The sequence below is a fragment of the Euprymna scolopes genome, chromosome 46 (genome assembly GCF_053919585.1).
Source record: "Euprymna scolopes isolate OS-2025 chromosome 46, ASM5391958v1, whole genome shotgun sequence".
Classification (NCBI taxonomy): Eukaryota; Metazoa; Mollusca; class Cephalopoda; order Sepiida; family Sepiolidae; genus Euprymna; species Euprymna scolopes.
In genome coordinates this window covers 139,183,439-139,327,617 of record NC_136527.1, presented here as the reverse complement: position 1 = coordinate 139,327,617, position 144,179 = coordinate 139,183,439, and positions in this window count along the sequence as shown.

The following is a 144,179-nucleotide window of genomic DNA, read 5'->3' as shown; positions in this document are numbered from 1 at the left end:
TCACCACTCATCAAGGCTGGGAGGCCACTTGAGGATAAGGGATAAGAGTGAACAGTGGTCAAGGCGAACATGTATAAATGTTTACGCTTTGTTTTAAAGTAAAAATTAAGAAATTAATTTTAAAAATATACTTTTCGGTAGCTTCACAGATTGTTGACCTAAATTTTCCGAATCAGAACGAGGCTCGTCTGCTGGACCTATTTCCTTAAGTTGCACTCTTAAGGAAAATTAGATCATATGGAATCACTGGAAGAATTCATAATGTAATTAAATCCTTCTTAAGTAAGAGAAAAATCCAAGTTGTCCTCGACGGTCATACATCTAAACAATATGACATAAATGCGAGAGTACCTCAGGGGTCTATCCTTGGACCTCTATTATTCCTGATATTCATAAATTACCTCCCTGATAAAATTGTTTCGGAGATGGGTATATTTGCCGATGACACCACTCTCTATAACAGATATGAGGGGAAAACAAATGAACACATATCCAAGGAAATGGCAGAAACACTAGAGGATGACCTCCAATCTGTAGTGGAATGGGGACAAAAATGGATGGTCACATTCAATGCTGCTAAGACTAAACTTGTTTCCTTCAATAGCTACAAGAAACCTTCTCTACCACCAATAGCAATGGCCAAGAACACATTGCCTGAAAGTACTTCTTTTAAACTCCTCAGCCTAACGTTTACAGGGAATATGAACTGGAATAGATACAGTGAGAGCATTGCCAAAGCTGCTGCTAGAAAGGTATGCTCCCTCTACCATGCTAGAAAACTACTTACGCCTGACAGTATCCTATACCTCTATAAGGCCACCATTCGCCCATGTATGGAGTACTGTTGTCACATCTGGGCTGGTGCATCTGCTGCTTGTCTCTCGCTCCTGGACAGGGTTCAAAAGAGAGTCGCCAACCTGATAGGTCCGGAACTGTCATCTAGGCTTCAGCCTCTGTCCCATCGACGAGATGTTGCATCCCTCTACTTGTTCTGCAAATACTTTAATGGTGAATGCTCTGACGAACTGCAAACACTTGTACCTCCCCGACGTAACTATTCAAATTCCTCCAAAAGTCAATTCAATCGTCGAAATTAATGCTTATAATTATTCTCAACAGAACTCGTTCAGTTTAATAAGCGAAATCCCTCCAGACTGAGGTAACAAAAACAATTTTTTTTCAAAATTAATTCAACTCTCAAAAATTTATATCTCCAATTATTCTCGTTTGAATACATAAAAACACAACTCTGAACAGTTTAATTCTCACAACAGCGCTACATAAAAACACAGCCGATATCCAGCTAAAATGTTTCGTCAAAGTTCACGAACTGCTTAAAATTCTTGGGGTTTTTTCCAACTAAATTCAATCATCGGAATTCTTCCTTCACAATCTAAAATTGTAATGCCACTACAGTCATAGATCATGATCATCACAGCCAACCCGCTCTCAACAGAACTCAACGAATAGTCACTTTAAAATAAGTGAACAAAACTCTATACCATCATACTAAGCTATTCTCGAGGTAGGGCACTCATTTTTCCTTCCACACATCCCATTTCCGATTTCTCGTTCCCCAGGAGGCAGACATTCTCCCACAGTTCTCATTTAATCTTGACCGCATGTCACTCAAGGTCATTCAAACCTTTTGTTGTTGACCCCTGGTGACATAGCCAGAATCAAGAGAGGGGCTGCTAAGGCCTTCTCTCCTTCATCATAAAAAGTAAATTACACGCTGACCTCTGCCACCATCACCACCGTTCCAGATATGACCCCTGCTTGTTGTTATAATGCCTGCATCCATGCGATCCTCTTTTATACTAGGATCGCAATTAAGAATTCCTTCTTATGTCTTAACCAGACATTCTCGCAAGGATTTATTTATCTCATCCTTATTCTGGATTAGCTGAATATTAAAAATCGCGGATCGGTAAATGCTGAAGCTCCGAATAGGATGTATGGGATGTTCAACTTCATTGAATGACATTATGCCCCAAGTAACAAGTATCTACAATGAATGGAAGTATGGCTTTCACCTTTTCCAAGATCTTGACATTTTACCTTGATATTCCCCTAATTAAATAACTTCCAGTAAGACAATGACCGATATTGTAACCGAGTTTGGTAAGAATTGATCAGGAAATGTGAACGCGAGGTTGCACAATCAAATAGACACGTAAACTCGACCGACAGTAATTGCAATAAAGAAAAATTATAAACACCAGGTAAAAACAATAAAAACTTTTTCCACTTTCTCTCTTTTTTTTTCTTTCAAACCTTTAATTCAATAAAGAAAAAATATAAGCTTCATTTAAGCGTCAATTGGATTACAATCAATTGTTTTAGTATTAAAAAACAACAATAAAACTTTCTTTTCCTTCTCTCTCAAGCGTTTTAATTCAACAACGAAAAAAAAAATATATATATATATATAACCCAATCTCCGCAGGAAAATGTCCACGCCACAGTGATTGGTCCGTTTTTAAAACAACCTTCGCTTGTACCTGCAACAATCCTCCTTCCTTTCATTAGCTCACTGATATCACTACTATTATGTCTTTCTCGTCGCTTTGCAGCGCGCACTTGTTGAATCTGTCTCTTTCTTTCTCTCTCTACGTTTTCGTTCTTTTTTTTTTTCAAAATGTTCAATCGTTTTTTTTCTTTTTCAACCGGGCGTTTCCTCTGTTTAAAGTTTGTTTTTTTTTTTAAATAAATGTCCTTTTAACGCCTGCGAACTATTTTTCTGGCGTTGTTTATAATATTATTCAGTTTCTTCCCTTTTATTTTCCCCGTCTGTTTGTCTCTTTCTTAGTATGTCTTTTCTCCTGCCACCGATAACGTAAGATTATAATGCAATCCCAACTCCGTATTTTTCTTTTCTTCTGTGGTAACAAAAAAATAGAAATATTAAGTCTCACTCTTCTTTCGGGTCGATATCACCAACTGTAAGATTGTAATGTAATCCCAGCACTTTTTTCTCTCCGTGGTCCCAAGGTCATCCTGGTCACAGCACCAAACTGTAAGCCCTCCTTGTGGAGAAGGTGATTAGGACCCCTTTTTATCTGGAATTCTTGGCTTGTGTCGTCTAGTTTTCTCTGAGGTTGTTACATGAAATCTGCTATGCTGAAAGCGAATATCGAAGCAGCAGGTAGGAAGAAAAACAAACAATTGCTGAAGCTGAATTTAATGTACAATTGTTTTTACAAATCTCATTCAGTTCTTAGTAAGCACTTTCAGAATTTCCAATCTCTATCTCTTCACAGACAGCGACAGACGGTTGGATGAGGAAGGTGGAGGGATCACGTCTCTATGCGGTCTGTTCTTCTCGAATCAACAAGCAATCTCTCCCATCTCATCTTAGCACGACAGTCATACATATAGTAAGGTATGTGAATGGGGTGGAAATTCTCCCAGCCAATAAGATTTCGCCACGAAATCAAAAGCTTTAGGTTTGGCATAGGTCCAATTCCCATACCTGAAATTTGAATTCTGATTCTCCTGAATGCCAAGGCCAGATTTCAGTTCTGACATCTGACCTGGGGTTCACAAAGGCCAGACAATGTTATACGTGAAATTTTCTGTCATCAACTTAACTGCAAAACATATTTCTCCGGTTTCAAACAATATCTATTTTGACATGAAATAAAATATATATATATTTATCTTCTCTATCTTAAATCCTTGGATTATCTGGCATCACCCAGGAATGATAAGCTATCTCAGCATATTTCTAAAGATCCTCAATGGGGGATTACATCACATTATCCCCATTTCAGAGCAGAGTTTTTTTTTACTCGTCTATTGCAGTATCCACCATCTTTTCTCTATTCTGAAGACGGCAATCTCTCAACGCTGTCAGCCTGACAGAACTTTGTTGCAGATCCAGCCCCTTTTCTTGAAGATACTTCTGGGCATCATTGATTTCTGGGAGAGTAGTTTTCCAAAAGCTCAGAAATAACAGAAACGGAAACGACAATACCGAGTTGAGAATTAAAGATGCATCTGATCTTGTGGTTGCACTTTCTCCCTCTGTAACAGGATCCCAAGCAGCGCCAGGTATCCTGTTCAGCTAGATGAAGATGGGAGAGGATGAAGTATGGTTAAGGCGAGGGCATGCTGACACTTGGTCAAGGAAAAACAGATGTTTATGAGATTTCAGTCCACCAGAGAAGAAATAGTATCCTTTTCAATCAAAAAAATATATAAAATCTGATAATAGGATTCGTGGAACAAGAGATTGTTTTTCTAGTTGGGTTTGGTAAAAATGAATTTTAAATAACTAATTGAGTGAGACAGGTACAATGACTTGGGTTCAAAAGGTCTGCTTTGGTGTCTGGGAGGTGTTGTTATTTGGGTCCACCTGTTGTATTTAATTATCAGACCACCAAGCCAGTGATAAGTTAGTTGGACAGATGAATAAATAAATTGAACCTAGGGAGAGATATGGTCAATGGTCATGAAAGAGGAAGAAGAGGGTCACAAGAAAATAGAAAATGAAAAGAATAAAATAAGGGGATAGAGAAAGGAGTTCACGAGAGAAGAAAAATAATAAGATAATGGGATAGAGAAAAAAAGAGGTTTAGAGAAAAAGAAAAATAATCTTCAATATGACAGAGGGGAGAAGAGGCCAGTTTTATAAAAACGATTTTTAGAGTTAGAGTCTTTTTACTGGCTGGCATCGAGGCGTCCACATCGCTCTCACCCCGCCTGGTGGTGGGGGGTGACACCCTCACAAGAGCTAAGTTGAAAGGCTCTTGTTCTTATCTGGGAAATTAATTAGAGGAACTTAAGTCATACAACCTGCATCATGAAGCTCGGATCAAAGAACTCGACTTTAAACAAGTGTAGAACGATTTATGAATAATTATTTTGTTGATTTTTACGAAAATGAACCAGAGTTTTTCTTTCTTTCTCGATTGTCAACCTGAATGGAGATGCGGTTTATTTCAGGTATGCCCTGACGCCAGATGATGAAAGAGATAGACTGGATCCAGCACGAAGCCAGAGTGACGGCCAAAATCGACAATGTGGCCACACGGACTTAGGGACATGCACATTTCGAGTGCCCTGAACAACAGAAAGATATTTTCCAGTGACCAGTGGGAGTCTGGTCACCCTTTAGGGGTCCACCACCAGACAATTAAGAATGGCTAGCAGTAAGAATCATAGCAAGTGGTGTGACTGTATTGCAAAATTAATTATGTCCAGAAGCTGCTAAAAAGGGGACAATGCAAACTTCAGCAACAACGTTGGGTTGTATCTATGGTCCTGCGAGCTGGGAGTGATGAACACGGCCAGAAGTACATCACAAGTATGCTCCCGTGAACCAGGAAAGTGACGGATGCGGCCCGGCCCTCGGACAAGAGAGGGCGTTTTTTTCTGTTCCAGTGCAATGATGATAATTTTTTTACCACATTTACCGCATCTGCACGACTACTCCATCGCCTGATTCATTAGGGGTGCTACATATACCCAGCAGAATCACCGGTATCGCTTTCATCCATGATTCTTTTCGAGCCATTATTACCACTTTAAGAGTACGGTGTGCTCTTTCAATCATCCCGTTACTTTGAGGCAGAAATTGGGTGATTACCATGTAATTTTATTTTGGTAAAATTCTTAAATTATTTGAATGTTTATTATAATTTCTAATTAGTGACTTGTTATCATCAAAATCCGCCCCAAAGAGTGTCCTTTCTTTTATTAGGTATCAGAATAGGTATTCCTATCTATATTAGCACTTATCAAGGCCAATAGGCAACTCGAGGATGAGAGTTCAAACGCGCACAGTAGTCAAATTTGGGAAAGAGGATGGAACAACTTTCTCTTCTGCCTCTCTCTCACCCTCTTTATCTTCTCTCTCTCTCTCACCCTGTTTCTCTTCTCTCTATATTAGCACTTATCAAGTCCATTGAAAACAAATCGTTTGTCAAAGAAATATAATGAAAATTCTCAGAGTGAAAAAAAAAATGGGATTTTTACAAATCTGGTTTCCAAGTAATAGGAAACATATACAGCTTCATTTTAAAGACAAAATGTAAACTGTACTAATGGTAATGAGAATGTTGAAGGAAATTGGCAAAAAATTGTTAGTCAAATGTTGATCAAATATTATAAGTTTGTGTGATATGCATGAAACGTGTAGAATATGATCTGCTCTCATGCTGAAAGCAAGTAGAGAAACATTGTGAAAAAATGATGTAAAGCTAAGCTAAGCAAACGACCAGTGAATGGAAATGTTTATTATAATGTATCAAGATTAACATATCATGAAAAAGCAAATGATGATGTTGTCCAAAATTGGCTAATTCCTGGAACAATTCACTCTCGAACTGACTACCTCTGTCAGTTACAACATGCAGTGGGACTCCAAATCGAGATATCCATGCATTGATAAACACTTCTGCTACCGACTGTGCAGTTATCTCAGTCATAGGATGTACTTCAATCCAACGAGTTGCACGATCGATGCAAGTAAGCAAATATTTGTAAGGGCTCAGGTAAGAGTCGGACTCATTGCGCGTTAAGGGCAGGGGTCCAACGATATTGATATGTACCGTCTGGAAACGTGCAGATGGTAACTCGAATTCTTGGACTGCAGACTTTATATGTCTGTGAATTTTTGATTGCTGACACACTAAACATTCTGCACAGAATTGTTTAATTATTTTATCTTAACTAGGCCAAATGTATCTGTCCCCTTTTCATGTAAGTATAAAAATAGAGAGATTACTTAAAATGAAAATAAAACGAGAGAAAGCAGAAATCGAACCTTGGATATAAGTTTTAAAGAACAATAGGTTTAAATGGAATGTCCAGTAAATTGTTAATTCTGATGAAATAAATAATAAATAAACTATTCAATTGTTAGGAAGAATATGAGTTAAATAAATTAGATATGTAGGTTGAATTCCTTTGTAAAAACATCAAAGAAAAAATAGGTTATTGGGAAATCATAATATCGAAAACGTGCAAAGTCGCGCATGTTGAAACACGTGAATTTTGCTCACGTGGCCGGACATGCATGGGTTTATCAATATAGGAAGTGAGAGTTAGTTAGTAAGTTGGAGAGTTAGCGGAGAAACTCAGAGAGGGTCTGGGAATTCGAACGTCTAGGAAGCGAGACGGTCACTTTGAAACTAAAATGTGAAGCTTTGAATTCTTGATGAGAAAACCACAGCCGGTCGTGAAGAAATAAAGCCATCATGTGTTTTGATAAAGCTCGTCTTTGTGTTTGTGATTCTTGCAAAAAGGTAAAGTGAATTGTTATTATATGTCTGTTATAAAATGTCGTGACATACACATCTCATATCCACAATGTGAATCTACATCTCATATCTACACTAAGACTGTCTGAACACTATCTCCTCACTCTAAGAGCTTCACATAGCAACACATCTATTGACCTAAGAATGAACATATTTTTAATATATATGCCACGAACACGGAACGAACAATCTCTCTCACAACATCCCTCTCTAGAACTCTCTCAACAGCATTACTTGTAATAAGACTCTCTCTCAACGACTCTTCTAAGACTGCGCGTGTAATAAGACACTTTCTAAGCATCACTTATAATAAGACTCTCTCAATGAAACCCAAAATATAACACCAGTTTTATAGATGCTCCCGTACGAGGATGCGCCAAGCTATGTAAACTGTTGAAAATAGCTTGATGAAGCTCTTTTGGGATAAACAGTCTGGGGTACTTAGTTGAAGTGTCGCATATGACTGAGCCGACTTCACTTGACACACAGTATTCTTTCAAATTAGTGTATGACTTTATTTCGTCATCACCTTTTTGTGCCTGGGTTATTTCAGCCAAGTCACATGCATTTATCTGCACAGCTAATGCAGGCCGAGACATACAGTCTGCAACTATATTCTCAGCTCCTTTAATGTACTCCACGTTGGCAATATATTTGGCAAGCAATGATAAGTGTCGCTGTTGTCTGACTATAAAAGGCTCCGTATAATGGCTTATGATTAACGAATAATGTCACGTGACGACCTTCTATGAGGTGGGGCAAATGTATCACTGAAAAATAAGCTGTCAAACGTGGAATACTTGGCTTCAGTTTGAGAAAATTTCTTGGAAAAGAAACCTATAGGTACTGGTTTCTTATCTATCAACTGGTGTAATGCAGCACCAGTGGGACTCCAAATCGAGATATCCATGCGTTGATAAACGCTTCTGCTACCAACTGTGCAGTTATCTCAGTCATAGGCTGTACTTCAATCCAACGAGTTGCACGATCGATGCAAGTAAGCAAATATTTATAAGGGCTCAGGTAAGTAGAAGAGTGGGGAGAAAGAGAGAAATAAGGGAAGCATACCGTAGCAGCATCATAGTAGTAGTTCACTACAAATGCACGTCTGATAACATCAGAGGTCGAGCAAAAGATAGATAGAAAGAGAGAGAGACAGAAAGAGGGAGGGAGAACAGAAGCTGAAAGAAGGATGCGTAACAGGAAGTAGAGATGGTTAGGGTTAGGGTTAGGGTTTCATTATATTATTAAGGAAGAGAGGAAAGATAAAGTCGATATGCCTTGTTAGGGATGAACGCGATTTAAAAGTATTACAAATACTTTTTATCTCTTAATAATATAATGAAACTTATATTTGTTTTAACACATTCATAAGAAACAATGAGTTTCATTATATTATTAAGGAGGAGAGGAAAGATAAAGTCGATATGCCTTGTTAGGGATGAACGCGATTTAAAAGTATTACAAATATTTTTATCTCTTAATAATATAATGAAACTTATATTTGTTTAAACACATTCTCATGAATGAGTTTCATTATATTATTACGGAAGAGAGGTGTTGTGGACCAGGATATAATAATATACCCTAACTCGCCACAAGAAAATAATGAAACGAATGGAATTGAAGGTAACAAAGACTCAATTGATGGATAAGATAAACATGTCGTTTATTTACTGTTGAAAGAATAAATGTTTTAGATATAACCCGTGTCCATGTACGCGCGGGTGTAACCATCGTTTGTTGAGAGAATGGTGTTGTAGAAAGAAAAGGAAATGTGTGTTCATCTCACTATCGCTTGTTCGCGCGTGGAAAGAGAAGTGAGTGATGTAGTGGAAATGAGAATGATAGTCCAGCGTGTAGACAAAGAAGAGGATATGAGAGTTGACGTCAGTTAGCAGTCAGCTACGCGAAAGGTGTTCTCAGGGACCAGTAGTAGATAGAGAGAGAAAGAGTGAGAATGTGTACGTACGGTCTGTTAGCTTTTTGTCCAACATAGTAGTAAATGGTGTGAGGCACGCGGTCGGTCCGTAGACCAACCAGCTCGAAAGCTGGGCCGAAAAAGGGAGAAGCCGGTTATTGCTCTTTGTTTTATACTCATTTTCGGAGTGTCTTTTGCGCATGTGTGGTTTTCCTTTGAAAGGAAGTGATGCCGTCCTTGTGTGCGTATGTGTGCGCGTGTGTGAGTACACGTTAGCGTGTGTGTATATACACGTGAATGTGAGTGTATGTACGCGAACGTTAATATATGTACGTGTGTGGACGTGCGCACGTATGTTTGTGTGCACGTATGTATATGACAAGTAATATAACTTGAAATGTGAACGCATGTTTTTGTGTGAGACTAGAAAAAGGTTCGTGCAGAGGAAAGAAAAGAAAGTCGATATCGTCAGTGAATACATTAAAACTAATACTCGCTGGCAAAGTTAAAGGATTGAACGTGAGTAAAATGCATTACAATAGTGTTAAATAGCTTTTATTTTTGTTATGGTTTTCTTTTTTTTGCCCAGACAACGCCGGATATCCTAGGTAGTCTTCAGTTCGAATCCTGTCAGTTCAACTCGTCATCTCCAGGACTTGTACAGAACATCGGAAACTGTTCTGAAACTAAACATGGCTTCCAACTCAAGATCTGATAGCATCAGAGATTCGAGTAAAAGAAAGAGAGAGAGAAAGAGAGAGGAAGAGAAACAGAGAGAGAAAGAGAGAGAAAGAGAGAGAGAAATGCCATTGATGAATGTTGTGTGTGTGTGTGTGTGTATGTGTGTGCGTGTATGTGTGTGCGTGTGTGCGCGCAACATATGCCTTGCTAAGGGTAAACGTGAGTAAAAAAGTAATATAGTTTTTATCCCTTAATAATATAATGAAACTTATATTTGTTTGAAAATATTCACGAGCAACAACGAGTTTCATTATATTATTAAGGAGAAGAGAAAAGATAAGAAAATCGATATCACCAATGAATACATAAAAACTAGTACTTGTTTCTTTAATACCTTTTATTTTCGTTATATGTGTTTTCCCCAGACAATACCAGTGCGCGAGCCCTTTCTAGTCTCACACAAAAACACACATTCACACTTCAAGCTATATTACTTGTCATATACATACGTGCACACAAACATACACGCCCACGTCCACACACGTACATATATTCACGTTCGCGTAAATACACTCACATTCACGTGTATATACACGCATGCTAATGTACACACATGTACTCACACACGCACACGTACGCACACAAGGACAACGTCACTTCCTTTCAAATGAAATCCACACATGCGCAAAAGACCAGCAGAAACACCTATAAAACAAAGAGACAAGCTGTTTCTAACCCTTTTATACCCAGCTTTCAAGCTAGTCGGTCTATGGACCGACCGCGTACCTCATGTCATTTGCTACTATGTGGGGCAAAAAGCTAACAGACCGTACGTACACATTCACACTCTTTCTCTCTCTATTTACTATTTGTCCCTGAGAACACCACCGCATAGCTGACTTCTAACATGGTGCGCATTTTAACTGATGTTCCCCCCCCCCAGACAACGCCGGATATCCTAGCTAGTCCACCATGAATGTTAAGTAGAATACGTTAACATCTGATTGATTATAATTAAATCAATATTACATTAAAATTAATTATTTACGTTCTGCTACCAAGCAATCAGAAAGCAGAGTTGCTCCATAACCGTTTTTAGCAGTCTTGCACATGTTTTTTTTTCGTGTCAACATGGGAAGAATCTTTTGCTCTCTGGCCACAAAATTATAAAGTCTGGAACCTGTACAGAACAGCTGTCTACCGAGAACTCGTCATCCCCAGGACTTGTACAGAACAACTAACCATCGGAAACTGTTCTGAAACTCAATATCTGATAACATCAGAGAGTAAAAGACGGAGAGAGAGAAATGGGGAGAGAGAAAGAGAGAGAGAGAAATATAGAGAGAAAGAGAGAAAGAAAGAGAGAGAGAAAGAGAAGAAGAGATAAAGAGAGAAAGAGAGAAAGAGAGAGAGAGAAAGAGAGAGAGAAAGAGATAGAGAAAAAGAGATAAAGAGAAAGAGAAAGAGAGAAAGAGAAAGAGAGAGAGAAAGAGAAAGAAAGAAAGAAAGAGAGAGAGACAAACAGAAGTGGAAAGAAGAATGCAAAACAAGAAATAGAAATGCAACCCCTCAGACAAATCGAAATCTAAGACCAGAGTAAATAACTCTTGTGCCATTGATGAATGTTGTGTGTGTGTGCGTAAAAAAGTAATATAGTTTTTATCCCTTAATAATATAATGAAACTTATATTTGTTTGAAAATATTCCCGAGCAACAATGAGTTTCATTATATTACTAAGGAGGAGAGAAAAGATAAGAAAATCGATATCACCAATGAATACATAAAAACTAATACTTGTTTATTTAATATATTTTCTTTTCGTTATATGTGTTTTCCCCAGACAACGCCGGATATCCTAGCAAGTTAACCATGAATGTTAATACGAATACGTTAACATCTGAGTGATTATAATTAAATCAATATTTAATTCAAGTTATAATAATTCAAGATGTAATCATTCACATAAGATCGTGATATTGATTGAAAAATTGTTTCAATTAATCATTTTAACAAAAGACAATTAATTACCAATCAACAACAGCTGGCCGTGGTGAAGGTCATTTAAAAATGCAATAGCGACCATCGCGTTCCCCAGTTCGAATCCTGTCGGTTCCACCCCATTATATTTATGAATATTTTTATTACGTATCTACCGTCGAGGGCAAAGTAAGATATTTTCTAAAGTGTGGAATAATTTTTTTTAAGTGTGAAATCAATTTTTTAGTGTATTCAATCAATATATTAATGTGTTCAATCAATTTTTTAATGCGTGGAACAAAAAGTTACGGCCTTAACAAGAAAATGAAAGGTTTTACCCCGGGTGAGAACATTGTCCCACTATGAGACAAAGTAGGACTTTAACCATTTCTAAGTGAGAACAAAATTATTGTTGTTCTGTATTTGTGATGTTATATGACTTTCATGTTTGTCAGTTTGTAATAAAATGTTTATTTATTTATTTATTTATTTATCAATGATTCAACCATGAAACCCCGAACGCTTACAACAATAGCTTCAAAATTATGCAGGCGATCTTACCTGAATATTACTGAATTATTAAACAAAACAAATCGTGTTAGCAGATGAAAAATTGTCGTTGTCTTGTTTAAATCAGAACGGAAACTTACCTCCCTTTTTAACTCTCCTGTGATCGTTTTCATCAAATTCTGTTTTGTATTTTCTTTAATAAATAATTTTCTACCAAATCGATTTTCGTAATTTTTGGATATAATCATCTTAAAAATACGAGGAATACGTAGATACCATTGTTTTCATGTGAGATTCAGTTTCATGATTTCTGAAATTTCGTCCCGATAGTGTAGAAGCGCCTAAATTGTCGTTAAAAAGGATTAAAAAGGAGAACAAAATTGAGATAAGCAAGTGAAGCATAACATTCCGTGGGTGCTATGTTCCCGGAGGACGCAGAGGTATTTCGGCCTTAACAAGAAATGTAAGGTTTTACCCCGGGTGAGAACATTGTCCCACTATGAGACAAAGTAGGACTTTAACCACTTCTAAGTGAGAACCAAAATATTGTTGTTCGGTATTTGTGATGTTACGTGACTTTCATGTTTGTCAATTTGTAATAAAATGTGTGTTTATTTATTTATGTACTTGTGAACTATCTGCGTTTGTTAAGTATTTATGTTTGTAAGCAGTTTTAGTTTCAGTGATTCAACCATGAAACCCCGAACGCTTACAACAATAGAGGGAAAGAGAGTTTATGTGTCCATAGGTAGTTGATTTATAAATGAAATTGCGACCATTGCGTTCCCCAGTTCGAATCCTGTCGGTTCCACACCATTATTTTCTTTTATTATCGAGGAAATAAGATAAAAGTTCAATGTGTGGAATCAATTTTTTTAATTAACTTTTTAATGTGTTAAACCAAAGTTAGACACAAGGTCAATATTTTAAAGCACAGAATAAATCAAACAAATGCCAACATCAGAATAAAACAAGTTAAAATTAAAATCATATTGATTCTTTAAAAAAAAAAAACTAGAGTTACCTCCCTTCTCATCCTCTTTCCTTTTCCTTACAATTTAAATAAGGCCCTGTCTCATTGGCCAAAGGTGCCGCTCATTGACCAATCACGGCAACCTATTTATTAAGCGGGACAAAAGATTCTCTTCAAACGCCCTCTTTCGTACGAATATCAGTGGAGAAAAGACATATTATTCCATTTCTCTACTTCTTAACTTGAAAGGAGCCGTCACTCAAGACGTTAAAAGAACTTTTGGACTTCTTAAAAGCCGCAAATACAATTGTCTTGTGAAGGTTTATCTAATCTTTGCTTTAGAAATTGATACTTTTTTTTTTCAAGATTAACTTTATGAATAAAGTATTTCTAACGTAAAGATTTGTAGCTCTAGATCAGTTGTAAGGAAGTCTTTTACTTATGCTGTAGATGATTAAGAACATATCCACAGTGCTGAGCCGCTGTGGGACAGAGAGATGGATTGTTTCTCGCAATCCTGGCTGTAGCCAAAATGGTGATATGGACGTCGAAACTGTAACAGAAATGTGTAAGGAAAAATTCAAGATGGCGCCCGACTCTCTCTTTAACACGGTAAGTTCAGGAAAAGATGTTATAAATGTTGCAGCAATTCAATAATCTTTTTACACCGGTTCTGCACGGATTCCAACAACGGTAAAATATCCTCACACGGCACAAGAAGCAACAGCCACACGATTCCCCAGCCAACTCAATCGTCACTCTCGCACGTCTTTCCCCTCACCCGCTTTTATCGTCGTTCTAGGCCGGCTAAATTTGCATATTCCGAGAATTCGTGTGACTTTGCGAGACATCATACTTTACAAAAGACGGCGGCCGCCATCTTGGTCTTTCTTTTCTATTTTTGGTCGGTAACGCTGAGCTGGTCTCGAGGTAAGTCTTTTTCCCCTCATCCATCTCTCCCACGTACCCATGCAAACACGCGGGCGCTTATCTCCTGGATGCACGTTACAGAAACTACATGAGAAATGTGGGGTGGAATCTTTTCCCTTTCTTAAGCACCAGCTGAAGGTAAAGATCAGATGCGATAGGAAAAGATTACATCCCATAACCTGTGACCAAAGATGTATTAAAATAGTGAGTTTGTGCATACATAGAGGTGTCAAGTTGGAGTTCATGTTCCTCATCTAAGAATGGTGCGGTTCCAGATCCTGCTGGACTCTGGACCCCTAAAAGTGCCTAGATTAAGTTCTTAGCTAGCTGAGTGACTGTCCCCCTGATAGGAAACCTCCAAGATGCACACACCCCTTCTTTTCCGTCCCCAGCCACTCCAATATTGTGTTAAATAGACTTTTTATTGTTCTCCGACTTGTGTTTCTTTTTCGTGTGAGTCCAAAGTGTCAGGTTGAAACACAACAATTCATATAAAAATATGTTTTTTTTTTGTATCAATGCAAGTCTGTGCTACAAAAAAAATACTTTTTAACTTTCGTTTCTGCTCCCGGAAGTGAGTAACGTTCTTTCTTTTTCCTTCGTTAATTCATCTGCAGTGTTGTAAAGTCTCATCCTTGCATAGTTTTCAGTAAAAGAAACTTCTTATATATATATATATATATATATATATATATTAATTTTATTTATACAAACATTAATATATAAAAATATATAAATAAAATTAATATACCTGCTCTGTTCACTCATTGAGCACTATTTTGGTAGACACATGTTGTTTCATTGGATGTACTTCTAGGAAACTAAACTCTACTGGCTATATATATATATATATATATATATATATATATATCGAAAATAACAAGAAAAAGCTAAGAAAAACTTAACCACATTAGCAGTATTTAAAGAAAAATAAAATTGAATGAAAATTAAAATGTTCCATAGTAGATAGAGCGAAAAAATATTAACCAAGCAAATCAAAAAGATGCAACCTTTTCATACTAGAAGCATACCATATACTAATATCATTTAATTATTAAACAGACGACAAGATGTAATTCACGGATATCTGCACAGAAATCGATACTTAATTTCATGCATTACACAAGACTAAAAACAACCTTGACTAGAGAAACTAAACAAGAATGGGACGATCAAGCCTTTATGTGCTTTAGACTTAACATGCAACATAGGATTAGCTACTTTTATTTTCTCTACCGCTCTCCCTCGACCCAGCACTACACCCTAATAAACAAAGTCTCTTACAGCATACATGCAGCACTTTCCCTCGACACTAGTGCACAAGTGCATGTATTTGGTGACTTCAATGTCCACCACAGCAACTGGCTTGGATTCTCTACTTACACAAACGCAGCTGGTACCACAACATATAACTTCTCTATATCTCATTCCCTATCACAGATAGTTACTTTTCCAACCCGTTTTCCAGACCAGCAAGTACAACACACATCACTTCTAGATCTGTTTCTGACCACAGTTCCCGATGATTGTGTAACGAATACCCACAGCCCACTTGGGAACGCCGATCATGCAGTGGTAATGGTTGAAATCGCCCTAAACTCTAGAGCCAAAACTGAAGATGCACTGCTCAAAACAATGAGATATTATAAAACGACTCATCAGGGACGCCCCATGGAGAAATATCTTTTCACTTCCTGCTGAACATTGCACAAATGAAACCATTGAATGGTTCAAAACGGCAATTGAAGCACATGTTCCTACGTGAAAATTTTATAGTAAGCCCCACTCTTCCCAATGGTTTACTTCTACTTATGCAGCTGTCATAGCGCAAAGGCAGCATGCATACCACAGATTTACACGACATAAGTCCAGTTCAAACAGGCAGAAGTATATAGAAGCCAGAAGTAACCGTAAGAAAGAAATAAAGACAGCTAAGAGAGAATTTACTGAAACCACCAAAAAATAAAAACGCATCGAAGCACAAAAATTAGGAACCTGCGACTATGACCTTCACCTTCACCGAGGTGAACGATTTATATGACCTTCACCGAGGTGCGCAACTTGACACACAAAAATAAACCGCCTCTTAATCACCTGCTAACGCATGCGTCACTGTAACGTCCAATGACAACAACAACAACAACAACCTTCTCACTCGACCTGCCTTTATACCACTATCTCAATCCCTTCTCTTGCGCATGCGCCTGTAGATTCCTGACAACCTCGAGACTTCCGCTTATAAAAACCCAAGTTTTGTTGTCGCGCATGCCTATACAAGGCACAAACACGAGGGCGTTTGTTGTGTTGGTAAGTACTACACTCCCCCCTGATCTGATGATCACATAGAGTGCACTCCGAGGGTGGCCTCTTGGTTCGTTGGCTTCTGCGAAGGGTGGTATTTACACTCTCGGATTCAGGTTCTGGTTCTGATTCTGGTTCTGTGTGAGGTTCTGGTTCTGGTTCTGATCCTGCCTGATCAGACGAACTAAAACTACCACTCTCTTGCTCGGTGACCTCACTCATCAGCAGCTCATCATCTGATGATTCGTCGCTCTCTGTAGTTGTGGGATGTACTTCACTAGCCGGGCGAAGATCGCGCACATGGCGTGGGGTTCCATCAACAAGGACCGACTGCTGGCTGACCACTCCAGATATTCGTCCTCGCTTGAACTTGGTGGTGCACCGGTTTCCAGGGGGTCTAACCCAAACTGGATCCCCTACCTTGTATTTGTTATGACTCTCCTCGTCGATTGGTTGGACAGTGTCAATGCCCTTTATCCTAACACAATATTTGTGTATGGCATTGGCCGGTGCTGTTGTTAGTGTCTTCCCATCCTTTGGTGTGACGTTATACCAATACGTGGCCTCCGTAATGGTGCATTGTTTTCTGGCAGCAATTCTCTTGATGCTGCGATGGCTCCTCTCAGCAATGCCATTCCCTGATGGCACATGGGCACATCGCAGTCGTAGTCAGACACCCCACTCATTCAACAACTGCCAAACTTGGTGGCTACAAAAAGCAGCATCGTTGTCCGTCAATATCTCTTCCGGCGCACCTCGCTTAGAAAAGATAGATGACAGTTGGCGGACTACATTCGCTGAGTCCTGCCTGGTCATTTGCCGCCACACCACAAAACGAGTGGGTCCACAGTCGATAAGGGTTAGAAAGAGCTTACCACTGTAATGGGTAATATCCATCGCTAATCGTTGCCACACATGCTCAACTTCCAATCGCCCCTTCTGCCATTGCTCAGGTGCAGGATTGATAGACTGGCATGCCTCACAGTGCTTGATGATCTGCCTGACATCCGCCCTTGTCACTGCCGGGTCCACACGCCTCACAAAATACAAAGTTCTTTTGATACCTGGATGTCCACTCTGCACATGAATTCTTTGTATTTGGTATGAGCTAATTGTGCCAACTGCGCAAGATCGAGCAGTGAACTCCACGCCTGTCTTCACAGCTTCATACCATTTGTGAGGCACACGGGTTAGTTGGTCTGCACGATTACAGTGTGATGCCACGAGCGTTACACTCACCGACAGGTCATATTCTGATACCAGACTCTTCAGGGTGTTTAGCCTCCACTGGATTAACATCTCACTGGCTGCCTTAGTACGGACTCTTGTTCATCCCGAGAGAGTGTCGGACACCCAGTGGTAGACGCAGAGAGAATCCGTGTACAAGTGTAACTTCTTCGACTGCCATTGCAGTGCCAGATTTAAACCCTTCACAACAGCATCCAGTTCCGCCAGGTTGATGTGTTGAGCATCATTCACGGGTCGCAGCCAGCATGCGTCTTCAATTACATTTCCACGTTGCTCCAATAACACTCCCAATGCCAAAGAACTAGCGTCAACCCACACATTCACAGTGTCCCCATCGACACACCATTCTCGATGGGCAGGATCCTCCTTGTTAACTCTCTCTAGGGTTTCTGTCGTCATCAGAGTTAGAAGAGCATCATCAGATACATCATCCCAACTTGTAGTTACTAAACTTGCCCTGCGTTTGATGATGCCCACAGCTGCTCGGAGCCAGCCACACGCTGGTAAGTGACCAATAAATTTCCCACACAAGGAAAAAATAGTCCGCCACGTAATAAAATCAGGGACGGTTGGAATCTCACTGCCACGTCTCCATCGTAAGGTACCGTCTTCCCCGCAAACGTCCAATCCTAATACCCGTGCAGACGTTCGGGATCCTTGCACTCCAACCCGAATTGAGCTAACTTTTCTCTGACGTGCGACGCAGATTGTATGTCTTCATTGACATACACATCATCAATATAGGCCGATGTTGCGTCCTCAGTAGTCTTTTCCTGGGACAACACTGCATTTACGATGGTCTTCATGATTTGCGGTGCCACATTCAGCCCAAAGCCAAGCCGAGTAAGGCAGTATCTCTGACCCCGGAACCACACTGTCTGGAACGGCCACAATGTCTCATCCACTCGCACCTGCAAATAAGCAAGTCTACTATAGACACATTGGAGCCCTTCTGGCGCCATTCTCTCAGCTTGCTGGCGCACACGTCAGCATCGGCAGTGTACGTCTCAATGTATCTACTGAGTTCACGATAGTCCAGCACCGGACGAACTTTTGATTTGTTATGCTGGACTACAGCCATTAAGGGAATCAGACCCTTGGGTGGTCCCAGCTTGTAGGGGTAGGGGATCAGCCATCCATCCTGGATCCATGCCTCAAGTTCCTTCTCGTAATCATTACAGGCCTCGTCGAGTATTGAGTACTCTGCAATGCTATTCTTGAGTTCGGTTGGCACCCTTCCTTCTGTCCACTTCCACGATGCAGTCCATGCTTTTTGGTGAGGCTCGTAGTTCACCTTAAAATCAGGCCGATCAATGTGAACTGCAGCACACACTAGGGTTTCCAAAAATCGCACAGTCCCATCTCTTCCGATAACCACTCCCCCCAGTGCCTTAATAGCATCATATCCCAATAGTACATCGAATCCCAGCAAATCCCCTCGCATCACCAGCACATGAATGTTTGCGGCCACACCAGAGTCTGTGTGGACTTTGACAGTTCCGGCTCCACAGCAAGCTTGCGTATTGCCACCTATTGTGGTTACTTTGATGTTCTGCTTTGTCCAGTTTCGACACAACTTGGCACTCATGATGGTGTGTGAGCACCCGGAGTCGAGAAGAGCTGAACAAAGCACTTGGTCCACATACACATTTATTGTCGGTTGCGCCTCAATTAAATCTTGTCCGGGGAACAGGGCGGCGCTGACGTCCTGCCCCCTGATGCATTTCCCGCACAATTTTGGGATAAATGTCCATAGCTACCACATTGGAAACAGCGCAGGCGCCCCCGCCCCTTGTTAGTACAATTTCTTGCGATATGGCCTCGCTGGCTACAGCAGAAACATCTCCCATTGGTCGTGGGTCTCAAACTGGGACTCTTTTCAGCATTAGTCTTGGCTGCCTGCGCCATCATTACAACCAGTTCCCTCAGGTCCTCCTCATCTCTGATAATGGCTCGAGCACGTTCCAACAAATGTTACATGGGCGTTACAGATACGCTGGTGGAAGCCCTCAACAGTTGCTTAACATGGGTGGGAAGGCCGCCCACAAACACATACGCCAGTGTTTGCTCTGACACTCCATTGCCAAATAGAACTGCAAGTTTCTTCAGCTCCGCGAAAAAGACGTCCACGGTTTCTCCTGGCATGAGCTTCCTAGTGGTAAATGTTTTGTAGGCCGTACAGGGATCCATGGCAAATGCCTTGTATAAAGCATTTTTTATACAGGTAATATCAGCCTTCTCCACAGCAGTCAGTTGCTGATATACACTTAGGGCGCCTCCAGCCAATCTTAGGGGAATCACGGTATGCACCCCCTTTACTTCACAGAGGTTGCAGGTCAGCTCAACCCTTTCGACCCAGTCGACAACAGAAGTGGATCCGTCGATTTCGGGTATCAGTTTTAAATCAAACTTTGCCCCAGCCATAGTTGTCCAGGAAAAGAGACAAAATGAAATAGCCGAAATAGCTTATGACCTTCACCTTCACCATGGTGAACGATTTATATGACCTTCACCGAGGTGCGCGACTTGACACACAAAAATAAACCGCCTCTTAATCACCTGCTAACACACACGTCACTGTAACGTCCAATGACAACAACAACAACAACCTTCTCACTCGACCTGCCTTTATACCACTATCTCAATCCCTTTCTTTTGCGCATGCGCCTGTAGATTCCTGACAACCTCGAGACTTCCGCTTATAAAAACCCAAGTTTTGTTGTCGCGCATGCCTATACAAGGCACAAACACGAGGCCGTTTGTTGTGTTGGTAAGTACTACAGCGACTTCTGGAAAATCTACCACAGTAAATAATGGGCAATCAACAATTCCCCACTATCCAACAATCATGAGGTTGTTTGCTCTGCAACTGAGAAAGCCAACATGCTTGCCAGGCAGTTTGCCTCCAACTCCATGCTGGATCCTGCTAACCACCCCCTCCCTGACTTTCCTTTGCGGATAGATGCCACACTAGACGATTTGAAAATCACCCCTTCTCAGGTGCATGCTATCATAAGAAATCTTGACATTGCAAAAGAATGTGGACCCGATCTGATCCAGGTTGTGCTATTAAAAAAGTGCTCCACCGAAGTAGCTCCAGTTCTTTCCAAACTTTACAACAAATACTTTAATGAATCTTGCTTTCCTGCCTGCTGTAAAACTGCTTCTGTAGTACCAGTTTTCAATTCTGGCGAAATAACGAACCCAGTAAATTATCGCATCATAAGCCTGTTCCCACTTTTCAGCAAAATATTTGAGACCATAATTAACCAAGCCCTAGTCCATCACCTTACAGTTGCTAAACTTCTGACTGACCAACAATATGGATTTAGGCAAACCTGTTCCACAGCAGATATCCTAATTGTAATCTCAGAACCTATATACCATTCACTCGATAAAGCAGGGGAGGGCAGAGGGGTAACTCTAGATATATGGAAGGTTTTTGACAGGGTATGGCATGAAGGTCTTCAAAAATATCAGATCATACGGTATCACTGGAAGAATACTTAACATAATTAAATCCTTCTTAGATAAGAGAAAAATTCAGGTTGTCCTCGATGGTCGTACATCTAAACAATATGATAAAATGCGGGATTGCCCCAGGGGTCTATCCTTAGACCTTCATTATTCCCGATATTCATAAATGACCTCCCTGATAAAATTGTCTGTGAGATGGGTGTATATGCTGACGACACCACGCTCTATAACAGACACGACAGGAAAATAAATGAACACATATCTAAAGAAATGGCAAAAACACTAGAGGATGACCTCCGATTTGTAGTGGAATAGGGACAAAAATGGATGGTCATATTCAATGCTGCCAAGACTAAATTTGTTTCCTTCAATAATTACAAGAAACCTTCTCTACCGCCAAAGACTCTTTATCTGAAAGCACATCTTTTAAACTCCTCAGCCTAATATTCACAGGAAACATTGAGAGTATCGCCAGGACCGCTGCGAAAAAGGTAGGTTCTCTCTACCATGCTAGAAAGGTACTAACGCCCGAAAGTATCCAACACCTCTATAAGAAGAAAGAAAAAAGAAAAAAGGAAAAAGGAAAAGGAAAAGAAAAAAAGCGGAAATTTAGAGCAAGTAACATGGAAACAATGCAAAACATCGATCAATCAGGTGTGTTTGGAAAGAAAAAAGAAAAAGAAAAGGAAAAAAGAGTATAATATAAAAAGAGTATATATAAAAAGAGTATAATTAAAAAGAGTATATATAAAAAGAGTATATATAAAAAGAGTATATATAAAAAGAGTATAATTAAAAAGAGTATATATAAAAAGAGTATATATAAAAAGAGTATAATATAAAAAGTGTATATATAAAAAGAGTATATATAAAAAGAGTATATATAAAAAGAGTATATATAAAAAGAGTATATATAAAAAGAGTATATATAAAAAGAGTATAATATAAAAAGAGTATGATATAAAAAGAGTATGATATAAAAAGAGTATAATATAAAAAGAGTATAATATAAAAAGAGTATGATATAAAAAGAGTATGATATAAAAAGAGTATATATAAAAAGAGTATATATAAAAAGAGTATATATAAAAAGAGTATATATAAAAAGAGTATATATAAAAAGAGTATATATAAAAAGAGTATAATATAAAAAGAGTATATATAAAAAGAGTATATATAAAAAGAGTATATATAAAAAGAGTATATATAAAAAGAGTATATATAAAAAGAGTATATATAAAAAGAGTATATATAAAAAGAGTATATATAAAAAGAGTATAATATAAAAAGAGTATAATATAAAAAGAGTATATATAAAAAGAGTATGATATAAAAAGAGTATGATATAAAAAGAGTATGATATAAAAAGAGTATAATATAAAAAGAGTATAATATAAAAAGAGTATGATATAAAAAGAGTATGATATAAAAAGAGTATGATATAAAAAGAGTATGATATAAAAAGAGTATAATATAAAAAGAGTATATATAAAAAGAGTATAATATAAAAAGAGTATATATAAAAAGAGTATATATAAAAAGAGTATATATAAAAAGAGTATATATAAAAAGAGTATAATATAAAAAGAGTATAATATAAAAAGAGTATAATATAAAAAGAGTATATATAAAAAGAGTATATATAAAAAGAGTATAACTAAAAAAGAGTATAACTAAAAAAGAGTATAACTAAAAAAGAGTATATATAAAAAGAGTATAATATAAAAAGAGTAAAATATAAAAAGAGTATATATAAAAAGAGTATATATAAAAAGAATATAATATAAAAAGAGTATAATATAAAAAGAGTATATATAAAAAGAGTATAATATAAAAAGAGTATAATATAAAAAGAGTATATATAAAAAGATTATAATATAAAAAGTGTATATATAAAAAGAGTACAATATAAAAAGAGTATAATATAAAAAGAGTATATATAAAAAGATTATAATATAAAAAGAGTATAATATAAAAAGAGTATATATAAAAAGAGTATAATATAAAAAGAGTATATATAAAAAGATTATAATATAAAAAGAGTATAATATAAAAAGAGTATATATAAAAAGATTATAATATAAAAAGTGTATATATAAAAAGAGTATATATAAAAAGAGTACAATATAAAAAGAGTACAATATAAAAAGAGTATAATATAAAAAGAGTATATATAAAAAGAGTATAATATAAAAAGAGTATAATATAAAAAGAGTATATATAAAAAGATTATAATATAAAAAGTGTATATATAAAAAGAGTACAATATAAAAAGAGTATAATATAAAAAGAGTATATATAAAAAGATTATAATATAAAAAGAGTATAATATAAAAAGAGTATATATAAAAAGAGTATAATATAAAAAGAGTATAATATAAAAAGAGTATATATAAAAAGAGTATAATATAAAAAGAGTATATTATAAGAGTATAATATAAAAAGAGTATATATAAAAAGAGTATATATAAAAAGAGTATAATATAAGAGTATAATATAAAAAGAGTATAATATAAAAAGAGTATAATATAAAAAGAGTATAATATAAAAAGATTATAATATAAAAAGAGTATAATATAAAAAGAGTATATATAAAAAGAGTATATATAAAAATAGTATATATAAAAAGAGTATATATAAAAAGAGTATATATAAAAAGAGTATAATATAAAAAGAGTATAATATAAAAAGAGTATAATTTAAAAAGAGTATAATTTAAAAAGAGTATATATAAAAAGAGTATATATAAAAAGAGTATATATAAAAAGAGTATATATAAAAAGAGTATAATATAAAAAGAGTATAATTAAAAAGATCTTTTCCTTTATTTTTAAATATCGATACTCTTACATAATTTGACTAAGAATCATACGAATTTCCGTCAAGCATAGATCGGGCAAGACCGGCAATCATCGGTTTAAGTGGAGCATTCTAACACACACTTTAAAAACAAACAAACAGGAAACAAATACAAATTTAAATAATCAAAAATAACAAAAACCTACCTTGAAAATATTTTTATTTATTTTATTTTATATATTTTGTTTTGTTTTGTTTTTTTGCAAAATATTAATCAACAAAAAGTTTTTTTTCCTTCAAGAAAAGATGAAAGTTTTACTTTTTTTATCGTAAATTCTTAGGTGTAAGTACAAGTTTTTTTTTTGTTTTTTTTTCAAGACTTTCTGTTTAGTCAAGTTTTTTTTTTTGGGGGGGGGCACAGAATTTACATATATTTTTTTTTAAAGAAAATACATAAAAATATGTTTACGAAAAGCGTAAATTCTTAGATGAAAGTACAGGAAAAAATTTAGTTTTTTTTCTTTTTAAGAAAACTTAATATTTTTATTTTATTTATTTTTTATGGCTGTTCATTGCCGGCGGAAGAACTTTCTTGAGATGAGGATATTTCCTTAGGAATCTTTTACTTCAGTCGGCTGTTGAACAGCCATCGACGGCAAAGAGGGAGGAGATAGGGTAAAGGAAACGTGTAAGTGTGCTCCGATATAATATCGCATTCCCTTAGCATATTTTTAAGGATAGCCATTTCGGACGCCCATAAATAAATGATTTTTAATATTGTTAGAATCTCACTTGGTGGAGAGGGTATCACATACTTCTTTTGGGGGGGGGTTACATTTACATGTTTTTATCTTTTCATTTAATTTTCTTTTGTGTGTGGGGAGTAGGGGTATCGGCGTTATCCACCATGAAAATGATTAATATCCTTAGTATAATAGGTGTGTTCAAAATGGAACTTTATACTGATCTGGGCAGTTGGAAAATAGTAAAGTGTGAAAAAAAAAGTGCCACCTGGCAGGTGTCCGTTTTTGACGAGTTAATGACGTGAACTTTGAGTGCGGGACAGTGTTTTATTTACCGCGAGTCTGTTGGCTTCTTTTTTTATATGAAAAGTTTAATGCACATTCGACGATCATAAGCAATAGCTTTTTTTAAGAAAACTTAATATTTTTATTTTATTTATTTATTTTTTATGGCTGTTCATTGCCGGCATAAGAACCTTCTTGAGATGAGGATATTTCCTTAGGAATCTTTTACTTTGGTCGGCTGTTGAACATATACTGATCCGGGCAACGCCGCATACCCATGATAGTAAATTAATAAACCTAACATCTTAGTCAATGTCTCCATGGTGCATCCGGAAGTCATGAACGTCAGAATTAATCGTATTCAATCGAAAAGAAAGCAATGACGTGCTAAAATAGATCCGGGCAGTTGGAAAATAGTAAAGTGTGAAAAAAAAAGTGCCACCTGGCAGGTGTCCGTTTTTGACGAGTTAATGACGTGCGGGACAGTGTTTTATTTACCGCGAGTCTGTTGGCTTTTTTTTTTATATGAAAAGTTTAATGCACATTCGACGATCATAAGCAATAGCTTTTTTTAAGAAAACTTAATATTTTTATTTTATTTATTTATTTTTTATGGCTGTTCATTGCCGGCATAAGAACCTTCTTAAGATGAGGATATTTCCTTAGGAATCTTTTACTTTGGTCGGCTGTTGAACAGCCATCGACGGCAAAGAGGGAGGAGATAGGGTAAAGGAAATGTGTAAGTGTGCTCCGATATAATACCGCATTCCTTTACATATTTTTAAGGGTAGACATTTCGGACGCCCATAAATAAAGGATTTTTATTATTGATAGAATCTCATTTGGTGAAGAGGGTATCACGTACTTCGTTTGGGGGGCGATTACATTTACATGTTTTTATCTGTTCTTTTATTTTTTAAATTGTTGTGTGTTGGGGGGCACTGACGTTATTCACCATGAAAATGATTAATATCCTTAGTATAATAGGTGTGTTCAAAATGGAACTTTTGACTGATCCGGGCAACGCCGCATGCCCATGATAGTAAATTAATAAACCTAACATCTTAGTCAATGTCTCCATGGTGCATCCGGAAGTCATGAACGTCAGAATTAATCGTATTCAATCGAAAAGAAAGCAATGTCGTGCTAAAATTGCGACGCAAAAAATAACGGCCGAGTTTAGGATGAAAGAATTAATGTTTTGAGCCAATTTTGCGATATTTGTCGTCCGAACGTTTGAGGCTTGAAACAATACCAGTTTGATCAAGTTCTGTCGCCCCTGTCAAAAGTTTTTGCAAGACATACAAACAAACACACATTTTGCCCTTATATATATACTAGCGGGGTATACCCAGCATTGCCCGGGTGTTTGTAGGTGTGTGTTTTGGGTAAATGAAAAGAAAACGCAGCCTTCACGCACAGTTAGAAAATAGTAAAGTGTGAAAAAAAAAAAAAAAAAAAAAAGTGCGACCTGGCAGGTGCCCGTTTTTGACGAGTTAATGACGTGAACATTGAGTGCGGGAGAGTGTTTTATTTACCGCGAGTCTGTTGGATTCTTTTTTTATATGAAAAAGCTTAATGCACATGCAGCGACCATAAGCAATAGCTATTCAGCAGTTTTTAGCGAGGTCAATAACCCGGTTTGTTTGTTTTTACCTAACTTTGGAGAAAACCAGCTCCCTGTTTATTAGGGGGAGTGTCTCATCTCGAAATGAAAGCAACCGTCTGATATGACGAAGCTGACATTGACTAAACGTTACATAGCTTTCTAGAGACCACTGGCTGTGGGCCAGTATTTCGAATCGAGTTTTGCTTTTTTTATACCTAAAAAAAATGAAAGCAACACGTGCTCATCCGAAAATGTTGAATATTTAATGTTTCAAAGTCGGGCAAATTAAATAGAGAGGCGACCCCCCCCTCGTTAAGTCGTAGATATTATCATTTAGACATGATATAAAAAGTTTTACAAATGAGTGACAGCCTCGAGAAAGCCTTTTGAAGACATGCACAAAAAGCGACCATACATATGTACACACATTTTTGCTTTTATATATATATATAGATAGACTAGCGTGTGTGCCCTGCGTTACCCAGGTGTTTGTGAGTGGGTTTGTAGGTAGGTAGGCTCGAACCCAAAGCCTTGAGGTGAAAATGGAAACGGAAGCGTGAAAAGAACGGTACAGGAACTGTAAAGCATTTTAATTAAAAAGCTAAGTGACATGTGCGTAAATTTATTGAGGTCAAACATCAAGTCATAGCGGAACGAAATTAATGAAATTCTGCGTTTCCCTCCAAGATGTTGGGGAAAACCAGCTCTCCATATAGAGAGGAGTGTCCAAATGAATAGCTACAGGTTTAATTTCGCTTTTATACTTAAAAGCCAAACAAACATGCGTAGACCAAGAGACATCACAAAAATAGCGTGTGAAAGTCGCTCAAATAAAAAGATACATGTGTCGTCCTTTTGTAAATCGTGCATATTATAATCTAGGGAGCATATAAAAAGTTCCAAGAAAAAGTGATTCCCCCCCCCCAACGACTTTGGTGGACATATACAAAAAATGCACACACACACTAACACACATTTTGCCTTTTATATATATAAAAAGGGTACCTGGTGTGGCCCGGGTGTTTGGGGGGGGTGTAGAATAAATAGAGTAAAGAATAAACGAACGTAAAACTTCTTTAAAAAAAAAAAAAAATCGGAAAAACACGAAACCAAAATAGAAACAAAAAAAAACAGCGAAAAGCAAAAATAAAAAAAAATGTTTCAATATTAAAAGTTTAGAAATCGAAAAAAAAAAAATCATCTTATACCTCAGATCGAACCTGCAACCTTAAGATAACGACGCTATTTTATTTTTCTTTCATCATTGTGCTATGAATGCGTGGGCGAATGTAGGTCGGTTTTTATAATATTTAAACGAATTACAAAGGACGTCTTTTGCGCATGTTGACGCATGCGTAGAAGCTATCTTGTCATGAAGGAACGATCTTTTGCTACCCCTCCCTGTAAAAAAGAGAGCCGTTGAGGGTGAAGGAATGAATGTTTTTAGCCAAATTTGCCGTTGAAGGTTCGAGCTTCAAAATGATACCTATCTGATGAAAATCGGTGGTCTGTGTGGAAAGTTTTTGTGAGACACACATAAACATTTTGCCTTTTCTATATATATACTAGTGGAGGGTACCCGGCATTGCCCGGGTGTTTAGAGGTGTTTGTGCTTGGATGAATAAGCGAAGTAATAACCCTGTTTAAATATAAAAAATTATAAAAATGTGTCGGGAGGGGCGGAGGGAGGGTAAACAAATTTTTGGTAGGTAGGAAGGATCGAACCCGAAGCCTTGAAGTTGGAAAATAAAGTGTAAAAAAAAAAAAACATGACACGTTAACCACTAGGCCAACAAGAAAGAGTAACTGAAACACGTTTGAATTTATTTAAGCAGAAACAGAATTGACAGGTGCCCGCACTTAATGACTTAATGAGGTCAAATATTAGCGGAGTTAAACATTCACTGCGGGGCACTTTTTTTGGGGGGGGGGTTGTTTACCCAACTTTGGCTGGTTTTGTTTTTCCAAGATGTTGGGGGAAAACCAGCTCCCCAAAAAACGAATAATAGCAATTGTCTGATATAAGGAGAAACTCCGCATTGATCAAAACTGATTGCTTTCTATGCCATTAAATTAGTTTCGCTTTTATACGAAAAAGCCGAATCAACACACAGTGGTCAAAAAAAAAAAAATCTTGAAAATAAAAGTAAAAGTCGGGCAAATTAAAAATAGATGTAGCTCCTGTTCGTAACTCATAGATATAGACAGTATGTAAAAAGTTTTAAGGAGTGACCCGACCAAGCACGCCCTCCCAAAAAAGCTTTGCCAGACATACACAAAAAATGCACACACACACACTAACACACATTTTGCAATTTATATATATACTAGCGGGATACCCGGCATTGCCCGGGTGTTTGTAGGTGTGTGTGGTGTTCTATAAAAAAAGAACCCGGGGGGAGGAGGGGTTGGATCGAACCCGAAGTTCTGAGGCAAAGTTTGAAAATAAAATCAGCCAGCCAGAATGAGTTAGTGAAAGCTGTTTGAATTTATTCAAGTAAGAACCAAATTGACAGGTGCGCACCCAGAAGCGTTACGACGACGACGTCAATGACCAGGTTTGTTTGTTATAAGCGAAGTAAAAAAAGAAAACAACGTTAAAACTTAAGCGGGAAAAAAAACACAAAAAAACTAACGTAAGGCCAGCGAACGATGAAAACAGAAAAACGAACATGTGAAAAATGGCTTAAATAAGCCTGTTTCGATATTAAAATTTAAAAAATCGGTGGGTACCCGGGTGTTTTGGGGTGTGTGGTTGCGGGTGGATAAGCAAAGTAAAAAAAAAAAACAGAAAAACGAACGTTATGTGAAAATGGCTTAAATAACACTGGTTTAATATTTAAATTTAAAAAATTGAAAAAAAAAAGACATCTCACACCACGATTCGAACCAAAAACCTTTAGATAATGGACCAACGTGCTAATCAACTGACGTACATGAAATTTGTACAGTTTTCAACTATTTAAAGTAAATCAAGTCATGACGTCATCTGGCACATGCGTAGAACCGCTCGTCGTCACGAGAAGACCTTTTTGTTGACTCCCCCGTTGAAAATGGTCAATTTCGGGGTGAAAAAATGAACGTTTTCGGCCAATTTTTTTATATTTTTCGAGCAAAGTATGGGTCTTCGATATGATACCGAGTTTGTGAATTTTCATTGTCTTTCAAAAGTTTTTAGCAGACACATAAACATACACACATACATACATTTTCGCTTTTATATATATAGATAGAGATTATATTGGACGCAAAAGTGATTGTAAAACTAGAATTCCTTTAAAATGTGGACGGACAGACTTTAGAATATATTTTAATGTATGCAGAGTCCATATTTATACCCGATGGAATGGCGCAGTCATTAAACATGCTTAAATATATTTTTGGGCCCCTTACAAACTATTTTAACCAGCTAAAGATCGATGTAAAAATTGTACATAAACAGTCCAATCATTTGAGTCCCCTAACGCCGCTCTGTGACTTTTAGTTTTGGAAGAGACAGAGTTTAAAAATATATATTATTTTTTACAAAGGAGTCACCACTTATCAAGGCCTGGTAGTGCAAATTTGGAAAATTGGATTACTTAGAGAGATGGTACTTGAAGACAATCAAATTGTAGTCAGTTGGAAGAGAGGAGAAAAGGGTATCCCCCACTAAGCCACAAAGTTTATTTTGAACTCTGTCAAGGAAGGATAAGCTGCTTTTAGCAGCTCCTGCCCAGATGTGGCAACAGTACTTCATCATTGAGCATACCCAACTTTTATACAGGTAGAGAATTGCATCAGGAGTGATGGCAGGTGCCCATCTGTACTCCAATCTCTGGTCCCCCCTCGCCAATCTTTCACGAAAAACACCCGTCTAGCTGAATCCACTGTCAAAAATTTCCCCCACTCTATATCTGTGCCTAAATCAAAACGCGGATTCCATGAACAAAGCTTCTTTCTTAGAACTGCACGCCTGTGGAACTCTGTTCCGTCTGCCTGCTTCCCACCGGACTACAACTTGGATATGTTCAAGTCCAACGTTAACAAATTCTTAATGAACAGCCCCCTTAAGTAAACACTTCATCAAATCTCCACACGAACGTAATGTACTTGCAATAACCCTTATCCCTGAGTGGCTTCCAGGCCTTGATAAGTGGTGATCACTGTGTAAAAAAAAAAAAATCTACTGGAGCAATAGAAGGATTCTACCATTCTTCCAGTGACCTTGGCAACGGATTTGATGAACATGTTCCATTTAACATCAGGATTAAATGTCAATCTCAAGAGCTTGTCAAAACATGCAGCCTCTCTAAGACGAAAGCCATCCATTTTAATTGATGCCAGATGAGGATCAGAGGGTTGATGATGTAAAGATACGAACTTGGTTTTAGACACATTAAAAGTAACCAGCCACCTCTTTCCCCATTGTACCATGTGCTCAAGATCAGAGGAGACTTTTAGTTTTGGAAGAGACAGAGTTTAAAAATACATTTTTTTTTTACTAAGAAATCACCATGTATCAAATTCGGGAGGCCACTCGAGGACAGACTGACAGACATAGTGCCTTTTATATCTTAGATTTAGGCTGCAAATGTTTTTTTTTGTTTTATTTTACTTCAGTTCTCAGAAATCAAGGAGGGCCCCCCCCTACTTGTGGTTAACGCTTGAACTTTATACGAGATATGTAGATATTTGAATGTTCCATTAAACTTCTTTATCTCTCAAACACTTCCCGAGACTCTGAAATTTCCTTCCAGGTTCCTCTTTCCCCAACTGTACTGACATGCAGAAGTTCAAGTGTAACGTGAGCAGACATTTTGCTGCTCAATTCCCTACATAGTATCCCTGACACTTATGTCTGTGATAGTAGCCCCTCCACATCAAAGTGGCACTCTGCCTTGTTTGGAGTGAAAATGTAATATATGTAATAATATATAAATATATATAATTTAATAATTATGTATATCTATATATCTATATATAAAGCTGAATGTATGTGTATGTGTCTGTGTGTGGTCATGAATAGGCTCCTATATGGTTGACTATTTTAAAAAACTGATTATATATAATGATAGATGTATCTAGACACAGAAATGGGTATGTTTGATCTGGCGGAACGGTGGTTCATTCAAATTGTGGGGTTTGCGTTCGCACCGGATCCACAAAGTATGGAAATAAATTGAAAAATTAAAAAAAAAACGTTTAAAAGTGTTTTAATATAGATGTACATAAGAATACTTTGATAAGTATGTTTTAACTTAAATAGGGATGGTATAATAAAATTGTGGGGTCTGCGTTTGCGCCTGGCCTCCATGGAATGGAAATAGGCACAAACTTTAATAAAGACTTTTCATATCTATCTGTGTAAGTATACTTTGATAATTATGTTTCAGTTTGAAGAAATATGGTATAATAAAATTATGGGGTGTTCGTTCGCGCCTGACCTCCATAGAATGGAAATATGTCACAAAGTTTAACAAGGTTTTTAATATAGATCCACAGAATATTGTGATAAGTGTTTTAGTGTGAACAGGTATGGTATAATAAATTATGGGGTTTATCTATTTTATTTTTCTTTCATCATATTTTACTTTGGTTTTGATACCCCCAAATTCAAAGCTATCTCTTTACAACGTTTCCTTTTCATAACCTACCATACTTTCATGAATCAGAGTCCATTTTCTGTAGGCTGTTTTTGAACCCAGTCAACAACGGGTACTTTTGCTAGTATATATTATTTAGATTTAAGATGAGTTTTCAAATGCCTCCTTAAATTCGATAAATCTGTGAATGCTGAATCCACTTGCCTTCGTAGGGAAGGAAATAACTTTATAATACTATAAAACGGAACACACATTCTTCAAACCAATACAAGAAAACACACACACACACTCACCCTACCTTATGCACCCAGTCGATCAAGTACCAACGTGCCCTCACCTCCACTCAAGTAAGAGTAAAAAAGGAAAACAATGAGAAAAACAAAGAAAGATAAGTAGAAATGTAAGGAGAGAGAGAGAGACAAAAAACAGCAGTGACCGCAGTCCATCCCCACCGAACCAGTAATAAAATTTGAACATAAGATGAAATGGAAATTCAACAAATAATTATCACGGTGAAAGTTATTGAGTGGATTTCTATCAGCATTTTGTTTATTTTGAGTTTTGAGCTATTACCGATACTCAGAATATTGTGCATTATCGGTTTAACTTAACTCTGGACTACTTGTTTTTAGAACTGAACAAAAACTTTAAAATACGTTAAAACACAAAAAAAAACCTATCCAGATATTTTTCCAGCAGTCCATATAGAGTTCAAAATAGACTTCGTAGCCTCGTAGGAGATTCCTTTTCTCTTCCCTGTAACCTCTATCTCACAGAAGAGATGTTGCGAGTTTGTCTCTGATGTATCGTTATTTTCATGGAAAGTGTTCGACTGAGCTTCAATCTATGGTCCCCCCTCGCCAAACTTTCACAAGACACACTCGTCTAGCTGTAAACACTATCAATAATTCCCCCCACTCTTTATCTGTGCCTAAACCAGATCATTTTCTCATTTCTATGTTGTGAAAAGCGTTTTCAATTTTCGTTCAGTAAAACAAAAGTTATGATGAATTTACTGGTGTTAAAAATCGTAAAAAAAAACTTAAAGGAGATAATAATTAAGAATTTACTTATTTTGATGGATAATTTACACCTGTGATAATACATGGACATTATCTAACTCCGCTGATGTAATATAATTTTAATTTTACTAATATTAACTTAATTTCATCAAGTAGTTTTCGTTTTACAGCGAAAAAAACAATTTGTTATGATATTGAGCAAAAGATTCGATTTTTAGGAAAAAAAGCTAGTATTAAAGATGGGGAGGGAGTGTTGGCATATTATATGGAGTTATCTCCCCATGTCGTTTCTAAAATTCAAACAAATCCAAGATGTCTGCCTTCAACACACTCTCATAAGAACGTGTTTTTCCACTGTAAAAAAAAAAAACTACTCAATCAAATTAAGTGAAATTTTTTTTCGGAGACCTTCATATCAAAACGGATACGTGCAATATAACTTTTTTCGATATTTTCATTTTTTTAATGTCTTGATTAAACTGTACAAGTACCCTAAGTACAACTGGTATAATGTTTATTTCTTTCAGAGACCATGTTCTGGGGCTAAAATTTCAACTCTATATGAGATATATAGATATTAAAATGTTTTATTAAAGTTCTTTATCTCTCAAACACATGTTTTGATAAGCTTCTGGGCTTGATCTTTACTCCTGATCTTAAATGGAACACGTACATCAAATCTGTTGCCAAGGCCGCTGGAAAAATGGTCGGATCCTTCTATCGATCCAGTAGATTTCTCACTGCTGATGCAATTCTCTATCTATATAAGAGCCAGGTACATCAAAGGATGGAATACTGTTGCCATATCTGGGCAGGAGCTGCTAGAAAGGACTTGTCCTGCCTTGATAGAGTTCAAAATAGACTTTGTAGCCTCGTAGGAGATGTCCTTTTCTCTACCCTGCAACCTCTATCTCACAGAAGAGATGTTGCGAGTTTGTCTCTGCTTTATCGTTATTTTTTTGGAAAGTGTTTGAATGAGCTTCAATCTATGGTCCCCCCTCGCCAAACTTTCACAAGACACACTCGTCTAGCTGTAAACACTATCAATAATTCCCCCCACTCGTTATCTGTGCCTTAACCTAAACGTAAATTCCATGAACAAAGCTTCTTTCTAAGAACTGCATACCTTTGGAATTGTCTTCCGTTTTCCTGCTTTCCAGCTGACTACAATATGGTTGTCTTCAAGTAAACAAGTTCTTGATGAGCCGTTCCACTTAACAAATTTACTGAATTTCCATTATTAACGATTACTATATTGTCCAATTGACTACTGTGCACTTTTCAACCCTTATCCTCGAGTGGCCTCTAGGCCTTGATAAGTGGTAATGGCTATGTAACAAAATATATATATATATATATATATATAACAAATTTACTGAATTTCCATTACTAACGATTACTATATTGTCCAATTGACTACTGTACACTCTTAACCCTTATCCTTGAGTGGCCTCTGGCCTTGATAAATGGTTATGCCTATGTAACAAAAAACAAAAAAAACACTGAGTTAGTAAAGAAATTGAGAACATAATTAAGTTTGATGAATACAGACGATTTTATAATACATTTTTGGTTGCTCAAGGTTAACTAATTTGCCTATTGCTTTTGAAAAGGACATCTTATTAATTAACTATTTTAATTAGAAATAGACTCGCTTAGACTTATTAGTATTGTGACCTGCACTCACCATACAAAGGCTGGCGATAAATAACTTATGAGTATTTTGATCTTTACCATCCAGACACTGGCTGGCGATTACTAAATTATTAGTTTTATCATCTGTACCCACCAGACACTCGCTGGCGATAAATAACTTAGGAGTATTGTGATCTGTAACCACCATAAACTGGCTGGAAATTAGTAACTTTGTATTGTAATCTTCGCTGGCGATCAATTATTTGTAAGTAATGTGATCTGTATTCACCAGACACTGGCTGGCAATATGCCATTTTCATAACGGAATTCAGTATAATAACGGTTGGTGCGATTTGGAATATTTCAATTTTTATTTATTTCCCCCACTCTCTATCTGTGCCCCAGTCTAAATGCAGATTCCATGTACTTCCTAATTAAGGCTTTCTTATTAGCATGTGTTCAGAAATCCATTCCATCAAAGCTCAGTATCGCTCAACACTGAGTTAGTAAAGAAATTAACATAATCTTCCTGTCCCCAATTAACCATTTTTAGTATATCTTTTGTAGTATATCTTTCTATTTTGGTCTCTTTGTCTTACTGGATTCCAGGACTAGAATTTATCTAGTCTGGTGGAGTATCAAGCTTCCTTTTATTATTTGAAGTAACATCACTTGGAGAAGGTGCACCATTCCTCATAAAGGCCAATATAAGTTAGCCATCGAGAGATCTTATTTGGGCAGCAAATACTATGTGATTTTGAATATTTGGTCAGGGTTTTTTCTATGGAAAAAGTATCCTCATGCCAGGTTGTTCTGACAAACCCCTGTACAGAGAGACCTTAGACACTCGAGGATATTGTCTAGTAGACATTCAAGTGCTCCCCCTACGATGCTTCATGTGTTTGCATGTGTGATTTTAAATGTGCGTATTGAGCAAAATTTGTTGCACAAACATTACATGAATATGGTTTCTCGCCAGTGTGTACACGTATATGTTTCGTCAAATTTGACTTCTCAGAAAACTTATACCCGCAAAATTTACAACGATACGGTTTCTCTCCAGTATGCGTTTGCACGTGCGATTTGAGATGAGAGTTCTGTGCAAAGGATTTGCCACAAACTTGACAAGAAAAAGGCTTTTCACGCGTATGTGTGCGCATGTGTAGCTTTCGATGCGAATCGCGGAGGAATGCACGCCCACAAACCACGCATGAAAACGGTTTCTTTCCTACGTGGATGAGAACGTGCTTCGTTAGGTTCGAGTTCAAAGAAAATGCAGACCCACACACGTTGCATTGAAAAGGTTTTTGACCTGTGTGACGGTGCATGTGCGATTTGACGTGCGCTTTCTGCGCAAAACATTTACCGCAAACGTCGCAGTGGAATGGCTTCTCGTTTGTGTGGGTTCGCATGTGCGACTTAAGGTTCGTGTTCCACGAGAACGCCGCCCCACAGACCTTGCAGGAATATGGCTTCTCACCAGTGTGGACACGCACATGTTGTTTCAGGTTGGAATTTGCAGAAAACACGGCCGCACAAACGTCGCAGGTATACACTTTCTCTTTTGTATCAATCCGCATTGGTTCGTCAGAAAGTGTTTGTGCACTATTTTCTCTTTTGATTTCCTCTGCTGGCACCTGCATGTCTTCTCAAACAGAACTTCTCAGAATTTGCTGATCTCTTTTGCCACTTTCATCTGCAAAGAAAGACAAAAGTCTGTCAAACCTTTCAACACGTCACCCGAAAGGTTATTGCTTTCATGAATAATACATAATATACACGCAGTTGTTATAATTGTGTATATAATGTGCATACCAGTTATCAACTTGTGTGCGTCTGAAAATATAAACATGTTAAGAAAGTCAATTCAATGCAGATTTAAAAAAAAAAAAAAACATTTATTTGAGATGTAGTTTGTAATAAGCATTGTGTTGGATAGGTATGTTGAAGAGACTTAGAAAGCTATCACAATGTGAGGAATGGAATGTAGTCGGTGTTGAGGAAGAAATATATATTTCAGGATAATCCCTTTTCCAAATATCTTACTTGTTAAGGTCTATTGTATGTGGCAATTTCCATTATGTATTTCAGGATAATCCCTTTTCCAAATATCTTACTTGTTAAGGTCTATTGTATGTGGCAATTTCCATTATATATTTCAGGATAATCCCTTTTCCAAATGTCTTACTTGTAAAGGTCTATTGTATGTGGCAATTTCCATTATATATTTCAGGATAATCCCTTTTCCGAATGGTGTAGATCCGTTACATCCACCATTTGCAAAAAGGGGTTATCCTGAAATATATAATGGAAATTGTAACATACAATAGACCTTTACAGGTAAGACATGTATACTCAACACAGTTGAATAAATATATGTATATATAAACAGATATACCTATTGATCTGCAAATTTAAAATATGCTTCCAGTATATAAGTTTTATATTATCATATTTTTTCAAAAATATTTATTCTGGAGTACAAAGGGCTGCTCGTTTTTATGTTGCCACTTTGCTTTTCATAGCTCTTCAACTGTTTGAGTGAAACAATAAGATGTTAGATAAGAAGGGCTGCCTCCTTCTCATGTAAGTAAGAAGACATACTAGATAAGTGAAAATGATATTAGGAAAAGGCTAGAATCGAACCCTTTAGGCAAGTGCTAAAAATAATGGATAATTACAATCTTAGGAATTCAGTCGATTGTTAATTCTTTAAGAAATAGGTAAATATTATTTATGTCAGAAAAAGAGTCGATTGTCCATTCTTTTAGAAATTTGGATATTAAATATGTCAGTTAAAAGAATGGACAATGCGAATTAAAAAATATATTGTTTAAAAATGGGCAATATGTGTTGATAGATTAAAAATAGGTTAGATATTGAACAATTAAAGTTGAAAATTCAGTTTGCCAAAAGTGTGTTTAGGAGAACATATGTAGAAAACGTGATATCTATCCATCCATCTATCTCTCTATCTGTCTATTCATCTTTCTTTCTATTCATCTATCTATTCATCCATCTATCTGCCTATTCATCTTTCTTTCTATTCATCTATCTTTATACCCATCTATCTATTAATCTATCTATCAATTTATCTGTTTTCCAGTTGACTACAATTTGGTCGCTTTTGGCCTTTTGGTCAAGATCAAAGTGTAGTATCTGTTCTTCAAATGTTGCACTTCCATTTCTTGTTCTCTTTCGGTGGAGGAGAAATCCTTCACGACTGGGACAATTTTTATTTTTGTACCTTTTCTCCACGTTAAAAAACGACTCTGGTGTCTAACTCTGTCCCGTGGGGAGGCATAGTAAATAGGTACAATTTGGTCGTGTTCAAGTCCAATGTAAACAAATTTTTGATGAACCATCCCTTTAAGTAATCCAATTTACCAAATTTCCACTACTAATGTTTACTACATGGTCCCCTTGACCACTGTTCACTAATTAACCCTTACCATCGAGTGGCCTCCAGGCCTTGATAAGTGGTGACTCCTTTGTAAAGAAAAAATATGCATATATATATATATATATATATATATATATATAGACACTCAAAATGGATTGTTTTTTGTTGTATTTATTAAATGTTTTATTCTTTTTATCACACAAAAATAGAACTTTTACAATGAAATATATATTATGGACTGTTTATCAAACATTCAAAATTTTAAAATTAAAGTTAGTCTTTTTTTAAAAAAAAAAGACGAGGTGTTTCTTTTTTTTTCAATTAAATTACAAACTTTATTTGAACTTTTCAACAAACTTTAAATAATAATAGACTATATAGATATTTTATAATAATTCTTAAAAATATATTTAACAAACAGTTTTTTTTTATCATTTCATTGTTGAATAAAATTTCAAAGTGATAAATGGTGAAAAAAAATATCTCGAAAAGAAAAAACACCTCGTCTTTTTTTTTTTTGTTTTTAAATAAAACTTTAATGTTTAACAAAACAAAAAACAGTCCATTAAGTGCAAATAAAGACTTTTTGAATAAAACGTGGATTCCATGAACAAAGCTTCTTTCTTAGAACTGCACCCCTGTGGAACTCTGTTCCGTCTGCCTGCTTCCCACCTGACTACAACTTGGATGTCTTCAAGTCCAACGTTAACAAATTCCTAATGAACCGCCCCCTTAAGTAAACACTTCATCAAGTCTCCACACTAACATACTGTACTTGCAATAGCCCTTATCCCTGAGTTGCTTCCGGGCCTTGATAAGTGGTGACCACCGTGTAAAAAAAAAAAGACTTATAAAAAAAAAGCTTCATTCTATATAGTTTTGGCCATCCGTAGATAAAAATATGTCTGACGTCACTTCCGTCAAATGGCTTCGTACATAAACGAAGGCCCATCTACACCATTACCCTGGTTTGAATTCCTGACATCACCAATCGGCCGGTTGAGGAATAAAGAAACTATCAATAATTTTGTAACTGTTGTCTTCGTGTCATTGCCCACAACCAAAAAGGTAAATGTGTTTTGTATATTCATCAGAGAGCCCCTTAGAAGCGAAGGGAGGAGAGTAGACCATTTAGTCGAAAAGGCTCGAGTTCCTAACATCACCGATTGGCCAGTTGAATAATAAAGAAACCATGTGTGAATTTTTATTTATTTTTAAATAAACAAATATTCATTTATTTAAAGTTTCAAATTTTCGGCTTATAACAAAGCCTTCATCAGGAACTTTTTAAAAACAAGTTTTTTTTCTTTTTCTATCTATCTATCTATCATTCTATTCATCTATCTATCTATTGGGAGCCCCTTAGAGGCAAAGGGTAGAAAAGAGACCATGTAGTTGTACAGGTTTGAATTCCTGACATCACCAATCGGCCGGTTGAAGAATAAGGAATTTATCTATATTTTATAGCTGTGTTGTCTTTCGTGTCGTCTTTACAACTGAAAAGGTAAATGTGTTTTCTATATTCATCTATAAACGAACTCTTGTGTAACCCCCTTACAAGTAATTACTTTTACAAAAAGTGGTGGATCACTTTCCTTTATAAATTATACATAAAATGAGCACCAACTTTATGGCCACCAAGTGAAGGAGAGGCATTTTTGTTTTTGGGGCTAAAAGTTTTTTTTTTCTGATTTCATGTTTCCATAAGGACACGAGGACATTAAAGAACAAAAATAAAGAAATTCTGTATACAGATACATTCTTTATTCTTTTATAGTTTTCACGACATAAAAAAGTACTTTTTCAAAAAGTGGGGGATCACTTTCCATTATAAATTATACATAAAATGAGCACCAACTTCTTTCTATAAGGACACGAGGATATTAAAGAACAAAAATAAAGAAATTCTGTATACAGATCCATTCTTTATACTATCAGTAGTGATCATTTCTGTATGCACAAGTGGGTGTATATGTTTGTTGCAAACAAGTAGTTTTCCGAATATTAAGCAATTCAAAAACCTATAGAATTGCAATGACTAAGCTTATTTCTTTTTTTCACCTCCTTTTCTTCTTAGTATTACAAGTTCGAGCCTGGCTATTGCAGCTATTTATCTACCTACATATATATTTATCTATCTATCTATCTATCTACAGTTGTCTTACTCTTATTAATATTCAAAGCATATATTTTTTTAAAACACATGCTAACATTTGTTTTCAAAAATTCTGAATTGAACTTTAAAATAAATATATCCACTATTATATAAAAGTCACATTGTGCGTGTTTGAGAGAGTTCCTTCCTCACAGATTCCGAAATGGCTGAGCCTATATTTTGCAAATTTATTAGAGCCTAAATTTTGCAAATAACTTAGAGTACAAAATAGACTTCGTGGCTTAGTGAGGGATGGCCTTTTCTCTACCCTGCAACCTCTCTCCCACAGAAGAGATGTTGCAAGCCTATCCTTGTTTTATCGTTATTTCCATGGCAGGTGCTCATCTGAACTCCAATCCTGCTTCCTTTACTCTACTGCTATGCTATGTGTGGGAATTGAAACTCTCAGGCTAATTCCAATTTAACTCTGATAACCGGAGAGCGACACGGCCACATGACTTCCTACTTCTTATACAGGGTCTCCCAAAAGACGCTGACGGATTTTTAATTTTATTAACTCCCTCAATATTTAGGGGTTTTTTTTTACATGATTTTTTGCGATATAGTAAGATATCATAGTCTACTTATTTTAATTTTATTTACGCAACTTAATCTAGGGTATGTTTTTCACAAGGTCTAATTTTAGTTATGAAAAATGATGTTACTCAAATGTCCACCATTTTCAATTTCACACTCGTGTACTCTCTGCAGCACTTCACAATGTTTCAGGGCTTATGGCCCTAATTTCCTCCTCTATATTGTTTTTAAGGGCATTTATTGTGGCTAATTTGTTTGCGTATACCCGCTCTTTGAAGTAACGCCAAAAGAAAGAAATCTGCACATGTGACTTCCTGTTTCTTATACAGGGTGTCCCAAAAGAAGCTGACGGATTTTAAATTTGATTAACTTCCTCAATTTTTAAGTTATGCTTACCAATTTTAATACGTAGGTAGATGAGCCTCTCCGTGATTTTTTGCGATATAGTAAGATATCATAGTCTATTTATTCTAATTTTTACAACTTAATCTAGGGTAAGTTTAATAAGATATCATAGTCTATTTATTCTAATTTTTACAACTTAATCTAGGGTAGGTTTAATAAGATATCATAGTCTATTTATTCTAATTTTTACAACTTAATCTAGGGTATGTTTAATAAGATATCATAGTCTATTTATTCTAATTTTTACAACTTAATCTAGGGTATGTTTAATAAGATATCATAGTCTATTTATTCTAATTTTATTTACATAAACTAGGGGAAAAAATAAAATATCATCTGCCATCCTAGCCATATACTCCAACAAGGAGCCATAATACTTGGGCAAAATGAATTGTAAAAGTGATATTCACCTAATGGTTGAAAGTTCAATTCTCAGTGAGGGCAACCAAAAAATACAATTGCAAATTACTGAGGATCTTTATCCAGTCATGGCTTACAGAACAAGAACATGCTACCCTGTGATGTAAATAAATGGTTTCGTTTGAAATTCCATCCAACTTCCCGAGTTTGACAAAGGCTGGAGATTACACCGACCAAAATGTTAAAATGACATGCATGATGAGGACAGTAGTCCAAAGAATCCAAATAATAAAGCCCAGTGTTTTGACAAGCTTCTGGGTTTGACCTTTACTCCTGATCTGAAATGGAACACATGCATCAAGTCTGTTGCCAAGGTCACTGGAAAGATGGTGGGATCCTTCTACCGCTCCAGAAGATATCTCACTACTGATGCAATTCTCTATCTATATAAAAGCCAAGTACGTCCAAGGATGGAATACTGCTGCCATATCTGGGCAGGAGCTGCTAAAAACAGCCTATCCTGCCTTGACAGAGTACAAAATAGACTTCGTGGCTTAGTGGGGGATGCCCTTTTCTCTACCCTGCAACCTCTCTCCCACAGAAGAGACGTTGCAAGCCTATCCTTGTTTTATCGTTATTTCCATGGCAGGTGCTCATCTGAACTCCAATCTCTGGTCCCCCTTTGCCAATCTTTCATGAAAAACACCCGTCTAGCTGAATCCACTGTGAAAAATTTCCCCCACTCTTTATCTGTGCCTAAATTAAAATGTGGATTCCATGAACAAAACTTCTTTCTCAGAACTGCACGCCTGTGGACTATGTTCCGTCTGTCTGCTTCCCACCTGACTACAACTTTTATATTTTCAAGGCCAACGTTAACAAATTCCTAATGAACTGCCCTCTTAAGTAAACACTTCATTAAATCTCCTCACTAACGTACTGTACTTGCAATTGAATTGAATTTTAAAATAAATATATCCACTATTATATAAAAGTCATATTGTGTGTGTTTGAGAGAGTTCCTTCCTCACAGATTCCGAAATGGCTGAGCCTATATTTTGCAAATTTCACACCAAGCTAATTTATATGTCTGGCAGTGTTCTTAGATAATTTTTGTGCAGAAATTCATCAGATAAGTATTGAAAATTGAAAAAATCTGATTAAACAATAGTCTTTATTTCTTATACATAAAAATATTTTTTACAGGGGGAATATTTTACATTGCACTGGCCAAGGGAAATAATAAAATCTCAGCAAATAATTTTTGAAAATCAAAAAAATCCGATCTTAAAAATACTTTTTCTCTCTTTACATTTTTTTAGGGAGTTGGTTAGTTTTATATTTTGCAAATTTCACACAAAGCTAATTTATATGTCTGGCAGTGTTCTTAGATATGTTTTAAGCAGAAATTCATCTGATAAGTATTGAAAAATAAAAAAATCTGATTTTAAAAATAGTCTTTATTTCTTATACATAAAAAATTTTTTTACAGGGGGTATATTTAACGTAACATTAAATATACCTCCTGTAAAAAAAATTTTTACATATAAAAATTTTTTTTACAGGGGGTATATTTAACGTAACATTAAATATACCTCCTGTAAAAAAAATTTTTACATATAAAAAATTTTTTACAGGGGGTATATTTAACGTAACGTTAAATATACCTCCTGTAAAAAAATTTGTAACGTTAAATATACCTCCTGTAAAAAAAATTTTTTATGTATAAAGACTATTTCTAAAATCTTTTTTTTTTCAATTTTCAATACTTATCAGATGAATTTCTGCACAAAACAGAAGTTCATCTGATGAGTATTGAAAATTGAAAAAATCTGATTTTAAAATTAAAAAAGTCTTTATTTCTTATACATAAAAAAATTTTACAGGGGGTATATTTAACCTTACACTGGCGAAGAGAAATAATAAAATCTCAGCAAATTATTTTCAAAAATCAAAAAAATCTGATCTTGAAAATAGTTTTTCTCTCTTCATTTTTTTTAGGGAGTTGGTTACTTTTTTAAATTTTATTTTTAGGGCTCTGTTGCTCAATCCCTTAATTTTGGCATCAATTGAAATGGATGGCTCTCATCTAGGAGAAGCCCAGTGTTTTGACAAGCTTCTGGGTTTGACCTTTACTCCTGATCTGAAATGGAACACATACATCAAGTCTGTTGCCAAGGTCACTGGAAAGATGGTGGGATCCTTCTACCGCTCCAGAAGATATCTCACTACTGATGCAATTTTCTATCTATATAAAAGCCAAGTACGTCCAAGGATGGAATACTGTTGCCATATCTGGGCAGGAGCTGCTAAAAACAGCCTATCCTGCCTTGACAGAGTACAAAATAGACTTCGTAGCTTAGTGGGGGATGGCCTTTTCTCTACCCTGCAACCTCTCTCCCACAGAAGAGACGTTGCAAGCCTATCCTTGTTTTATCGTTATTTCCATGGCAGGTGCTCATCTGAACTCCAATCTCTGGTCTCCCCTCGCCAATCTTTCATGAAAAACACCCGTCTAGCTGAATCCACTGTGAAAAATTTCCCCCACTCTTTATCTGTGCCTAAATCAAAACGTGGATTCCATGAACAAAACTTCTTTCTCAGAACTGCACGCCTGTGGAACTCTGTTCCATCTGCCTGCTTCCCACCTGACTACAACTTGGATATCTTCAAGTCCAATGTTAACAAATTCCTAATGAACCGCCCTCTTAAGTAAACACTTCATTAAATCTCCTCACTAACGTACTGTACTTGCAATAACCCTTATCCCTGAGTGACTTCCGGGCCTTGATAAGTGGTGACCACCATATATAAAAAAAAAAAAACCTGTAAAAAATTCTTCTCTAACAGTTTCTTTCCTTGAACTGCTAGACTTTGGAATTCCCTTTCGGGTTCCTGCTTCCTTGACTCTACTGCTATGCTATGTGTGGGAATTGAAACTCTCAGGCTAATTCCAATTTAACTCTGATAACCGGAGAGCGACACGACCACATGACTTCCTACTTCTTATACAAGGTCTCCCAAAAGAAGGTGACGGATTTTTAATTTTATTAACTCCCTCAATATTTAGGGTTTTTTTTTTACATAGGCATCACCAAGAGGCCACTCGAGGATAAGGGTTAAAGAGTGTACAGTAGAAACTGGATAAGATAGTAACCGTTAGTAATGGAAATTCTGCAAATTTGTTAACTTATATGGAACGGCCCATCAAAAACTTGTTTACATTAGACTTGAAGACAACCATATTGTAGTCAGCTGGGAAGCAGGAAAACGGAAGACAATTCCACAGGCATGCATAGTTATACTTACCAATTTTCATATGTAGGTAGATGAGCGTCTCCGTGATTTTTTGCGATATAGTAAGATATCATAGTCTACTTATTCTAATTTTATTTACGCAACTTAATCTAGGGTATGTTTTTCACAAGGTTTAATTTTAGTTATGAAAAATGATGTTACTCAAATGTCCACCATTTTCAATTTCACACTCGTGTACTCTCTGCAGCACTTCACAATGTTTCAGGGCTTATGGCCCTAATTTCCTCCTCTATATTGTTTTTAAGGGCATTTATTGTGGCTAATTTGTTTGCGTATACCCGCTCTTTGAAGTAACGCCAAAAGAAAGAAATCTGCACATGTGACTTCCTGTTTCTTATACAGGGTGTCCTAAAAGAAGCTGACGGATTTTAAATTTGATTAACTTCCTCAATTTTTAAGTTATGCTTACCAATTTTAATACGTAGGTAGATGAGCCTCTCCGTGATTTTTTGCGATATAGTAAGATATCATAGTCTATTTATTCTAATTTTTACAACTTAATCTAGGGTATGTTTAATAAGATATCATAGTCTATTTATTCTAATTTTATTTACATAAACTAGGGGAAAAAATAAAATATCATCTGCCGTCCTAGCCATATACTCCAACAAGGAGCCGTAATACTTGGGAAAAATTAATTATAAAAGTGATATTCACCTAATGGTTGAAAGTTCAATTCTCAGTGAGGGCAACCAAAAAATACAATTGCAAATTACTGAGGATCTTTATCCAGTCATGGCTGACAGAACAAGAACATGCTACCCTGTGATGTAAATAAATGGTTTCGTTTGAAATTCCATCCAACTTCCCGAGTTTGACAAAGGCTGGAGATTACACCGACCAAAATGTTAAAATGACACGCATGATGAGGACAGTAGTCCAAAGAATCCAAATAATAAAAACAATGTTATCTACTTAATTGTCATGTCGAAATTAGCAGCATATCCAAAAATTATGAAAAATGATAAGATAGAAAATTAAAGTGCAAACAATACAAATATTTTCAACAAAATGTGTAAAGAACGGCTTTCAGAATAAAAAAACCCTAACTTACCTATGTTAAGAACGACTTTCAGAATAATCACCTCAAACCCCTCCATGTTCAGAATGGCTTTCTGGAATAGACATCCTTTGCAGGTAAGTCTTCAGTGGGATAATCAGGCCACATCGAGTGGTAATTTGGCCATAGGTATAGAGGCCATCATGAGGTGAGCACGCGCATACTGTCTCTCCGTAAATGGAGGGAGCATCCCCTCCCTCAGTTGGAGATTACACCGACCGAAAGAGCTCTGTCTCTTTCTCTCCATTACTTCACATTGTTTGCTTGGTATTTTTCGTTTAACTATCATATCTACTTATTTTTAATGTAATAAAACTTTGGTAACGTTCTCCCAACGTGGAATTTTTGTATTTTGATACGATTTTATGATGTGTCTTTTTTACCGATAACAAAAGTCTCTTGTTTTCATAAACCTATCGCCATTACAGCTTGCTTACGTCAGGGTCACGTGACATGACTCAGCGTTTAATAAATTATGTATAAATATCATGAAAATGTCACTTTTTGGGGCCCCCCCCTGCAGAAAATCGATCAGCTGACCCACTTCTGATGGTCCTTTTGGGCTAATTTTCCGATATTTGTCATCCGAAGGATGGGGCTTTCATATGATATCAAGTTTGTTAATGTTTGTTGTGTCTGTCAAAAGTTTTTAGCAGACATAAAAACATACTCACTCACACACACACACACAATTTGCCTTTTATATAGAATAGACACCCTTTGCAGGTAAATCTTCAGGGGGATAATCAGGCCACATCAAGTGGTGATTTGGCTATAGGTATAGAGATACAAAGAAATGCCTTCCCATAATTCCCTTTCTAGAGCTCTGTCAGGCCATCATGAGGTGAGCACGCATATTCTGTCTCTCCGTAAATGGAGGGCGGGGTCATCCCCTCCCTCAGTACTAGTTGGAGATTACACCGACCGAAATGACACTTATGATGAGTTCAGTAGTCCAAAGAATCCAGATAATAAAAGCAATGTTATCTACTTAATTGTCATGTCGAAATTAGCAGCATGTCCAAAAATTAAGAAAAAAATATAGTAAGATATCATAGTCTATTTATTCTAATTTTATTTACATAAACTTAATACTGAAAATTTCATTAAAATTGATTAATTTCCTGATTTGGGGGGAATTTTTAAGTTAAGGGAGGGGTCAAAATGTTTATACATTTTGAGCATCGGCATTCATTCTGAATGTACCTATATAGAGCCAATACCCTATTAATTATTATATTGTACCCAATATATAGTACCAGGCTTCTTGGTATACATTTTAAGCATCGGCATTCATTTGCAAGTACCTATTACCTATTTATTTCAAATATTTATTCATAGAGTTTGGTTTGGTGTTCTGTTTATGTTATGAATTTGTCATAAAACTTCAAATATGGTTCGTTAAAATGCACAAGTACCCTTATTTGTCGTGTTATTTGAGGTGAGCACGCATATTCTGTCTCTCTGTAAATGGAGGGAGCATCCCCTCCCTCAATACTAGTTAGGCGAGTTAGTTTAGTTTTGTAAATTGTAAAAGTTTTTGTAATATATATTTCATCTATCTATATTGTAAAATAGTTAAGATTTCTCATATATATATATATATATATTAGAATTGTGTCGTGTGTCGTTTTTCTTGCGTTGCGATAAATGTCTAAAGTCGAAAGGCGGCCCTGAGGATGAAGAAATGAAGATTCCCACCAGAATGCCACCAGGGTGAAGGGGTCATCTTGAGAAAAGAAAGGAGCCACACACACCTTCAACATCTCAGGTATGATTTCCTTCTTGATACACAGACCCTAATGACTGGCCATCTTTACGTTTTCCCGAGACCACTTCTAAGACAGTATAACATGTGAAGCCAGTCACACCTCAGTGACCGGCTGATCACGTTATACTTAAACTGTCCAAGTAAAGAAGAACTTTCAGAATAAAAACCCCTAACTTACGTACGTTAAGAACGGCTTTCAGAATAATCACCTCGAACCCTTCCATGTTAAGAACAGCTTTCTGGAATAGACACCCTTTGCAGGCAAGTCTTCAGTGAGATAACCAGGCCACATTGACCGAAGATTTAAGTTTTGATTTAGCCACAGATAAAGAGTGGGGGAAATTTTTGACAGTGGATTCAGCTAGATGGGTGTGTTTCGTGAAAGATTGGCGAGGGGGGACCAGAGATTGGAGTTCAGACGAGCACCTGCCATGGAAATAACGATAAAACAAGGAAAGGCTCGCAACGCAACTGTGGGAGAGAGGTTGCAAGGTAGAGAAGAAGGCATCCCCCACTAAGCCACGAAGTCTATTTTGTACTCTGTCAAGGTAGGATAGGCTGCAGTATTCCATCCTTGGATGTACTTGGCTTTTATATAGATAGAGAATTGCATCGGTAGTGAGATATCTTCTGGAGTGGTAGAAGGATCCCACCATCTTTCCAGCGACCTTAGCAACAGACTTGATGTACGTGTTCCATTTCAGATCAGGAGTAAAGGTCAAACCCATAAGCTTGTCAAAACACGGGGCCTCTCCCAGACGAGAGCCATCCATCCCAACTGATGCCAGATGGGGATCAGAGCATTGATGATGTAAGGATAGGAGTTTGGTTTTAGATGCATTAAAGGTAACCAGTCACGTCTTCCCCCACTGAACCACGCGCTTGAGATCAAAGAGAGAATCAGAGAGAACTTTATCATTTACAGCATTTGATGTGTTGCCGTAGATGGTCGTGTCATCAGCATAGATGTCAACGAATGAATTAAGTATGTGTTTAGGGAGGTCATTGATGCAGATCAGAAAGAGAGTTGGGCCCAGGATTGAACCCTGAGGGACTCCAGCATTAATACTGCAGGCTTTTGATATGTAATCACCTCGAACCCTTCCATGTTAAGAACGGCTTTCTAGAATAGACACCCTTTGCAGGCAAGTCTTCAGTGAGATAACCAGGCCACATTGACCGAAGATTTAAGTAGGAAGTTTCTAATAGAACACGGTGTGTCTGAATTGCCAAACACTGTGTTCTTTTATGGGAAAAAGTCGAATGTGGCGCTGTGCAAACTATATGTTCATTGTGTTAAAAACAAGGTACTTGTACAGTTTAATCAAGACATTAAGAAATGAAAATATCGACAAAATTCTTATTTATCTAAAAGAGAAAGACTATTTTTAAGATCAGATTATTCCTGATCTGATATTTATCGGATGAATTTATGTACAAAACATTGTTGAAAAAAAAAAATCCTATAACTGAGAGTAGCTAACCTGAAGTGAGGTTGCGAAACAAATACAATCTTCTTCGCGACCTTCTTCTCAGGTCTTGTAACCACGGTAACATATAAAAAAGAATTAAGTAATTTACTTCGAAATTTTGCAACAGTACAAAATAGAAAAATTTGGCACGAGCCCGAACATGGGGGAAGGGGAAAGGACGGTCTTTGCTGTCTAATGCTAACTAATCTAACTAGTTCCTACTTTCGCTCTACTTCCACCACAATACCACATTCATACTATACATCCATCAGCGTATAAATCCTTCATCAGTCACGATAAGAACATCATACCATGATAACCTAATTAAAACCCATAAGAAAAGGAGGGGTTGGGAAAGTAAAAATATTATATACAAAATAAAGATGAAATATTTACAATGTTAGTAACAAAAGATCCCCTCCACCATTGCTAAACTGTGGCAGATGCGCTGATTCACCAGTCGAAAGGGTGATGCAGGTCCGGACGCTTTATTTTAAACACCTCTTATGAAAACTTCAAAAGGGAACCCGCACCTCTGGCGAATCAAGCGATCTCTCACCTAATTGGGGAGGGGAATGGAGCTTAAAAAAAAAACGGGGGCAAAATTTAAAATGGGGCTTAATGGTCGCTATCATACACTAGCTAGGTTATGAACACAGAAGCCTAAAAAGTTCAACCTATTTTTTTTAAATAATTTGTAGAAAAAAAAAGATCATAACTGAGATTAGCTCTGGGCTTGACCATTACTCGTGATCTTAAATGGAACACATGCATCAAAATCTGTTGCCAAGGCCGCTGGAAAAATGGTGGGATTTTTCTATCAATCCAGTAGATATCTCACTGCTGATGCAATTCTCTAATCTATATAAGAGCCAGGTACGTCCAAGGATGGAATACTGTTACCACATCTGGGCAGGAGCTGCTAGAAAGGACTTGTCCTGCCTTGATAGAGTTCAAAATAGACTTTGTAGCCTCGTAGGAGATGTCCTTTCCTCTTCCCTGCAACCTCTATCTCACAGAAGAGATGTTGCGAGTTTGTCTCTGATGTATCATTATTTTCATGGAAAGTGTTTGACTGAGCTTCAGTCTATGGTCCCTCCTCGCCAAACTTTCACAAGAAACACTCGTCTAGCTGAAAACACTACCAATAATTCCCCCCACTCTTTATCTGTGCATAAACCTAAACGTAGATTTCATGAACAAAGCTCCTTTCTTAGAACTGCACGCCTGTGGAATTGTCTTCCATTTTCCTGCTTTCTGGCTGACTACAATATGGTTGTCTTCAAGTCTAACGTAAACAAGTTCTTGATGAGCCGTTCCATATAAGTTAACAAATTTACAGAATTTCCATTACTAATGATTACTATGTTGTCCAATTTCTACTGTACACTCTTTAACCCTTATCCTCGAGTGGGCTCTTGGCCTTGAAAATGTGGTGATGCCTGTGTAAAAAAAAAAAAAACACACTAGCTAGGTTATGAACACAGAAGCCTAAAAAGTTAAACCTATTTTTTTTAAATAATTTGTTGAAAAAAAGTCATATAACTGAGAGTAGCTAACCTGAAGTGAGGTTGCGAAAAAAATACAATCTTCTTCGTGACCTTCTTCTCAGGTCTTGTAACCACAGTAACATAAAAAAAAGTAATAAGTGACTCTTCACAAAGGAGGAAGGTTTTTATAACAATTACCTTACTCTATTAGTATGAATAACCACAAGGCTATTGTTCTTCTTGGCTGTTGGAAGAGCATCCTCACCTCCGGCAGCTACACCCACGTAAGTTAGGTATTATTTACTACAATATCTAAGAACTCTGCCAGACATATAAATTAGCTTTGTGTGAAATTTGCAAAAGATAGGCGTTTGGGAACCTATGACGATGAGAAGGAACTTACACAAACACGAGACTGTTTTTTTATGCATTTTCAGTACCACGTTATTTTTAAATAGTTTTTTCAAATTAAATTCAAGTTTCACAATATCTTTTTTTGGGGTTTGTATTACTGTACACAGATTCGAAAAAGTTGTCAAAAAACAAATATAGAACAAATAAATGTTATCAAACGCAAAATAAGTTACTTTTCTACCTAACTGGATATATTTTTTGTGTTTTTATTCAATGTAACATGTTTATTCAGCTCGAAAAACATGCAGTGTTTACCGATGTATTGGAAAATTCAAAATGGCAGCCGACTCTCTCTCGGAGAGGTTACGTTTGGGAAAAGGTATTATAAATAATAAACTAGACAAAATACTGTTAGAAATTCGCTCAATATATGTTACCGTGACATAAGTTGACATGTATTCGGTTGTTTTCTAACAGTATTTTGTCTAGTTTATTATTTATAATACCTTTTCCCAAACGTAACCTCTCCGAGAGAGAGAGTCGGCTGCCATTTTGAATTGTCCAATACATCGGTAAACACTGCATGTTTTTCGAGCTGAATAAACATGTTACACTGAATAAAAACACAAAAAATATATCCAGTTAGGTAGAAAAGTAACTTATCTTGCCTTTGATAACATTTATTTGTTCTATATTTGTTTTTTGACAACTTTTTCGAATCTATGTGTACAGTAATACAAACCCCTTTTTTTATTAAAAAGGTACTTGTACAGTTTAATCAAGACATTAAAATAAAATGAAAATATCGAATGAAGTTTATATTGTACGTATCCGTTATGGAATGAAGTTCTCCGAAAAAAAGTTTCACTTAATTTCATCAAGTAGTTTTTATTTTACAGCGAAAAAACAATTTGTTATGATACCAAGCAAAAGATTCGATTTTTAGGAAGAAAAGCTAGAATTAAAGATGGGGAGGGAGTGTCGGCGCTTTAACTGGAGTTATCTCCCCTTGGCATGTTCAAAAAATCCAAAGGAAAAATTTTTAAATTCAAAGATGTCTACCTTCAACGTGCTGTCATAAAAACAAGTACCGCCCACACTGAGAACTGAACCTTCAACAGTTAGGAGAATATCACTTTACAACTGATTTTTTGGTACTTGTAAAAAATGAAAATACCAAATAAAGTGTATACTGTACATATCCATTATGGAATAAAGTTCTCAAAAAAAAAAAAAAAATTAATTTAGGAAGAAAAAATAGTATTAAAGATGGGGAGGGAATGTCGGCACTTTAAACTTTTATCTCCCCATGGCGTGTTCAAAAAATTCCAAAATGCCTTCCTTCAACACGCTGTCAAAAAATGTTTTTTTGCTGTACAAAAAAAAAAAAAACCGACTCAATCAAATTAAGTGATATTTTTTCTGGAGATTTTCAGTCCAAAATGGATACGTACAATACAAGTTTTTTTTTTCTTCTGTTTTTACAAATGCATGACCACTTATCAAGGCCAAGAGGCCACTCGAGGATAAGGGTTAAAAGGTGTACAGTAGATAATTGGACAATAAAGTAATCGTTAGTAATGGAAATTCAGTAAATTTGTTAACTTATATAGAATGGCTCATCAAAAACTTGTTTATGTTAGACTTGAAGAAAACCATATTGTAGTCAGCTGGAAAGCAGAAAAACAGAAGACAATTCGATAGGCGTGCAGTTCTAAGAAAGAAGCTTTGCTCATGGAATTTACGTTTAGGTTAAGGCACAGATAAAGAGTGGGGAAAATTAGTGATAGTGTTTTCTGCTAGACGGGTGTTTCTGTGAAAGTTTGGCGAGGGGGGAACCATAGATTGGAGCTCAGTCGAGCACTTGCCATAAAAATAACGATAAAGCAGAGATAAATTCGCAACATCTCTTCTGTGAGAAAGAGGTTGTAGGGAAGAGAAAAGGACATCCCCTACGAGGCTACGAAGTCTATTTTGAACTCTATCAAGGCAGGATAAGTCCTTTCTAGCAGCTCCTGCCAAGATGTGACAACAGTATTCCATCCTTGGATGTACCTGATTGCTATATCTATATAGAAACCAGGTACATCCAAGGATGGAATACTGCTGCCAGGTACATCCAAGGATGGAATACTGGAATTGCATCAGGATGAGATATCTACTGGATCGCTAGAAGGATCTCACCATTTTTCCAGCAACCTTCACAATGGATTTAATGTATGTGTTCCAGTTCAGATCAGGAATAAAGGTCAAGCCCAGAAGCATGTCAAAATATGAGGCCTCCGCAAGATGAGAACCATTCATTTAAATTGATGCCGGATGAGGATCAGAGCGTTGATGATGTAAAAATATTTTTTTGATATTTTCATTTTTTAATGTCTTGATTAAACTGTACAAGTGCCAAAAAGGTACTTGTACAGTTTAATCAAGACATTAAAAAATGAAATTATCGAAAATGGTTATATTGTATGTATCCATTATGGAACGAAGTTCTCCGGAAAAAAATTTCACCTAATTTTATCAAGTATTTTTTATTTTTTACAGCGAAAAAAACAATTTGTTATGATACTGAGCAAAAGGTTCAATTTTTAGGAAGAAAAGCTGGAGTGTCAGCATTTTACATGGAGTTATATCTCATGCCGTTTCTAAAATTTAAACAAAAATTTAAAACAAATCCAAGATGTCTGCCTTCAACGCACTTTCATTAAAATGTGTTTTTCCGTTGTAAAAAAAAAAACTACTCGATCAAATTAAATGAAATTTTTTTTTCAGAGATCTTCAGTTCAAAACGGATATGTACAATATAACTTTTTTTTTTTCGATATTTTCATTTTTTTAATATTTTAATTAAACTGTACAAGTACCGTTTTACCAATATTTTTTTCTTTCAGGATTATAATAAAGGTCAGGTGTGTCAGAAATTTCGTGAAAAATAGTGAATAATTCCACCCCATATTTCCAAGCTTATAACTCCTCGAAAAATGTAATTCAAGCCCTATTTTTTTTCAATTAAAGGAGCAAGGACCAAGGTTTCATTAAAAAACGAAACAAAAAAAAATCAACTTGTTTTTTTTTTTTAAAAAAAAGTTTTTAAACTTCGGACTTTACAGGTAAATTTCTAAAAAACACTACTTTTTTTTTTTAATTTGAATATATTATTTATTGACCTTTTCTCTTCAATTTGTGATATATAAAACTTTGGTGAGTAAATTAATTATTTACTTTTTAATAGACACTTGAAATGGGGGGGGGACGTGAATTCAAAAAAAGACGTTTGTCTAAAATATTATATTCGGTTTATTGGAAAGAGCATAAAATTTCACATTGACCCTGAAAATATCGTAAAAATAGAATCAATAGAAAAGTTTTGATAGATTTTTAAAGTTTAAAAATTGAAAAATATTGAGTTCATTAAATTCATTACTGTTTAAAAAAAAAAATATATATATATATATATTTCTATTACTTTTAAAACAACTTTAATAGTCTATTTTGGAAGTATAATCCATAAAGAAAATCAACAACCCACCTTTAAAGGAGAAATTACGAGTTTTTTATATTTTATTCGCAGTTTCGTGTTAGGGATGTCAAAAATTCCTACAAAAATTCTGATACACCTAATAAAGGGTGCTAGTGCAGAGAGTGATCCGCGCTATTTTTAAATCGTATTTCCAAGTTTAATTAAAGTTTTATGATATGTTTTTTTTTTTATTCAATTGTAAGGTTGAAGTATAGAATAGGTACAAAACACCCTCCCCGTGTTAAGAATGGCTTTTTAAATAATAACGTTATTATTTACGTTCGGATCACTCTCTGCACTAGTACCTAATAAAGATGCACTGTTGCTTAAAAAACATACTTCCAAACATCGATTTGTCGACTCTATCTTAACAAGCACGGACTTTCTGCATTTTCTTTGACTTTAAGTGCCAATCCGAGGAAACACCGATTAGAATTCGAAGTGATATTTTGGGGAAAATAACAAAGAAGCTTTCAAAGTTGTTAACAAAGTATACTTACTTTTTTTTTTTTTTAATTAATGATGTCTGGTGTGTAGAACGTCTTTAATCAATGACGTGTTATGCATCAAAATGGCGACCGGAAAAGTAGGATCGCAGAAAATTATAGAGATAATAAATAAATAAATAAATATATTATATAATTAATTAATTCATTAATTAACTAATTAAAATAGATAAAATAAAATAAAATAAAAAAGTAAAAACATTTTAACAATAGCGCGGACCGATTTCAGAATTAGATATCAAAGTTAGATGGTGACCGGAATAGCAGGATTGCAGAAAAATATAGCGGTAATAAAAAAAAAAACCCTTCATGAATAAATAAATTAATTAATTAATTAAAATAGGTAAATTAAAATAGATAAAATAAGATAGCATTTTAACACTAGTGCGGACCACGGACCACTTTCAAAATTAAATATAAAAGTTAGATTCAAGATGGTGACCGGAAAAGCAGGACCGCAGAAAAATATAGCGGTAATAGATAAAAACTTAAATAAATTAATTAATTAATTATGTAATTAAAATAGGTCAATTAAAATAGATTAAATTAAATAAAATAGCATTTTAACAATAGTGCGGACCACTTTCAGAATTAGATATCAAAATCAGATTCAAGATGGTGACCGGAAAAGCAGGACCGCAGAAAAATATAACGGTAATAAATAAAATCTTTAATAAATAAATTAATTAATTATGTAATTAAAATAGGTCAATTAAAATAGATTAAATTAAATAAAATAGCATTTTAACAATAGCGCTGGACCACTTTCAGAATTAGATATCAAAATTAGATTCAAGATGGTGACCGGAAAAGTAGGATCGCAGAAAAATATAGCGGTAATAAATAAAATCTTTAATAAATAAATAAATTAATTACGTAATTAAAATAGGTAAATTAAAATAGATAAAATAAAAATAAAAAAGGGCATTTAAACAATAGTGCAGAATTAGATATCAAAATTAGATTCAACATGGTGACCGGAAAAGCAGGGTTGCAGAAAAATAAATTAATTAATTAAGATCAAATAAAACCACTTTAATAACAGTACTGGCCGCTTTCAGAATTAGATATCAAGGTTAAATTAAATTGGCGAAGGTTTTGCCCGGAGTTGTCAGTAGTGTCATCTACAAAATAAAAGTTATTTTTAATAAGAGTGATTTTTATTTAATAAGAATTATTTTTTGTTTTGTTTTTTCAGATGTTTTTGTTTTTTTAATAATAATGTTACATAGAAAAATCTGGAATTTCAATTAAAAAAAATGGGACCTACGTAATTTTCATGTCGTAAATAGTAACTCATCCAAAAATTACGGAAACCGATGAGGTAGAATATATAGTTATCAATGAAAAACAGTTTAGATGAGGAATGGAATTTGTCCGACATTTTGAATTACGTTCGTCACGTGACGTAAGCAACAGAACTTAATTATCTCCCCTGTTAACTTCTCTTATTTATTTATTTATTTTTTTATTTTTTGTAAGCGAACTCATATATTTCCTTTTCCATTTATAATTAGCTTTCTACTTTATTTTTTTTCGTAATTTTTGGATATGTTACTGTTTGAGACCTGCGCAAGCCTTTTCTAGTCTCACACAAAAACATGCGTTCACATTTCAAGCTATATTACTTGTCACATACATACGCGCACACAAACATACGCGCCCACGTCCACACACGCACATATATTCACGTTCGCGTACATACACTCACATTCACGTGTATATGCACACACGCTAACGTACGCACATGTACACACACATGGCCAACGTTAGTTCCCCTTTCAAAGGAAATCCACACATGCGCGAAAGACCACCGGAAACACCTATAAAAGAAAGAGCAATAAGCGACTTCTTCCTTTTCAGACCAGCTTCCTAGCTGGTCGGTCTACGGACCGACAGTGTGCCTTTTCAGCAGGCGCATGCACGCGCGTACCTCACACCACTTGCTACTATGTGGGACAAAAAGCTAACAAACAGTATGTACACTTTATACGCTTTCTCTCTCCACGAACTGGATTGACATTCTCACTCTGTCTCTCTCTATCTACTATTTGTGCCAGAGAACACCACCGCGTTGCTGACGGCTAACATGGCGCACAGTTTAACTGATGTCAACTCTCTATCCTTTTCTTTGTCTACACGTTGGACTATCATTCCCATTTTCCACTACATCACTCACTTCTCTTCCCACGCACGAACAAACGATAGTGACCCGAACATGAGATGAACACACATTTCCTTTTTCCTTCTATACTACCAATCTCACAACGAACGATGGTTACACCCGAATGCGGACATGAACACGTGTTATATCTAAAACATTCATTCTTTCAACAGTAAATTTTTTTTTTTTTTTTTTTTTTTTTTTTACAAAGGCATCACCACATTATCAAGGCCCAGAGGCCACTCAAGGATAAGGGTTAAAGAGTGTACAGTAGAAATTGGTCAATATAGTAATCATTAGTAATGAAAATTTGGTAAATTTGATAACTTATATGGAACGGTTCATCAAGAACTTATTTACTTTAGACTTGAACACAACCATATTGTAGTCAGCCGGAAAGCAGGAAAACGGAAGACAATTCCACAGGCGTGCAGTTCTAAGAAAGAAGCTTTGTTCATGGAATCTACGTTTAGGTTTAGGCACAGATAAAGAGTGGGGGAAATTATTGATAGTGTTTACAGCTAGACGAGTGTTTCTTGTGAAAGTTTGGCGAGGGGGGACCATAGATTGAAGCTCAGATGAACATTTTCCATGAAAATAACGATACATCAGAGACAAACTCGCAACATCTCTTCTGTGAGATAGAGGTTGCAAGGAGGAGAAAAGGACATCTCCTACGAGGCTACGAAGTCTATTTTGAACTCTATCAAGGCAGGACAAGTCCTTTCTAGCAGCTCCTGCCCAGATGTGGCAACAGTATTCCATCCTTGGACGTACCTGGCTCTTATATAGATAGAGAATAGCATCAGCAGTGAGATATCTACCGGATCGATAGAAAGATCCCACCATTTTTCCAGCGGCCTTGGCAACAGATTTGATATACGTGTTCCATTTAAGATCAGGAGTAATGGTCAAGCCCAGAAGCTTGTCAAAACTTGAGGCCTCCTGAAGACGAGAGCCATTCATTTCAATTGATGACAAATGTGGATTAGAATGTTGATGATGTAAAGAGAGAAGCTTGGTTTTAGATGCATTAAAAGTAACCAGCCACTCCTTTCCCCATTAATTGAGTCTTTGTTTCCTTCATTCCATTCGTTTCATTATTTTTTTTTGTAACGGGATTAGGATTTATATATCCTAGTCCTCTACAGACCTGATACTTACATAGGTACCGCTTGTTCCATTTGCCAGCCAACATTTTTTTAGCTATAATATAGAAGTGCCTTTTTTAAATTTGTATTTATTTATTTATTTATTTTTTTTAAATAAGTGGTTATAGTCAACTAAGTATTCCCTAACTTCCGGCAAAATGTGGCACAAGGCCGGAAAGTGGGGATCCAGCAGGCTCCCCTAAAGGAGGGGCACTCCTGCAATTGTAAAAATTGCTTGAGTATCCCCCGGTAGGGGTGCCTCAGGCAGTAAGCGATAAACTTACTCAGAAAGCCCAGTGGCAAGGCCTGGGGGGGGGGGATCCTAGGTATTACCCAGGCGGCGTACCTCAGTCCGACAGGTGCTGGTGTGGTTCCCGGCCCCTCACCTGTCGGGCTGAGTGTCAAGAATGGATCCTTGACGAGTACTCTACCCTGTCTCCCTGCAGCCGAAGCTGCTAAGAAGACACATCCAAGTGGTGAAATAGCAAATCAGTTCTTTTCCTGAGTATCCCCCTCGGCATTCCGCGGTAGGGGCGCCTCAGGCAGTAAGCGATAAACTTACTCAGAAAGCCCAGTGGCAAGGCCTGGGGGGGGGGACCTCCTAGGTATTACCCAGTCGGTGTACCTCAGTCTGACAGGTGCTGGGCTGGTTCCTGGCCCCTCACCTGTCGGGCTGAGAGTCGAGAATGGATTCTTGACGAGTACTCTACCCTGTCTCCCTGCAGCCGAAGCCGCTAGGAGACACATCCCATCTACCGGAAGTGGTGAAATAGCAAATCAGTTCTTTTGACTTTTTTTTAACACGCCTATATCTCCCCCTGTACATACATGCTTTTTGGGGCAAATGTATATTTCAGTGGCTTAAATTATTTGACAGACAAAAATAATCTTTATAATCTTTATAAAGATTATTTATTTGTATAAAACAAACACATTATTAGACCCTGAGGCTGAAATAAAACCTGAAAAAAGTTTCATTTTTATTGGGGGGTTTTTTTTCAACATTTTTTATTAGACTAAATGTATGTTGGCCTTGGCCTTCGGGCCGGGATCAAAGTGTAGTAACTGTTCTGCAGATGCTGCACTTAAGATAATTTGTACAAGTCAATGGAGGGGAAACCCTCTATACTGGGACAATTATTATTTAGGTCACAACCAGAGTGCCCCCCCTTTTTACTCTACTTTTAGGGGATCTGGTTCCCCCCCCCCACATTTAAAAACGACCTTGTGTCTAATTTGCTTTGGTGGGACAACAAATAAATACACTAAATGTATGTTGGCCTTTCTAAGGTTTGCAAAATTGGCCCTTTTGAGGCCAAATTTGGCCTTTTTTACGCTCTTGCATGGAACCATGATTTTGGCCGCCGTTTTTTTTGGGGGGGGGAGGGTCTTTTTCTAAATGTGCACTTCAAGCGCGTAATTTATTGTTAAGACATTGGTGGCCATTTTTTTTTTTTTTTTTTCATATTACCTTTTTTTTTTTTCCAAATTATTATTTTGTTGTTGTTTTGGACACCAAAAACCATGGTCCAATGAAAATACTCCCCCTCCCCCCAAAAAATAAGACATAATAATTTGAAAACAAAAAAAAGAATGTCAATAAAAAAAAAATGGCCACCAATGTCTTAACAATAATTTACGCACTTGAAGTGCACAGTTAGAAAAAGAACACCCCCCCCCCATCCTCCCTCAAAAAACGGCGGCCAAAATCATCTTTCCATGCAAGAGCGTAAAAAGAGGCCAAATTTGGCCTCAAAAGGACCAATCTGGCAAACCTTAGAAAGGCCAAATTTTCAAAACAAGATGGCAGCCTCGATGTTGTACATTTAGTCTCATAAAAAAATGTTGAAAAATAGTGAAAATTAAATTTTTCGGATTTTATTTTAGTCTTTACATAAAATTTACGCCGCTGATATTTTAGAGTTTTGGGGGTCAAAATGGGTGGTAACGTTTAACAAAAAGCTTGCTTCTTTTAATAATTACATGAAACTTTACCAACCACCAATAGCTACGGCTAGAGATACTTTACCTGAGAGCACTTCGTTCAAGCTCCTTGGCTTAACGTTTACAGGAAATATGAGTTGGAATGTATACATCGAGGTTATTGCTAAGCCTGCTGCAAAATAAAGTGGTCTCTATCATACTAGAAAGTTACTTACGCCTGAAAGTATCCTGTACCTCTACAAAGCCACCATTCGCCCATGTCACATTTGGGTTGGTGCATCTGCTACTAGTCTCTAGCTTCTGGACAGGGTCCAAAAGAGAGTCACCAACCTAATAGGTCCCAAACTGTCATCTAAACTTCAGACCCTGCCCCACCGATGAAATGTTGCATCCCTCTGCTTGTTTTACAATAATTTTTATGGTGGATGTTCTGACTAACAATAAGCCCTTGTACCCCCTCGATAAAAATACCCAAAAAACCCCGACACGCAGCGAAGTCCAACCTCCTATACAGTTGAGATCCCTAGATGTAAGAAAGCCTTTTAGTCTAATAGCTTCTTCCCCAGAACTGCAGGATTTTGGAATTCTCTTCCGGATTCCTGTTTCCCCAACTGTACTGGCATCCAGAAGTTCAAGTGTAATGTGAACAGATATCTTGCTGCTAAACTCCCTACATAGTAGTCCTGCAACTTAGGTCGCTGATAGTAGCCTCCTACATCAAAGTAGCAACGTGCTTTGTTTGCGGTGAAAATGTAATTTAAAAAAAAAATACATATTTGCCCTTTTTGAATATGTCCAAGAACTCAGTACGCAAAGTTAAATTGCTGAAAGTGAACTCGGTTTAGCTAAAATATGGAACGGAAGTCACTAAGCATGAAACGAAATACAAACTCATATGAAACTACTTTCAAACTCATATGAAACTACTTTCAAACTACTAACGTCATGAGTAAGTTGCTGGAATCTGTGTTAAATACAGAAGTAATCAACCATCTCAGCAAAAATAACCTTCTTAGTGACACTCAATATGGTTTCCGTTCTGCTAGATCTACAGCAGATGTGCTTACAGTTATATCTCATAGGATTAGAAAATCTCTCGACGGAGGCAACCTTTCTAGGGCAATTGCTCTTGACATATCTAAGGCCTTTGATAGGGTATGACATAAAGGTTTACTTCATAAGATCTCTAGCTGTGGTATTGCTGGAAATGTCTTCTCAATTATTAAATCATTTCTTTCTGATAGGTTCATAAGAGTAGTAGTTGAGGGGCAAAAATCAGAAGCTCACAGTATTAATGCCGGTGTCCCTCAGGGGTCCATCCTGCGCCTAACTCTTTTCCTGATCTACATTAATGATCTTCCAAATCACATCCTTACATCATTTGTAGACATCTATGCTGACGACACTACCATTTATGGTAGCACATCTAAGACAGTAAACAACCAAGTTCTTTCCAATTCTCTCTCCTCTGATCTTGAGCACGTAGTACAATGGGGTAAGGAGTGGCTGGTTACTTTTAATGCATCTAAAACCAAGCTTCTCTCTTTACATCATCAACATTCTGATCCACATCTGGCATCAATTGAAATGAATGGCTCTCGTCTTCAGGAGGCCTCAAGTTTTGACAAGCTTCTTGGCTTGACCATTACTCCTGATCTTAAATGGAACACGTACATCAAATCTGTTTCCAAGGCCGCTGGAAAAATGGTGGGATCTTTCTATCGATCCGGTAGATATCTCACTGCTGATGCTATTCTCTATCTACATAAGAGCCAGACACGTCCAAGGATGGAATACTGTTGCCACATCTGGGCAGGAGCTGCTAGAAAGGACTTGTCCTGCCTTGATAGAGTTCAAAATAGACTTCGTGACCTTGTGGGAGATGTCCTTTTCTCTTCCCTGCAACCTCTATCTCACAGAAGAGATGTTGCGAGTTTTTCTCTGATGTATCGTTATTTTCATGGAAAGTGTTCGACTGAGCTTCAATCTATGGTCCCCTCTCGCCAAACTTTCACAAGAAACACTCGTTTAGCTGAAACCACTATCAATAATTTCCCCCACTCTTTATCTGTGCCTAAACCTAAACGTAGATTCCATGAACAAAGCTTCTTTCTTAGAACTGCACGCCTGTGGAATTGTCTTCCGTTTTCCTGCTTTCCGGCTGACTACAATATGGTTGTCTTCAAGTCTAACGTAAATAAGTTCTTGATTAGCTGTTCCATATAAGTTATCAAATTTACCAAATTTTCATTACTAATGATTACTATATTGTCCAATTTCTACTGTACACTCTTTAACCCTTATCCTCGAGTGGCCTCTTGGCCTTGATAATGTGGTGATGCCTGTGTAAAAAAAAACAAAAAAAACAAAAAAAACAAAGATGACAAATAAAGTTGCTTACAGAAAGGAACTACGTTTCGTTGTCTCTTATTCTATAGATGAGTCAGAGAAAGCGACAAAATGAAGATGAGTAAAGAGAGAGAGAGAGAGAGAGAGAGAGAGAGAGGAATGGAATGATGTAAAGAGATAAAGGGGGATAGTGTGAAAAGTGAAAGAAAATGAAAGGGTGAGAAGTCGGAATGGAATGGAGATAATGGTGACTTCGACTAGATTAGAACATGGGAGCGAGTGAAAGAAGACGAGAATGGCAGAGGAAATGAGGCAAACGTAGGAAGGAGAGGGGGGAGTAGCTGAGAAAGAGAAAGGATAAATGTAGAAAGGACAAAAAATTGTGTACATAAGTGAAATAAAGAGAAGAAGAAGGGAAGAAGGGAAGGAGAGGGCAATGGGAGTGTGAGGGAGCAGTAAAAAGGGAGAGACAGAAACGGACAATTGGGAAAATGAAAGGGACGAATAGAGTGAATAGAGAGTAAGGACAGGAGGAGAGAGGGAGAGAGAGAGAGAGAAAGGATAGGTAAAGAGATATTAAGGCAAAGAGGAGAAAATAGAGACAGTGAAAGCGGGAAGGAGGGAGAGAAAAGGTAATAGAGATATTGGAGAAGTAAAGGTAGACACACTTGTATAGACAATAGAAGAAGAGTTATGAAGAGAGATAGGAGAGAGAGAGAGAGAGAGAGAGAGAGAGAGAGAGAAAGAAAGGATAGGTAAAGAGATATTAAGGCAAAGAGGAGAAAATAGAGACAGTGAAAGCAGGAAGGAGGGAGAGAAAAGGTAACAGAGATATTGGAGAGGTAAAGGTAGACACACTTGTATAGACAATAGAAGAAGAGTTATGAAGAGAGATAGGAGAGAGAGAGAGAGAGAGAGAGAGAGAGAGAGAGAGAGAGAGAGAAGAACGGATATCTTCTCTATATAAATAAAATGAACTCATTTTTTCCCGTCTGATTTTGACATTAATAGGATTAAAAATCAAGATATTTCATGCAAATGTAATATGCACAAACGGCAGAACAATATCTGAGGTGTGTTATAGGCTTATTATTTCTCAAATTCCTCGATAATCTTAGATTTCTATACTTTTTCTGCTGAGAAGTCACGGCCAAAATCGGTTAAGATCAATGGAAGTGGTAAAATATTTTCTCTCTAATAAATTCCTCCTCCCCCTGCCACCACTTAACACCGTTTGGGGATCGTTCACAAGGAACAGTTGAGAAGAGAACACCGGTTTGGCTTCGTAGTTCTTTCATGTGAAGTTATTTAAAATCACTAAACTAAGCTGCAGTGCTCTGTGGCGTAGTGGTTAGCGTGCTGGACAATTCACATTATATTTTCACGTTCGCGCCGACCTACCGTAGTCGTTTTTTTTGTGTTTTTTTTCCTAAACAACTGGAATGGACTTTTCTTGGTGGCCGAACTGTTAACGTTGCAGATGTTTTTTTGTTTTTTTTTCACACTTTATTTTCCTACTTTTACTCATGACTCCGGGTTTGATCCTTCCTACTTACCTACCATAACATTTTTTAAAACTCCCCTCTCCCGTCCCGGAAACAAACACTCGAGCAACGCCGGGTACCCCCGCTAGTAGATCAATATATTGCGACAAAAAAACAAATAGAAGGAGACAATGAAAGAAGGGGAGGAGGGGGCAATGGGAGTGTGAGGGAGCAGTAAAAAGGAAGAGACAGAAACGGACAATTGGGAAAATGAAAGGGACGGATGGAGTGAATAGAAAACATAATCAACTTTTATTTTTTCTATTTCTACTAGCGGGGGGATGGGGGTACCCGGCGTTGCCTGGGTGTTTGTAGGTGTGTGTATGGAGGGGGGGTAATTAATAATCCTGCTTAAATAATATAAAAAAGACGATGTAAAAAAAAAAATCCAAAACCAAAACGGAAAAAAAATGGCATAAATAAACCTGTGTAAAGAATAAGCGAAGTAATAAAAAAAAAAACGTTTGGTCGGGAGGAGGGATTGAACCCGGAAGCTTTGACATGGAGGTCGAAACCAATGCCAACTACTTAACGGTCTCGACCTCGAGTGAGAGTAATTGATTAGCGTGTTAAGTTAAAGCTTATAAAGCTAAAAGAGGTTTGATTGACAGGACGACGCTAAATGACGTAATCGCGGGATCATTATTTTTAGTTTTACTTTCCCCAGATGATGGTGGGAAGGGGGGGGAAAGCAGAGCGAAAGCCGAGAACCCAACGTTTTTCACTGTATTTATACTAAAATGCAGGACGAACCGGGCACAAAGCGAAATAGCACGAATCTCATAAAAGTCGACGTAAATAAATCTATACGCTACGCGCTTTTCTAATTCCTAGATATTATAATATAGGACCCATATACACAGTTTTAAGCGATAGTAACAATCCCGGGAACGCGTGCGAAAGAAGCTTTTTGAAGACATACACAAAATGATCACACACATTTTGCCTTTTATATATATAGATGAATATTTTTTTTTTAATATTTAAAATATATTAGTACTTGTACAGTTTAATAAAGACATTAAAAATGAAAATATCGAAAAAAGGTTATATTGTACGAATCCGTTTTGGAATGAAGTGTTAGGAAATGGATCGAGAAATAGAGGGAAGTGTGTAAATTATATTGTAGACACGTTTACAGGAAGTGAGGGTCAGCTGATCGGATTTGCGTGTGAGTCACGTGATCAGGTTAGCTGGATCGAAGAGATTGGTTTTAGACATAGAAGGTGACGGACGGCTTAATAGTCGTTCCCTCCCCTTCAATGTGGTAGTGCTGGGGGGGGGGCGCTGACGTGCATCACGCAAGCCAGAGTTTCACTTCCATCCTTCTGCGGTCGACATCTGGAAGGTGAATAAAAAACTATAAAACCAATTCATCGTTTGAAGTGAATAAATCTTCGTCCCAAATCAGGTACCAGTTTCCCTCCAAGACATGAGATGAATTCAGGTGGACCAACATCCACGACGCATGAAGGTATGCCCGAAAATACATGTACCACTTATTAGATAAATATACAACTGAAGATCCCCGGAAAAATTTCACCCAATTTGATCGAGTAGTTTTTTTTATTATGGTTTTTTTTTTTTTTTACAGCGAAAAAACACGTTTTTATGACAGCACGTTGAAGGTAGGCATCTTTGAATCTTCTGAACATGCCATGGGGAGATAACTCAGTTTAAAGCGCCGACACTCCCTCCTCATCTTTAATTCTAGCTTTTCTTCCTAAAAATCGAACCTTTTGCTCGGTATCATAACAAATAGTTTTTTCGATGTAAAAAAAAAAAAAAAATATTTGATGAAATTAAGTGACATTTTTTTTTTTTTTGGAGGACTTCATTCTATATTTTATTTAAAAAAGAGTTATACACTATTTATGACAAAATTTAATTTATTCATTTTGGAAATCGTAAAACTGAAGTTCGCATGAAAACAATAACATCTACGTACTCCTTGTATTTTTGTAAGATGATTATATCCAAAAATTATGAAAATCGATAAGGTAGAAAATTATTTATTAAAGAGAATAAAAATAAAATTTGATGAAAACGAGAGTTCAAAAGGGAGGTAATTTTCTGTTTCGATCTAAACAAGATGGCGGTATTGAGATTTGGGAAAATTTTTTAATCAGTTTTCGACCAGAAATTTGGCTGTCAAGGGGTCAAATTCAATGATTTGACCTTTGGGAACTTCTCCGCTAATTTTGGGTCTAAACACTTGGAATTTTAGATGTAGGTTACTTGGACATGGATTTAACTTTTTTCAACTTGATTTGAGCCTAAGGCAATAAATGTTAAGGGGTCAAAATTGGGGTCAAAGTTTAAAAAAAACTTGACCTCTGCAGTCTCTACCAAATTACGAGTACTCAGTCAATTTTTGGTCTAAACATTTGAAATTTTACATAAAGGGTATTCAGACATAGGGCAAGCTTTTTTATCGTTTTTTAGCCGAAAATTTGGCTGCCAAGGAGTCAAAGTTCAAAAGATTTGACCTTTGCGGTCTCTAGCAAACTATTCAGCCAATTTTGGGTCTAAACATTTGAAATTTTACATAAAGTGTATTCAGACATAGGGCAAGCTTTTTTATCGTTTTTTAGCCGAAAATTTGGCTGCCAAGGAGTCAAAGTTCAAAAGATTTGACCTTTGCGATCTCTAGCAAACTATTCAACCAATTTTGGGTCTAAACATTTGAAATTTTACATAAAGTGTATTCAGACATAGGGCAAGCTTTTTTATCGTTTTTTAGCCGAAAATTTGGCTGCCAAGGAGTCAAAGTTCAAAAGATTTGACCTTTGCGATCTCTAGCAAACTATTCAACCAATTTTGGGTCTAAACATTTGAAATTTTACATAAAGTGTATTCAGACATCGGGCAAGCTTTTTTATCGTTTTTTAGCCGAAAATTTGGCTGCCAAGGAGTCAAAGTTCAAAAGATTTGACCTTTGCGGTCTCTAGCAAACTATTCAGCCAATTTTTGGTCTAAACATTTGAAATTTTACATAAAGGGTATTCAGACATCGGGCAAGCTTTTTTATCGTTTTTTAGCCGAAAATTTGGCTGCCAAGGAGTCAAAGTTCAAAAGATTTGACCTTTGCGGTCTCTAGCAAACTATTCAGCCAATTTTGGGTCTAAACATTTGAAATTTTACATAAAGTGTATTCAGACATCGGGCAAGCTTTTTTATCGTTTTTTAGCCGAAAATTTGGCTGCCAAGGAGTCAAAGTTCAAAAGATTTGACCTTTGCGGTCTCTAGCAAACTATTCAGCCAATTTTGGGTCTAAACATTTGAAATTTTACATAAAGTGTATTCAGACATAGGGCAAGCTTTTTTATCGTTTTTTAGCCGAAAATTTGGCTGCCAAGGAGTCAAAGTTCAAAAGATTTGACCTTTGCGGTCTCTAGCAAACTATTCAGCCAATTTTGGGTCTAAACATTTGAAATTTTACATAAAGGGTATTCAGACATCGGGCAAGCTTTTTTATCGTTTTTTAGCCGAAAATTTGGCTGCCAAGGAGTCAAAGTTCAAAAGATTTGACCTTTGCGGTCTCTAGCAAACTATTCAGCCAATTTTAGGTCTAAACATTTGAAATTTTACATAAAGTGTATTCAGACATAGGGCAAGCTTTTTTATCGTTTTTTAGCCGAAAATTTGGCTGCCAAGGAGTCAAAGTTCAAAAGATTTGACCTTTGCGGTCTCTAGCAAACTATTCAGCCAATTTTGGGTCTAAACATTTGAAATTTTACATAAAGGGTATTCAGACATCGGGCAAGCTTTTTTATCGTTTTTTAGCCGAAAATTTGGCTGCCAAGGAGTCAAAGTTCAAAAGATTTGACCTTTGCGGTCTCTAGCAAACTATTCAGCCAATTTTGGGTCTAAACATTTGAAATTTTACATAAAGTGTATTCAGACATCGGGCAAGCTTTTTTATCGTTTTTTAGCCGAAAATGTGGCTGCCAAGGAGTCAAAGTTCAAAAGATTTGACCTTTGCGATCTCTAGCAAACTATTCAGCCAATTTTGGGTCTAAACATTTGAAATTTTACATAAAGGGTATTCAGACATCGGGCAAGCTTTTTTATCGTTTTTTAGCCGAAAATTTGGCTGCCAAGGAGTCAAAGTTCAAAAGATTTGACCTTTGCGGTCTCTAGCAAACTATTCAGCCAATTTTGGGTCTAAACATTTGAAATTTTACATAAAGTGTATTCAGACATCGGGCAAGCTTTTTTATCGTTTTTTAGCCGAAAATGTGGCTGCCAAGGAGTCAAAGTTCAAAAGATTTGACCTTTGCGATCTCTAGCAAACTATTCAGCCAATTTTGGGTCTAAACATTTGAAATTTTACATAAAGGGTATTCAGACATCGGGCAAGCTTTTTTATCGTTTTTTAGCCGAAAATTTGGCTGCCAAGGAGTCAAAGTTCAAAAGATTTGACCTTTGCGGTCTCTAGCAAACTATTCAGCCAATTTTGGGTCTAAACATTTGAAATTTTACATAAAGGGTATTCAGACATCGGGCAAGCTTTTTTATCGTTTTTTAGCCGAAAATTTGGCTGCCAAGGAGTCAAAGTTCAAAAGATTTGACCTTTGCGATCTCTAGCAAACTATTCAGCCAATTTTGGGTCTAAACATTTGAAATTTTACATAAAGGGTATTCAGACATCGGGCAAGCTTTTTTATCGTTTTTTAGCCGAAAATTTGGCTGCCAAGGAGTCAAAGTACAAAAGATTTGACCTTTGCGATCTCTAGCAAACTATTCAGCCAATTTTGGGTCTAAACATTTGAAATTTTACATAAAGTGTATTCAGACATCGGGCAAGCTTTTTTATCGTTTTTTAGCCGAAAATGTGGCTGCCAAGGAGTCAAAGTTCAAAAGATTTGACCTTTTGTGGTCTCTAGCAAACTATTCAGCCAATTTTGGGTCTAAACATTTGAAATTTTACATAAAGTGTATTCAGACATCGGGCAAGCTTTTTTATCGTTTTTTAGCCGAAAATTTGGCTGCCAAGGGGTCAAAGTTAAAAAGATTTGACCTTTGCGGTCTCTAGCAAACTATTCAGCCAATTTTGGGTCTAAACATTTGAAATTTTACATAAAGTGTATTCAGACATCGGGCAAGCTTTTTTATCGTTTTTTAGCCGAAAATTTGGCTGCCAAGGAGTCAAAGTTCAAAAGATTTGACCTTTGCGGTCTCTAGCAAACTATTCAGCCAATTTTGGGTCTAAATTTGAAATTTTACATAGAGGGTATTCAGACATCGGGCAAGCTTTTTTATCGTTTTTTAGCCGAAAATTTGGCTGCCAAGGAGTCAAAGTTCAAAAGATTTGACCTTTGCGGTCTCTAGCAAACTATTCAGCCAATTTTGGGTCTAAACATTTGAAATTTTACATAAAGGGTATTCAGACATCGGGCAAGCTTTTTTATCGTTTTTTAGCCGAAAATTTGGCTGCCAAGGAGTCAAAGTTCAAAAGATTTGACCTTTGCGGTCTCTAGCAAACTATTCAGCCAATTTTGGGTCTAAACATTTGAAATTTTACATAAAGGGTATTCAGACATAGGGCAAGCTTTTTTATCGTTTTTTAGCCGAAAATTTGGCTGCCAAGGAGTCAAAGTTCAAAAGATTTGACCTTTGCGGTCTCTAGCAAACTATTCAGCCAATTTTGGGTCTAAACATTTGAAATTTTACAAAAAGGGTATTCAGACATAGGGCAAGCTTTTTTATCGTTTTTTAGCCGAAAATTTGGCTGCCAAGGAGTCAAAGTTCAAAAGATTTGACCTTTGCGGTCTCTAGCAAACTATTCAGCCAATTTTGGGTCTAAACATTTGAAATTTTACATAAAGGGTATTCAGACATCGGGCAAGCTTTTTTATCGTTTTTTAGCCGAAAATTTGGCTGCCAAGGAGTCAAAGTTCAAAAGATTTGACCTTTGCGGTCTCTAGCAAACTATTCAGCCAATTTTTGGTCTAAACATTTGAAATTTTACATAAAGGGTATTCAGACATCGGGCAAGCTTTTTTATCGTTTTTTAGCCGAAAATTTGGCTGCCAAGGAGTCAAAGTTCAAAAGATTTGACCTTTGCGGTCTCTAGCAAACTATTCAGCCAATTTTTGGTCTAAACATTTGAAATTTTACATAAAGGGTATTCAGACATCGGGCAAGCTTTTTTATCGTTTTTTAGCCGAAAATTTGGCTGCCAAGGAGTCAAAGTTCAAAAGATTTGACCTTTGCGGTCTCTAGCAAACTATTCAGCCAATTTTTGGTCTAAACATTTGAAATTTTACATAAAGGGTATTCAGACATCGGGCAAGCTTTTTTATCGTTTTTTAACCGAAAATTTGGCTGCCAAGGAGTCAAAGTTCAAAAGATTTGACCTTTGCGGTCTCTAGCAAACTATTCAGCCAATTTTTGGTCTAAACATTTGAAATTTTACATAAAGTGTATTCAGACATCGGGCAAGCTTTTTTATCGTTTTTTAGCCGAAAATTTGGCTGCCAAGGAGTCAAAGTTCAAAAGATTTGACCTTTGCGGTCTCTAGCAAACTATTCAGCCAATTTTGGGTCTAAACATTTGAAATTTTACATAAAGTGTATTCAGACATCGGGCAAGCTTTTTTATCGTTTTTTAGCCGAAAATTTGGCTGCCAAGGAGTCAAAGTTCAAAAGATTTTACCTTTGCGGTCTCTAGCAAACTATTCAGCCAATTTTTGGTCTAAACATTTGAAATTTTACATAAAGGGTATTCAGACATCGGGCAAGCTTTTTTATCGTTTTTTAGCCGAAAATGTGGCTGCCAAGGAGTCAAAGTTCAACAGATTTGACCTTTGCGGTCTCTAGCAAACTATTCAGCCAATTTTGGGTCTAAACATTTGAAATTTTACATAAAGGGTATTCAGACATCGGGCAAGCTTTTTTATCGTTTTTTAGCCGAAAATTTGGCTGCCAAGGAGTCAAAGTTCAAAAGATTTGACCTTTGCGGTCTCTAGCAAACTATTCAGCCAATTTTGGGTCTAAACATTTGAAATTTTACATAAAGGGTATTCAGACATCGGGCAAGCTTTTTTATCGTTTTTTAGCCGAAAATTTGGCTGCCAAGGAGTCAAAGTTCAAAAGACTTGACCTTTGCGGTCTCTAGCAAACTATTCAGCCAATTTTTGGTCTAAACATTTGAAATTTTACATAAAGTGTATTCAGACATCGGGCAAGCTTTTTTATCGTTTTTTAGCCGAAAATTTGGCTGCCAAGGAGTCAAAGTTCAAAAGATTTGACCTTTGCGGTCTCTAGCAAACTATTCAGCCAATTTTTGGTCTAAACATTTGAAATTTTACATAAAGGGTATTCAGACATCGGGTAAGCTTTTTTATCGTTTTTTAGCCGAAAATTTGGCTGCCAAGGAGTCAAAGTTCAAAAGATTTGACCTTTGCGGTCTCTAGCAAACTATTCAGCCAATTTTGGGTCTAAACATTTGAAATTTTACATAAAGGGTATTCAGACATCGGGCAAGCTTTTTTATCGTTTTTTAGCCGAAAATTTGGCTGCCAAGGAGTCAAAGTTCAAAAGATTTGACCTTTGCGGTCTCTAGCAAACTATTCAGCCAATTTTTGGTCTAAACATTTGAAATTTTACATAAAGGGTATTCAGACATCGGGCAAGCTTTTTTATCGTTTTTTAGCCGAAAATTTGGCTGCCAAGGAGTCAAAGTTCAAAAGATTTGACCTTTGCGGTCTCTAGCAAACTATTCAGCCAATTTTGGGTCTAAACATTTGAAATTTTACATAAAGTGTATTCAGACATCGGGCAAGCTTTTTTATCGTTTTTTAGCCGAAAATTTGGCTGCCAAGGAGTCAAAGTTCAAAAGATTTGACCTTTGCGGTCTCTAGCAAACTATTCAGCCAATTTTGGGTCTAAACATTTGAAATTTTACATAAAGTGTATTCAGACATAGGGCAAGCTTTTTTATCGTTTTTTAGCCGAAAATTTGGCTGCCAAGGAGTCAGAGTTCAAAAGATTTGACCTTTGCGGTCTCTAGCAAACTATTCAGCCAATTTTGGGTCTAAACATTTGAAATTTTACATAAAGTGTATTCAGACATAGGGCAAGCTTTTTTATCGTTTTTTAGCCGAAAATTTGGCTGCCAAGGAGTCAGAGTTCAAAAGATTTGACCTTTGCGGTCTCTAGCAAACTATTCAGCCAATTTTAGGTCTAAACATTTGAAATTTTACATAAAGTGTATTCAGACATAGGGCAAGCTTTTTTATCGTTTTTTAGCCGAAAATTTGGCTGCCAAGGAGTCAAAGTTCAAAAGATTTGACCTTTGCGGTCTCTAGCAAACTATTCAGCCAATTTTGGGTCTAAACATTTGAAATTTTACATAAAGGGTATTCAGACATCGGGCAAGCTTTTTTATCGTTTTTTAGCCGAAAATTTGGCTGCCAAGGAGTCAAAGTTCAAAAGATTTGACCTTTGCGGTCTCTAGCAAACTATTCAGCCAATTTTGGGTCTAAACATTTGAAATTTTACATAAAGTGTATTCAGACATAGGGCAAGCTTTTTTATCGTTTTTTAGCCGAAAATTTGGCTGCCAAGGAGTCAAAGTTCAAAAGATTTGACCTTTGCGGTCTCTAGCAAACTATTCAGCCAATTTTGGGTCTAAACATTTGAAATTTTACATAAAGTGTATTCAGACATCGGGCAAGCTTTTTTATCGTTTTTTAGCCGAAAATTTGGCTGCCAAGGAGTCAAAGTTCAAAAGATTTGACCTTTGCGGTCTCTAGCAAACTATTCAGCCAATTTTGGGTCTAAACATTTGAAATTTTACATAAAGGGTATTCAGACATCGGGCAAGCTTTTTTATCGTTTTTTAGCCGAAAATTTGGCTGCCAAGGAGTCAAAGTTCAAAAGATTTGACCTTTGCGGTCTCTAGCAAACTATTCAGCCAATTTTGGGTCTAAACATTTGAAATTTTACATAAAGTGTATTCAGACATAGGGCAAGCTTTTTTATCGTTTTTTAGCCGAAAATTTGGCTGCCAAGGAGTCAAAGTTCAAAAGATTTGACCTTTGCGGTCTCTAGCAAACTATTAAGCCAATTTTGGGTCTAAACATTTGAAATTTTACATAAAGTGTATTCAGACATCGGGCAAGCTTTTTTATCGTTTTTTAGCCGAAAATTTGGCTGCCAAGGAGTCAAAGTTCAAAAGATTTGACCTTTGCGGTCTCTAGCAAACTATTCAGCCAATTTTGGGTCTAAACATTTGAAATTTTACATAAAGTGTATTCAGACATCGGGCAAGCTTTTTTATCGTTTTTTAGCCGAAAATTTGGCTGCCAAGGAGTCAAAGTTCAAAAGATTTGACCTTTGCGATCTCTAGCAAACTATTCAGCCAATTTTGGGTCTAAACATTTTAAATTTTACATAAAGGGTATTCAGACATCGGGCAAGCTTTTTTATCGTTTTTTAGCCGAAAATTTGGCTGCCAAGGAGTCAAAGTTCAAAAGATTTGACCTTTGCGGTCTCTAGCAAACTATTCAGCCAATTTTGGGTCTAAACATTTGAAATTTTACATAAAGTGTATTCAGACATAGGGCAAGCTTTTTTATCGTTTTTTAGCCGAAAATTTGGCTGCCAAGGAGTCAAAGTTCAAAAGATTTGACCTTTGCGGTCTCTAGCAAACTATTCAGCCAATTTTGGGTCTAAACATTTGAAATTTTACATAAAGTGTATTCAGACATCGGGCAAGCTTTTTTATCGTTTTTTAGCCGAAAATTTGGCTGCCAAGGAGTCAAAGTTCAAAAGATTTGACCTTTGCGGTCTCTAGCAAACTATTCAGCCAATTTTGGGTCTAAACATTTTAAATTTTACATAAAGGGTATTCAGACATCGGGCAAGCTTTTTTATCGTTTTTTAGCCGAAAATTTGGCTGCCAAGGAGTCAAAGTTCAAAAGATTTGACCTTTGCGGTCTCTAGCAAACTATTCAGCCAATTTTGGGTCTAAACATTTGAAATTTTACATAAAGTGTATTCAGACATAGGGCAAGCTTTTTTATCGTTTTTTAGCCGAAAATTTGGCTGCCAAGGAGTCAAAGTTCAAAAGATTTGACCTTTGCGGTCTCTAGCAAACTATTCAGCCAATTTTGGGTCTAAACATTTGAAATTTTACATAAAGTGTATTCAGACATCGGGCAAGCTTTTTTATCGTTTTTTAGCCGAAAATTTGGCTGCCAAGGAGTCAAAGTTCAAAAGATTTGACCTTTGCGGTCTCTAGCAAACTATTCAGCCAATTTTGGGTCTAAACATTTGAAATTTTACATAAAGTGTATTCAGACATCGGGCAAGCTTTTTTATCGTTTTTTAGCCGAAAATTTGGCTGCCAAGGAGTCAAAGTTCAAAAGATTTGACCTTTGCGATCTCTAGCAAACTATTCAGCCAATTTTGGGTCTAAACATTTGAAATTTTACATAAAGGGTATTCAGACATCGGGCAAGCTTTTTTATCGTTTTTTAGCCGAAAATTTGGCTGCCAAGGAGTCAAAGTTCAAAAGATTTGACCTTTGCGGTCTCTAGCAAACTATTCAGCCAATTTTGGGTCTAAACATTTGAAATTTTACATAAAGTGTATTCAGACATCGGGCAAGCTTTTTTATCGTTTTTTAGCCGAAAATTTGGCTGCCAAGGAGTCAAAGTTCAAAAGATTTGACCTTTGCGGTCTCTAGCAAACTATTCAGCCAATTTTGGGTCTAAACATTTTAAATTTTACATAAAGGGTATTCAGACATCGGGCAAGCTTTTTTATCGTTTTTTAGCCGAAAATTTGGCTGCCAAGGAGTCAAAGTTCAAAAGATTTGACCTTTGCGGTCTCTAGCAAACTATTCAGCCAATTTTGGGTCTAAACATTTGAAATTTTACATAAAGTGTATTCAGACATCGGGCAAGCTTTTTTATCGTTTTTTAGCCGAAAATTTGGCTGCCAAGGAGTCAAAGTTCAAAAGATTTGACCTTTGCGGTCTCTAGCAAACTATTCAGCCAATTTTGGGTCTAAACATTTGAAATTTTACATAAAGTGTATTCAGACATCGGGCAAGCTTTTTTATCGTTTTTTAGCCGAAAATTTGGCTGCCAAGGAGTCAAAGTTCAAAAGATTTGACCTTTGCGATCTCTAGCAAACTATTCAGCCAATTTTGGGTCTAAACATTTGAAATTTTACATAAAGGGTATTCAGACATCGGGCAAGCTTTTTTATCGTTTTTTAGCCGAAAATTTGGCTGCCAAGGAGTCAAAGTACAACAGATTTGACCTTTGCGATCTCTAGCAAACTATTCAGCCAATTTTGGGTCTAAACATTTGAAATTTTACATAAAGTGTATTCAGACATCGGGCAAGCTTTTTTATCGTTTTTTAGCCGAAAATGTGGCTGCCAAGGAGTCAAAGTTCAAAAGATTTGACCTTTTGTGGTCTCTAGCAAACTATTCAGCCAATTTTGGGTCTAAACATTTGAAATTTTACATAGAGGGTATTCAGACATCGGGCAAGCTTTTTTATCGTTTTTTAGCCGAAAATTTGGCTGCCAAGGAGTCAAAGCTCAAAAGATTTGACCTTTGCGATCTCTAGCAAACTATTCAGCCAATTTTGGGTCTAAACATTTGAAATTTTACATAAAGTGTATTCAGACATCGGGCAAGCTTTTTTATCGTTTTTTAGCCGAAAATTTGGCTGCCAAGGAGTCAAAGTTCAAAAGATTTGACCTTTGCGGTCTCTAGCAAACTATTCAGCCAATTTTGGGTCTAAACATTTGAAATTTTACATAAAGGGTATTCAGACATAGGGCAAGCTTTTTTATCGTTTTTTAGCCGAAAATTTGGCTGCCAAGGAGTCAAAGTTCAAAAGATTTGACCTTTGCGGTCTCTAGCAAACTATTCAGCCAATTTTGGGTCTAAACATTTGAAATTTTACATAAAGGGTATTCAGACATAGGGCAAGCTTTTTTATCGTTTTTTAGCCGAAAATTTGGCTGCCAAGGAGTCAAAGTTCAAAAGATTTAACCTTTGCGGTCTCTAGCAAACTATTCAGCCAATTTTGGGTCTAAACATTTGAAATTTTACATAAAGGGTATTCAGACATCGGGCAAGCTTTTTTATCGTTTTTTAGCCGAAAATTTGGCTGCCAAGGAGTCAAAGTTCAAAAGATTTGACCTTTTGTGGTCTCTAGCAAACTATTCAGCCAATTTTGGGTCTAAACATTTGAAATTTTACATAGAGGGTATTCAGACATCGGGCAAGCTTTTTTATCGTTTTTTAGCCGAAAATTTGGCTGCCAAGGAGTCAAAGCTCAAAAGATTTGACCTTTGCGATCTCTAGCAAACTATTCAGCCAATTTTGGGTCTAAACATTTGAAATTTTACATAAAGTGTATTCAGACATCGGGCAAGCTTTTTTATCGTTTTTTAGCCGAAAATTTGGCTGCCAAGGGGTCAAAGTTCAAAAGATTTGACCTTTGCGGTCTCTAGCAAACTATTCAGCCAATTTTGGGTCTAAACATTTGAAATTTTACATAAAGTGTATTCAGACATCGGGCAAGCTTTTTTATCGTTTTTTAGCCGAAAATTTGGCTGCCAAGGAGTCAAAGTTCAAAAGATTTGACCTTTGCGGTCTCTAGCAAACTATTCAGCCAATTTTGGGTCTAAATTTGAAATTTTACATAGAGGGTATTCAGACATCGGGCAAGCTTTTTTATCGTTTTTTAGCCGAAAATTTGGCTGCCAAGGAGTCAAAGTTCAAAAGATTTGACCTTTGCGGTCTCTAGCAAACTATTCAGCCAATTTTGGGTCTAAACATTTGAAATTTTACATAAAGGGTATTCAGACATAGGGCAAGCTTTTTTATCGTTTTTTAGCCGAAAATTTGGCTGCCAAGGAGTCAAAGTTCAAAAGATTTGACCTTTGCGGTCTCTAGCAAACTATTCAGCCAATTTTGGGTCTAAACATTTGAAATTTTACATAAAGGGTATTCAGACATAGGGCAAGCTTTTTTATCGTTTTTTAGCCGAAAATTTGGCTGCCAAGGAGTCAAAGTTCAAAAGATTTAACCTTTGCGGTCTCTAGCAAACTATTCAGCCAATTTTGGGTCTAAACATTTGAAATTTTACATAAAGGGTATTCAGACATCGGGCAAGCTTTTTTATCGTTTTTTAGCCGAAAATTTGGCTGCCAAGGAGTCAAAGTTCAAAAGATTTGACCTTTGCGGTCTCTAGCAAACTATTCAGCCAATTTTGGGTCTAAACATTTGAAATTTTACATAAAGGGTATTCAGACATCGGGCAAGCTTTTTTTATCGTTTTTTAGCCGAAAATTTGGCTGCCAAGGAGTCAAAGTTCAAAAGATTTGACCTTTGCGGTCTCTAGCAAACTATTCAGCCAATTTTGGGTCTAAACATTTGAAATTTTACATAAAGTGTATTCAGACATCGGGCAAGCTTTTTTATCGTTTTTTAGCCGAAAATTTGGCTGCCAAGGAGTCAAAGTTCAAAAGATTTGACCTTTGCGGTCTCTAGCAAACTATTCAGCCAATTTTGGGTCTAAACATTTGAAATTTTACATAAAGGGTATTCAGACATCGGGCAAGCTTTTTTATCGTTTTTTAGCCGAAAATTTGGCTGCCAAGGAGTCAAAGTTCAAAAGATTTGACCTTTGCGGTCTCTAGCAAACTATTCAGCCAATTTTGGGTCTAAACATTTGAAATTTTACATAAAGGGTATTCAGACATCGGGCAAGCTTTTTTATCGTTTTTTAGCCGAAAATTTGGCTGCCAAGGAGTCAAAGTTAAAAAGATTTGACCTTTGCGGTCTCTAGCAAACTATTCAGCCAATTTTGGGTCTAAACATTTGAAATTTTGCATAATGTGTATTCAGACATAGGGCAAGCTTTTTTATCGTTTTTTAGCCGAAAATTTGGCTGCCAAGGAGTCAAAGTTCAAAAGATTTGACCTTTGCGGTCTCTAGCAAACTATTCAGCCAATTTTGGGTCTAAACATTAGAAATTTTACATAAAGTGTATTCAGACATCGGGCAAGCTTTTTTATCGTTTTTTAGCCGAAAATTTGGTTGCCAAGGAGTCAAAGTTCAAAAGATTTGACCTTTGCGGTCTCTAGCAAACTATTCAGCCAATTTTGGGTCTAAACATTTGAAATTTTACATAGAGGGTATTCAGACATCGGGCAAGCTTTTTTATCGTTTTTTAGCCGAAAATTTGGCTGCCAAGGAGTCAAAGCTCAAAAGATTTGACCTTTGCGATCTCTAGCAAACTATTCAGCCAATTTTGGGTCTAAACATTTGAAATTTTACATAAAGTGTATTCAGACATCGGGCAAGCTTTTTTATCGTTTTTTAGCCGAAAATTTGGCTGCCAAGGAGTCAAAGTTCAAAAGATTTGACCTTTGCGGTCTCTAGCAAACTATTCAGCCAATTTTGGGTCTAAACATTTGAAATTTTACATAAAGGGTATTCAGACATAGGGCAAGCTTTTTTATCGTTTTTTAGCCGAAAATTTGGCTGCCAAGGAGTCAAAGTTCAAAAGATTTGACCTTTGCGGTCTCTAGCAAACTATTCAGCCAATTTTGGGTCTAAACATTTGAAATTTTACATAAAGGGTATTCAGACATAGGGCAAGCTTTTTTATCGTTTTTTAGCCGAAAATTTGGCTGCCAAGGAGTCAAAGTTCAAAAGATTTAACCTTTGCGGTCTCTAGCAAACTATTCAGCCAATTTTGGGTCTAAACATTTGAAATTTTACATAAAGGGTATTCAGACATCGGGCAAGCTTTTTTATCGTTTTTTAGCCGAAAATTTGGCTGCCAAGGAGTCAAAGTTCAAAAGATTTGACCTTTTGTGGTCTCTAGCAAACTATTCAGCCAATTTTGGGTCTAAACATTTGAAATTTTACATAGAGGGTATTCAGACATCGGGCAAGCTTTTTTATCGTTTTTTAGCCGAAAATTTGGCTGCCAAGGAGTCAAAGCTCAAAAGATTTGACCTTTGCGATCTCTAGCAAACTATTCAGCCAATTTTGGGTCTAAACATTTGAAATTTTACATAAAGTGTATTCAGACATCGGGCAAGCTTTTTTATCGTTTTTTAGCCGAAAATTTGGCTGCCAAGGGGTCAAAGTTCAAAAGATTTGACCTTTGCGGTCTCTAGCAAACTATTCAGCCAATTTTGGGTCTAAACATTTGAAATTTTACATAAAGTGTATTCAGACATCGGGCAAGCTTTTTTATCGTTTTTTAGCCGAAAATTTGGCTGCCAAGGAGTCAAAGTTCAAAAGATTTGACCTTTGCGGTCTCTAGCAAACTATTCAGCCAATTTTGGGTCTAAATTTGAAATTTTACATAGAGGGTATTCAGACATCGGGCAAGCTTTTTTATCGTTTTTAGCCGAAAATTTGGCTGCCAAGGAGTCAAAGTTCAAAAGATTTGACCTTTGCGGTCTCTAGCAAACTATTCAGCCAATTTTGGGTCTAAACATTTGAAATTTTACATAAAGGGTATTCAGACATAGGGCAAGCTTTTTTATCGTTTTTTAGCCGAAAATTTGGCTGCCAAGGAGTCAAAGTTCAAAAGATTTGACCTTTGCGGTCTCTAGCAAACTATTCAGCCAATTTTGGGTCTAAACATTTGAAATTTTACATAAAGGGTATTCAGACATAGGGCAAGCTTTTTTATCGTTTTTTAGCCGAAAATTTGGCTGCCAAGGAGTCAAAGTTCAAAAGATTTAACCTTTGCGGTCTCTAGCAAACTATTCAGCTAATTTTGGGTCTAAACATTTGAAATTTTACATAAAGGGTATTCAGACATCGGGCAAGCTTTTTTATCGTTTTTTAGCCGAAAATTTGGCTGCCAAGGAGTCAAAGTTCAAAAGATTTGACCTTTGCGGTCTCTAGCAAACTATTCAGCCAATTTTGGGTCTAAACATTTGAAATTTTACATAAAGGGTATTCAGACATCGGGCAAGCTTTTTTTTATCGTTTTTTAGCCGAAAATTTGGCTGCCAAGGAGTCAAAGTTCAAAAGATTTGACCTTTGCGGTCTCTAGCAAACTATTCAGCCAATTTTGGGTCTAAACATTTGAAATTTTACATAAAGTGTATTCAGACATCGGGCAAGCTTTTTTATCGTTTTTTAGCCGAAAATTTGGCTGCCAAGGAGTCAAAGTTCAAAAGATTTGACCTTTGCGGTCTCTAGCAAACTATTCAGCCAATTTTGGGTCTAAACATTTGAAATTTTACATAAAGGGTATTCAGACATCGGGCAAGCTTTTTTATCGTTTTTTAGCCGAAAATTTGGCTGCCAAGGAGTCAAAGTTCAAAAGATTTGACCTTTGCGGTCTCTAGCAAACTATTCAGCCAATTTTGGGTCTAAACATTTGAAATTTTACATAAAGGGTATTCAGACATCGGGCAAGCTTTTTTATCGTTTTTTAGCCGAAAATTTGGCTGCCAAGGAGTCAAAGTTAAAAAGATTTGACCTTTGCGGTCTCTAGCAAACTATTCAGCCAATTTTGGGTCTAAACATTTGAAATTTTGCATAATGTGTATTCAGACATAGGGCAAGCTTTTTTATCGTTTTTTAGCCGAAAATTTGGCTGCCAAGGAGTCAAAGTTCAAAAGATTTGACCTTTGCGGTCTCTAGCAAACTATTCAGCCAATTTTGGGTCTAAACATTAGAAATTTTACATAAAGTGTATTCAGACATCGGGCAAGCTTTTTTATCGTTTTTTAGCCGAAAATTTGGTTGCCAAGGAGTCAAAGTTCAAAAGATTTGACCTTTGCGGTCTCTAGCAAACTATTCAGCCAATTTTGGGTCTAATCATTTGAAATTTTACATAAAGGGTATTCAGACATCGGGCAAGCTTTTTTATCGTTTTTTAGCCGAAAATTTGGCTGCCAAGGAGTCAAAGTTCAAAAGATTTGACCTTTGCGGTCTCTAGCAAACTATTCAGCCAATTTTGGGTCTAAACATTTGAAATTTTACATAAAGGGTATTCAGACATCGGGCAAGCTTTTTTATCGTTTTTTAGCCGAAAATTTGGCTGCCAAGGAGTCAAAGCTCAAAAGATTTGACCTTTGCGGTCTCTAGTAAACTATTCAGCCAATTTTGGGTCTAAACATTTGAAATTTTACATAAAGGGTATTCAGACATCGGGCAAGCTTTTTTATCGTTTTTTAGCCAGTAATTTGGCTGCCAAGGAGTCAAAGTTCAAAAGATTTGACCTTTGCGGTCTCTAGCAAACTATTCAGCCAATTTTGGGTCTAAACATTTGAAATTTTACATAAAGGGTATTCAGACATCGGGCAAGCTTTTTTATCGTTTTTTAGCCGAAAATTTGGCTGCCAAGGAGTCAAAGTTCAAAAGATTTGACCTTTGCGGTCTCTAGCAAACTATTCAGCCAATTTTGGGTCTAAACATTTGAAATTTTACATAAAGGGTATTCAGACATCGGGCAAGCTTTTTTATCGTTTTTTAGCCGAAAATTTGGCTGCCAAGGAGTCAAAGTTCAAAAGATTTGACCTTTGCGGTCTCTAGCAAACTATTCAGCCAATTTTGGGTCTAAACATTTGAAATTTTACATAAAGGGTATTCAGACATAGGGCAAGCTTTTTTATCGTTTTTTAGCCGAAAATTTGGCTGCCAAGGAGTCAAAGTTCAAAAGATTTGACCTTTGCGGTCTCTAGCAAACTATTCAGCCAATTTTGGGTCTAAACATTTGAAATTTTACATAAAGTGTATTCAGACATCGGGCAAGCTTTTTTATCGTTTTTTAGCCGAAAATTTGGCTGCCAAGGAGTCAAAGTTCAAAAGATTTGACCTTTGCGGTCTCTAGCAAACTATTCAGCCAATTTTGGGTCTAAACATTTGAAATTTTACATAAAGGGTATTCAGACATCGGGCAAGCTTTTTTATCGTTTTTTAGCCGAAAATTTGGCTGCCAAGGAGTAAAACTTCAAAAGATTTGACCTTTGCGGTCTCTAGCAAACTATTCAGCCAATTTTGGGTCTAAACATTTGAAATTTTACATAAAGGGTATTCAGACATCGGGCAAGCTTTTTTATCGTTTTTTAGCCGAAAATTTGGCTGCCAAGGAGTCAAAGTTCAAAAGATTTGACCTTTGCGGTCTCTAGCAAACTATTCAGCCAATTTTGGGTCTAAACATTTGAAATTTTACATAAAGGGTATTCAGACATCGGGCAAGCTTTTTTATCGTTTTTTAGCCGAAAATTTGGCTGCCAAGGAGTCAAAGTTCAAAAGATTTGACCTTTGCGGTCTCTAGCAAACTATTCAGCCAATTTTGGGTCTAAACATTTGAAATTTTACATAAAGTGTATTCAGACATCGGGCAAGCTTTTTTATCGTTTTTTAGCCGAAAATTTGGCTGCCAAGGAGTCAAAGTTCAAAAGATTTGACCTTTGCGATCTCTAGCAAACTATTCAGCCAATTTTGGGTCTAAACATTTGAAATTTTGCATAAAGTGTATTCAGACATCGGGCAAGCTTTTTTATCGTTTTTTAGCCGAAAATTTGGCTGCCAAGGAGTCAAAGCTCAAAAGATTTGACCTTTGCGATCTCTAGCAAACTATTCAGCCAATTTTGGGTCTAAACATTTGAAATTTTACATAAAGGGTATTCAGACATCGGGCAAGCTTTTTTATCGTTTTTTAGCCGAAAATTTGGCTGCCAAGGAGTCAAAGTACAAAAGATTTTACCTTTGCGATCTCTAGCAAACTATTCAGCCAATTTTGGGTCTAAACATTTGAAATTTTACATAAAGTGTATTCAGACATCGGGCAAGCTTTTTTATCGTTTTTTAGCCGAAAATGTGGCTGCTAAGGAGTCAAAGTTCAAAAGATTTGACCTTTTGTGGTCTCTAGCAAAATATTCAGCCAATTTTGGGTCTAAACATTTGAAATTTTACATAGAGGGTATTCAGACATCGGGCAAGCTTTTTTATCGTTTTTTAGCCGAAAATTTGGCTGCCAAGGAGTCAAAGCTCAAAAGATTTGACCTTTGCGATCTCTAGCAAACTATTCAGCCAATTTTGGGTCTAAACATTTGAAATTTTACATAAAGTGTATTCAGACATCGGGCAAGCTTTTTTATCGTTTTTTAGCCGAAAATTTGGCTGCCAAGGGGTCAAAGTTCAAAAGATTTGACCTTTGCGGTCTCTAGCAAACTATTCAGCCAATTTTGGGTCTAAACATTTGAAATTTTACATAAAGTGTATTCAGACATCGGGCAAGCTTTTTTATCGTTTTTTAGCCGAAAATTTGGCTGCCAAGGAGTCAAAGTTCAAAAGATTTGACCTTTGCGGTCTCTAGCAAACTATTCAGCCAATTTTGGGTCTAAACATTTGAAATTTTACATAAAGGGTATTCAGACATCGGGCAAGCTTTTTTATCGTTTTTTAGCCAGTAATTTGGCTGCCAAGGAGTCAAAGTTCAAAAGATTTGACCTTTGCGGTCTCTAGCAAACTATTCAGCCAATTTTGGGTCTAAACATTTGAAATTTTACATAAAGGGTATTCAGACATCGGGCAAGCTTTTTTATCGTTTTTTAGCCGAAAATTTGGCTGCCAAGGAGTCAAAGTTCAAAAGATTTGACCTTTGCGGTCTCTAGCAAACTATTCAGCCAATTTTGGGTCTAAACATTTGAAATTTTACATAAAGGGTATTCAGACATCGGGCAAGCTTTTTTATCGTTTTTTAGCCGAAAATTTGGCTGCCAAGGAGTCAAAGTTCAAAAGATTTGACCTTTGCGGTCTCTAGCAAACTATTCAGCCAATTTTGGGTCTAAACATTTGAAATTTTACATAAAGGGTATTCAGACATAGGGCAAGCTTTTTTATCGTTTTTTAGCCGAAAATTTGGCTGCCAAGGAGTCAAAGTTCAAAAGATTTGACCTTTGCGGTCTCTAGCAAACTATTCAGCCAATTTTGGGTCTAAACATTTGAAATTTTACATAAAGTGTATTCAGACATCGGGCAAGCTTTTTTATCGTTTTTTAGCCGAAAATTTGGCTGCCAAGGAGTCAAAGTTCAAAAGATTTGACCTTTGCGGTCTCTAGCAAACTATTCAGCCAATTTTGGGTCTAAACATTTGAAATTTTACATAAAGGGTATTCAGACATCGGGCAAGCTTTTTTATCGTTTTTTAGCCGAAAATTTGGCTGCCAAGGAGTAAAACTTCAAAAGATTTGACCTTTGCGGTCTCTAGCAAACTATTCAGCCAATTTTGGGTCTAAACATTTGAAATTTTACATAAAGGGTATTCAGACATCGGGCAAGCTTTTTTATCGTTTTTTAGCCGAAAATTTGGCTGCCAAGGAGTCAAAGTTCAAAAGATTTGACCTTTGCGGTCTCTAGCAAACTATTCAGCCAATTTTGGGTCTAAACATTTGAAATTTTACATAAAGGGTATTCAGACATCGGGCAAGCTTTTTTATCGTTTTTTAGCCGAAAATTTGGCTGCCAAGGAGTCAAAGTTCAAAAGATTTGACCTTTGCGGTCTCTAGCAAACTATTCAGCCAATTTTGGGTCTAAACATTTGAAATTTTACATAAAGTGTATTCAGACATCGGGCAAGCTTTTTTATCGTTTTTTAGCCGAAAATTTGGCTGCCAAGGAGTCAAAGTTCAAAAGATTTGACCTTTGCGATCTCTAGCAAACTATTCAGCCAATTTTGGGTCTAAACATTTGAAATTTTGCATAAAGTGTATTCAGACATCGGGCAAGCTTTTTTATCGTTTTTTAGCCGAAAATTTGGCTGCCAAGGAGTCAAAGCTCAAAAGATTTGACCTTTGCGATCTCTAGCAAACTATTCAGCCAATTTTGGGTCTAAACATTTGAAATTTTACATAAAGGGTATTCAGACATCGGGCAAGCTTTTTTATCGTTTTTTAGCCGAAAATTTGGCTGCCAAGGAGTCAAAGTACAAAAGATTTTACCTTTGCGATCTCTAGCAAACTATTCAGCCAATTTTGGGTCTAAACATTTGAAATTTTACATAAAGTGTATTCAGACATCGGGCAAGCTTTTTTATCGTTTTTTAGCCGAAAATGTGGCTGCTAAGGAGTCAAAGTTCAAAAGATTTGACCTTTTGTGGTCTCTAGCAAAATATTCAGCCAATTTTGGGTCTAAACATTTGAAATTTTACATAGAGGGTATTCAGACATCGGGCAAGCTTTTTTATCGTTTTTTAGCCGAAAATTTGGCTGCCAAGGAGTCAAAGCTCAAAAGATTTGACCTTTGCGATCTCTAGCAAACTATTCAGCCAATTTTGGGTCTAAACATTTGAAATTTTACATAAAGTGTATTCAGACATCGGGCAAGCTTTTTTATCGTTTTTTAGCCGAAAATTTGGCTGCCAAGGGGTCAAAGTTCAAAAGATTTGACCTTTGCGGTCTCTAGCAAACTATTCAGCCAATTTTGGGTCTAAACATTTGAAATTTTACATAAAGTGTATTCAGACATCGGGCAAGCTTTTTTATCGTTTTTTAGCCGAAAATTTGGCTGCCAAGGAGTCAAAGTTCAAAAGATTTGACCTTTGCGGTCTCTAGCAAACTATTCAGCCAATTTTGGGTCTAAATTTGAAATTTTACATAGAGGGTATTCAGACATCGGGCAAGCTTTTTTATCGTTTTTTAGCCGAAAATTTGGCTGCCAAGGAGTCAAAGTTCAAAAGATTTGACCTTTGCGATCTCTAGCAAACTATTCAGCCAATTTTTGGTCTAAACATTTGAAATTTTACATAAAGTGTATTCAGACATCGGGCAAGCTTTTTTATCGTTTTTTAGCCGAAAATTTGGCTGCCAAGGAGTCAAAGTTCAAAAGATTTGACCTTTGCGATCTCTAGCAAACTATTCAGCCAATTTTGGGTCTAAACATTTGAAATTTTACATAAAGTGTATTCAGACATCGGGCAAGCTTTTTTATCGTTTTTTAGCCGAAAATTTGGCTGCCAAGGAGTCAAAGTTCAAAAGATTTGACCTTTGCGGTCTCTAGCAAACTATTCAGCCAATTTTGGGTCTAAACATTTGAAATTTTACATAAAGGGTATTCAGACATAGGGCAAGCTTTTTTATCGTTTTTTAGCCGAAAATTTGGCTGCCAAGGAGTCAAAGTTCAAAAGATTTGACCTTTGCGATCTCTAGCAAACTATTCAGCCAATTTTGGGTCTAAACATTTGAAATTTTACATAAAGGGTATTCAGACATAGGGCAAGCTTTTTTATCGTTTTTTAGCCGAAAATTTGGCTGCCAAGGAGTCAAAGTTCAAAAGATTTGACCTTTGCGGTCTCTAGCAAACTATTCAGCCAATTTTGGGTCTAAACATTTGAAATTTTACATAAAGGGTATTCAGACATCGGGCAAGCTTTTTTATCGTTTTTTAGCCGAAAATTTGGCTGCCAAGGAGTCAAAGTTCAAAAGATTTGACCTTTGCGGTCTCTAGCAAACTATTCAGCCAATTTTTGGTCTAAACATTTGAAATTTTACATAAAGTGTATTCAGACATCGGGCAAGCTTTTTTATCGTTTTTTAGCCGAAAATTTGGCTGCCAAGGAGTCAAAGTTCAAAAGATTTGACCTTTGCGATCTCTAGCAAACTATTCAGCCAATTTTGGGTCTAAACATTTGAAATTTTACATAAAGTGTATTCAGACATCGGGCAAGCTTTTTTATCGTTTTTTAGCCGAAAATTTGGCTGCCAAGGAGTCAAAGTTCAAAAGATTTGACCTTTGCGGTCTCTAGCAAACTATTCAGCCAATTTTGGGTCTAAACATTTGAAATTTTACATAAAGGGTATTCAGACATAGGGCAAGCTTTTTTATCGTTTTTTAGCCGAAAATTTGGCTGCCAAGGAGTCAAAGTTCAAAAGATTTGACCTTTGCGGTCTCTAGCAAACTATTCAGCCAATTTTGGGTCTAAACATTTGAAATTTTACATAAAGGGTATTCAGACATAGGGCAAGCTTTTTTATCGTTTTTTAGCCGAAAATTTGGCTGCCAAGGAGTCAAAGTTCAAAAGATTTGACCTTTGCGGTCTCTAGCAAACTATTCAGCCAATTTTGGGTCTAAACATTTGAAATTTTACATAAAGGGTATTCAGACATAGGGCAAGCTTTTTTATCGTTTTTTAGCCGAAAATTTGGCTGCCAAGGAGTCAAAGTTCAAAAGATTTGACCTTTGCGGTCTCTAGCAAACTATTCAGCCAATTTTGGGTCTAAACATTTGAAATTTTACATAAAGGGTATTCAGACATCGGGCAAGCTTTTTTATCGTTTTTTAGCCGAAAATTTGGCTGCCAAGGAGTCAAAGTTCAAAAGATTTGACCTTTGCGGTCTCTAGCAAACTATTCAGCCAATTTTTGGTCTAAACATTTGAAATTTTACATAAAGTGTATTCAGACATCGGGCAAGCTTTTTTATCGTTTTTTAGCCGAAAATTTGGCTGCCAAGGAGTCAAAGTTCAAAAGATTTGACCTTTGCGGTCTCTAGCAAACTATTCAGCCAATTTTGGGTCTAAACATTTGAAATTTTACATAAAGGGTATTCAGACATAGGGCAAGCTTTTTTATCGTTTTTTAGCCGAAAATTTGGCTGCCAAGGAGTCAAAGTTCAAAAGATTTGACCTTTGCGGTCTCTAGCAAACTATTCAGCCAATTTTGGGTCTAAACATTTGAAATTTTACATAAAGGGTATTCAGACATCGGGCAAGCTTTTTTATCGTTTTTTAGCCGAAAATTTGGCTGCCAAGGAGTCAAAGTTCAAAAGATTTGACCTTTGCGGTCTCTAGCAAACTATTCAGCCAATTTTGGGTCTAAACATTTGAAATTTTACATAAAGGGTATTCAGACATCGGGCAAGCTTTTTTATCGTTTTTTAGCCGAAAATTTGGCTGCCAAGGAGTCAAAGTTCAAAAGATTTGACCTTTGCGGTCTCTAGCAAACTATTCAGCCAATTTTGGGTCTAAACATTTGAAATTTTACATAAAGGGTATTCAGACATCGGGCAAGCTTTTTTATCGTTTTTTAGCCGAAAATTTGGCTGCCAAGGAGTCAAAGTTCAAAAGATTTGACCTTTGCGGTCTCTAGCAAACTATTCAGCCAATTTTGGGTCTAAACATTTGAAATTTTACATAAAGGGTATTCAGACATCGGGCAAGCTTTTTTATCGTTTTTTAGCCGAAAATTTGGCTGCCAAGGAGTCAAAGTTCAAAAGATTTGACCTTTGCGGTCTCTAGCAAACTATTCAGCCAATTTTGGGTCTAAACATTTGAAATTTTACATAAAGGGTATTCAGACATCGGGCAAGCTTTTTTATCGTTTTTTAGCCGAAAATTTGGCTGCCAAGGAGTCAAAGTTCAAAAGATTTGACCTTTTGTGGTCTCTAGCAAACTATTCAGCCAATTTTGGGTCTAAACATTTGAAATTTTACATAAAGTGTATTCAGACATCGGGCAAGCTTTTTTATCGTTTTTTAGCCGAAAATTTGGCTGCCAAGGAGTCAAAGTTCAAAAGATTTGACCTTTGCGGTCTCTAGCAAACTATTCAGCCAATTTTGGGTCTAAACATTTGAAATTTTACATAAAGTGTATTCAGACATCGGGCAAGCTTTTTTATCGTTTTTTAGCCGAAAATTTGGCTGCCAAGGAGTCAAAGTTCAAAAGATTTGACCTTTTGTGGTCTCTAGCAAACTATTCAGCCAATTTTGGGTCTAAACATTTGAAATTTTACATAAAGGGTATTCAGACATCGGGCAAGCTTTTTTATCGTTTTTTAGCCGAAAATTTGGCTGCCAAGGAGTCAAAGTTCAAAAGATTTGACCTTTTGTGGTCTCTAGCAAACTATTCAGCCAATTTTGGGTCTAAACATTTGAAATTTTACATAAAGGGTATTCAGACATCGGGCAAGCTTTTTTATCGTTTTTTAGCCGAAAATTTGGCTGCCAAGGAGTCAAAGTTCAAAAGATTTGACCTTTGCGGTCTCTAGCAAACTATTCAGCCAATTTTGGGTCTAAACATTTGAAATTTTACATAAAGGGTATTCAGACATCGGGCAAGCTTTTTTATCGTTTTTTAGCCGAAAATTTGGCTGCCAAGGAGTCAAAGTTCAAAAGATTTGACCTTTGCGGTCTCTAGCAAACTATTCAGCCAATTTTGGGTCTAAACATTTGAAATTTTACATAAAGGGTATTCAGACATCGGGCAAGCTTTTTTATCGTTTTTTAGCCGAAAATTTGGCTGCCAAGGAGTCAAAGTTCAAAAGATTTGACCTTTGCGGTCTCTAGCAAACTATTCAGCCAATTTTGGGTCTAAACATTTGAAATTTTACATAAAGGGTATTCAGACATCGGGCAAGCTTTTTTATCGTTTTTTAGCCGAAAATTTGGCTGCCAAGGAGTCAAAGTTCAAAAGATTTGACCTTTGCGGTCTCTAGCAAACTATTCAGCCAATTTTGGGTCTAAACATTTGAAATTTTACATAAAGGGTATTCAGACATCGGGCAAGCTTTTTTATCGTTTTTTAGCCGAAAATTTGGCTGCCAAGGAGTCAAAGTTCAAAAGATTTGACCTTTTGTGGTCTCTAGCAAACTATTCAGCCAATTTTGGGTCTAAACATTTGAAATTTTACATAAAGTGTATTCAGACATCGGGCAAGCTTTTTTATCGTTTTTTAGCCGAAAATTTGGCTGCCAAGGAGTCAAAGTTCAAAAGATTTGACCTTTGCGGTCTCTAGCAAACTATTCAGCCAATTTTGGGTCTAAACATTTGAAATTTTACATAAAGTGTATTCAGACATCGGGCAAGCTTTTTTATCGTTTTTTAGCCGAAAATTTGGCTGCCAAGGAGTCAAAGTTCAAAAGATTTGACCTTTGCGGTCTCTAGCAAACTATTCAGCCAATTTTGGGTCTAAACATTTGAAATTTTACATAAAGTGTATTCAGACATAGGGCAAGCTTTTTTATCGTTTTTTAGCCGAAAATTTGGCTGCCAAGGAGTCAAAGTTCAAAAGATTTGACCTTTGCGGTCTCTAGCAAACTATTCAGCCAATTTTGAGTCTAAACATTTGAAATTTTACATAAAGTGTATTCAGACATAGGGCAAGCTTTTTTATCGTTTTTTAGCCGAAAATTTGGCTGCCAAGGAGTCAAAGTTCAAAAGATTTGATCTTTGCGGTCTCTAGCAAACTATTCAGCCAATTTTGGGTCTAAACATTTGAAATTTTACATAAAGTGTATTCAGACATCGGGCAAGCTTTTTTATCGTTTTTTAGCCGAAAATTTGGCTGCCAAGAAGTCAAAGTTCAAAAGATTTGACCTTTGCGGTCTCTAGCAAACTATTCAGCCAATTTTGAGTCTAAACATTTGAAATTTTACATAAAGTGTATTCAGACATAGGGCAAGCTTTTTTATCGTTTTTTAGCCGAAAATTTGGCTGCCAAGGAGTCAAAGTTCAAAAGATTTGACCTTTGCGGTCTCTAGCAAACTATTCAGCCAATTTTGGGTCTAAACATTTGAAATTTTACATAAAGTGTATTCAGACATCGGGCAAGCTTTTTTATCGTTTTTTAGCCGAAAATTTGGCTGCCAAGGAGTCAAAGTTCAAAAGATTTGACCTTTGCGGTCTCTAGCAAACTATTCAGCCAATTTTGGGTCTAAACATTTGAAATTTTACATAAAGGGTATTCAGACATAGGGCAAGCTTTTTTATCGTTTTTTAGCCGAAAATTTGGCTGCCAAGGAGTCAAAGTTCAAAAGATTTGACCTTTTGTGGTCTCTAGCAAACTATTCAGCCAATTTTGGGTCTAAACATTTGAAATTTTACATAAAGGGTATTCAGACATCGGGCAAGCTTTTTTATCGTTTTTTAGCCGAAAATTTGGCTGCCAAGGAGTCAAAGTTCAAAAGATTTGACCTTTTGTGGTCTCTAGCAAACTATTCAGCCAATTTTGGGTCTAAACATTTGAAATTTTACATAAAGGGTATTCAGACATCGGGCAAGCTTTTTTATCGTTTTTTAGCCGAAAATTTGGCTGCCAAGGAGTCAAAGTTCAAAAGATTTGACCTTTGCGGTCTCTAGCAAACTATTCAGCCAATTTTGGGTCTAAACATTTGAAATTTTACATAAAGGGTATTAAGACATCGGGCAAGCTTTTTTATCGTTTTTTAGCCGAAAATTTGGCTGCCAAGGAGTCAAAGTTCAAAAGATTTGACCTTTGCGGTCTCTAGCAAACTATTCAGCCAATTTTGGGTCTAAACATTTGAAATTTTACATAAAGTGTATTCAGACATCGGGCAAGCTTTTTTATCGTTTTTTAGCCGAAAATTTGGCTGCCAAGGAGTCAAAGTTCAAAAGATTTGACCTTTGCGGTCTCTAGCAAACTATTCAGCCAATTTTGGGTCTAAACATTTGAAATTTTACATAAAGTGTATTCAGACATCGGGCAAGCTTTTTTATCGTTTTTTAGCCGAAAATTTGGCTGCCAAGGAGTCAAAGTTCAAAAGATTTGACCTTTGCGGTCTCTAGCAAACTATTCAGCCAATTTTGGGTCTAAACATTTGAAATTTTACATAAAGGGTATTCAGACATAGGGCAAGCTTTTTTATCGTTTTTTAGCCGAAAATTTGGCTGCCAAGGAGTCAAAGTTCAAAAGATTTGACCTTTTGTGGTCTCTAGCAAACTATTCAGCCAATTTTGGGTCTAAACATTTGAAATTTTACATAAAGGGTATTCAGACATCGGGCAAGCTTTTTTATCGTTTTTTAGCCGAAAATTTGGCTGCCAAGGAGTCAAAGTTCAAAAGATTTGACCTTTTGTGGTCTCTAGCAAACTATTCAGCCAATTTTGGGTCTAAACATTTGAAATTTTACATAAAGGGTATTCAGACATCGGGCAAGCTTTTTTATCGTTTTTTAGCCGAAAATTTGGCTGCCAAGGAGTCAAAGTTCAAAAGATTTGACCTTTGCGGTCTCTAGCAAACTATTCAGCCAATTTTGGGTCTAAACATTTGAAATTTTACATAAAGGGTATTCAGACATCGGGCAAGCTTTTTTATCGTTTTTTAGCCGAAAATTTGGCTGCCAAGGAGTCAAAGTTCAAAAGATTTGACCTTTGCGGTCTCTAGCAAACTATTCAGCCAATTTTGGGTCTAAACATTTGAAATTTTACATAAAGTGTATTCAGACATCGGGCAAGCTTTTTTATCGTTTTTTAGCCGAAAATTTGGCTGCCAAGGAGTCAAAGTTCAAAAGATTTGACCTTTGCGGTCTCTAGCAAACTATTCAGCCAATTTTGGGTCTAAACATTTGAAATTTTACATAAAGTGTATTCAGACATCGGGCAAGCTTTTTTATCGTTTTTTAGCCGAAAATTTGGCTGCCAAGGAGTCAAAGTTCAAAAGATTTGACCTTTGCGGTCTCTAGCAAACTATTCAGCCAATTTTGGGTCTAAACATTTGAAATTTTACATAAAGGGTATTCAGACATAGGGCAAGCTTTTTTATCGTTTTTTAGCCGAAAATTTGGCTGCCAAGGAGTCAAAGTTCAAAAGATTTGACCTTTGCGGTCTCTAGCAAACTATTCAGCCAATTTTGGGTCTAAACATTTGAAATTTTACATAAAGTGTATTCAGACATCGGGCAAGCTTTTTTATCGTTTTTTAGCCGAAAATTTGGCTGCCAAGGAGTCAAAGTTCAAAAGATTTGACCTTTGCGGTCTCTAGCAAACTATTCAGCCAATTTTGGGTCTAAACATTTGAAATTTTACATAAAGGGTATTCAGACATAGGGCAAGCTTTTTTATCGTTTTTTAGCCGAAAATTTGGCTGCCAAGGAGTCAAAGTTCAAAAGATTTGACCTTTTGTGGTCTCTAGCAAACTATTCAGCCAATTTTGGGTCTAAACATTTGAAATTTTACATAAAGGGTATTCAGACATCGGGCAAGCTTTTTTATCGTTTTTTAGCCGAAAATTTGGCTGCCAAGGAGTCAAAGTTCAAAAGATTTGACCTTTGCGGTCTCTAGCAAACTATTCAGCCAATTTTGGGTCTAAACATTTGAAATTTTACATAAAGTGTATTCAGACATCGGGCAAGCTTTTTTATCGTTTTTTAGCCGAAAATTTGGCTGCCAAGGAGTCAAAGTTCAAAAGATTTGACCTTTGCGGTCTCTAGCAAACTATTCAGCCAATTTTGGGTCTAAACATTTGAAATTTTACATAAAGTGTATTCAGACATCGGGCAAGCTTTTTTATCGTTTTTTAGCCGAAAATTTGGCTGCCAAGGAGTCAAAGTTCAAAAGATTTGACCTTTGCGGTCTCTAGCAAACTATTCAGCCAATTTTGGGTCTAAACATTTGAAATTTTACATAAAGGGTATTCAGACATAGGGCAAGCTTTTTTATCGTTTTTTAGCCGAAAATTTGGCTGCCAAGGAGTCAAAGTTCAAAAGATTTGACCTTTGCGGTCTCTAGCAAACTATTCAGCCAATTTTGGGTCTAAACATTTGAAATTTTACATAAAGTGTATTCAGACATCGGGCAAGCTTTTTTATCGTTTTTTAGCCGAAAATTTGGCTGCCAAGGAGTCAAAGTTCAAAAGATTTGACCTTTGCGGTCTCTAGCAAACTATTCAGCCAATTTTGGGTCTAAACATTTGAAATTTTACATAAAGGGTATTCAGACATAGGGCAAGCTTTTTTATCGTTTTTTAGCCGAAAATTTGGCTGCCAAGGAGTCAAAGTTCAAAAGATTTGACCTTTTGTGGTCTCTAGCAAACTATTCAGCCAATTTTGGGTCTAAACATTTGAAATTTTACATAAAGGGTATTCAGACATCGGGCAAGCTTTTTTATCGTTTTTTAGCCGAAAATTTGGCTGCCAAGGAGTCAAAGTTCAAAAGATTTGACCTTTTGTGGTCTCTAGCAAACTATTCAGCCAATTTTGGGTCTAAACATTTGAAATTTTACATAAAGGGTATTCAGACATCGGGCAAGCTTTTTTATCGTTTTTTAGCCGAAAATTTGGCTGCCAAGGAGTCAAAGTTCAAAAGATTTGACCTTTGCGGTCTCTAGCAAACTATTCAGCCAATTTTGGGTCTAAACATTTGAAATTTTACATAAAGGGTATTCAGACATCGGGCAAGCTTTTTTATCGTTTTTTAGCCGAAGATTTGGCTGCCAAGGAGTCAAAGTTCAAAAGATTTAACCTTTGCGGTCTCTAGCAAACTATTCAGCCAATTTTGGGTCTAAACATTTGAAATTTTACATAAAGTGTATTCAGACATCGGGCAAGCTTTTTTATCGTTTTTTAGCCGAAAATTTGGCTGCCAAGGAGTCAAAGTTCAAAAGATTTTACCTTTGCGGTCTCTAGCAAACTATTCAGCCAATTTTGGGTCTAAACATTTGAAATTTTACATAAAGTGTATTCAGACATCGGGCAAGCTTTTTTATCGTTTTTTAGCCGAAAATTTGGCTGCCAAGGAGTCAAAGTTCAAAAGATTTGACCTTTGCGGTCTCTAGCAAACTATTCAGCCAATTTTGGGTCTAAACATTTGAAATTTTACATAAAGTGTATTCAGACATCGGGCAAGCTTTTTTATCGTTTTTTAGCCGAAAATTTGGCTGCCAAGGAGTCAAAGTTCAAAAGATTTGACCTTTGCGGTCTCTAGCAAACTATTCAGCCAATTTTTGGTCTAAACATTTGAAATTTTACATAAAGGGTATTCAGACATAGGGCAAGCTTTTTTATCGTTTTTTAGCCGAAAATTTGGCTGCCAAGGAGTCAAAGTTCAAAAGATTTGACCTTTGCGGTCTCTAGCAAACTATTCAGCCAATTTTGGGTCTAAACATTTGAAATTTTACATAAAGGGTATTCAGACATGCTTTTTAATCGGTTTTGGAGCGAAAATTTGCGTGCCAAGAAGTCAAAGTTGAAAGAGTTGATCTTTGCAGATTCTACCAAACTCCTCCGTCAATTTTGGGTCCAAACACTTGAAATTTTAGATGTAGGTTATCTGGACATGAGTCAAACTTCTTAATATATATATATATATATATATATATATATGCACAAAAAGTGATAAATAGTACATAGGACCCGAACAAAGCCGGGTTGAATAGTTAGTTTGTTATAGTTTTGTTTTTTGACCACTTTCTCGTACCTTTGTGAATTGTAAAACAAACCTGTCTTTTTGGATTCATACGATATGATGACCAGAAACAGCTTATCATTTCCGGCAAATCAAGAACTTGTTTACATTGGACTTGAAGGCGACCATATTGTAGTCAGTTGGAAAGCATGAAAACAGAAGACAATTCCACAGGCGTGCAGTTCTAAGAAAGGAGGTTGCAATCCAATGGTCAGAAAATATTCTATGTCCCTGAAAGTGCTGTTTTTTGCCATTTTGATCCCTTTTTGCCCCCCCCCCCTGGGGAAGCAAGCAGAATTTTCCCAGGATTAAATACGTTTCCAGATGTATATCCATGTGGTCTTGCTGTTGGGTAATTTTCAGCAAAATCTAATGGTCAGAAAAGATCTCAGAAAATGCTATTTTGAGCCATTCTGATCTCCTTTTGGCCTCCTTCCGATGCAACCGGATTTTTTATAAAAAAAAACAAAAATGTTACATTGCCTCCCTTGGGTAGATGTAACTTCATACAAAAAAATGTAATTTTCTTTTTACATAGGCATCACCACTTGTCAAGGCCAAGAGGCCACTCGAGGATGAGGTTTAAAGAGTATACAGTAGAAATTGGACAATATAGTAATTGTATGTAAACGGAAATTCGGTAAATTTGTTAACAAGTGGAACGGCTAATCAAGAACTTGTTTATGTTAGACTTGAAGACAACCATATTGTAGTCAGTTGGAAAGCAGGAAAACAGAAGATAATTCGACAGTGTGCAGTTCTAAGAAAGAAGATTTGTTCATGGAATCTATGTTTAGGTTTAGGCACAGATAAAGAGTGGGAGAAATTATTGATAGTGGTTTCAGCTAGACGAGTGTTTTTTTGTGAAAATCGGTTGGTTGTTTTTGTTTTACACCATATAAACACTTTTCACGTTATTTAATGCCGAATCCAGTGGTTTTGAAGAAAACTTTTTTCATAGAAGAATATATATATATATATATTTTCAAGTCAATTTCTATTCAACCCATAGTTGAAACCCTAACAGGTACTACCACTCCGGGTCAGAGTGAACCTGGAAGCATAGCAATTAACGGGGTGGCTTCACACTCCCCAAAGCCTTCAACCTGGGGCCTCACCATTGGATATAGTTTAAGGTTATATCCAGGACCCTGTGAAAATCGGGCAAAGGAGGACTATAGATTGGAGCTCAGACGAGCACTTGCCATGAAAATAACGATAAAGCAGAGACAGGCTTGCAATGGCTCTTTGGAGGGAAAGAGGTTTTTCTTGTCATTTTTTTGTTTTTGCATAGGCATCAACACTTATCAAGGCCAAGAGGCCACTCGAGAATAAGGATTAAAGAGTGTACAGTAGAAATTGGACAATATAGTAATCGTTACTAACGGAAATTCGGTAAATTTGTTAACTTGTATCGAACGGCTCATCAAGAACTTATTTACGTTAGACTTGAACACAACCATATTGTAGTCAGCCGGAAAGCAGGAAAACGGAAGACAATTCCACAGGCGTGCAGTTCTAAGAAAGAAGCTTTGTTCATGGAATCTACGTTTAGGTTTAGGCACAGATAAAGAGTGGGGGGAATTATGGATAGTGTTTTCAGCTAGACGAGTGTTTTTTGTGAAAGTTTGGCGAGGGGGGACCATAGATTGAAGCTCAGTCGAGCACTTTCCATGAAAATAACGATACATCAGAGACAAACTCGCAACATCTCTTCTGTGAGATAGAGGTTGCAAGGAAGAGAAAAAGACATCTCCTACGAGGCCACGAAGTCTATTTTGAACTCTATCAAGGCAGTACAAGTCCTTTCTAGCAGTTCCTGCCCAGATGTGGCAACAGTACTCCATCCTTGGACGTACCTCGCTCTTATATAGATAGAGAATAGTTTCACACTCCACAAAGCCTAACCATTGGATATAGTTTAAGATTATATCCAGGACCCCGTGAAAATCGGGCAAGGGAGGACTATTGATTGGAGTTCAGACGAGCACTTGCCATAAAAATAACGATAAAGCAAAGACAGGCTTGCAATGGCTCTTTTGAGGGAAAGAGGTTTTTCTTGTCATTTTTTTTTTGTTTTTACATAGGCATCACCACTTATCAAGGCCAAGAGGTCACTCAAGGATAAGGGTTAAAAAGTGTACAGCAGAAATTGGACAATATAGCAATCGTTAGTAATGGAGATTCAGTAAATTTGTTAACTTATATGGAACGGCTCATCAAGAACTTGTTTACGTTAGACTTGAACACAACCATATTATAGTCAGCTGGAAAGCAGGAAAACGGAAGACAATTCCATAGGCGTTCAGTTCTAAGAAAGGAGGTTGCAGGTTCTTGACATATGACCAAACGAAGTAGCTCAATGGTTTGGGTTCGAGGAGGGTACAAAAAAGCATGGGTCTCTCTCTCTCTCTCTCTCTCTCTCTCTCTCTCTCTCTCTCCTCACACACCCCTCTCTCTTTGAACATCTCCCTTTACATGCCTCCCACTCTTTCTCTGTTTGAACATCTCTCGCTTTTAACATCATCCTCTCACTCTCTATCTCTCTCTCTCTATATATATATATATATGTATATATATATATATACACACACATCTCAACAGCCTCCCCTCTCTCTCTTCTTCCCCTATTTCTCTCTACTCACATCCCTCTCCCTCTTTGAACATCTCCCTTTACACGCCTCTTAGTCTTTCTCTCTTGTAACATCTCTCTCTCTCTCTCTCTCTCTCTCTCTCTCTCTCTCTCTCTCTCTCTCTCTCCTCACACACCCCCTCTCTTTGAACATCTCCCTTTACATGCCTCTCACTCTTTCTCTGTTTGAACATCTCTCGCTTTTAACATCATTCTCTCTCTCTCTCTCTCTCTCTCTCTCTCTCTCTTAACATCTCCTTCCCCTCTTTCTCTCTGGATTGATTTACTTTTAGTCAACATAGTGTGACCCACTGAGGTGTTGATATGCAGCAAGACTAAACCAATTTCCCCCCTTTCTCTCTTCTTTATCCTGTTCTTATCTTTCTCCCTTGCTATTTTACCTCACTTTATTGAAATTTAAAAGTAAGTATTTTTTTTTTTTTGTTTTTTTTGTTTTTTTTATTACATTTTCACCCCAAACAAGGCACATTGCCACTTTGGTGTAGGGGGCTACTATCAGGGGAAACATCTACTGGGGTACTATGTAGGGATTAGGGCAGCGAGATGTTGGTTCACGTTGCACTTGAACTTATGCATGTCAGTACAGTTTGGGAAGCAGTGACCTGGAATGGAATTCCAAAGTCTAGCAGTTCTGGGGAAGAAACTACTGGAGTAGAAAGATCTTTTACATCTAGGGATCTCTACAGTGTGGGGGTGGGATTTTGCAGCTCGTCGGGTCTGTCGAAGGTGTTCACGTCGTGGGGGCACAAGTGCTTGCAGTTCTTCAGAGCATTCACCATTAAAATACTTGTAGAACAGGCAGAGGGATGCAACGTTTCGACGATGGGACAGAGGCTGAAGCTTAGATGCCAGTTTAGGGCCTATCAGATTTGCGACTCTCTTTTGAACCCTGTCAAGGAGCGAGAGACTAGTAGCCGATGCACCGGCCCAAATATGACAGCAATACTCCATACATGGGCGAATGGTTGCCTTATAGAGGTACAGGATACTTTCGGGTGTTAGTAGTTTTCTAGCACGGTAGAGAGAGCCCACCTTCCTTGCAGCGTTTTCGAATGGCATTAAGTAACAGAAATATACAACTTTCTATACAATAGTCAGTTATCCATTTTTTTTTTTAATGAAATAATCACCAAAACGTAAAGAAAATCATTACCGCAAAATTAACTTTATATTTTATTTCGCACAAATTTTTTTAAAAGCTAGTGTTACCCCTAAAAAGAAATCTTCTATCGACACTTTAGTCCAGGGGTCAACGACCTTTTTGAGCATGAAGTTCAAAGAGCTATGTTGATTATAATAGTCAGGCTCAACAACTTTGGCCACATTGTCATGGACGACAACACTTTGATTATTTGGTGTGAAAGGTCTCCCGCTCAGGTCAGAAATTGGCCTCTGACCTCATCAAAACTGTTGGTCGTGATCGTCTGTCTGCCAAGAGGTCTTCACGTGGGTTCGCATGCACGCCAGTCTAGTTAGAAAAATCTGGAATCTTACTGAAGACAGCTTGTAAATCTAATAATTTCATAACAGATTGAATCAATATGACTTGAAACAAATTAGTCTTAATTTTATAGCTAGTTAATTTAAGTAATTATTCAATGATCAAACGACACGACAGTAATTAAATCGTACATTTCACATCTAATTAAGATTAAAATATAATTTTTTCAAACAAATATAAATTAATTTTTCCTTTGCTCTTTATTCTAACACTACACTAAGTTTACTGTTTTATTTCGCTACAGTTGATATTGTGTAGAACAATAAGAAAATCATAGTGAACAATGCATTCAACAAAATTTCACACACATTTCTAGATACCTATATCTAATAAGTTCAAAAGAAAGGACACACTTAGGGAGGTATTTTGGTGGTCAAGTCACTAAATAGAGATTAGCTGGTTTCCCGGCATAGCCCAGGATGTAATATAGATTGACTGAAATACATGTTCTAGCTGGTTTCTAGGCGTTGCCAGGGATGTAATATAGACACATTATGTTGTATATTACCTGTTCTCTTCTCCCTAAGGTAAAACAATTTCATATACATGCTGTAAATTACCTATGCTAGGGATAAAACATGAACAATACCAGTCCTAGGGTAGATAAAACAAATAATACATAGAGATGAAAGATTCCTCTCCCCTAAGAATAAAACATATGTTCAATATCTGCTTTTGTTTTTTCATTGTTTATACGGTCCCGAGCAACGCCGGGTAGCCCTGCTAGTCATATATTTAAAATAAAGTGTTCCAAATCTCCAGAACAAGAAAAATAATTATACTATTGTTGATGATCTCGTAAATTATTTCATAAATAATCCAAAACAAATCTCATTAATAGAAAAAGGAAAAACAAAAAGATCTTAATCATCAATTGATATTAAAGTAATATCTCCTATTCTAATTCTGCCCGAATTAATCAGACGGGATTGCAAATAGCAATGCTATGATGACTGAACTTATACATTCATGATCTGAAAAGATTTATCTCACTGTTGCAGATATTGACGGTATGAGTCTAAGAAAACAGCCCTTGTTGTGGACGTGCCTCAAAACCAGAGAGGCATAATTGAATGCAGAAACTCCACGCAGAAAAAAACTTTACTACGAAAAAAAGTTATTTTCATAAAAGGTACAGATTTTTACATATGTACATCGTTCAAGATTCTCACGAAATCTCTTTCTTCATTCTCACGATGGCAGTGGTAGCGATGGCTGGGGTAGGGGTGGTATCTGTGTAAGCCTTTCTAGTCTCACAAAAAAACACGCGTTCAAATTTCAAGCCACTTTTCTTGTCATACACATACGCACACACAAACATACGCGCACACGTGCACACACATAGATATATTCACGTCCACATACATATACTCACATTCATGTGCACACACGCACGCTAACGTACACACATGTACACACACACATATGCGCACACGTACGCACACATGGGCAATGTCACTTCCCTTTAAAAGAAAATCCACACATGCGCAAAGGACACCGGAAATAACTACAAATGCAAGAGACCTAAGCTTTTTCCTTCTTTTCAATTCAGCTCTCGACCTGAGCAGTCGACAGACCTACCGCTCCCTTCGGGGCACGCTTCACGTCCCCTGCTACTGTGTAGGGCAAGAGCCACCTGACAGTATGTACACCTTACACGCTTTCTATCTCCATGGCCTGGATTGACTTTCTCTCTCTCTCTATCTCTAACAATAGACTTTCCCTCTCACCGGTTAACAGCAAGAGACGTGCTGTACCCTTTCTTTTATTTGTTTCTTCACAAAATAAATTCTAGTTCACTTATTTCAATTTAACACATTGTTCATTTCTTTCTCAATTCAATTCATTTTTCCTATTTTGTATGACTGGGGGATATATATAAAATACCACCAGTCCGCTACATATCTCTTGGCTACTTCCTCTCTCACAGAGGTCTGGATTAATCCACTCAATTTGGCCCAGTTGATTGGTTGGTTGTTTTTGTTTTACGGCATATCAACCTTTTTCAGGTTATTTAATGCCGAATCTAGTTATTTTGAGGAACGATATTTAATGGAGTATATTTTTTTAAAGTTAGATTCTATTTAACCCATAGTTGGGACCCTAAAAGGAGCAATGGCAATTAAAGGGTGGCTCCACACTCCCCAAGGGCCGCAAGGTGGGGCCTCACCATCGGATATAGTTTTAGGTCATATCCAGGACCAATTTGGCCCGGGTATTCAATCTTATAAAGGGTGGGTCGTTAAACCAATCAGGGTCCAGCACACCTTTTGGGGAATTCCCAGATCCATTTTACATGTGTGCACCTCATTGGTCGTCCGTAGTTTATGAATCTGAGGCCAAAACTAAATCTTCCTCACATGCCCTGAAAGGTGACCCCTTATAACGTCTGAGCAGGTGCCCCCTGGCCAACAAGTACATAATCTCGTTTCTACATTATTCTGGTATTTCCTGACATTGTTTTAAACAATAAAAATATCTGTCTGTTTTTTTATAGGTCACTCGCTGCTATCCGGGATTCAATTAAGCTTTAACGGACAATCTAAGCATATTTACCTGGCCTTACTCAGAGCTTTAGGGGATTTTAATCTCCCCAATTGGGGAGCAGTATCGCTTATCAAGATGGTCACGTCATACTGGTGCCGAGTTCTTCTGCCACACTCAGGGTCTGCCAGCGGCCATCTGATTGCATTAAGGTATCACGACACTCTTTAGCACATCCAGGTAAAATTTGGTGTTGACTTTCAAGCTGACTTCGAAGATGTTAGAGGGAATGATGTAACCTCACTTTAAACCACACCAAAGACCATAACCATTACTGGAAACTTCATTTTCATAACCCTGCGTACGTTCCTGTTATCCGGATTGGCATCTTGAGGGTACTGGCAATGGTCCTGTTGTCATAATTTGAATCAGTAGACATGATAGAAGGCTCCTATCGCTCTTGTATGCGTACACAACTGATCAACTAGTAGAAAATCTGCAACAAAGGAAACCAGAATTCATCAAACGGAAATGGAATGTCGTCTTTCCTAGGGCGACAATTTTATCGTTCCACCCTGTATATATAAAAGTCTATATATCTATAAATGTCAGGTTATGTCATATGCTACCGGTACCATGTAACCTAGTACTACCTGCCTCATGGTCGGGTCACCGGCGACTAAATTGGTTCCCCCACCAGACTTGTTTGGTGAGGAGGGTGGCTAGTCTCCCTGAAGGATTAAAAACAAGACCTTCCAAAGGGCAATTGAACCCTTTTTCGGGGTCAACGGCCAACTAGCACCGTGTGTGTTTGTGTGTATGTATATGTGTGTTGGGGTGGAGAGGGCTCCCGTAAGTCATGGTGAAGAAGCAAATCTCTGATTTAAAAAACCGTAAAGCGGGAGACCAGTACCCGCAGTAAGCTGGTCTGCAGTTTAACTTGTTGCTCGCTATCTTGCTCTTGCTTGTTGCTGGATCTCAACATTTTGAACTGAGAGAGAGACTTAGCTGTCGTACAAAGCTAAGACTCTGTAACATCATCTGTGTATAGATACTCCCTCACACTATTAAATATTATTTCTAAGTGAAACTGGAATAGGGCCGACCACTTCCCTAGATGAGTTCATAATTAACGGATACTCTAACTTAACAGCTAAATCTGACCCCCAAGATCGCCATGGGCATGGAATATGTGCCTACATTAAGGATGGCTTCCCATGTGGCAGGGATATCTCTAGAGAAGGTTCTAATTTACCCTATATGTGCTTCCGGGTTGCACTTGCTAACACCACTGCATTTATATTTGCCCTCTATCGGCCCCACAACAGCGGAGTTACTATCTTTAAGAGCATATCTGAGAAAATAGACCACATACTGTCTGCACATCCCTCGGCTAACATCCACATCTGTGGTGACTTCAACGTCCATAACGTGGAATGGCTGACCCATTCAAATAAGACAGACGATGAGGGGAGGTTTTGTCATGATTTTGCCATTGCTTATGACCTCACTCAGATTGTTCGCGAACCCACCCATGTGCCCGATACACCCGGTCAATATGCAAGCCTCCTAGACCTTTTTCTCTCAACTTCCCCTGAGCTATATTCATGTTCCGTCCATTCTCCTCTAGGATCCTCCGAGCACTCCGTCGTATCAGTTAAGATAAAAACGAAATGTAAGAAGTCCCCAGACGTACCCCTCCACCGTACTGTATACCGATACTCTATGGCTGACTGGGATAGCTTCCATACATTCATATCTGATTTACCTCTGCACTCCATGTTTAAAAAGGAAGTGTCCTCTATAGTATCAGATCTGACTGAATGGTTAATTGTAGACATAGACCAATTCATACAATCTAAAAAATTCCAACAAAAACCTAACAACCAGCCATGGTTCTCCCCAGAATGTGTTGCTGCCATCGTGCACAGAAATCACTTTTTCCATAGCTACCAACGTAATAGATGCACTGAGACTAAAGCTGCTTTCAGGACTGCCAGCAACCACTGTAAACGAGTAATAAAAAATGCTAGAGAGCTATATGCCCAGTCTGTTAAATCCAAGGTAGCTGATCAGCGGCTTGGTTCCCACCAGTTTTGGCAAATAACAAATAGAATCCTGAACAGAAGTGTGCGTTCTATTCCAACCATTATCAATGGACCAGAGGTCATCTCGTCAGCGTTAGATGAGGCCAAACTATTTGCAAAGAACTTTGCAGCTAATTCTACCCTATGCGACGAAGGCCATCAACTCCCCATATTTCCTCCTATAACACAGAACAAGCTAGGTAACATACAAATATCCGTGCATGAGGTCGCCAAGCTAATAAAAAACCTTGATTCCAGTAAAGCAACTGGCCTGACGGCATCCCAATTATAGTGTTAAAAAAGCTTCAACCAGAACTTGCTCCCATACTTACGAAACTGTTTAAGCGCTGCCTTAAGGAGAAGTGCTTTCCGACTCCCTGGAAGACCTCATCAGTTTGCCCTGTATTTAAGAATTCAGGTGATAAGTCATCTCCCTCTCAGTACAGACCAATAAGTCTCCTGTGTGTTATGAGTAAGTTGCTGGAATCCATATTAAATAGAGAAATAGTCAACCACCTCAGCAGAAACAACCTTCTTAGTGACACACAATATGGTTTCCGCTCTGCAAGATCTACCACAGATGTACTGACGGTTATATGTCACAGGATTAGTGAATCTCCTGACAAAGGCTTCCTTTCTATGGCAATTGCTCTTGACATATCAAAAGCCTTCGACAAGGTATGGCATAAGGATCTACTTCACAAGATTTCCAGCTACGGTATAACTGGAAATGTTTTCTCAATCATTTCTCTCCGATAGGCTCATAAGAGTAGTGGTAGATGGACAAAAATCGGAGGCCTGCAATATAAATGCTGGAGTCCCTCAGGGGTCAATCCTGGGCCCAACTCTCTTCCTGATCTACATCAATGACCTCCCTAAACACATACTTAAATCATTCGTTGACATCTATGCTGATGACACAACCATCTACGGCAACACATCAAAGGCTGTAAATGACAAAGTTCTCTCTGATTCTCTTTCCTCTGATCTCGAGCGCGTGGTTCAGTGGGGGAAGACGTGGCTGGTTACCTTTAATGCATCCAAAACCAAACTGCTATCCTTACATCATCAACGCTCTGATACCCATCTGGCATCAATACAGGCTAAGAAATAAAAAAGGGGCTTGTCTTTTCACAAACTCTTAGATGGGATGCATAACAAATTATTAGTACTTCGCAATAATACAAATACAAAATGGTTACTTGCTTTTGAAGTTAGATAAATGTAAATGAAGGCAAAGAAAAAGGAACTTAGCGTGTGAGAGCTAAACGCTCGTCCATGGAAAGCTTGGTTAACTGGAGTACACTTGTAGAGTGTAAGATGCGAGACTGGTAGGACACAAGGCTGCAGGGCAAGAGTGCAAACAAGACAAGATTAAAATTAAAATGGTATCTCTTTTATATACTGTTTCGTATCCGGTTCGATACATAGTTATGTCCCTTATAACAAGTTGTTTCCCAACACCCTGGAAAATCTCATCAGTATGCCCTGTATTTAAGAATTCAGGTGATCGCTCATCTCCCTCTCAGTACAGACCCATAAGTTTCCTGTGCATAATGAGTAAGCTGCTGGAATCTGTGTTAAATAGAGAAGTAGTCAACCATCTCAGTAAAAACAACTTTCTTAGTGACGTGCAAAATGGTTTCCATTCTGCTAGATCCACATCAGATGTGCTTACAGTTATATCTCATAGGATTAACGAATCTCTCGACGGAGGCTTCCTTTCTAGGGCAATTGCTCTTGACATATCAAAAGCCTTTGATCGGGTATGGCATAAAGGTTTACTTCACAAGATCTCTAGCTATGTCATCTCTCTCACAGTACAGACTATATGGTTGTAAGAACCGCCGATAGCTCTTTCATATACTGTTTTGTATCCGGTTCCATATGTAGTTATGTTTCTTATAGTCACGTTCAAACCACCTTACACTCAACCCTACATGCGCATCAAGTCTCTCCATTCTAATAATAGCTAATTAAACCCGAGTGTATAAAGCCTTCAGTCCAACATCGACTCCAACCCAACAAACAGCAAAACCCATTTATCCATAGGTCGCCTCCAAACAGAAATATATACGTTTTAAATAAATTTAATTAAACCACATTACACTACAATAACAAGTGTAACGAACAAACTGTATCTCAGAAAATCAAGTTACTTTTAAATAAATTCTCATAATAAAACTAAGCAACCCCTTCCATCAATATCAAAATTAAACCCCTAACCGACGAGCAACTGCCCCCAAATTAAATTAAATTAAACTAAATTAACGTTATCCATACCGTCCTCATAAACTTATCCATTACATAAACGCACCCAACTTTTAACTCACTTAAACAAGTAATCCCCTAAGTATTTCAAAATTCTAGATTATTACTCGTCTCCATTTCCACCCCACTTAGTCACCCACCCCCATAGCGCCTAAAAATAGCATATTCACCCCATCCCATCCCCACTCCCATCGAAAAATCATAAGAATATATACTCACCATTTGAACCTAAAATTAAGAGGAAATGCGACTAAAGTAACATTATCCATACCATCCGTATGTTTGTGTGCGCGTATGTGTATGACAACAAAAGTGGTTTGAAATGTGAACGCGTGTTTTGTGTGAGACTAGAACAGGCTGTGTACATGTGATATTTTCGGCAATTGACTTTTTGTCTTATTTTTTTTTTTTTGCTGTTGGTGTGGTTGTTTCAAAAACGGAGGGCCTTCATAAAAAAGTATTTACTTACGCATGGAAAAAGGCGTTTACTCTTTTTTTTTAGGCTGACATTTGTTTGTTTTTTTTTTGCTGACATTTGCAACGAGTTGCTTGGACAGTGAAGTGAATGTTCGTTTGGAAGGAAAATTTTTGTTCGTGTTGACGTGGTGTGTACAGTTGACGGTGTCTTTGCAAGTGAGTCTGCGGTAGTGTGTGTACATTGCCTGTACGAGCGCTTGTTATGCATTCGTTCGTGTTGAATGGTGGGTGTCCAGTTGCCGGCTGTCAATGAAACTTCCAGTTGTGAGTTTATCAGTGTGCGTGATGCATCTCAACTCGTATTGTTGATTCAACTTCTTCCTATATGTTGATAGGGATGTCCTGGTATTGTTACTTTGTTGTTGCATCTGCTGTGCGGGAGGGGATGTGTATAGGCCTATGTGAAAGAGTTCTGGAAAAACGAGGTCCGTTAGCGCAAAGAGGGGTTCAATGCCATTGCTGCTTGTTGAGATTCTTGTTTACTTGGTTTTCTTTGTTGAAAAGTTCGTTTTTTTTCTTTTTGTTTATCAAATAAAACGCACGTCTCACTCAAAACAATTAATTTTAAAAAAGTAGGGTCACCATGCGTGTTCGTTTTACATCGGTCGGTCGCCGGTTTGTCGCGGGACTTGTGGTATAGAAGGAAATGCATGTTCATCTCAGGTTTGGGTGTCACCAGTTTGTAGCAGACTGGTGGAAATACTATATATATCCACCAGTCGTACAGAATAGGAAAAATGAATTGAGATTGAATACCTGGGCCAAATTGGTCCTGGATATGACCTAAAACTATATCCGATGGTAAGGCCTCACCTTGCGGCCCTTGGGGAGTGTGGAGCCACCCTTTAATTGCCATTGCTCCTTTTAGGGTCCCAACTATGGGTGCCTTCGGGACAAGATCAAAGTGTAGTATCTGTTCCGGCAGATACTGCAAGCAAAGACCATATGTGGGGGCGACCCCACATATAAGACCTTGGTCAATGTAGGGGCAACCCTTCATACCAATTGTCACTATCCAGCTCCCCTACTCCCCGGGGAGTTGGTCCCCATTTCCCCTTCACTCCTCACTTTAAAAATTGGCCTTGTGCCTAATTTGCTCGGTGGGGGAGCAAATAAATACCATCTGTTCCGGCAGATACTGCAAGCAAAGACCATATGTGGGGGCAACCCCACATATAAGACCTTGGTCAATGTAGGGGCAACCCTTCATACCAATTGTCACTATTCAGCTCCCCTACTCCCCGGGGAGTTGGTCCCCATTTCCCCTTCACTCCTCACTTTAAAAATTGGCCTTGTGCCTAATTTGCTCGGTGGGGGAGCAAATAAATACCATCTGTTCCGGCAGATACTGCAAGCAAAGACCATATGTGGGGGCAACCCCACATATAAGACCTTGGTCAATGTAGGGGCAACCCTTCATACCAATTGCAGGACGCCTGGCTCAGCGCCAAAGCAGATGAGATCCAGGAGCATGCCGATAGCCAGGATATGAGGAAGTTTTACAATGCGCTGAGGGCTGTCTACGGTCCCCAATCCTCTAGCTCCTCCCCCCTGCTTAGCTCCAATGGAACAACTGTCTTGAATGACAAAAAGCAGATCCTTGATAGATGGGCGGAGCACTTTAACAGTGTGCTAAACCGACCATCTTCCATCAACGATGAAGCCATCGACCAACTACGCCAGGAGCCTATCAACGAGGAGCTTGACATCCCACCCTCATCAGAGGAAGTAAGCAATGCCATCAAGCAACTTTCCTCTGAGAAGGCCCCCGGCTCCAACTCAATTCCAGCAGAAGTATACAAAGCTGGTGGACCTACACTGCTTTTAAGACTAACAGAACTCTTCCAATCCATGTGGGAGAGTGAAGAATTACCGCAAGATTTTCGTGATGCTACTATCGTTCACATTTACAAACGCAAGGGAAATCGTCAGTCATGTGACAACCACCGCGGGATATCCCTTCTTTCCATTGCCGGGAAAATCCTGGCCCGCGTCCTTCTCAACCGCCTGCTGGTGCACCTTGAAGATGGTCATCTTCTCGAGAGCCAGTGTGGCTTTCGAGCGGGCCGCGGGACGACTGATATGATCTTTGCTGCATGCCAACTGCAGGAGAAGTGTGTCGAGCAGCATCAGGGCCTCTACACCACGTTTGTCGACTTGACCAAGGCCTTCGACACTGTTTGCCGAAATGGCCTCTGGCGGATCATGAAAAAATTTGGTTGTCCAGACAGGTTCATCGCCATTGTCAGACCCCTCAGAGCCCTTCCCTGTGACCAACGGGGTCAAGCAGGGCTGTGTCTTAGCCCCGACGCTCTTCAGCATGGTTTTCTCTGCCATGCTCCAGGACGCTTTCAAAGACAGTCACTCTGGCATTGTCATCAAGTACAGATGTGACGGGGAATTGTTTAACATCAGGCGAATGCAGGCAGTCACGAAAGTGAGGGAAACCATCATCAGAGACCTTCTCTTTGCCGATGACTGTGCCCTTAATGCCCCAAATGAGATAGAGATGCAACGTCAAATTGACGGATTCTCCACCAGTTGTGACAACTTTGGTCTCACCATCAGTACAAAGAAGACAGAAGTTATGTACCAACCCGCCCCAGGAGATGCATACCATGAACCCGGCATCACTGTCAAAGGGCAGAAGATCCATGCTGTGGAGCAATTCACCTACCTTGGCAGCACCCTCTCCCGCACCGCCAACATTGACATTGAGGTTAACCATAGGATCTCCACAGCGAGCAGTGCATTTGGAAGACTTAGAGACAATGTGTGGAAGAGGAGAGGCATTACACTCGCAACCAAACTTAAAGTATACCGAGCGGTCGTCCTGACAACCCTACTCTACGCATGTGAAACTTGGACGCCATATAAAAGACATGAAAAACAGTTGAATGGCTTCCACCTCAGATGCCTCCGTAATCTTCTCAACATCCGCTGGCAAGACAGAATTCCTGACACAGAAGTCTTGAAGCGCGCGGGGCTCCATACCATCACCACCATAATCTGCAAAACCCAGCTCCGGTGGGCAGGCCATGTCTATCGCATGCACGACAGCCGAATCCCCAAACAACTTTTCTATGGGGAACTCAGCCAGGGAAAGCGGAATGCAGGGGGCCAAAAGAAACGATATAAAGACTGTCTGAGAACGTCCCTAAAAGACTTTGACATCAGCCCCCAGTCTTGGGAGAGTCGCGCTGCTAAACGTTCGGCCTGGCGTTGCGTCATCAGCCTAGGAGCCGACAGGGCAGAGAATCAACGCATGACACACGACCAGCAGAAGCGCAAGAGGAGGAAGGAGAGAACTGCCGGTTCACAGCCTGCCGATACCGCCTTCACGTGTCCAGAGTGTGGAAGAGTCTGCCGAGCACGGATTGGCCTCATCAGCCATCTCAGGACCCACAAACCCCTGATGCCGAACTGATTGATACCTTGGTCATCGTCGACTTCGACGGACGAGCAAGAAGAGAGATGTGTATGACAAGAAAAGTGGTTTGAAATGTGAATGCGTGTGAACAGGCTTGCACAGAGGTCAGCACAATGACCGAGACCTAACGCACAATTCCTTCCCCCGAGGAAAGTCTAAGACGCACATGCCTACTCGCCTAGACCGAACCTTCCCCCTTTCCTCCTCATCCTCTTTACCCTACCCTCCTCCCCTTTGTTCTCTCCTCTAAATGGCATCCTTCACCTCTTCTCAAAATAAAAACTAACCCGCAGAAAACCAGAAATTCAACCCATATTAGAAGTTAATCATCTAATACAAAACCAAGCTCTTATCTTTACATCATCAACGCTCTGATCCCCATTTGGCATCAATTGAAATGGATGGCTCTCGTTTAGGGGCACCCTCGACAAACCCGACAGGCTGCTAAATCCCACCCCCACACTGTAGAGATCCCTAGATGTAAAAGATCTTTTTACTCCAATAGTTTCTTCCCCAGAACCGCTAGACTCTGGAATTCCATTCCAGGTCCCTGCTTCCCCAACAGTACTGACGTGCAGAAGTTCAAGTGTAACGTGAACCGACACCTTGCTGCCCAAATCCCTACATAGTACCCCAGTAGTTGTTGCCCCTGATAGTAGCCCCCTACACCAAAGTGGCAATTTGCCTTGTTTGGGGTGAAAATGTAATAAAAAAAAAATTTTTTTAAATCTCCATGTTTTGACAAGCTTCTGGGCTTGATCTTTACTCCTGACCTGAAATGGAACACGTACATCAAGTCAGTTGCCAAGGTCACTGGAAAAATGATAGGATCCTTCTACCGCTCCAGAAGATATCTCACCCCTGATGCAATTCTCTATCTGATTAAAAACCAAGTACGTCCAAGGATGGAGTACTGTTGCCACATCTGGGCAGGAGCTGCTAAAAACAGCCTATCCTGCCTTGACAGAGTACAAAATTGGCTTTGTGGCCTAGCGGATGATGTCCTTTTCTCCATGAAGATTTTAAAATATGACGATATCAAAAACAGAACCACCCTCCTAAATTCAAGAGAGGAACTTATTTCCTCATGCAGCCATAAACATTAGTTTAAATTTAACAAATATAAACCACCATAAGTCATTAAAAATGTTACTTATTAATATTCAATCTTGAAATTTAAGTTTAACTTGATACCCTTATTAATAAAAATTTTGATTATCAATATTATTATTAATATTAGTTTATCTGATATATTTACCATTATTGTATATTATCTAAATATATATTTATCCTTAACCTATACTATATTTATTAATTTCAATAAATATATAAATTATTAAATATTAAATTCAATAAATTCAAAATATATTATAATATAAATACAATAAACACTAATTATCCTCCTTTGATTATTTTATTAGAGAAATAAGACTATCTCCCCCCCCCTTTTTTTTTTTATAAATATTTGCCTTTTAAATTAAGCGTTTATAAACATATTCTAACCGATATAAAATTGTCCATTGGCGTTCTTTTTGAAAATTCAACATTTCATGCGTTTATAAGCTACAATCAACATCCAAATGAATGCTTTGACGATAATTATGGTTTTCAAAAGGCGAAGAATTAAAAGGTATATATATATATATATATATATATATATATATATATATATATATATATATATATATATATATAACTTGGACCTTATTACCAAACGGATGTAGAGAACGTATAACATGGATTTTACCAAGCAAGCTGGATCTAAAAAAAGCATCCTTTTTCTGCAAATCCTCCTGCTACAGGACTTCTGATGAATTTATTATTATGACTTTGACTTGACTGACTTTAGAAAATAGGGTGCATACCTTTATAAGTATTTGCTAATATTTTCTCTCCTCTGATGAGATGGTAGACATCGAAACCCTATAGGTTAAGGAGATTAATTTTACTAAAGCATTCTTTGTCTGCCAGTAATATTTTGTAAACCAACAATCTCACGTTTACATAACCACTGATTGTTAAATAAAAACTATTCTGAAGAATATATATATATATATATATATATATATATATATATATATATATATATATGTGTGTGTGTGTGTGTGTGTGTGTATGTATATATATAATTCTTAACTTTTATTAATAAAAATTCTTTGATATGAAACTCAACCACTTCATTTCATTTCAATGAGAGTTTTTTGAAATTCATTGAATTACAATTTATTTGCTCTATCTTGCATATCGAGCAATTCTTGTTTAGATGGGATAACTTATAGAATATTACTGCCAGTAATATTTTGTAAACCTACAATCTCACGTTTCCATAACAACTGATTGTTAAATAAAAACTATTCTGAAGAATATATATATATATATATATATATATATATATATATATATATAATTCTTAACTTTTATTAAAAAATATATTATTATAACCTGATATTTAAACCAAAGTCAGATTTATATTTTTATTCTATTTTTATTTTTTGTCCTCAACCACTATTGATTTGCTTATCAAGTAAATATTTTCCTTTTTGTTTTAATTTTTTCCAGATACATCTGCCTTAATTTTTATTTTATTTCGGACTATTAGTCTCATCTTTATTAGTTGTTGTTTTTTTTTTGTTTTGTTTTTTTTTTAATCTTTTTATTAATATTTATATATATATTTTATATAAAAAACAAAACAAAAAAACAACAACTAATAAAGATGAGACTAATAGTCCGAAATAAAATAAAAATTAACATATAATGCTCATCTCAAAAATGAAAAATTCCAATTAAGGAATAATATATATATGCATCTGCCTTACTTAAAAATGCTAGGTTTAAAAGTGTCTTTTACATATATTAAAAAAAACCCATCCAATATTTTTTGCTGATGAGGAGACATTTTAAAAAGAATACTATATGTCAAAATTATTGTCCGTGGCTTAATGTCTATGAGAATAAAAACATTGTTTCCGAAACGATCGTACAAATTATTGCCTTTGTTGTTGTCCCTTCTTATATTCTAATTTGAATTTTAAATTATCAATCACATTACTAAATATTAAAGTAGATATTTGCCTATCGAGCTTGTTATATATTTGAATTACAACGAGCGCTGTTCTTTTCTTGTATTTTAATTAAATTAGTAATTTTACTATCACATTAAAATACACTCTACTCTTTAGAGTACGGTTCTAATCCCCTTTAAATTATATATATATATATATATATATATATATATATATATATATATATATATATATATATATATATATATATATAAGAACAAGTAGTTAGTAAAACATGTTAAAAAAAACTTCGAAAAAGAGTTTAAAACATATTTAATTTTAAAAAAGGAAGCACAAAATAAGTGGCTAGTCCTTAATCCACAGAGAGTAGGATTTAGTCAAATGCGGGATCGGATTTTGCTTGCAAGAATATTTGATGAAATTACAAGTAAGTCATAGATCTTACTTGGTAACAAATAGTGAAACAGAGGCAATATGGTGAAGACAAAGGTGATTTCACGTGAATGATAGTCTGGTGAAGGGTAAATCGAGCGATACATCTGGTTGAAATTTTTTTTTTTTTTACATAGGCAGAACCACTTACCAAGGCCCAGAGACCACTCGAGGATGAGAGTTAAGAGTGTACAGTAGTCAGTTGGACAATAAAGTAATCATTAGTAATGGAAATTTGGTAAATTTGTTAACAAGTGGAATGGCTCATCAAGAACTTATTTACGTTGGACTTGAAAACAATCATATTGTAGTCAGCTGGAAAGCAGGAAAACGGAAGACAATTCCACAGACGTGCAGTTCTAAGAAAGAAGTTTTGTTTATGGAATCTTCGTTTAGGGTTAGGCAGAGATAAAGAGTGGGGGGAATTATTGATAGAGTTTTTAGCTAGACGAGTGTTTCTTGTGAAAGTTTGGCGAGGGGGGGACCACAGACTGAAGCTCAGTCGAACACTTTCCATGAAAATAACGATAAAGCAGAGACAAACTCGCAACATCTCTTCTGTGAGATAGAGGTTGTAGCAAAGAGAAAAGGACAACATCTCTTACGAGGCCACGAAGTCTATTTTGAATTCTATCAAGGCAGGACAAGTCCTTTCTAGCAGCTCCTGCCCAGATGTGGCAACAGTACTCCATCCTTGGACGTACCTGGCTCTTATATAGATAGAGAATTCCATCAGCAGTGAGATATCTACTGGATCGATAGAAGGATCCCACCATTTTTCCAGCAGCCTTGGCAACAGATTTTATGTACGTGTTGCATTTAAGATCAGGAGTAAAGGTCAAGCCCAGAAGCTTGTCAAAACTTGAGGCCTCCTTAAGACAAGAGTCATTCATTTAAATTGATGCCAGATGGGGATCAGAGCGTTGAGGATGTAAAGATAGAAGCTTGGTTTTAGATGCATTAAAAGTAACCAGCCACTCCTTTCCCCATTGTACAATGTGCTCAAGATCAGAGGAGAGAGAATTGGAGAGAACTTGTTAAATATTAACTCTTTAATATTTATAATATACTTTAGTTTTGCCATCCTGGATTATTTGGGTAAACTTAACTGTAATACTTATTTCATTTATATATATATATATATATATATATATATATATATATATATATATATATATATATACTTGTTTATTGTTATATAAACATGTTCACATCCCGCTGCTACAAATAGCCACTTGTTTCAATCAAACAACAGATATCATCAGGCAGCGACTTGACTATTCAAAAGTTCAATGAATAATCATATCAGATTATTCATTGAACTTTTGAATAGTCAAGTCGCTGCCTGATGATATCTGTTGTTTGATTGAAACAAGTGGCTATTTGTAGCAGCGGGATGTGAACATGTTTATATAACAATAAACAAGTATTATCAGCTCTTTTTATTGAGCACTATCTAACAACCTCGTTGACTTCATTAGTCCATTACTTTTGAATATAAAAAAAACCCTGAGTATATATATATATATATATATATATATGTATATATATGTATATATATATATATATATTTATTTATATGTATGTGTATGTGTTTGTGTGTGTATGCATATGTAAGTACATGCCTCTATGTGTGCCACTATGTGTGTATGTTTGCATGTGTGTGTACATGCATATATATGTTTGCGTGCATTCTGTGTGTATGTATGTGCGCATGCATGTGTTTATTTCCATGTGTATTTGGGGTGGAGAGGGCTCCCATAAGCCGTGGTGAAGGCAACCCCTCTAGGAGAAGCAAATCTCTGATTTAAAAAACCATAAAGCGGGAGACCAGTACCCGCATTAAGCTGGTCTGCAGTTTAACTTGTTGCTCGCTATCTTGCTCTTGCTTGTTGCTGTGTCTCAACATTTTGAACCGAGAGAGAGATTTAGCTGTCGAGCAAAGCTAAAACTCTGTAACATCATCTTTGTATAGATATTCCCTCAGGCATTTGTCTATAAAAAATAGTCCTATAGCAATGGAAAAGTTGTGATGTGTGTAGGCTTGAAATGCTGGAAGCATATAATAATTGATCTGCCATCATTATATGTATCTGTGTGTGTATGTATGTATGTATGTATATGCATGTTTATATATGTACATGTGTATGTATATGTATATATATCTATGTGTATATGTATGTATATATGTATGTATGTATATGTTTATGTGTGTTTGTATGTATATATGTATATATATATATATGTTCGTGTGTGTATGTATGTATATGTATATGGATATATGCATATCTGTATGTATATCTATAAATGCATATATATGTATATATATGTAGTTAAATGTATGTGTATGTATATGTGCATATATGTGTACGTATTTGTATGTGTATATGTATGTATATATGTGTTTGTATTTGTATATGTGTGTGTATATATGTGTATGTATTTGTGTATGTATGCATGTGTGTATGTATGTATATTATGTATGATGTAAGTATGTATGTATATATATGTATATATGTGTGTATGTTTATGGATATATGTGTGTGTGTATGCATTCATGCATATATATGTATGTATAGCAATTACCGTCTTCAGTGTCATGTCCGCTTAGCGTGTGAATTCGCCAGTAGGACTAAAAAAAAAAATCATGTCTGGGCTCATGGATGTTAAGTGTCTGAGGGAGTGGCACTCGTTTGACAAGACGTTGCAATCATCATATATATATATATATGTATATATATATGTGTGTGTGTGTGTGTGTGTGTGTGTGTGTGTGAGAGAGAGTGTGTGTATATTTGGTAATCTTTTTTTTTTTTACATTACACATGTTGCAACAAAATCGAAAACCTACCCTTCACATTCGAAATATCAACTTTTAGAGGTTTTCGGGCATGCTGACAAGATTGGAGGTGTTTATTCCGAAAATCGTTTTTAATATGAGGAGGTTGGGGATGTTTATTCCAAAACCCGTTCTTAACATAAGGGAGGTTGGGGGGTGTCTATTCCGAGACCTGTTCTTAACAGTGGGGAGGTTGGGGGGGGCGTCTATTCCGAAAGCCGTTCTTAACAATGCGAAGTTGGAGGTGTCTATTCTGAAAGCCGTTATTTGTTGGCAGCATATCCAAAAACCTATAAAAGTCGACATTTTTCATGTGAACGGTGAGTTGGATTTAATTAAAAAAAAATATACCAAAAAGTTATACCTATATCATAGCCTCACTGTAGCTACAGCAAGATCTATTCAAATAGAATAATGGCGCGCAGCTCCAACTGTAAAACTCAGTTGCGCACGCGCGGCTGTTTAAAGTCCATTTCAGCTGCACACACATCGCCTTTCTACACCCACGCAAATTCTGTGGGCATATAAAATAAACTGTCTTTCCATGCGGACGTCTTTGAAAGCATCTTACGTCACAAAGATATTGTTTTTTTTTTCAACCAATCGTATTATGAAGAAACCCAATTTCAAAAATATTTTTTCTGCCAGTGTTCGTGGAGCCGGCTAGAAATCTAGAAATAGTGCCTTTTGTGCCAATTAGTCAACCTCAGCCAGCATGCTGTAAACATCATCATCGATTCCGTCCACGGACGTTAAACACGCGGGCACCCGATAATTAATTTTCCATGGAAATGGAACTTTTATCTTTTTCTATCTCTCTGCTAAAGTAAGCGATGGACTTTTATGTTGGTTTATTATTCCTACAAAAAGGACTGGTTATTTCAGTGTTTATATAGTGTTTATTATTTCAGTGTTTATATAGTGTTTATTACAGTGTTTATATAGTGTTTATTATAGTGTTTATATAGTGTTTATTACAGTGTTTATATAGTGTTTATATAGTGTTTATTACAGTGTGTCGTGTTTATTACAGTGTTTATATAGTGTTTATTACAGTGTTTATATAGTGTTTATTACAGTGTTTGTGTCGTGTTTGTTACAGTGTTTATATACTTTTTATTAGTGTTTATATAGTGTTTATTACAGTGTTTATATAGCGTTTATTAGTGTTTATATAGTGTTTATTACAGTGTTTATGTCGTATTTGTTACAGTGTTTATATACTTTTTATTAGTGTTTATATAGTGTTTATTACAGTGTTTATATAGCGTTTATTAGTGTTTATATAGTGTTTATTACAGTGTTTATGTCGTGTTACAGTGTTTATATACTTTTTATTACAGTGTTTATATAGTGTTTATATAGCGTTTACTACAGTGTTTATTATAGTATTTATATAGTGTTTATTACAGTGTTTATATAGTGTTTATTATAGTGTTTATTATAGTGTTTATATAGTGTTTATTATAGTGTTTTTATAGTGTTTATATAGTGTTTATTACAGTATTTATATAGTTTTTATTACAGTGTTTATATAGTGTTTATTATAGTTATTATATAGTAGGCACCGCCAAAAATGGCCGAAAAATGTAGTTGTTGTTGTTGTTGTTGTTGTTTTTTAAAACGAAATTACATTTATTAAAATCCATGATTTCTGAGTAACTTTTTTTTTCCTGAATTTTATCATATAGAAAGCTGAATAATGTCAAACTTTTTCTACTATTTTTAATTAAATTTTAAATGTTAAAATTTCCCCAAAAGTTAACAATTGACATTTTTTGTTTTGCACAAAAAGCGTATATAAATATTTTTAAAAAAAGGTTTTTGAAAGAATTAAGTTGTTTATTTTTAGTCTAACTAAGATTTAGGGTGATTTTCTATGAATATATGCAAAAATATTATAAGTACCTGGATTTCAAATAATTCCACTTATTCATATAGGCAACCAGTTACTTCGCGTCCATATAGAGTCCAGATCGAGAATATTTACGTTTGTGTTTAATACAAAGCAAACTATGGAAGACCAAACAGGCCAAAAAAAACTTATTTTTCAGTGACGAAAATTTCAATGTATTATTAACGCTGAGGCTGGCCACTACCAGATGGGTGACCATTTGTATGAGTTTGGTTTTTAATGTGTATGTGTGTGGGGGGTCAGGCTCTCCCAAATGGGGGGTGGTGGAATTCAAAGCAGAATAAAAATTAAACTAAACTACATAAGCAACCCTGAGGCTAGCCAGTACCAGATGGGTGACCATTTTGATGAGTTTGATTTTTAATGTGTACGCGTGTGGGGGGCTCAGGTTCCCCAAAATGGGGAGGGGCTTCTTTCTGACAGGTTTTTCAAGAGATTCACGCATAATTCACAATTTTAAGTGTAATATTCAGTCATAACACACCCGAAAACCAATTTAAATCAACTTTAGAAAAACAAGTGTTCCGTTGGACAACATCGGCAATTTGACAAGAATTTATTCTAAGCTTCCTTTTGTGTAATTTTGACACTGCAAGTGTACGGGCCATACTAAAATAATAACTTTATTTAGAATGCCATTCTTAACATGGTGGGTGTTCTACTATTCTGCACTTTCACCTAAGGTTTAACCATTTTTTTACGGTGCGTATTTTTCGCAGTATAAAAAAAAGTACTGTTTCTAGTTTAAAATTAATTTTTCACTATAAAGTTTCGTTTATGGCAGACTGACGAACAAATGTCCGCTATAGTTTCGGTAAAATAAAAATAAACACGTGTAATAATAAAAATAATAAATTTTTATTTACCATCCATAATTTTGTCTCGCAATGAAAAGAGAAACGTCTCGTTTCTATGTGAGTGTTGACCAACATAAATTGTACTGATTCACGCTTGCACCGGTTTTGGCAGTCGTGGAAATTCAACAAAATTATTTCAGCGCGTATGGTCCACCGTAGTCGAAAGGCGGCAAACGTTATCAAATGGGATCGAAAAACTGATGATATTTTTTTAACACAAAGGGCACAATATTTATCGATTTTTTTTTATCGATTCTTCAAAGAATTCCCTGTTTAATAATGGGCATGCATTATTCGGCTCGCTAAAAAAAACTTATTAATTTATTTATTAAAGATTTTAAAATGGCTTTTTTCGTATAAATATTTAAAAAAATTTTTTTTTTTTTTGCTTAGCTTAAATTAATAATTTGACTTAACATATTCACCGAATTTCACACTTCAAAAGTCAAAAGCGGAATAATTAAACACAATCAAAGTTCTGATATTCATACGTCAAAATAAGGTATGTAAACAAGTGTTTTTTGTTGTTGTTGTTTTTTTTAATCTATAATCCTGTCCCTTACAACAAAGTGTAGTATCTGTTCTTCGCTGCACTTCTATTTCTTGTTCTCTTTCAGTGGGGGGGAAATCCTTCACGACTGAGACAATTTTTATTTTTGTACCTTTTCTCCACGTTAAAAAAACGACCCTGGTGTCTAACTCTGTCCCGTGGGGAGGCATAGTAAATAGGTACAACAACAGAATATATTTTGTTTAGTTTCAGATGATTATTTTAAGCATATTTGTTCCCACTTCAAAACAAAGGGGGGTTTTGTAAGCAAAAAAATATATATATATAAATATCGTTTATGAAAAATAAGTACACTGTTATAAAGTTCATTCTTCTCTTAATAATCGCTGAAAATTTCGTATTGATCGGATAATTACCTGATTTTTGGTAGATTTTTAAAAAAAAACGGTCCGTCAAAAAGTACTTACCTGCCCCCCCCCCCAGTTTTGGCGGTGCCTATTATATAGTGTTTATATAGTGTTCATTACAGTGTTTGTATAGTGTTTTACTGTGTTTATAATTACAGTCACAAGAAAAATATGAGTTATCGACCCTGTTCTTTGGTTGACAATGACCTCTATCGGCCATTCTCTAAACTAAAATATACACTTTCGCATCGTGGTTTGGTTCTCTCATACAGAAGTGTCAAAATAATTTATTTAGAATAAATAACTGTCATTTTAATTTTTAATAATTTTTTTTTTTTTTTTGATTATGTTTTTATAAATATATTTTTTGGAATCAATTTCTCGTTTCGTTCGTCCGATAACGTTTGTTTTTTTTTTGGGGGGGGGGCGGGGGTTAGCAAGGTCAAGGTTTCATGAAGTTCAAGGTTTCATAACCGCCATCTTGGCGTTTCTTTACGGATTTTGAACACATTTAAAATGCTATTTTCTCCACTTAAAATGCTTAACATTAAATCATTTTTAAGTCAAAATGATTCCTCATGTCAATAATATTTAACAAAAATACATTTTTACTGCCGACACGGAATTATTTTTTACGCTAGATGGGAATATATAAGTATATATTACTTACTTTGAGGACTTACGTAACTATTAATTAGAAGGGACTTTTTCTCAGTATACACCGGCAACACTTGGCAAGACTTCCGCTAAATAGAAAGCGGAAGTCAAAGAGAAACAGTTTTATTTTTTAACATAGCCAAAAAAATTGAGCTTTAATTGTAAACGAGGTCACCATTGTTATCGATTGGTTCCTCCGAATTATTTTTTTGTTCTTCGCAGCTGTTTTATCTGGTCGCCATTTTGATTTTTTTTTAACCTAAACTCGCTTCAAGTGAGTATAATGTTTTGTTTTTTTTTGGGGGGGGGTTGTTTTACTGGGTTTGTATTACTGTACACATAGATTCGAAAAGTTGTCAAAAAACAAAAATATAACAAATAAATATTATCAAAAGCAAGATAAGTTACTTTTCTACCAAACTGGATACATTTTTTGTGTTTTTATTCAATGTAACATGTTTATTCAGCTCGAAAAACATGCAGTGTTTACCGGATGTATTGGAAAATTAAAAATGGCGCCCGACACTCTCTTTAACATGGTAAGTTTGGGAAAAGGTGTTATAAATAATAAACTAGACAAAATACTATTAAACAAACACCGAATATATGTCAACTTATGTCACGGTAACATATATTGAGCGAATTTCTAACAGTATTTTGTCTAGTTTTTTATTTATAACATATTTTCCTGAACTTACCGTGTTAAAGAGAGACTCGGGCTCCATTTTAAATTTTCAAATACATCGGTAAACACTGTATGGTTTTCGAGCTGATTAAACATGTTACATTGAATAAAAACACGAAAAATATATCCAGTTTGGTAGAAAAGTAACTTATCTTGCCTTTGGTAACATTTATTTGTTATATATTTGTTTTTTGACAACTTTTTCGAATCTATGTGTACAGTAATACAAACCCGATAAGTTACTTTTCTACCTAACTGGCTAATTTTTTTAGTGTTTTTTAGTTACTGTAACATGTTTACTCAGCTCGAAAAACATACAATGTTTACCGATGTGTTTGAAAATTACGAATGGCGCCGGACTTTCTATGGAACACATTAAGTTTAGGAAAATGAGTTAAAACTAAAAAAAAAAAACTATAGAAAATACTGTTTAAAACCCACCGAATATATGTCAGCTTATGTCACGGTAACATTAGTAACATATATTGAGCGAGTTTCTAACAGTATTTTGTATAGATTTTAATTTCAATTCACTTTCCCAAACTTACCGTGTTCAACAGAGAGTTCGGCGTCATTTTAAATTTTCCAATACATCGGTAAACACTGTATGTTTCTTTGAGCTGAATAAACATGTTACATTAAATAAAAACACTAAAAAAAATGTATCCAGTTATGTAGAAAAGTAACTTATCTTGCCTTTGATAACATTTATTTGTTATATTTTTGTTTTTTGACAACTTTTTCGAATCTATGTGTACAGTAATACAAACCCGATAAGTTACTTTTCTACCTAACTGGCTAATTTTTTTAGTGTTTTTTAGTTACTGTAACATGTTTACTCAGCTCGAAAAACATACAATGTTTACCGATGTGTTTGAAAATTACGAATGGCGCCGGACTTTCTATGGAACACATTAAGTTTAGGAAAATGAGTTAAAACTAAAAAAAAAAAACTATAGAAAATACTGTTTAAAACCCACCGAATATATGTCAGCTTATGTCACGGTAACATTAGTAACATATATTGAGCGAGTTTCTAACAGTATTTTGTATAGATTTTAATTTCAATTCACTTTCCCAAACTTACCGTGTTCAACAGAGAGTCTGGCGCCATTTTAAATTTTCGAATACATCGGTAAACACTGTATGTTTTTTCGAGCTGAATAAACATGTTACATTAAATAAAAACACTAAAAATTATATCCAGTTAGGTAGAAAAGTAACTTATCTTGCCTTTGATAACATTTATTTGTTATGTATTTGTTTTTTGACAACTTTTTCGAATCTATGTGTACAGTAATACAAACCCTATTTTTACTAGTGATGATCATCAAGATAAACTATTAAATTGCGAGTCACTTGAAAATCATACATTATTTATCGATATATTTGTTTTTTGTTTTTTTTTTCTTTTTTTACAACTTTTTCGAATCTGTGTGTATACATTTATTTTTTGTTTTTTCGCTCTGTTTTACGGTTGTTTTAAAAATGGAACGGAAATTTAAATTTCGTTCCGTTTTAATCCCTTTTTTAATTGTCCCCCCCCCCAAAAAAAGAAACAAAAGAATAACATTCAACAATCATACTTTCGGTTTGTATTACTGTACACATAGATTCAGAAAAGTTGTCAAAAAACAAATATATAACAAATAAATGCTATCAAAGGCAAGATAAGTTACTTTTCTACCAAACTGGATATATTTTTCGTGTTTTTATTTAATGTGGCATGTTTATTCGTGTAGCAGAATTGGTAATAACCGAAATGGGGGGAAATAAAGAGCTTACCTCGGATACGTCTGTTGTGTTGCGGGCCGAGCAGAAGAGAGTTCCAAGATGGCGTCCATGGGTTTTTATTGGCGGTGACCCCATGCAATTCTCACAGAAAAGCATGTGCTCTCGCACAATTATGCAAACATATAATTCCCGGCTGCTATAAAGACAGGACGCTGGGAAGCAGTCTGGCAGTATCCTGCAGATTGTGTAGGTGGTTCGGTGCTAGTGCAGAGAGTGATCCACGCTATTTTTTTAAATCGTATTTCCAAGTTTAATTAAAGTTTTATGATATGTTTTTTTATTAAATTGTAAGGTTGAAGTATAGAATAGGTACAAAACACCCTCCCCTCCTCATTTTAAGAATGGCTTTTTAAATAATAACGTTATTATTTACGTCCGGATCACTCTCTGTACTAGTACCGGTGGTTCTGGCGATAGGATTGTTCTTTGTGATGATTGGTGAGGGGGGACCAGAGATTGGAGTTCAGAGGAGCACCTGCCATGGAAATAACAATAAAACAAGGATAGGCTTGCAACGTCTCTTCTGTGGGAGAGAGATTGCAGGGAAGAGAAAAGCGCATCCCTCCACTAAGCCACGAAGTTTATTTTGTACTCTGTCAAGGCAGGATAGGCTGTTTTTAGCAGCTCCTGCCCAGATATGGCAACAGTATTCCATCCTTGGACGTACTTGGCTTTTATATAGATAGAGAATTGCATCAGTAGTGAGATATCTTCTGGAGCGGTAGAAGGATCCCACCATCTTTCCAGCGACCTTGGCAACAGACTTGATGTACATGTTCCATTTCAGATCAGGAGTAAAGGTCAAACCCAGAAGCTTGTCAAAACACGGGGCCTCACCCAGACGAGAGCCATGCATCACAATTGATGCCAGATGGGGATCAGAGCGTTGACGATGTAAAGATAGGAGTTTGGTTTTGGATGCACTAAAGGTAACCAGCTACATCTTCCCCCACTGAACCACGCGCTCGAGATCAGAGGAGAGAGAATCAGAGAGAGCTTTGTCATTTACAGCCTTTGATGTGTTGCCGTAGATGGTGGTGTCATTAGCATAGATGTTAATGAATGATTTAAGTATGTGTTTAGGGAGGTCATTGATGTAGATCAGAAAGAGAGTTGGGCCCAGGATTGACCCCTGAGGGACTCCAGCATTTATATTGCAGGCCTCCGATTTTTGTCCATCAACCACTACTCTTATGAGCCTATCGGAGAGAAATGATTTAATGATTGAGAAAACATTTCCAGTTATACCATAGCTGGAAATCTTGTGAAGTACACCCTTATGCCATACCTTGTCGAAGGCCTTTGATATGTCAAGAGCAATTGCCCTTGAAAGGAAGCCTTTGTCAAGAGATTCACTAATCCTGTGTTCCTTTGTTCCTGATGTTTGCTTACTACATTTTGCTACAAGCTATTTCGGTTCGAAAAACATACAGTGTTTACCGATGTATTTTAAAAATACAAATTGTGGCAGACTCTGTATGAACATGTTAAGTTTCGGAAAATGACTCCAAACTAAAAAATTATACAAAATACTGTTAGAAACTCACTCAATAAATGTGCCCATGACATAGGCTGGTATATATTAAGGGGGTTTCTAACAGTATTTTCTATAGTTTTTTTAGTTTTAACTCAACAGACACCTTGCCGCCATTTTTCTATTTCACATATACCGATATCCACTGTTAATGTTCGCACATGGAAAAGTGACTTGTCGCATCACAGAGGAATTTTTAGCGGTGATTTGTTTTTAGTGTTTTTATTTAATGTTGCATGTTTATTCGTGTAGCGGAATTGGCAATAACCGAAATGGGGGGAAATAAAGAGCTTACCTCGGATACGTCTGTTATTGTGTTGCGGGCCAAGCAGAAGAGAGTTCCAAGATGGCGTCCATGGATTTTTATTGGCTTTGACCTTATGCAATTCTCCCACAATATCATGTGCTCGCACACAATTATGTAAACATATAATTCCTGGCTGCTATAAAGGCAGGAAACTGGGAAGCAGTCAGGCTGTGTCCTCAGATTGAAAGAAAGTTTTCAAAAAAAAAATATGGTTCAATTTTTTTTTTTTTGTGTGTGTGTGTGTGTGTGTATTACGTAGTTTTTTAATGCTTTTTAATTGATCTAAAAAATTAAGTTTTCACAAGCGGTTTACAAAAACATACTTTTATGTTTTTCATTCTTTTTTTGGAGGGGGGTATTCAATTATAGAACTTGTATAGTTTTTAGCAGGTGCTTCTGCAGTTTAATTAACCATTTTTCCATAAGAACTTATAAATTTTTTAGCAGGTGCTTCTGCAGTTTAATTAACCATTTTTCCATTAAGGACTTGTAAATTTTTTAACAGGCACTTCTACAGTTTAATTAACTATTTTTCCGTGAGTAACGCACTGACATTAACCGAGCAGAAGAATAATTAAATATTTCACACAAATTTGGTTTACATTGGATGGTGGTGGAGGAGCGGGGGGTGGGGCCGTGATGCATTTTGAAGGTGCTGGATTGATTTTTCTGAATTTTCACACAAATGTAGTTTGTGTCTGGGAGTGTTCTTAAATAGTTTTGTATGTTCCAATACATATAACAGACACAACAGGAAAACAAATGAACACGTACCTAAAGAAATGGCAGAAGCACTAGAGGATGACCTCCGATCTGTAGTGGAATGGGGACATAAATGGATGGTCACATTCAGTGCTGCCAAGACTAAACTCGTTTCCTTCAATAATTACAAGAAACCTTCTCTACCACGAATAGCAATGGCCAATGACTCTTTATCTGAAAATACATATTTTAAACTCCTCGGCCTAATGCTCTCAGGAAACATGAGTTGGAACAGTTACATTGAGAGTATCGCCAGGACCGCTGCGAAAGATACTAACACCCGAAAGTATCCTATACTTCTTTAAGGCCACCATTCGCCCATGTATGGAGTTTTGTTGTCATATTTGGGCTGGTGCATCTACCACTGGTCTCTCGCTCCTAGACAAGGTTCAAAAGAGTCGCTAATCTGATAGGTCCTGAACTGTCATCTAAACTTCAGCCCCTGTCCCATCGACGAAATGTTGCATCCCTCTGCCTTTACTACAAGTACTTCAACGGTGAATGCTCTGAAGAACTCCAAGCACTTGTGCCCCCTCGACGTAAATACCCCCGACAACCCCGACAAGCAGCTAAATCCCACCCCTTCACAGTAGAGATCCCTAGATTTAAGAGAGCCTTCTACTCCAGTAGTTTCTTCCCTAGGACAGACTTTGGAATTCCCTGCCGTGTTCCTGCTTCCCCAACTGTACTGACATGCAGAAGTTCAAGTGCAACATGAACCGACATCTTGCTGCCCAACTCCCTACACAGTACCCCTGATGCCTATATCCCTGATAGTAACCCCCTACAACAATATGCCTTGTTTGGGGTGAAAATGTAATTAAAAAAAAATAAGAAAGAAAAAAATAATAAAAATCTATAATTAATAAAAATATGATTAAAGAGGCACAACGAGAGATGCATTGTACTGAAAGCCTGTCAACCATATTTCTCATATTTTTTAACTAGCTGATACTAAGTAGCTTAAAAGTAAGAGTGGACCGATTAATCGGCAGTAAATTGGCAAAGTGACCGATTAATCGGTCACTTTGCCAATTATCTGGTAATCGGCCAATTAATTTCTTTTTTTCTTTTTGATTCATTGACTTAGTCGGATTTGAACCTTAGAATTTACATCTGTCTGTTCGTTCCCAAAATTCTCAATAACTACTCATCACATTTAATTCATTCGTTTAGATTCCATGAACAAAGCTTCTTTCTTAGAACTGCACACCTGTGGAATTGTCTTCCGTTTTCCTGCTTTCCAGCTGACTACAATATGGTTGTCTTCAAGTAAACAAGTTCTTGATGAGCCGTTCCACTTAATCACTGATCTTGAGCACATTGTACAATGGGGAAAGGAGTGGCTGGTTAGTTTTAATGCATCTAAAACCAAGCTTCTATTTTTACATCATCAACGTTCTGATGCCCATCTGGCATCAATTGAAATGAATGACTCTCGTCTTGAGGAGGCCTCAAGTTTTGACAAGCTTCTCGGCTTGACTTTTACTCCTGATCTTAAATGCAACACGTACATCAAATCTATTGCCAAGGCTGCTGGAAAAATGGTGGGATCCTTCTATCGATCCAGTAGATATCTCACTGCTGATGCTATTCTCTATCTATATAAGAGCCAGGTACGTTCAAGGATGGAGTACTGTTGCCACATCTGGGCAGGAGCTGCTAGAAAGGACTTGTCCTGCCTTGATAGAGTTCAAAATAGACTTCGTAGCCTCATAGGTGATGTCCTTTTCTCTTTGCTGCAACCTTTATCTCACATAAGAGATGTTGCGAGTTTGTCTCTGCTTTATCGTTATTTTCATGGAAAGTGCTCGACTGAGCTTCAATCTATGGTCCCCCCTCGCCAAACTTTCACAAGAAACACTTGTCTAGCTGAAAACACTATCAATAATTCCCCCCACTCTTTATCTGTGCCTAAACCTAAATGTAGATTCCTTGAACAAAGCTTCTTTCTTAGAACTGCACACTGTCGAATTATCTTCTGTTTTCCTGCTTTCCAACTGACTACAATATGGTTGTCTTCAAGTCTAACATAAACAAGTTCTTGATTAGCCGTTCCACTTGTTAACAAATTTACCGAATTTCCGTTTACATACAATTACTATATTGTCCAATTTCTACTGTACACTCTTTAAACCTCATCCTCGAGTGGCCTCTTGGCCTTGACAAGTGGTGATGCCTATGTAAAAAGAAAATTACATTTTTTTGTATGAAGTTACATCTACCCAAGGGAGGCAATGTAACATTTTTGTTTTTTTTTATAAAAAATCCGGTTGCATCGGAAGGAGGCCAAAAGGAGATCAGAATGGCTCAAAATAGCATTTTCTGAGATCTTTTCTGACCATTAGATTTTGCTGAAAATTACCCAACAGCAAGACCACATGGATATACATCTGGAAACGTATTTAATCCTGGGAAAATTCTGCTTGCTTCCCCAGGGGGGGGGGCAAAAAGGGATCAAAATGGCAAAAAACAGCACTTTCAGGGACATAGAATATTTTCTGACCATTGGATTTAAATACAGGGTGGGCCAAAATAAGGGTCCGATCTTTAAATTTGAATAATTTCCACAAAATAAAAGTTAAACTCACCAAACTTATGGAGTACTGGAAAAAAAAAAAAAATATATATTTTTTCTACTCATTTCTATCTCTAACCTTTTTTTTTTAATAAATTAAGTTAAACCAATTACCGCCCTTAGACTCGTAAATCAAATAATAAATAAAGCCATGACAATTATCTCCCCTTAAAAACTTGCAAAATAAATACTCTCTCTCTATAAATATTAACTGTAGCGTCTTTAAATCAAAATACGCTAACGGAAACAATTTACTGCACGAGCGTCGCCCTTTTAAAATTCATCATTCAATAAAATAAAAAGCTATAGCAAACATCTAAATGACTACTTTAAATACAGTTCCTGATTTCAAAAAAAGAAAAACCAAAAGGTAATTATATATCTATATATTTTTAAATCAAATTTATTATGTAAATTCAAAAAAATATATTTTTTTTCTACTCATTTCTATCTCTAACCTATACCAATTTTCTTATTAATTTTCTTATAAATTTTAAATCCAAACCTTTTACTTCAGTTTTTCAGATTCATCTGCCTTACTTTTAATGCTAGGTTTATTTTTGGTGTCTTTTCAATTCAATAGAAATCCTCCTAAATTTGCTGATGAGGAGACCGTGCTTACCAAAAAAACTATGTATAATTGTTATACGTGACTTCATGTATACCACAAATAAAAAGCACGGATTTCCGAAACGATCGTACAGATAATTGACTTTGTTGTTGTTCCTTCTTATGAAACTGATTTTTAATTTAATTAAATTTTGATTTTTAAATTTTAAAATTTTTTAAAATTTTTAAATTATAAATCACATTACTTAATATATATATATATATATATATATATATATATATATATATCTTTATCTTTAAATTTGAATAACTTCCACAAAATAAAAGTTAAACTCACCAAACTTTATGTGTGTGTAGACTGACCCTTCCGAGATTTTTTTGAAATAAACAAAACAAATTTTTGCCGAAAAACACTTCTTAAAACTTACATGAATTTATGAATTTTTAAAAAATAGGACCCTTACTTTGGTTCACCCTCTCTCCCTCTCTCTCTCTCTCTCTCTCTCTCTCTCTCTCTCTCTCTATATATATATATATATATATATATATATATATATATATATATATATATATATATATATATATATATCTTTAAATTTGAATAACTTCCACAAAATAAAAGTTAAACTCACCAAACTTTATGTGTGTGTAGACTGACACTTCCGAGATTTTTTTGAAATAAACAAAACAAATTTTTGCCGAAAAACACTTCTTAAAACTTACATGAATTTATGAATTTTTAAAAATAGGACCCTTATTTTGGCCCACCCTGTAGTAGACCACATGGATATAAATCTGGAAACATTTGGAAAAATTCCGGGGCTTAAGTCCCAGGGTGTTTTATGGATAAAAAACACACAAATCAGCCAAAATCAGTCGGGACCTATAGTTTTTGTCTTGTTCTTATTAAATTTAAACGATTTAATCACAGCCAAGCGACTTATCAGATAGCTTTGACACATTAACATTTAATTGTCTGGCTTTTTTGTCTTTATTAAATAAAATTTCAAAATACAATTTCCGATTTTTAAATGAATATGATCAAATAATTAGATAAGAAAAAGAAATTACAAACCAACTACAAAGTACAATTTGTAATTTTTTAAGTGAATCTATAAACTAAAGTTCTGCACCTGCTGATGATCTACTTCCTCTTCTATTCTATCTGCCTGCCTTCTCTGCTCTCACGGTCTCAGTATTTAAACTTGAATACTTTTAGGTTGTGATGTAGAAACATTAGGTTTTCTCTATTCATATAACACAGCCAGTTCCGCATAGGCCCAGGCACATTATAAACATTATAATTAATGATAAAGACGGATTAAACCTGTTACATAAAAATATTTTCTAATTCTCTAATTTGAAAATACTTTTAAACAAAATAGAACATCATAAGAAATTACTATTTTGAAAATATTTTTTCAACGAAAAAGAGTATTACTATATTAAAAATACTAAGTATACTAAATTAAAAATACGATATATTACTAAGTAAAAATACGATATATTACTAAGTATACTAAATTAAAAATACGAAATATTACTAATTTAAAAATACTTTTTTCAACAAAAAAGAGTATTACTATATATTACTAATTAAAAATATTTTTTCAACAAAAAAGAGTATTACTATATGTTACTAATTAAAAAATACTTTTTCAACAAAAAATGAGTATTACTATATGTTACTAATTAAAAAAGACTTTTTTAACAAAAAAAGAGTATTACAATATATTACTAATTAAAAAATACTTTTTCAACAAAAAAGAGTATTACGATATATTACTAATTAAAAAATATTTTTTCAACAAAAAAGAGTATTACTATATGTTACTAATTAAAAAAACTTTTTCAACAAAAAAAGAGTATTACAATATATTACTAATTAAAAAATACTTTTTCAACAAAAAGAGTATTACAATATATTACTAATTAAAAAATACTTTTTCAACAAAAAATGAGTATTACGATATATTACTAATTAAAAATACTTTTTCAACAAAAAAGAGTATTACGATATATTACTAATTAAAAAATACTTTTTCAACAAAAAATGAGTATTACTATATGTTTTTTTGTTTTTTTTACATAGGCATCACCACATTATCAAGGCCAAGAGGCCACTCAAGGATAAGGGTTAAAGAGTGTACATCAGAAATTGGACAATGTTACTAACTAAAAAATACTTTTTCAACAAAAAAGAGTATTACTATATATTACTAATTAAAAAAATACTTTTTCAACAAAAAATGAGTATTACTATATATTACTAATTAAAAATACGTTTCAACAAAAAGAGTATTACGATATATTTCTAATTAAAAAATACTCTTTCAACAAAAAAGAGTATTACGATGTATTACTTATTAAAAAATCCTTTTTCAACAAAAATGAGTATTACTATATATCACTAATTAAAAATACTTTTTTCAACAAAAAAGAGTATTACGAAATATTACTAATTAAAAAATACGTTTTCAACAAAAAAAGAGTATTACTATATTAAAAATACTAAGTATACTAAATTAAAAATACGATATATTACTAAGTAAAAATACGATATATTACTAAGTATACTAAATTAAAAATACGAAATATTACTAATTTAAAAATACTTTTTTCAACAAAAAAGAGTATTACTATATATTACTAATTAAAAATATTTTTTCAACAAAAAAGAGTATTACTATATGTTACTAATTAAAAAATACTTTTTCAACAAAAAATGAGTATTACTATATGTTACTAATTAAAAAAGACTTTTTTAACAAAAAAAGAGTATTACAATATATTACTAATTAAAAAATACTTTTTCAACAAAAAAGAGTATTACGATATATTACTAATTAAAAAATATTTTTTCAACAAAAAAGAGTATTACTATATGTTACTAATTAAAAACCTTTTTCAACAAAAAAAGAGTATTACAATATATTACTAATTAAAAAATACTTTTTCAACAAAAAGAGTATTACAATATATTACTAATTAAAAAGTACTTTTTCAACAAAAAATGAGTATTACGATATATTACTAATTAAAAATACTTTTTCAACAAAAAAGAGTATTACGATATATTACTAATTAAAAAATACTTTTTCAACAAAAAATGAGTATTACTATATGTTTTTTTGTTTTTTTTACATAGGCATCACCACATTATCAAGGCCAAGAGGCCACTCAAGGATAAGGGTTAAAGAGTGTACATCAGAAATTGGACAATGTTACTAACTAAAAAATACTTTTTCAACAAAAAAGAGTATTACTATATATTACTAATTAAAAAAATACTTTTTCAACAAAAAATGAGTATTACTATATATTACTAATTAAAAATACGTTTCAACAAAAAGAGTATTACGATATATTTCTAATTAAAAAATACTCTTTCAACAAAAAAGAGTATTACGATGTATTACTAATTAAAAAATCCTTTTTCAACAAAAATGAGTATTACTATATATCACTAATTAAAAATACTTTTTTCAACAAAAAAGAGTATTACGATATATTACTAATTAAAAAATACTTTTTCAACAAAAAATGAGTATTACGATATATTACTAATTAAAAATACTTTTTCAACAAAAAAGAGTATTACGATATATTACTAATTAAAAATACTTTTTCAACAAAAAATGAGTATTACTATATGTTTTTTTGTTTTTTTTACATAGGCATCACCACATTATCAAGGCCAAGAGGCAACTCAAGGATAAGGGTTAAAGAGTGTACATCAGAAATTGGACAATGTTACTAACTAAAAAATATTTTTTCAACAAAAAAGAGTATTACTATATATTACTAATTAAAAAAATACTTTTTCAACAAAAAATGAGTATTACTATATATTACTAATTAAAAATACGTTTCAACAAAAAGAGTATTACGATATATTACTAATTAAAAAATACTTTTTCAACAAAAAAGAGTATTACGATGTATTACTAATTAAAAAATCCTTTTTCAACAAAAATGAGTATTACTATATATCACTAATTAAAAATACGTTTCAACAAAAAAGAGTATTACGATATATTACTAATTTAAAAATACATTTTCAACAAAAAATAGTATTAAGATGTATTACTAATTAAAAAATACTTTTTCAACAAAAAAAGAGAATTACTATATGTTACTAATTAAAAAATACATTTTCAACAAAAAAGAGTATTACGATATATTACTAATTAAAAAATGCTTTTTCAACAAAAAAGAGTATTACGATATATTACTAATTTAAAATACTTTTTTCAACAAAAAAGAGTATTACGATATATTACTAATTAAAAAATGCTTTTTCAACAAAAAAAAAGAGTATTACGATATATTACTAATTTAAAATACTTTTTTCAACAAAAAAGAGTATTACTATATATTACTTATTTAAAAGTATTTTTTCAACAAAAAACGAGTATTACTATATATTATTAATTTAAAAATACTTTTTCAACAAAAAAGAGTATTACGATATATTACTAATTAAAAAATACTTTTTCAACAAAAAAAGAGTATTACTATATATTACTATTTAAAAATACTTTTTCAACAAAAAAGAGTATTACTGTATATTACTAAATTAAAAATGCTTTTTCAACAAAAAAGAGTATTACTGTATATTACTAAATCAAAAATACTTTTTCAACAAAAATGAGTATTACTATATATTACTAATTAAAAAATACTTTTTCAACAAAAATGAGTATTACTATATATTACTAATTAAAAATACTGTTCCAACAAAAAAGAGTATTACTATATATTACTAATTAAAAATACTTTTTCAACAAAAATGAGTATTACTATATATTACTAATTAAAAAATACTTTTCCAACAGAAATGAATATTACTATATATTACTAATTTAAAAATACTTTTTCAATAAAAAGAGCATTACGATATATTACTAATTTTAAAATCCTTTTTCAACAAAAAAGAGTATTACGATATATTACTAATTTTAAAATGTTTTTTCAATAAAAAAGAGTATTACAATATATTACTAAATTAAAAATACTTGTTCAACAAAAAAAGAGTATTACTATATATTACTAATTAAAAAGTACTTTTTCAACAGAAAATGATATTACAATGTACTACTATTTAAAAAATACTTTTTCAACAAAAAGTATTATAATATATTAAAGAAATATCACTATATTCCTAATTTTTAAATACTATTAAAACAAAGAGATTACTATATATCACTAACTAAAAATTACTTTTCACATAAAAAGAGAGTATTACTATATTTTACTAATTCGAAAATACTTTTCCAACTAAAATAGAGTATAACAATATATTAATAATGTGAAAATATTCATTGGGCATAAAAGAAAGTGTTATATATTATTTGTTTGAAAAAGGTTTTCAACATAGAGTATTACTAATTTAAAAATACGTTTTCAACAAAAAGAAATTATTACAATATATTACTAATTTTAAAAAACTTTTTTAACAAACAGAAATTATTACAATATAATTTGAAAATATTTTTTCAACAAAAAGAAAATATTACTATATTATTACTAATTTGAAAATATGTGGCGCAGTGGATACTTACGTTGAATCTCTATGGTTCCTGGTTGGAATTGTCTGAAGATAGCGGTTTCAATCCTACCCAAAACCGACCAGAGGTTTACTTGGCAAAAACGTGGTGAGATGACAACAACTATGGAAGGCAGTAATTGCTGAGGATGCAGTTAGGAGATTCGGAGTTCCTATCCTGTCGTGGTTACCACCTGACGAAGCCCAGAGGAATAGTTGGCTGAAACGTCGTGAAACAACAACTAATAAAGATGAGAATAATAGTCTGCAATAAATGAAATTAATAAATAATAGTCATCTCAATAATGAATTCCAATTAAAGAATATAATTCTTTATGTTTTTACAGATTAAACCTGTTATGTGAAATGAGTATTTTCAAATTCGAGACACCAACAAAAAGAGACTTTTTCTATATATTTAGAAACTTATTGACTTTTTTCTGTAACGCATATTCATAATTTTTTTTAAAACATGTCGAAAAATTAAGAACGTTCCAAATATCTGATAAAAAAGTTGAATCATTACAAATTGCAGTAAGTGATAAATAATACCGCTTCTATTTTTCTTAATATACTTTTTCTTTTCTTGTAGGTGAAACCTGTTACGTTAAACGAGAAATCATATTAATAAAGAAGTTGAATTATTAAAAATTGCAGTCAATGACATATAATCACACTTCTATTTTGCTTAACATATTTTTGCTTTTTTTACAGATGAAACCCATTATTGGGCCCTGTCGGTGGGGCATTAGAATATGCCGACTGCCCCCCTGCGGAGTGTAAAAGTCCCTCAATGGAGATCTTGGATATGACCTTAAACTATATCCAGTGGTGAGGCCCCAGCTTGTGGGCTTTGGGGAGTGTGGAGCCACCCTTTAAATACCATTGCTTCCAGGTTCACTCTGACCCGGAGTGGTAGTACCTGTTAGGGTCCCAACTATGGGTTAAATAGAAACCGACGTGAAAACAACAAATATATTCTATTAAAAAAAATTTTCTTCAAAATCTTTGGATTCGGCATTAAATAACCCGAAAAGGGTTGATATGCCGTAAAACAAAAACAACCAACCAACCAACCAAACCCATTATGTTAAAGGAGTATTTTTAAATTAGACCAACAAACAAACGGAGACTTTTTCTATATATTTAAAAATATCATTTCCTTTTTTTCTGTAAAATATATTAGCTATTTTTTAATCAAGTCCTTTAGACATGGATAGGTTTTTTGAAGAGACTAACTCTATTTTCTAAAACTCCTAATGTAAAGTTTATTAGTTTTTTGAAAAGCATATTCATTGTTTTTTTTTTTCTAAATCACATCCTAAAACAATGGAGGGGGGGCTTGTGAAGTGACATCAGATTCTTGTGTTGAATGTATAACTATATTTTCTGAAAAATCTGTCTTTGCAAAATATATGTTGATACACAAAGGAAAGAAATTATATTCATAAAGAAGTTGAATAATTATAAACTGCAGTAAGTGATGAATAATACTGCTTCTATTTCTCTTAATATGTTTTTCTTTTTTTTTACAGATGAAACCTGCTATATTAAAGAAGTACTTTTAAATTAGAGACACCAAACAAAAGAGATTGTTTTCTATATATTTAACAAATTATTGACTTTTGTAAAGCATATTCATATATTCAATATATTTAAAAAATTATATATTTAAAAAAATTATTTTAAAAAGTTATATATTTTAAAAAATTATATATTTCAAAAAATTATATATTTTAAAAAATTATATATTTTAAAAAATTATTTTTAAAAAATTATTTTTAAAAAATTATATATTTTAAAAATTATATATTTTAAAAATTATATATTTAAAAAATTATTTTAAAAAATTATATATTTTAAAGAATTGTTTAAAAAAATTATATATTTAAAAAAATTATATATTTTAAAAATTATATATTTTAAAAATTATTTTTAAAAATTATATATTTTAAAAATTATATATTTTAAAAAATTATTTAAAAAACTTATATATTTAAAAAATTATAATATATACATTCTCTTAATATACTGTTTCTTTTCTTTCAGGTTAAACTTGTTAAAGTAGTATTTTTAAACAGAGACTTTTTCTATATATTTAAAAAAAATCATTTACTTTTTTTGTAAAATATATTAGTTATTTTTTAATCAAGTCCTTAGACATGGATAGATTTCGTGAAGAGACTCTGTATTTTCTAAAACTCCTAATGTAAAGTTTATTAGTTTTTTAAAGCATTTTCATTATTGTCTTTGCCAAACATATGTTGATGCACAAAGAAAATGCATCATATTTCTAAAGAAGTTGAATAATTAGAAATTGTAGTAAGTGATGAATTATACCGCTTCTATTTCTTAATATATATTTTTTTCTTTTTTTTGCAGATTAAACCTGTTATGCTAAAGGGGTATTTTTAAATGAAACCGACAAACCAACAGAGACTTTTTCTATATATTTAAAAAAAATTATTTACTTTTTTCTGTAAAATATATTAGTTATTTTTTAATCAAGTCCTTAGACATGGATAGATTTCGTGAAGAGACTCTGTATTTTCTAAAACTCCTAATGTAAAGTTTATTAGTTTTTTAAAGCATTTTCATTATTGTCTTTGCCAAACATATGTTGATGCACAAAGAAAATGCATCATATTTCTAAAGAAGTTGAATAATTAGAAATTGTAGTAAGTGATGAATTATACCGCTTCTATTTCTTAATATATATTTTTTTCTTTTTTTTGCAGATTAAACCTGTTATGCTAAAGGGGTATTTTTAAATGAAACCGACAAACCAACAGAGACTTTTTCTATATATTTAAAAAAAATTATTTACTTTTTTCTCTAACATATATTGGTTATTTTTTAATCGTCCTTAGACATGGATAGGTTTTGTGAACAGACTAACTCTATATTGAACGCTTGATGACTAATGCTTCTAAAAAAATAAGTGGTCTCACCAATGACAACACGTTCTCCCACGCAGAGAATACGTCTTTATATTTAGAAAAGTGTTGACTTCTTCTGTAAAGTATATTAGTTATTTGTAAAACATATTCGTTATTTTTTTTTTTTTTTCAAAACAGGTCCTTAGACATGGAGGGGTCTTGTGAGAAGGCATCGTATTCTTGTGTTGAATGTAATTCTATGTTTTCTAAGAAATCTGCCTTCAATAAACACATGAAAATGCACAAAGCAAAGACAACCTATTCATGCGAAGTTTGCGGAAATGAATTCACACAAAATCGTTACCTGAAACGTCATGTTCGGACGCACACAGGTGAGAAGCAATATTCATGTACGATCTGCGGCCGAGAATTTTCAGTCGGTTCCAACCTCACAATGCATCTTCGGACACACAGCGGAGAGCGACCACATTCTTGTGACGTGTGCGGCTCTTCGTTTTCACGCAAAGACAACCTGAACACGCACATGAGATCGCATACAGGCCAGAGGCCTTACCTCTGCGACATCTGTGGAGTCGCTTTCACGCTCAAACAGCACATGAAATCACACGCTTTGATACACAGCGGACAGAAACCATTTTCTTGTGACGTTTGTGGGCGGAAATTTTTGCAGAATTCGAATCTTAAGTCACACCTGCGTATGCATGCCGATGACAAACCGTATTCATGCCAGATTTGTAGTTCTGCATTTTCGCGAAGAGATCGTCTTCAAAATCATTTACAAAAACACTCAGTAATGACAGCAGCTATGAAAACCAACACTTGATCTTTGAGAACTGCCTGAACTAAAATAACATTCTTTTACTAGTGTTAGATATGAAATACAATATTTGATCTTTGAGAAATATCTGAACTAAAATGAAAATTATTTGTTAGTGTTTACTATGAAAAGCAACACTTGATCTTTGAGAACTGCCTGAACTAAAATAACATTTTTTTTTACTAGTGTTTGCTGTGAAATGCAGTACTTGACATTTGAGAAATATCTGAACTAAAATGAAACATTATTTGTTAATCTTTACTACGAAAAGCAACACTTGATATCTGAGAACTGCTTGAACTAAAATCCGAATTTGCCCATGCACACAAGATGACAAACCATATTCATGTCAGATTTGTGGTTCAGCGTTTTCCCAAAGAGATTTCCTTCAAACTCATTTACAAAAGGAATCAACACCTGTGGAATTGTCCTCTGTTTTCCTGCTTTCCAGCTGACTACAATATGGTTGTCTTCAAGTCTAACGTAAACAAGTTCTTGATGAGCTGTTTCATATAAGTTAACAAATTGGCCGAATTGATTACTATATTGTCCAATTTCTACTGTACACTCTTTAACCCTTATCCTCGAGTGGCCTCTTGGCCTTGATGATGTGGTGATGCCTGTGTAAAAAATAAAAAATAAATAAAAAAATAATGACAGCAACTATGAAATGCAACACCTGATCTTTGAGAACTGCCTGAACTTCATCTTTTCATCTTTTCCAAGTGTTAGGTATGAAACGCAATACTTGACCGTTGAGAAATGTCTGAACTAAAATGAAAAATTAATTGTTAAATCTAAGTATGAAAAGCAACACTTGATCTTTGAGAACTGCTTGAACTAAAATCTAAAGTCACACATGCACACGGACGACAAACCATATTCGTGTCAGACTTGTGGTTCTGCTTTTTCCTAAAGGGATCATCTTCAAACTCATTTACAAAAGCAACAATTATGAAAAGCAACACTTGAACTGTGAGAACTGCCTGAACTAAAATTACATTTTTTTTTATTAGTGTTTGTTATGAAATGTACAACAATTGATCTTTGAGAAATATCTGAACTAAAATGATAAATTATTTGTTAGTGTTACTTTGAAAAGCAACACCTGATCTTTGAGAACTGCCTGAACTAAAATTACATATTTTACTAGTGTTTGCTATGAAATACATTTGACCTTTGAGAAATATCTGAACTAAAATGATAAATTATTTTTTAGTGTTTATTATGAAAAGCAACAATTGATCTTTGAGAACTGCCTGAACTAAAATTACATTTTTTTTTATTAGTGTTTGTTATGAAATGTACAACAATTGATCTTTGAGAAATATCTGAACTAAAATGATAAATTATTTGTTAGTGTTACTTTGAAAAGCAACACCTGATCTTTGAGAACTGCCTGAACTAAAATTACATATTTTACTAGTGTTTGCTATGAAATACATTTGACCTTTGAGAAATATCTGAACTAAAATGGAAAATTATTTTTTAGTGTTTATTATGAAAAGCAACAATTGATCTTTGAGAACTGCCTGAACTAAAATTACATTTGTTTTAGTGTTTGTTATGAAATATACAACAATAGATCTTTGAGAAATATCTAAACTAAAATGGAAAATTATTTTTTAGTGTTTCCTATGAAAAGCAACACCTGATCTTTGAGAACTGCCTGAACTAAAATTACATATTTTACTAGTGTTTGCTATGAAATACATTTGACCTTTGAGAAATATCTGAACTAAAATGATAAATTATTTTTTAGTGTTTATTATGAAAAGCAACAATTGATCTTTGAGAACTGTCTGAACTAAAATTACATATTTTACTAGTGTTTGCTATGAAATACATTTGACCTTTCAGAAATATCTGAACTAAAATGAAAAATTATTTTTTAGTGTTTATTATGAAAAGCAACAATTGATCTTTGAGAACTGCCTGAACTAAAATTACATATTTTACTAGTGTTTGCTATGAAATACATTTGACCTTTCAGAAATATCTGAACTAAAATGAAAAATTATTTTTTAGTGTTTATTATGAAAAGCAACAATTGATCTTTGAGAACTGTCTGAACTAAAATTACATATTTTACTAGTGTTTGCTATGAAATACATTTGACCTTTGAGAAATATCTGAACTAAAATGATAAATTATTTTTTAGTGTTTATTATGAAAAGCAACAATTGATCTTTGAGAACTGTCTGAACTAAAATTACATATTTTACTAGTGTTTGCTATGAAATACATTTGACCTTTGAGAAATATCTGAACTAAAATGATAAATTATTTTTTAGTGTTTATTATGAAAAGCAACAATTGATCTTTGAGAACTGCCTGAACTAAAATTACATATTTTACTAGTGTTTGCTATGAAATACATTTGACCTTTGAGAAATATCTGAACTAAAATGATAAATTATTTTTTAGTGTTTATTATGAAAAGCAACAATTGATCTTTGAGAACTGCCTGAACTAAAATTACATATTTTACTAGTGTTTGCTATGAAATACATTTGACCTTTCAGAAATATCTGAACTAAAATGAAAAATTATTTTTTAGTGTTTATTATGAAAAGCAACAATTGATCTTTGAGAACTGCCTGAACTAAAATTACATATTTTACTAGTGTTTGCTATGAAATACATTTGACCTTTCAGAAATATCTAAACTAAAATGGAAAATTATCTTTTAGTGTTTATTATGAAAAGCAACAATTGATCTTTGAGAACTGCCTGAACTAAAATTACATTTGTTTTTATTAGTGTTTGTTATGAAATATACAACAATAGATCTTTCAGAAATATCTAAACTAAAATGGAAAATTATTTTTAAGTGTTTCCTATGAAAAGCAACAATTGATCTTTGAGAACTGCTTGAACTAAAATTACATATTTTACTAGTGTTTGCTATGAAATACATTTGACCTTTCAGAAATATCTGAACTAAAATGGAAAATTATTTTTTAGTGTTTATTATGAAAAGCAACACCTGATCTTTGAGAACTGCCTGAACTAAAATTACATTTTTTTACTAGTGTTTGCTATGAAATACATTTGACCTTTCAGAAATATCTAAACTAAAATGGAAAATTATTTTTTAGTGTTTCCTATGAAAAGCAACACCTGATCTTTGAGAACTGCTTGAACTAAAATTACATATTTTTACTAGTGTTTGCTATGAAATACATTTGACCTTTCAGAAATATCTGAACTAAAATGGAAAATTATTTTTTAGTGTTTCCTATGAAAAGCAACACCTGATCTTTGAGAACTGCTTGAACTAAAATTACATTTTTTTACTAGTGTTTGCTATGAAATACATCATCATCAGATCAATGTGCGTTTTACATGTTGACATGTGTTGGACAGCTTTAAGAAATTGATTTCGTTCCTGATGTTTTCCTTCAATTCTTGCAGTGACTTTTTGGATACCCCAAACCTCGCAAGAACTTAAGGAAAACACCAGGAATGAAATAATACAGGGTGTTCCAAAAGTCTTGGGCACATTTTGACATTGAATATCTTAAGAACTATTAAGATAATGGATCTAAAAAAAAAAAGAAAAATATCAAAAGCCTTACAAAAAACTTAATGCATTTAGCTTTAAAATGGTACCACTTTCATCTTTCTACTATTCAGTTATGAAGATATGACGACTTGAAATGTGAACAAGACTTTTGGAACACCCTCTATAACCCATAGAGATATATATCATTACATAAACCATAGATTTATAAATCATTACATAAAACATAGTTACAAATCGTTATATAACCCAAAGAGATATAAATCATTACATACCACGTAGGGATATATAAATCATTACACAAATAATAGAGATAAAAATAATTACATAACCCATAGAGATATATATCATTACATAAACCCTAGATTTATAAATCATTACATAAAACATAGTTACAAATAATTATATAACCCATAGAGATATATATCATTACATAAACCGTAGATCTATAAATAATTACATGAAACCTAGTTACAAATCATTATATAACCCAAAGAGATATAAATCATTGCATACCACGTAGGGATATATAAATCATTACACAAATAATAGAGATAAAAATAATTACATAACTAATAGAGATATAAATCATTATATAACCCATAGAGATATATATCATTACATAAACCGTAGATCTATAAATAATTACATGAAACCTAGTTACAAATCATTATATAACCCAAAGAGATATATATCATTACATAAACCCTAGATATATAACTCATTACAAAAAACCTAGTTACAAATCATTATATAACCCAAAGAGATATAAATCATTGCATACCACGTAGGGATATATAAATCATTACACAAATAATAGAGATAAAAATAATTACATAACTAATACAGCTATAAATCATTATATAACCCATAGAGATATATATCATTACATAAACCCTAGATATATAAATCATTACAAAAAACATAGTTACAAATCATTATATAACCCATAGAGATATATATCATTACATAAACCGTAGATTTATAAATCATTACATAAAAGATAGTTACAAATCATTATATAACCCATAGAGATATATATCATTACATAAACCGTAGATCTATAAATAATTACATGAAACCTAGTTACAAATCATTATATAACCCAAAGAGATATAAATCATTGCATACCACGTCGGGATATATAAATCATTACACAAATAATAGAGATAAAAATAATTACATAACTAATAGAGATATAAATCATTATATAACCCATAGAGATATATATCATTACATAAACCATAGATTTATAAATCATTACATAAAACATAGTTACAAATCATTATATAACCCAAAGAGATATAAATCATTACATACCACGTAGGGATATATAAATCATTACACAAATAATAGAGATAAAAATAATTACATAACTAATAGAGCTATAAATCATTATATAACCCATAGAGATATATATCATTACATAAACCCTAGATATATAAATCATTACAAAAAACATAGTTACAAATCATTATATAACCCATAGAGATATATATCATTACATAAACCGTAGATTTATAAATCATTACATAAAACATAGTTACAAATCATTATATAACCCAAAGAGATATAAACCATTGCATACCACGTAGGGATATATAAATCATTACACAAATAATAGAGATAAAAATAATTACATAACTAATAGAAATATAAATCATTATATAACCCATAGAGATATATATCATTACATAAACCCTAAATTTATAAATCATTACATAAAACATAGTTACAAATCATTATATAACCCAAAGAGATATAAATCATTACATACTATGTAGGGATATATAAATCATTACACAAATAATAGAGATAAAATAATTACATAACTAATAGAGATATAAATCATTATATAACCCATAGAGATATATATCATTACATAAACCATAGATTTATAAATCATTACATAGTTACAAATCATTATATAACCCAAAGAGATATAAATCATTGCATACCACGTAGGGATATATAAATCATTACACAA